Source organism: Scardinius erythrophthalmus (assembly GCF_964197995.2).
Source record: "Scardinius erythrophthalmus genome assembly, chromosome: 10".
NCBI classification, from domain to species: Eukaryota; Metazoa; Chordata; class Actinopteri; order Cypriniformes; family Leuciscidae; genus Scardinius; species Scardinius erythrophthalmus.
In genome coordinates, this window is record NC_138230.1 from 12,215,263 (window position 1) to 12,359,441 (window position 144,179).

The 144,179-nt window shown below is 38.0% G+C and overlaps 2 protein-coding genes across 3 annotated transcripts; both read right to left on the minus strand.

Moving 5' to 3' along the window:
- Positions 1-25,339: 25,339 nt before the first annotated feature.
- Positions 25,340-39,943, minus strand: LOC308697297 (cell adhesion molecule CEACAM5). The gene is made up of 10 exons (XM_081376480.1): positions 39,830-39,943; positions 39,609-39,665; positions 38,841-39,116; positions 37,495-37,776; positions 35,965-36,228; positions 33,313-33,591; positions 32,223-32,477; positions 31,534-31,654; positions 28,434-28,479; positions 25,340-27,869 (listed from the first exon to the last, which is right to left on the minus strand). The coding sequence occupies exons 1-9, from the start codon at positions 39,876-39,878 to the stop codon at positions 28,461-28,463; spliced, it is 1,602 nt and encodes a 533-aa protein (XP_081232606.1). The 5' UTR covers positions 39,879-39,943; the 3' UTR covers positions 25,340-27,869; positions 28,434-28,460.
- Positions 39,944-47,424: 7,481 nt separating this feature from the next.
- Positions 47,425-93,982, minus strand: LOC308696876 (glutamate receptor ionotropic, kainate 5; the record flags this gene model as incomplete). Of its 2 annotated transcripts, none has more annotated exons than XM_081375805.1 (19): positions 93,844-93,982; positions 92,631-92,795; positions 90,761-90,858; positions 88,966-89,131; positions 84,627-84,805; positions 82,632-82,685; positions 75,757-75,918; positions 75,002-75,154; positions 73,466-73,570; positions 72,979-73,086; positions 71,448-71,651; positions 67,290-67,403; positions 64,806-64,915; positions 64,503-64,676; positions 61,442-61,607; positions 59,507-59,732; positions 52,289-52,417; positions 49,090-49,211; positions 47,425-48,039 (listed from the first exon to the last, which is right to left on the minus strand). In XM_081375805.1, exons 1-19 carry the CDS (start codon positions 93,965-93,967, stop codon positions 47,425-47,427), a joined length of 3,174 nt encoding a protein of 1,057 aa, XP_081231931.1. In that variant the 5' UTR covers positions 93,968-93,982. The 2 variants fall into 2 exon arrangements, with proteins under 2 accessions (XP_081231931.1, XP_081231930.1); XM_081375804.1 differs by having other exon boundaries at positions 49,033-49,211.
- Positions 93,983-144,179: the final 50,197 nt, after the last annotated feature.

Consider the following 144,179-nt stretch of genomic DNA (forward strand, 5'->3'; position numbering starts at 1 on the left):
TCCATTTTCCAAACTGTGTTTTTGTCTTATTCTGAATCACTATGATACAATAAGTAAGGAATAATTGACGACATGCCGTTGAATTATTAGAAAAATAATGCACACCCGAGGTGGTAATGCGGTCACGACGCGAAGCGGAGTGGCCGTTCACCTCGGGGGTGTGCATTATTTTTCTAATAATTCAACGGCCTGAAGTCAATTATTCCGCTTATACTACAGTTACCAAACCTCGAAACATTGTTCAGATTATGTATTTCAAGACGTTTGTAAAGTTTTTGTCATTAAAACGCTCTTGTATGTAGGACTAATTTCTTACGCATCTAATCCAATGCTAATGCGTTGCTAATTCCAAAACGTCATTTTAGAGTTAGTAACGGAGGTTTGAGCCACTGATAGCAGACTATATGCTATAGCTGACACATTCTCTGACTGTTTTCATCGACTGCAGCAGATTTTAAACACCGACTTTGAACACAAACTGAACGCGCTGAACACGCGTTTGGGCATGATCAGTCATACGTATCAAATTACATTCATAACCGACCTAAAGTGTGTCCCCGGCTTTATGCAGTTATTAATGCAGTTATTAGAGAGAGATGTTGCAAAAATGAGACAGAAAAGCATGTGCGTCAATATTATTATTTATTTATTAATTCAATTCGTAATAATTAATTTGTTCATTCTTTTTTATATTATTGACAGATGACAGTAGACTAGCTAAATAAATGAAACACAAAGCCATTTTAACAAGTAGGCCTATCAATAATTATTTATTTGTTATATATTATCTGCAATAAAAATCCTTGCTGCAGGACTATCCATTTATTTATTTATTTATTTATTTATTTTTAATAATTAATAAATTATTCAGTTTAATTTTCTATTGATTATAGATAGCCTAGGACTATATACTTTATTTATTAAAATTAAACTGCATGTTTCCATTGATTGTGAAGCTAGACATTGAAAATTGCAGATCAAGCGCATGGGGCTGCATGTTTTTACTTGTTATGAATTGTATCCTGTTTTTCGTTATTACGGTTGACTACGCGAAGTGATATGGAACTGTTATGCGGTCAAGACCTGCCTGGAACTACTTTAGCCGTGCGTTTCCCTGAAAATAAATTATGCACACCTTAGAACGTTCTTCAACCAATCAGATTCAAGCATTCAACAGCCCTGTAGTAAAGTGTTTATATTCGAACTATTTTAGTCCGCTGTGTGACTCGTCATTGACATAAACATAGAGAAGTAGCCCCGGCTACAATGTTCTTCCGCAAGACGCATGCAGTTCTGTTTATTGGCGTCAAAAGTTAAGGACTGTAGCTTTAAGTGTTTTTATTTTTTCAGAGAATTATTTAATAATAACCTCATAGGCTACTAAACTTATAAGCCCAATTTTGTACTCCAACAATCTAAAACATTAATCTGTCCACAAATCCCTCATCAACAAATGAGCACAAAAACCTTTGAACATTACAATGTCACAGATCACTATTTTCCAGAGACACAACATTCCCAGCAAACACAGAACCAGTGGCGATTTGTTTAAGACTGCAAGGGATGTTCGGCTTCCCCTATAATGTCAAAAAAAATAACGGTCAAATATGTACTATTGTATTAACATTTTATTGACTAAAATGCGTTAGAAAACGTTCGTCTCAAAGACGAGTTCGTTCAGAATCAGTTACATACAGCAGGTCGGCTGACTCGATTTCTATGGAGCGAAATATGTGCCATAATTTAACAAACAAATCCAGCATTTTGCAAACAAACTCAATCTACTTCGCAAAGGAAAACTCGACTCGCAAACAAACTCGATCCGCTTTGCAAAGGAAATCTCGACTCGCAAACAAACAGAAAGCAATGTGCAAGCACAAAGGTCACAAATGCGTGCAGGCAGATTTTCTCACAAATGCGTGCAGGCAGATTTTCTCACAAATGCGTGCAGGCAGATTTTCTCACAAATGCGTGCAGGCAGATTTTCTCACAAATGCGTCCAGGCAGATTTTCTCACAAATGCGTCCAGGCAGATTTTCTCACAAATGCGTCCAGGCAGATTTTCTCACAAATGCAGTTGAGCAACTTCCTCCTCTAAAACAGTAGATGGCGCTAAACTATAGGCTAATTTAGCGCTAGTCTCCCAGGAGAAGCTCTGATTTGAAACTTGCCTTTGCCTACAGCTGAGGAAAATGACCGGTGAACGGGTGTGTTTCTGTCTTATTTGATCTATAATTAACCTTTTTGAGGTTTTCTCTTGCCAAACGTTTATTGCATATCTAGACAGAAATCCACATTAGCACCATACATTAGTGATTATGTCTACACTTGAACGAATCTATTTCTTTCGTTCTCCATAAATGAATGAGAACATTTCATTTAATTGAGCGCAGTGGCGGCTGGTGCTAAAATTTTTTGGGGGGGCACAACAAACTGAATTTTTAATTCAGGACTGAATGTAGGCTTATTGTTAAATAACAATTTAACAGTGATAATAATGTAGCTATCATAAGCCTAAAGTTTAGCTAAAACTTCAGCCGGTAGGGTTGGGAAATAGCCAATTGCCAAATAAATCTGAATTTTTGGGCTAAATGGCATAAATGGTATAATCTGAGTATTTAATTATTATTTTTCTATTTGAATAAAAAAAAACCTGTATTTTTTTTTTTAATATTTAATATCCTGATCGATATTGTCCTACAAACAATGTTTATATTGAAGGTTATAAAAACAAACATAGTGCAACCTTGCTGTCTATCTGCAGTCTATCCAAAAAAGGGGTCAAATGAATCACATTACATTCTAACATTGCAACATTACAATCTAAAAACAAAATAATGTTTTTTAAAGAAGTAGTTAAATTTTCTAAACCAAAAAAAAAAAAGCTAATATCATAAAAATACACAGGTAGGTTTGAAATTATCTAGCACATTTATGTTCACCAACAACAACAACAAATATTTAACAACAAATGTTTTAGCTAAATATATTTATAATTTAGTGCTAATGTATATTAGTCAGAATAATTGCGCTCAGACTATTCTATTGCGCTCCGTCTGTTCGGCGCGCATGCACGCGGGGGCGCTCGTTCACGGAAGTATAGCTTGCAGAAAGCTCGCCCACTCATGACGGCAAACTGGACTTTCTAACATTTACAGATGGAGAATATGTCCGTGAAATGTAAGTTATGCACTGAGGAAATTATTGGATGTCACTTCAGCTTATGGCTAAATACTAATAGAGGTACATTTGTTTCCACCAATCGCTGCACAAGTTTAAGGTTACGTATGATGACGAAAGCACGTTAGTGCGAGCCCTCCCGGAACCCATAGAGAATGCATTGCAGTGCCTGCAGTTCGAAAAAAAAAATCTTTGAATGTAAGTCTATGGGAAGACTCTGGGCGATTCTCAGCCAGAGTGAAATCGCCCAAAAAGAGGCGGGACTCCACAGAACGTGACTCGGCGCTGATTGGACTATATCCAGAGGCAGAACAACAGTGAGTGACTGCTAGCGTAACTCTGTGGTTGAATGAGATAGTGATAGAAAGTCCCTTTCACACTTAGGTGGTGCGTCGCCCGATCGCCCTAATGAAGAAACCGGCGCTGATTGAGCGGCGGGTTTCATTTGTGTGTCCAAAATAATAATTTGGGCACTGCATAGGCTACGTCACAGGCAAGATAAGAAACAATTGTATATTGTTTTTTTTTTTTGTTTTTTTTTTTTTGCATTAATTATTTTATTACATTAATTGTTAAGCTGACTGAATTCCAACAAGGCTAAATAAATAAATAAGTGGGAGCCTCCTTTCAATTAAATTAAATGTTCTCATTAATTTATGGAGAACGAAAGAAATAGATTCATTCAAGTGTAGACATAATCACTAATTTAGTAATTTCGCATGAGTCCGATGCAGAAAAAAATGACAAAAAGCAACAAGATGGCAGAGCTTTTAGCTTATAGATTCCCCGATCCTAGAGAGTGAAGTGCTACTAAGTGCTAATGTGGATTTCTGTCTAGATATGCAATAAACGTTTGGCAAGAGAACACCTCAAAAAGGTTAATTATAGATCAAATAAGACAGAAACACACCCGTTCACCGGTCATTTTCCTCAGCTGTAGGCAAAGGCAAGTTTCAAATCAGAGCTTTTCCTGGGAGACTAGCGCTAAATTAGCCTATAGTTTAGCGCCATCTACTGTTTTAGAAGAGGAAGTTGCTCAACTGCATTTGTGAGAAAATCTGCCTGCACGCATTTGTGAGAAAATCTGCCTGGACGCATTTGTGAGAAAATCTGCCTGGACGCATTTGTGAGAAAATCTGCCTGCACGCATTTGTGAGAAAATCTGCCTGGACGCATTTGTGACCTTTGTGCTTGCACATTGGTTTCTTTTTGTTTGCGAGTCGAGATTTCCTTTGCAAAGCGGATCGAGTTTGTTTGCGAGTCGAGTTTTCCTTTGCGAAGTAGATTGAGTTTGTTTGCAAAATGCTGGATTTGTTTGTTAAATTATGGCACATATTTCGCTCCATAGATTTCCTTCTCATACATTCCCGTAGCGTCACAGCCAGTGCATTTTCCTGTTGAAGCCCAGCTTCCATTGACTTCTATGGGGCTGCTTCAAACAGTTTTTTTCAGCGCTTCGAAACTAGACGGTGATTGGATAAATGCTGCGATTATGTCCCGCCCACGGACGCTCAGCTTCTCTGGGGGTGAACGGGGAGTGGGCTGGCCTGGACTCCGGGCTTCCGCGTGATGATTGGGGGGTCTGTCGAAAGGCTGCGTCTCCTTTTGATTGACAGCGATTTCATACAATAAAAAGTCGCTGATGTTGAAGCTGTTCGAGCTCAGTCCCATCGCGGATTTTTCAAAGACAAACTGCTGCAACCTATTTCTTGGTATTTGCTTGTCGAAATTGCTAGCCAATTTTCAATAATGGTGTGTTTAATTGCTCCAGTAATCCGCAGTGATGGGCAACGGCAAACTCAGTTTATTCATCAGATTGTGTAAGTAACTTTAACTTTAAGCTAACTATATTCTTCTCCCAGTTTACCGGCCACTTACTTTCATGTATTTCGGGAGAAGTGGATGAATTCACGTGCTGTAAATCCAACAGATCCGATTCTCTGAACGAGGGCACAAACTAACGCGATCGTTTTAAAGGTGTTTAAACAACATAACACTTCCACTTGCATATATTTGACAATCGGAATATCAAATATTTCATGCCATAGCTAACTTTATTAATTTATTTATTTATAACTTTATAAATTTGTGAATATTTTGAATAAAAAAATGAAATAAAAGCAGATTTGTCACGTGACAAGTAATGACGCGTCACCATGGAAACTCACAGGGAGGGGTCAGCCAGAATATTTTAAATTTACGTTTAAAAGGGTTTAATATGAATACACATATTTTTTTATAATACATTTCACACAATTATACATTTATACCTTTATTATATTATTACTTATTGTATTTTTTATATTATTATTATTAGTAATAATTCAAAAATAATTTTAAAAATATCTTATTATTAGTAGGCTAGCATTATTATTATACTTTGTTATATTATTATTTATACTTTTATTATATTATTACATTCATTTTTCACAGAGCATTTTCTTGAAAAGGAACGTAGAATTTACGTATAAATGAATATTTTTTATGATGTAGGCCGAAAATGAGCTTCCCCTCTTTGAAAGACCAGCAGCCGCCACTGCACAGAACGTTAGGCCTATTGCTTAAGGTTGTGCCTAGGGTGTTTGGACCACCACTGGACGACATGCATATGTACTCGTCATTTCCCTGAAGCGCTAAAATCAGCCTTTTAAATTTAAACTTACCGTTGGGCCTTGATACATGAGAAATGCGTATTTACCTCAGCTAAATAAGATACGTATTTATTCAAACACAACCTACAACTTCCTTGTCTAATGTGACATTTATTTGAACATCTTCTTGACAAATATTTAACTTTATGCCAAAAGTATGAAGCCAAAATTACTTTAATGATGACGAGTAGCTAATTGATTTCAGCACTCCTTCTTGAACAGGCAGCGACTTAAAGTGTAAGTTGATAATGCAATGTGTTTATTAAACATAAAGATAAGAACCGCCCACCATTGTTTTTTATACCAAAATGCCGATATAATATGAAAAGTAGGCACTTTTAACAGTGGTTTTAACCGCTCCCGCTCCCTTCCACTAGATGGGGCGTGACGTCATAAGAGGAACTCACACTAGTAGAGTTACTGGCATAGTCATAGCTATAGATGCCTTGCATAACTACAGAAAAATTGGTTGTATGTTTTATTTGATAAAAAAAAATATGGATAAAATAACTCAATTGTAAACATACTCGTGTGTGCTGACTTCAAGGGGACCGTGATCCTGCCTGAAATGAAAATAAGCTATTCGCAAAACAAACGGGTTCAGGCACGTCAGATCAGCCGGTCGCAGGTCGAGCTGTTCCACTAAACAAAACGCGTTCCCCTCACGGCAGCACATACTCTCAACTGCTGATAGCCCACACAAACACAGTGATGGGGGACATCGATCTCTCTTTTTCTTTTCTGACAATAAACATCGCTAATTAAATCGTGAGAAATTGCTAAAGCGTGGATTGAGGAAGGGTAACGTTATTACATGACGTTTGAGGCGTCGATGAGACTAGCGATTGATGCCTGTGCAGTGTGTGCATCTCTAACGTGCAGCTCTGATTTGGACTGACTTACTGTAAGTAAATAATGTCTTCAGTCGTTGTCCCTCCTTGCTATTCTACATGACGGCAATATTTTGAAAAGACTTGCTTGTTCCGTTATATTATATGTTCCGGGTTAAGTTTGCACCAGGCTAGACTTGCTCTAACGTAGCTAACGTTACTCACCGGGACACCTGGCTAACCCTCCACTCATTCTCCTCACACCAAGCATTAATAACTCTTTGAGTGCCATGGGTCCTGGCAATTTCCTCCCCTCTCTCACGTCTGACCGGTTAAAAATTCTAGGGCTGTGGTCCATAAAGAATTTGATGGTTTCCCACATCCTCAGCCGTTCTCCAAATAGCCATAATACAGTAGGAATCTAGCAGAGGATGGGTTGCGAATTCCTCTTGTGACGTCATCACCCAGTAACTGAAAAAAAACACGCTACCTTTGAAGAAACCCCAATAAATGTTATTTTAACGCATTTTAAGACAGAAATAATTAAATATATACATATAGAGCACTTTAATTTACACATTAATTGGCTGTGGTGGTTAACCTGCAACTTACACTTTAAGCGCGAAGCCTACTTGTTGCACGTTTAATGTTTTTTCCTTTTTTCGTTTTTTTTTTTTGGAAACGCACAGAGAATTATTATTATTATTTTTTTGTAACTGCTCGCACACCTATTTATTTTTTATTTGATTGGTCGTCTCATTCGTTTCTTTGCTAGATTTTCTCATGTCTGCTCATGCTAGTTAACGTTAGTCCACTCCCTGTATAATATGTTTTTGTTTTTTCTCACAAATGTATGACTTTTGGTAGTGCAATTTGATTACCATATGCAGTTTTAATAAAGTTGAATTAGCTAACCTTCTATGTTATTTTTACTCTTCAAAGTGTATGCAGGTGTTGATTATAATGAATTTACTGTTAGGGCCATACATAATAATAAGGATAAACAATATTTAAAAAGTATATAATTATCTAATTAAAAATGAACCACAAAACATAACATGCTAAATGGTGGATAGCATAAAAAAAAATTCAGAACGTCGTCTCTCAGTTGCTGAATGTTGCTACATCCCTGTCGCGTCTTACAATTCTACGTTGTTACAATGTTGCGTGCACGTAGACAGCGATGTTGCTATAGTAGAAATGCAACGTGCCACAGACTGTGTTTGCTGGGTTAGTGCATGAACCTCAAAACTGTTTCAACTGATTAGGCCTACATCTTGAATGTGGATATCCGGATGCCAGATAACAGTTCAAATAATAGTTGCCAACAATTCTGATACATGCTTAGCAATTACTGTGTTTTGAACAAGTAGGCTAGAATCGATCATTACATCCTCACCTTATCTTAGTCCATAATTAAATGCAGGAACGCAGAAATTTGTTCAACCAGAGTTGCAGCCGTTCCCTCTGACACTTACATACAGCTTGTGTTCGTGAAAGTTGGGGTTTGTGGCATGCCTGAACTAGTAGTTGATAAAGGTAATCAGAGGCTTAACCTAATATTATTATATTATTATAACATAGCCTTATACATAGTAAATCATATAATTTGGAACGACATGAGGTTGACTAAATGACAGAATTTTATTTTTGTGTTAACTATCCCTTTAATAGTGTCAGCATACAGGTTTGAGGAGTTTTAGGATTCATACTAACAATTAGGAACAAGGTGATATGCCTTTAAACATTATACAAATTTCTTCAACCACTAGATGGAAGCATATACATGTTCAAGGACAGCCAGGAAACTTATACTTGCAAAGCTAAGCCTTTCATGAAAATGACCACTGCAATGTTATCAAGCTTATTTATTGTTGTTTTTCCCCCAGTAGAAGTAAAAAAAAGAAAATAATCAATTATTAATTAATTATTAATTAAGAATTACCAGGCCGTACATAACATTATTATTATTATTATTTTTTTTATAAAAAAAATACATTTTATATTCTTACAAACTTTTTTAGTGTTTTTCAATCTAAAAGAGCGGTTTGGCCCTTCAAGTTGTTGTTGAAAATGTAATTTACATCTTATCCTTCATATACAACTCATGTAGCAGATGACATTCTGTTGTGTTTGACTGTGCTATCCTGAACACAACACTTGAAATACAAAAACGACAACTGGTTAATCCATGATACTACATTGGTTGTATCCTGGTTGTTTTGCAAAAAATATGAAAGACTAAGTTTATTTAGGCCTCAAGAATGAGAGGAGGTGATATCTATGGAATTTATAAACACTCATTTTACTGATAGTCTTCATATCAGAGCCGTTCCATCTGAAGGATAGATCGAGGTTTAAAAAAATACAACCATTACCGTCATTATGACGATGTTTCAGTCTGTTTTTGTTATAGGAAGATGAGGAGGCACCAAACTGTTCTCATATGAAGATACTGGCACCCAAAACCCACTAGCCTATAAAACAACTGAAAAGTGTCAGAACAAATTCTTAAAAAATTGCCTATTAAAAGGGTTAGTTCACCCAAAAATGATCCCATAATTTATTCACCCTCAAGCCATCCTAGGTGTATATGACTTTCTTCTTTCAGCCAAACTCAATCTGAGTTATATTAAAAAATATCCTGGCTCTTCCAAGCTTTATCATGGGAGTGATTAGAGCCTGAGTCTTTGAAGCTCCAAAAAGCGCATGCGCATTACATGCATAAAATTAATCAAAATGGCTCCAGGGGTTAATTATGGCCTTCTGAAGCAAAGTGATGCGTTTTTGTAAGAAAAATATCCATATTCATATCGAGTTCGGGTAGAAGAGTGACCTCTGACCCGACATATGGAAAAATTCAAGTAGTTGCCGTATGCGTGAGCTTAGGTGAGCTCTCGCGGTTTAAATAAATATGGCTGGGCAACAAACTCAAGCTCCGACATTTCTCTTTAAAAATTCACATTTTAGACTTCTAATTCGTGACCGGTGTTTTGTTTTAATCTTTAGGTATGAGCAAAAATAAGTGTATTTATATACCTTATTAGTGGAGCGGCTAAGTGCTTATGTTTGGCAGAATCGTTCAGTTTATGATACAAGCGTGAAAATTGGCTTGAGCTACACCTACAGCTACTTGAAATTTCAAGATGGCGGCCATTTTTCAAGATGGCCACCACCTTAGTGGAGCAATTAGGCTTAAGAAATCATTTAGTTGGTGATACAAGCATGAAAATTGCCATGAGCCTAATTGCTCCACTAAGGTGGTGGCCATCTTGAAAAATGGCCGCCATCTTGAAATTTCAAGTAGCTGTGGGTGGCTTATTGTCTAGTGACCATCAGAGACTGCTCATGCCAATTTTCACGCTTGTATCACCCAATAAACCACTATATCACTTAACTGCTCCACTAAGGTGATGGCCATCTTGAAAAATGGCCGCCATCTTGAAATTTCAAGTAGCTGTGGGTGGCTTATTGTCTAGTGACCATCAGAGACTGCTCATGCCAATTTTCATTCTTGTATCACCCAATAAACCACTATATCACTTAACTGCTTCACTAAGGTGTCGGCCATCTTGAAAAATTAAAAATCTTGAAATTTCAAGTGGCTCGGACAATTTTCTTGTCAAGGGACCCATGGAGACTGCTCATGCCAATTTTCACGCTTGTATCATAAACTGAACGATTATATCACTTAGCCGCTCCACTATATGAAGCACCACTAAAATTAAAAAAGTCAACAAGTGCATGAGGCCATTGCAGCCTGCAGGGGGTGCTGTAGCCTCTTTGGGTTTTTTAGGGTGCCATTCATTCCATTAAAAACAGAAGAACAAATACATAATAGCACACTTGACTTGACTTTACCATTACAGTGTAAAGCTTCTGAATGATGATAAAGCCACTTAGCATCTGAGACTAGCTAGCTTAGCTTTTGTGCTCCATTAATACATATCATGAATAGTTACAGAAACACCATACATTTTATCCATCTGACAACAACAAACCTCAACAGTGTAATAAGTGAGAGCTAAGTGCATACCCTTTATCAGAGGTGGAAAGTAACGAATTACATTTACTCGCGTTACTGTAATTGAGTAGTTTTTTGTGTATTTCTACTTTTTTAAGTAGTTTTTAAAATCTGTAATTTTACTTTTACTTAAGTATGTTTTGTTTAAAGTATTGTAATTCGCTACATTTTAAAACATATGCGTTACTGAGTAAAAAAAAAAACATTATTAAAAAAATGAACTAGCATAGGCCTACTATGGTTAAAACAGCGCGCGCGCTCGTGCTCAGCATTGATTGATTGACGGGCGGGAGAACAGACACGTAAAAACCACAAAAAATATGGAGACGGACAATACAGATTCTTTACACACACACGTGAGGCGAACCCCTGGTAAGTATGGGGATACTTTGGATATAGAAAAACGAACGCGTGGTTGTCCTCGAGGCTTGAGCATAGCCTATTCATTTTGCAAAAATTGTGGACGCAAAAAATTGGCTGCAAAAGAAGGAAACACATAGAACGTGTTCGGGAACACCATCCATGAAACACATGAACACATGAAAGTAAAGCTGTAGCCTACAATAAATCAAATTGCGACATGGTCTGTAGTCTATATATTAAAGCACAAGAGACTGCTATATAAATGTATAATCTGCGTGTCTGTGTGAATCAGTGCAAATGAGACGAGCCGTTTCGTCTACTACATACTCAAGTACGCGACGCGCTAATAGTGTTTTCAGCATCTCACAAACAATATGAGAACATGAAAACATGAACATCTCCAGAGCTGCTCTGAGAGAATGACCTTTGAGAAAAACCTTGTCAAATAGCCTACACTCTGAAACAGGACTTCATTACAACACATCAAAATAAAAGTTTGGTTTAACTACGAAGAAATGATGACATAACTGTTGTGGGCCTACAATAGAATGTACTTCTCATAATAATATTAACAACAACAATAATAATACAGATTATTTAAACATTATTTAATGATTTTTGTCCATGGTTTAATTGAGTAAATCTGTTTTGCAGCACTTTGCCAAAAAATAAAAGGATGAAAAAATGTGTTAAACTTTTATTTGATTACCACCGTTTTGGATAATATATTTGTTTTAAATCATAAAAAACAAAAAGGATTTTTCTGAATTAAATACATTTCATAGAAGTCTATTGTTCTTGAACATTTTAATAAATTATTAATGATAAAAAATAAGTTGTTAAATGAGTAGTTAAAATGAAAATGAAAATTACCCCATGATTTATCAGCCCTGAAACCATCCTAGGTGTAGGCCAGGGAACGGCAACTGGCGGCCCGCGGGCCAAAACTGGCCCGTCAGCAATATTTTCTGGCCCGCCGGATTATTTTGGCAGTCCTAAATGCTGTACAAAACTCTTCCACTACTTGAGAAAAGCCGTAGTCGCGCGGCGATTTCACCGCCGCATACTGTGTGAAACGCCCATAGGGAATAATGCGGCGCGGGATTACGTTTTAAAGTATAACTGTGCGTTCACAACGGACGTGAATAGCGCGTCAAATTCGCGCCTGCCGCGTCTAGTTATACGCTTGACCACTTTGTGTCCATTCGCGCGTCAAAAGACGGTAGCGGTCAGAACTCTGGTGTACTTTGGACGGAGCGTGCGGTCTGACTGACAATAGCCAACTCCCGACATCTTTTGACAGCGTATCCGCACTTAATTCTGACCGCCTGTACACCTAGCTCTGAGGAGCTGTTTGGTACTGAAACCATTGTCAGTCAACAACATTCTTTTTTTGCAAGGATGTTTGAAATAGTTCGACAGAAAATAGCCTACTTCATTTCGTCAGTAGGGCAATATGATTTTCGTTTATGTTGCTTAGAAACTTGAGTGATAGGCTTTGTCCTATTTAATTCATGTTATTTATATTTCATATTTTTTTTCTGTGACATTTTTTTTCTCTGCTGACAGTACAATGTTAAAATAGCCTAATATTTATACTGACACGAACACAATTTTTGTATAGCATTTATAATTATTACAGGCTACTCCAATCTCCTTCTTTCCATTAGAGACATTTGAATGTGAGATTATGGAAACGAGATCTAAATTTTGTGGACCCGTCAGGTCGGGAAATAAAGCGGGTGAACACCGAGTGTATTTTAAGCGGTTGCTGAATAGAACCTTGTGGGAGCGGGACGAAAAAAAACAGTCCCACGCAGACCTCCTTAAACCTTAGGTGTGTATGTGTGTGTCCCCGAATAAATAATAATAATAAAAAAGGAATAAAGTTCAAAAGTCGGACTGTACGGAATGAGGCATGATTGCTATTCACACCTTTATTAAAATGGCTGTAATATGTTACCACAATAGTAGCCTACTTGATCTGTTTAAAATGGTTTCCTTGATATATGCATAAGGTGTTAAATTAAAACTTAAAAATCAAAATTTAAATTTGTCTAATCCAGTAATTCATTTTTTCTATTTTTGATCTGAGCACAATCAGAAAATCAGAAAACCCGTCCTTATTTTTTTTTTTTTCATTTCAGTTTAGGAAATAAATAATGGAAAAACAAGTCGTTTTTCATCTTTTTATTTTTGGTTTTAATTTGAAAAAAAAAAAAACGATTGAATGAATGATCCACGGACGGTGACGGACCCATCATATTCCGCAATTATAGGCCTATATAAGAGTATTTAATTTGTATCCATAGGCCTACTCTGTGTAGCTGGCCCGCCATCTACTGGCTAAAAAAAATATTGGCCCGCGGCCAAAGTTACTTGCCGACCCCTGGTGTAGGCTATATAACTTTCTTCTTTGTTCTTTCAGACGAATACAATCGGAGTTATATTAATAAACACTTTATAATGGCAGTGGATTGCAACCATCAGTTTAAAGCTCAAAAAAGTACGCCATACGCAGTCTGCTTACACCTAAAACGGATCTTATGCAACTCATGACGTCAGAAGTAGTGTAGTGCGTCCTGGCGTAGCATAAATTTCAGCAGTACGTCGCATTACTCGCATAAGTTGCGCTTTAGATTTAAGTCGAATACATATGTTCGTTTGGCCGGAAGCTAGTTATTTTACTTCATAAAGATTTAAATATGAATATCTTTCTTACACAAACTCAACGTTTTGTTTCAGAAGGCCTTTATTAACCCCCCGTTGCCGTGTGGATCACTTTTATGATGGATGGATGGATGGATGCACTTTTATGATGGATAGATGCACTTTTATGAGCTTCAAACTGATGGTTGCAATCCACAGCCATTATCAAGCTAGGAAGCGTCAGGGTGTTTATTAATATCAGAGGCTTCCTTCACCTCTGTACAGATAAAACATTATCAAAATGATTCCAGTTCGCATGGATACGCGGAAGCGACAAATATTTTTTTTGTATTATGCAGGCCAGTACAAGTAATTTGGTGAGGTAAATTTGTAAAGAAAGACTACTCGCATGCACACATTCAAATGCACATACCTATAGATTAAACACGTAATACGCATGTGCACGCCGTCAGCGTTTTCACAGATTCACGTTTTTGAAGTTTACACAGAGATGATAGTGTTTTTCAAATTTGTTTAAAGCTTGCACCTTGTAACCTATTTCAAGGTTTACATTCTCGAGCTCCAAACACTGTTGTCGTGCAAATGAACGGCCAGAACACATTAAAGTTTTCTGTTTTCTGTTAAAGTGCTGTCGTGTTAGCGGCCCCTAAGTTAATAACTAATTTGCTTTTCGCAACGAATGAATCAGTCAAAAATGAATGAATCAAAAACTAACTTTAGCTGGACAATAACTTTATTCTAGAGCGGCTGTAAAGCCAAAACACTCTCTGTTACTGTAATATCCTATTATCTCTGTAAAGCTGCTTTGAAACAATCTATATTGTTAAAGCGCTGTATAAATGAAGGTGACTTGACTTAATATAATTCTGAATTTCGTCTGAAAGAAGAATGTCATATACATGGCTTGAGGGTGAGTAAATCATGGGCTGGTTTCATTTTAAAGTGAACTACTCCTTTAATCAAATTCATAATCATTTATTGAAATTAGTTGATTAGACATGTTTTATTGAAATTTTAATAAACAAAACAAATGTTTCCAAAAATACTGTTTTCATCCCATTTACTGTAACTGTCATTTTAACTGATGATAATAATAACCCTAATTTAATAATACAGTTTTTATATTTAATAATTGTTTAATACCATTATTAGTCGGTTATCATACTGTGAAAATCTCATACCTTTACAACCCTACTCGGGGGACTCCCCAACCCACCCCCGCTGTTAAAAAAGTAACTCAGTTACTTTTACTCTGAGTACATTTTAAATGAGCTACTTTTAACTTTTACTTGAGTAGATTTTTCGACCGGTACTTTTACTTGTACTTAAGTAAAAAAAAATTGTAGTAATAGTACTTTTACTTGAGTAGAATATTTTATTACTCTTTCCACCTCTGCCCTTTATCCTTAATGGAAAGCTTCAAACTATAATGGACACTACCACAATCTATAACCACACTCGCTCTGAAAATAAATCAAGCTGTCTCATTCTAATGGAGGCTAACATTAGTCCCTCATAAAACATTGATTTAACCTCTCAACCATGGCCAAACAAATCGAAAGGTGTGTGGGCAGTGTAGTCTTTTGTATCTCGACTTATTAAATGTCAGACCACATGAGATTTTCCTGGCGCTCATTTTCCACACTTTTGATCACACAGTGATCTGCATCTATGGAAACCATTGTTACTGGCTTAGATGCTCTGATTAGTGTGACTTAAAATATAAAACTGTGCCAAACCAAAGTGTTTGCTTGCTCACCAATAAACCACAGTGTGCCTGCAGAGCTGTGTGAATGGCAGTGATGTTGACAGAGACGTGTGAGAAACGGCATTGTGGGTAGAGCGGCTGCCAGTGGAGGAAGTTCTTTTGCTCCTCAGATTGATATACACAAGCCACCAAACAAAATGTGAGTTTAAAGGCCCACTGAAGTGCCTTGAAACGTGCAGCGTTATTCAATGTGTTGACGTAATTTCCACTGAAACAGGAAGACAGGGCGGGACATATTGAACAGCTCCTCCTCTTTTTTAAAAATAGCCAATAGCGTTTAGTTATATCACAGCTCGGCCAGAGCCGTTTAGCTCGGTAAAGCCGCAGTTTTCTTCTAATCTCTAACAGTTTCTCCTCCATATCGCTTTAAACTATAGCATTCTGTGCAGAATTCAAAAGGATCTGTTACGTTTTCTGGTCTGCGCCGACTCGCTTATATGATCCATTCTGTGCTTATTGTGTCTCTGGACCGGAGCAGACTGTGTGAGCTGCGACGGTTCATGTGACACTAACTTCATTCGCCAAATTTAAACCGTCTGAATCGTTCCCTATGTAGTGCACTATGTGCCATTCACCATGTAGAAAATAGTAAATGAGTGAACAAGTGACAGATTTTAGCCACAGCGTCAGCGTCTATTTATAATGTAGGGGACGGGACGCTGTGGATTCATAGATAGCATTTGATTGGACAGAACATCTGATGAGAAACGAACGTGCAGAGTGATGTCATCAAAATCATTGATGCTTATTGGCTGTAAGTTTTGAAAAAAAACTTCAATTTTTATTTCACAGGGATTTAATTTTTTTTTTTTAGAATCATGTCAGATTTAGTGGGTGAATCTTTTGTGTGGTAAATGAAATTCAGATTATATCAGGAAAGTAATGTAAATTTGCGATCATTTTGCACCTATAGACTGAATACTTAATATGCATGCGTCACCATTTTAACAAATTTGCGTTTTTTGTAGTTTACACAGAGACGGTAACAGTATCGTTTTCGAAAACTTGCACTTTGAAACCCATAAGTTTGTGTTTTCAGGCCCCCAAAATGGCGTTGTCTTGTAAATGAACAGCCAAAACGCAATGTTTTTAGTTGAAAACAGTGTCATGTAAACAGCTCCTAATTTGGTCACTGTATCCTCTCTGTGTAGTTCCAGTATTCATGCACCACCATCTCAAGGGTTTACAGAGAAAATGAGCAGAAGTTCTGTGGGCGAAAACTAGTAACTCAGCTAACCGAGGTCTGCAGAAGCGCTTCTCTGAATGTCACATCGAACCTTGAAGCAGTACAGCAGCAGAAGACACACCGGGTGCCACTCCTGTCAGCTAAGAACAGGAAACTGAGGCTACGATTGGAAAAACGTCGCCTGATCTTGTAAGTCTCGATTTCTGCTGCGACATTCAGGAATTTTGGCGTAAACAACACGAAAGCATGGAAAGAATTAAGGCAGTTCTCAAGGCAAAAGTTGGTCCAAGCCAGTCCTAGCAAGGTGTACCTAATAAAGTGTCCGGTGAGTGTATAACTCCTCTGCATTGGCTCAACATTGATTAAATCTATTTTTGTGGCTGACAAATGCATAAACATCACTTCACGACCTACTCCCCAACATCTCCTTCTTTCAGTATTATTCATCTTACAAATGGGTCATATGACTGCGGTGGAGTTCAGTTTCAGCTGAAAAATGACTGGTGTCAGTTTTCTGCAATGCACTTTGGAGGTTTACACTACAGTACAAATAACACATACCAGTTAAAATACAGCAAAGACAAAACACAAGTGTGCTGTCATTAGGGTGTGAGTCACGGCTGCATCTACAGGTAACATTGCGCAATGATCTTGAGAACCGTTGACGGCATTTACCTTTCAAATGACTGGATTATACCTGCCATTTACATGACTGTGCAGTCGCTATCTATTATGATCATGATTATTCGGTTTCACAAACAGTATTTATTTATTTAGAATCCTTCACATTGCAGTGTGTGCTGTCAGACGCTGTCTACTGGAATTATGACACAATTCAAAATTATCTACTGACCACATGATCAAGAGATTTTCATAATTCCATGAATCACAATCATTCCACACAATGCTTTCCAAAGAAAAGCATACATTTCTTCAGTACCTTCTTGCATAGTTGATGCATGTGGTGCTTTAAGCCAAACGTAAAAGCCAAAGTAGCTTCCATTGAAAGAGAGCACTTAAAGTACTTCAAGCAAGGAAGGAACTCATCATTCAGATTACCGGAAACTCCAGTATGCACGTCAAACATGATGTGCTCATTGTATCAACATGTAATTGTTTGAGTAAAAGGTATACATATCCACAAAGAAGCCCCACCTCTCTGCTGTAGGGTATCTCATTTTGATTTTTGCAAGTGTAAAAGAGCTGCTTGCGCTCTACTGTTGCATTCCTCGGTAATTACACACTGCATGTCCCGTCCTGCTGCCGCCTGTACAACACACCAATCATCTTATGGAAAAGATGCGCTATTCACATTAAAGGGATAGTTCACTTTGAAATTAAATTTTGGTATGTTTTAGCTTACCTCAAGGGCATCCAAGATGTAGGTGTCTTTTTCCCGCAGTAGTTTCAATTTTGATATTTTTAGGTCAAACCGTTCTTGTCTGTCAGTCATTTAATGCAGGTCTATGGTCACTGTCTCAAAGAGCATGCACAGAGTCCAAATTAAAACAATTCCCCATCGTCCAAACTAAACAATTCCCCATCGTAAGTACACATTGATGGCCTAAGACACGAAACGAGCGGTTTGTGTGAGAAAACAAACAGTATTTATATCGTTTTTACCTCTTATACACAGCCACGTCCAAGTGATCTGAGGGCGCGCGCGCATCCTGGTGTGTGACACTAGATGTCGCCTTAAAGACATTCGTTCCAATGAACTGCCGTAGACAAGGCGACATCTAGTGTATAAATATCTATGCACCAGTCTGCGGACACGTCACACACCAGGATGCGCACGCGCCCTCAGATCACTTGGACGTGGCTGTGTATAAGAGGTAAAAACAATATAAATACTGTTCGTTTTCTCACACAAACCGCTCGTTTCGTGTCTTAGGCCATCAATGTGTACTTACGATGGGGAATTGTTTAATTTGGACGATGGGGAATTGTTTTAATTTGGACTCTGTGCATGCTCTTTGAGACAGTGACCATAGACCTGCATTAAATGACTGACAGACAAGAACGGTTTGACCTAAAAATATCAAAATTGAAACTACTGCGGAAAAAAAGACACCTACATCTTGGATGCCCTTGAGGTAAGCTAAAACATACCAAAATTTTATTTCAAAGTGAACAATCCCTTTAAGTTTTTAGGCTGCATCTACTATTATAGCTTCAGGTCTGAGATCAGAGTGACATTTATTAAATTAGTCTTAAAAGCAGAAAATGGTTAAATCTACCAATACTCAAACTAATGCGTATATACACCTCAAACACCAACCTAAAAAACAAGAACTTATTTGCATAAAGGATGCCAAATTGTTGAGATATTTCGCATTTTTAATGCCAAACAAGCGCATTTTCATGTTAAATACTCGCTGATCGATATCAACCTTTACAGACACAAAGTTTATTATTATTACTACATGATACATGTAGAATACATACAGCATTAAATATGACCAAGATATTTTCTTGAGTGGTTTATATACACTCACTGGCCACTTTATTAGGTATACCTGTTCAACTGCTTAACTCAAATATCTAATCAGCCAATCACATGACAGCAATTCAATGCATTTAGGCATGTGGACATGGTCAAGTCAAGACGATCAGCTGAAGTTCAAACTGAGTGTCAAAATGTGGAAGAAAGGTGATTTAAGTGGCTTTGGACATGGCGTGGTTGTTAATGCCAGACAGGCTGGTCTGAGTATTTCAGAAACTGCTGCTCTACTGGTATTTTCACACACAACAATCTCTAGGGTTTATAGAGAATGGTCCGAAAGAGAAAATATCCAGTGAGCAACAGTTTTGTGGGTGAAAATGCCTTGTTGATGCCAGCGGTCAGAGGAGAATGGCCAGATTGGTTTGAGCTGATAGAAAGGCAACAGTATCTCAAATAACCACTAGTTACAACCGAGGTCTGCAGAAGAGCTTCTCTGAACGCTCAACACGTCGAACCTTGAAGCAGACGGGCTTCAGCAGCAGAAGACACACCGGGTGCCACTCCTGCCAACTAAGAACTGGAAACTGCACAATAAGATTGGATTGGAAAAACATTGCCTGGTCTCATGAATCTTAATTTCTGCTGCAACATTCAGATGGCAGGGTCAGAATTTGGTGTAAACAACATGAAAGCATGAAAGCTCCTGCCTTGTTTCAATGGTTCAGCAGGCTGATGGTGGTGTAATGGTGTGGAGGATTTTTGGGCCCCTTAGTATTGAGCATCATTTAAACGCCACAGCCTATAAGCATTGTTGCTGAATGCTGAACATGTCCATCCAAGACCACAGTCATCTTCTGATAGCTGCTTCCAGCAGGATAACGCACCATGCCACAAAGTTCAAATCATTTCAAGCTGTTTTCTTGAATGTGACAATGAGTTCACTATACTCAAATGGGCTCCACAGTCACCAGATCTCAATCCAATAGAGCAGCTTTGGGAGATGGGGTACAGAAGATTCGCATTTCCAGCACCTTCTTGAACCTATGCCATGAAGAATTAAGGCAGTTCTGAAGGCAAAGGGGGTCCAACCCGGTACTAGCCAGGTGTATCCAATAAAGTGGCCTGTGTGTGTGTGTGTATATACTGTATATACTTTTATTACACCAAGTTTTGATTCTTAGGATTAAATATGACTTATATTATCCTTGAGAGGTTTTTGTGAGATTCATTCCAATAGCTGTCTGCGGTGTGGTTGGGGTTTCTATCACATAAAGGGATAAAGGAAGGTGGTTTCAATTGATAACAATGCCGGCTGGTTTTTGATAGGGAAACTTGAGATTCTTGGGATGAATGTTGGTTTGGCAAATCAACTGCGCTTAAGTAAGTGGGTGATAGTCACTCTTTAAAAATCAATGTTGTTTTTAGAGCTTTCAATATCATGATGAGTGTCCTCACTTGAGTTCCAACACAGTATAACTGTTTGAATAGTGGCTTCAGAGCACTACAACACAAGAGGCGCATAATCACTAGGCTTACAGATATTTTGTGAGAGATGATTATTTGGCTTAATCCATCAAGCTTAAACTCTTGGATGTTTCTGAGGGATGTACATTGTGTATATGCCATTCAAAGCATCCCCCCTCCAACCCCCCCCCCCACTATCTTATGTTTAGATAGATACACCACTATACACCATGTTTATTCTGATGCAAAATGTGAAAGCTGTGGGGGAAAAAATACATTTTCCTTGATTTTTAAAAATAAAATATTAGTGGTTCCAGAAGACTTTGCTTTTTTGTTGTATTGTTTTCTTTTGCATAATTTAACTTGCCGTCTGCTCGGAACAAGTCAACAGAGGACAGCAAATCCTAAAACCGAATACCCCAAATAAGATACTGTTTGTACTGTTGAGTACAGTAATGCCTGCTATAGAAAAGTATGTTTTTGTGGTTTCCATCAGTTGACTTTGACTTCATTTTCAAGAAAACGACTCCTTTTTTTGCTAGTAATCAGACTATTAATAAAGCTTCTTACATTATGTTTATGGAATAAAGGATACATCATTTCCAGTAAAACTGCTGTTCTACACAATCAGGAGATCTTTAGGAGCATTACAAAATAAATGTGACTAACATAAAAAATGAGTCAGCTTTCTTTCAGCAGTAAATGGACTGTTGTTCAGTCATGATATCCTTATGTAGGCGATACTGGAATGGCCATTGGTTCTCTCACAAAGGGTTTTTAAAAGAGCAGTTATGGATTTATTAGTGAAATAAGGTCTGTTTTTAATATTAAAAGCAAGCTGCTATTAAGTTGTTAAATAAGAACTACACCTACCATAAGGTATACATGCTTAACGAATTAGACAACCATTGCAGTCCTTTACCGCAATGATTTTTAAGCACACAGCTTTAAATAAAAATTGCATTTGAGGATTCAGTGTAATTTATAATGTTGAACGAAATGAGAAAGTTCCCAAGTAATTTCAACCACAGACCTTATTTTAGTCATAAATCTAAAGTCCCCAATCTACAAAACCATTAGACATTCCTGAGGGAATTCGAGGATGTAAAATACTAGTTCTCTTCCAGATTTTAGAACTAAAAAATGAACAGCTCTATTTAAATATAGCGTAGTGGCCGTTACACCTCGGGTGTGCTATATTTTTCAATAATTCAATGGCCCGGAATCAATCATTCCGCTTATACTACGGTTACCACACCTCAAAACATTGTTCAGATGATGTATTTCAAGATGTGTCAGGTTTTTGTCCTTAAAACGCTCTTGTGTGTAGAACTAATTTCTTAAGCATCTAATCCTAAACCTCCATTGCTAATTCCAAAACGTCATTTTAGAGCTAGTAACGGAGGCTTGAGCCATTGATAGCAGAGACTTATGCAGTTATTAGAGAGAGAGAGAGAGAGAGAGAGAGAGAGACTGTTATTAAGCGTGTATGAATTACCTGAGTCTGTCTCTCAGCAGTGTTCGGCACTAGCGTGTCTACTAATAGCGAAACTAAGTTATTTGCTCCAAGAACAGCACAATTTTTATCCTATTTTATCCTATCCTATTTATATTTACTATATTTATTTAATTGGTCAGTGTAGTTGTGGATTTTGGTTCTTTTGCAGTTGTAGACCTTTGAAATAAATGAACTCATTTGGCGAAGTGATATGGAACTGTAATGCGGTCAAGACTGCCTGGATCTACTTTAGCCGTGCGTTTCCCCGCAAATAATTGCACACCTTAGAATGTTCATAAACCAATCAGATTCAAGCATTATGCTTTCTCTTATCCCTTTAAGTAAACCATTTGTAAGTAAACATTGCTGTATATTTGAACATCTCAACCAACCCAACACAACCACCAATAGTGTGTAGAGGCGGGGCTAACTGATTTTGAAATCAAACATGCACACAAACAAACGTGGAAATTTCAACACAGGTGTGCTGCCGATTTTTCAGTCCTGTCCGACCTGCTTACTGAAAGACTGTTGTTAAAGTGAACATGCGTGTCTCTTTGTTTCTGAGGAACTAGATCACTCCGCCGTGCTCTTGTTCAGTAACACTGCGGAACAAGACAGGATGTTAATGCATGTTCAAACAAATTGTCATAATTCATAAACTGAACAAAGACATATAAGGAGCGCATGCAATACTCGTACAAAACCGCCTAAGGTTTTAAAATATGTTGTCCCCTCAGTTAAGTGAGCAAACCTGAAATTAACTTATATTGGTTATTCTGACAATTATAACTAATTATAATTTGTGTATTACACATTTTTTCTAGATTATCATACTTTTGAAAGTCAGTCCATTAAAGTTAGTGGGGTTTAACGTTATACCAATATTGGACCCCATTGATGTTCAAAATATCTGTTTTGTGTCCCACAAGTCAGGAAAGACATGAGGTTTAGTAAATGACAACAGATTTCTACATTTTGAGGTCAGCCCTCTTTTCAGCATTTTCAATCAATAAATTCTAACAGTTCAAAACATCTGTCATATAGCCTACATTATTAAGACTTAAGTGCCTTAGTTAAAAGTTTACTAATTCTGCATTAAATTAATAAATTGGCTAAATCAGAATTAAACAAATAATGTGGATATGTACTAAGAAAACTAACCTTTGGCATTCACCAAAGGTAATGACAGCCTTTGGGGCTTGCACAAGCAAGTTGGCGAAATGTTTCGACAGCGGAATTCAAAGAACACTCAACAACACTGTCATGCACCTCCTCTTTTCTGTTTCTCAAACATGCATGCGAAGGAACCACTATAGGTAAATTACTGGTTAGTACATCCACACAGAACACTGCAGACAAACAGGTTTGTAACCTAATGGTAGAAAATCCCCTCCCGTGAAAGCTTGACTCGGACGGCAGAGAGACTGATACCACAGAGACACAATGAGAGCGTGTCAGGGGAGGGGAGCTATTGTTAAAAGCTGTGGACAAGAGAGGGGCAAGAAGATAAAAACCTGAAAGACTTCATTCTGAAGCCTCGGGCTGTTTACTGAATCAATAGCGGGGATGTGAAAATATGGTGACCACACAAACACACGCAGACCATGCACATGAACCAAAACCCTAATGTGAAGGCATGTCCTGATTTTGCTGAGTTAGTCACGTTCCAACACATTTTTTATTGAAACTGGAACAACATTCCTGTCTGAAAATGTAGTCCTAACCATAATCTAAAATCAAAGGGAAATTAAGGGTGAATAACACTGATAGAAACACCTAACCCTGGTTGTAAGCCAAAACTTGACATAAACTGTAAACTTGTCCCTCAAATCTGATTGGTTTATTGTAATGTTGTTTCAAGATCAACAAAGACGTTGATCCAAGAGCATGTTGAAACACTTGGTGAAATCAGGTTCTGCCTGTACGATCAGGCCTGGGAGAGACCCCCGTGGGCAGACTACAGCATACAGGACCTAAGTGAGATCCTCTCTTCATTCCTGGTTGTCACCTTCCTGACAATACCATGGAATGGGATTTGTGATTTAATTATATCGGATCAGTGAATGCCTCTAAACTCATTCATGGACATGCAGATACACTTCAAGTGCAGACAACACCCTTGAAATTTTTTCACCATGGTAAACATGGTAGATTACACCAAATACCATCACAAATCACTACTGCAAATAAAAAAATGCTGGTGTATAATTGGCATTGGCATTGAATTTAACTTTTTTTTTTTACCCTTTGGGGATGATACTTTTATGGCAAAGGCAACAGTTTTTGTAGTAACATATCTATGGTCTTTTGGCTTAAACTATTGTTACCATGGTGATTCTTTTCACTAGTCAGAATGAAAAAGAAGTCTATTCATGCAATATACTGTACAAACATATACTGTCACACTGGATTATATATCTCAGGAGATGACAAATTGCGCTTCATGACCAGTGAGAAACCAGTCATGCATACTTAGGTTACACCACACATTCAATGTATCAGTCAGGGAGAGCTGGAGAAACACCAAAAGCCTCCACTGTACGCCAGGCGTGGCACTCGAAATTCAGAATGGCCCATCGTGACAGTGACTAAACACACATTTGTTTCCTTTTTTGACATTTACATTTATTGAATGGGTGCACACATTCAAGTCGAGTCTCTCACAGTGAAGGTATTAAGTACACCCAGCAGCTTTTAGCTTTAAGGATCTTTCTGTTGACTTAAGGCCAATGAACCAGCTCAACTGGTCACATATGAAAGGAGATCTGTGCAATTCAACACAGTTCCTTCACACCTGCCCAAGAATAGTGATATTAACATCCATAAAGCACATAAAGCACCAAAAAAGTATTTTTCTTCTATTAAAATGGACCACATACACATATAAATATACAAAATATACACTGAAAAAAAGTTGCTGCTTTAAATTAAGTACAATCGACTTGGATGTTTAAGTGGTTTAAAAAATTTAGTTGAATCTTGTATAACTTGAAATTGCTTAACTTATTTTGATTAGTTAAAGCAATGTAAAAACATGTTGTCATAACTTACTAATCATATCATTTTTTACATTGTAGATGACTCGCCCTTTACTACACAGATTTTTGTCCAATCAAGAATGTCCCTCGCCAAATCTGGAACTGACAATTCATGATTTCCAGTCATTTTATTTTTATGTATTTCTACAGATGAGATCTTTACCTTTTTTTCTAAGAGCACAAGAAAACGTGCACATATATGTACACAAAACACTTAGCACGTTCAAGGAATCATTTATTTCTGGAGGCCTCAAAGAAATCTTATGAAAATGGGTGTAGAAAACAGATCAAATTTAATTACAATAAGTTTTACAATAATTATTTTGCTTATTATTCAGTGAATGACATGAAAAAGCGGGGCAGTTCAAACATTCTTTTTTTAAACACATATATAACAGTTACATAAAAGCAAAACATTTGAAAATAAATTATATTCAAAGCAACATTAAAAATACAAAACATGACCGAACTGGTCCTTTTGAGAGAATATAAACACCCTGTACACAAAACCTGAGAGCATGTTGATTGGAATCGCACCACTGCATGTGCATATACTGTATTTGAACATATCCAGTGCGTCACCTCAAAAAAAAAAAAAAAAAAAATGACTAAAGGGCCCAATTTGGTAACTTAAAGCACTGAGAAAAAAAAAAGGTTGTGCACAACAACAAGAATAGACATTATCCAATTTAATTTTAAATTCTAGCTAGCCTATATGAAAACATTTTTGTTACATCTGTTACAAACTACACAAGGATAAGACGTTTCCATCAAAACTGTCAAATGAGTCAAGGATGTCTGTCTCCACTCTGTGACAGTATACAAACACCGTTAATTCAGTGTATCTGTGGTCAGACTCATATGATTACGGGTCTCTCCATGCAAACAGTCCAAACCACAAAAACATACGCAGGCTGCCGGAGATAAAACTGTCTACAGGTTTGCAAGGAGTTATAAAGCTCAGAATTGTATGATATTTGTGTTTTAATGCTAAAATGGAGTATAAATATATGTAATAAATGTGTGTTAGTGTATTTTTGCTGTCGACTTGCACATACATATACGTTAAGATTGCTTTGGCTGGCACTTACATACATATAGGGTTGGAAAAAGAATCTGAAAAGTACATACTGTATTTAAAAAAAAAAAAAAATCAGCTTAGCTTGTGAATGTTCATTTAGTGACATTGTACACCTAGTAGTCTTTGCTGAAGTGGGCGCTAAACATTCTGGCCAATATTTAATTAAAAAATATATTGTAGTCAATGTGGCTTAATGAAATATATTTTTCGAACTAAAAATATATTCCGTGTAAATGCAAAAATATATCACAAAATGTATTTCAAGGGTCAAAAAAATATATTTCCTATATATATAGGACAATATAAATATAATTAGACTGACAATATACAAAAAATGGCTCAAAATAAGAGTTAAAATTAACTAATAAAAATTATATTTATTAGCCATTTTTTGTATATTTTGAAATACATTTTATTACAAAGGCTTTTTTGCACGTTTCTGTGGCCGTAACTCTTAAAATAAAGCAAAGGGATGAACTTAGAACTTTCTATAAACGAATGGGACATAGATCTCTATCTAGAGAGATCTGATCAAAATCATAAAGATCACTACAAGATCATCAAGATCAGATCACTGCTTTGGTCGAAGAGCAACACAGTTAAAAACGAAACATTAAAAGGATTAGGATCAGATATCTGTTGAGAAGAAGAAAAAGATTTCTCACACACTGGAACTCAATAAGCAACTTAAACGTATTAACACAAATACTTTTCAGCTTTAAACTTCAGATGTTCCTGTGTCAACACAAGGTGATTTTTAAAACGGGCCTGTTTTAGAACATGAATCCAATGGAATCCTGATTACAGCAGGACGAATCTTTGTGGGGACGCCCAAGGAGAGAGTAGCAATTTCGCTGCAAAACTGTGGTATGTCGTTGTCCGCAGAAATGCATTTTTTTTCTTCCCGCTCCTCAGCTCAAGCATGTGGGAGCTTGCCTTACTTTTAAAATAAAATGTGTATGGCTCACTAAGAGACACAAAAAAAGATGAGGGTTTAAAAAAGTGTAGCAAAAGGTGTTGAGAAGCTTAAAGCATGCATCTGATCTCCAAGGCATGCTTTGCCACGAATGACCTTCCATCCACAACTCAACGGTGCCTTTGGCTTCAAGTTAAATTGGCCCCACATATCTTCATTCCCTTGGGACTTCCGAGCACGTTGAACAGGTCTTAAAATCTCAAAGTTTCAGTGCCTTGTGGGTGCATTGAGATCTCAAACACGTGACTGTCTCGTCACCCCTCAGTGCATTTCAGGGTGGATTTCATTACCCAAAACAGAGCTCTTTCAAAATGACCTCTGAGGACGACCGACCTGTCGGTTAAGGGTCAGATGAAGGAATGAGAGGGTGATGGAAGCTGTATCATGTTTCTTGAGGAACAAAAGAAGCTGTCCACTTCAGCCAAGGGAAGGAAGAGATGCAGATAAAGGTAAACAGTCTCGCAGTTTAACCGCCGTCCTCTATCGTGTCCTTAAGACTGGGGTACGTTTGCACAGGGTAAAATGATATATAAAAAAAAAAACAATGGACATTTAAAAACACGCGGAGCTCCTGAAAAGGCCAAACCTGTAGGTGTACGTCAGTTGTGAGGGCAGTTTTTCCAGTTGCCTTGATAGAGAGCTTTTGCAGATAAAAAAGACTGATAAATGGCTGAAGGGTTGGTCTTGAAGTCTGAGGAAGAGATGTACATGATTTATCAACGTAATTGAGTGCAAACATTGACAGACTGAGAATACATTCAGCACACCAATGACAAAGCTTCACCCATTCGAACGCTTAATATTCACCATTTGCCATTAAAATAACATGACGCTGAGAGTAAAACAGGCTCCCATTGCAGAAAGCTACCCACACCCAACAAACAGACATGAAAACTAGTTTTCTTGCAAAAGCCACTCCTTTGTTAGTTCTTCAGATTGAAGCATATCCTTCCTTTCTTTTCAAGAAAAAGTCAAGCATATCTTTGCGAAAGTGTAGAGTAAAGTGTAGAGTAAAGAGTGAAGCAAGACACCTAATCAACGTATGCTGCCAATACCGACACTGAAATGTGATAAGGAAGCATTTTGAAAGTCAGCCCGGACGTATCTCCCAGGTTACAGAAAAGCAAGTGTCAATAGCCAGAAGTCAATGCAAAGAGCTGGCACAGAAAACAACAATAAATAATAGCAAAGTAAATAATGTTAGCCTGCTGTACTGGAAACAAAAAATGCTATGCACCACTAGAGGAAGACTTACCGGGTCACCTTAATGCCAGGTCTTGCTTTAATATGGAGATGGAATGCTAAAAAAAAAAGAAAAAGAAAAAATTAATCATTGATAGAAGGAAATAATTACATCACAAGATGAGGAAAGAATGGGGTGTAGTCAGAATCGGTAAACATGGGAACAATGACTCTGCATAACTAAAATTAAACCTCATTAGTGACTGAAGACTTTACTCACTACTGAGCACATAACATTTTGATATGCCAAGAAGCATAAAGACATATCACAGTCTGGAGCACACACCCAGGAAGTGCTGTCTATGTAGCCAATGTTATTCGCTTACATACTGTAGGTGGTTGCACAAGCATTAAAGATATGTTAGTTACAAACAAATTACACATTATGTTCTTCTCTGGTGATGTAATTACATAGAGAACCATATATTTCTGTTCCAGTGACAAAAAAATATCTGAACAAGTCACGCTATGACAAATAGGTCAAACGCTCATAGCGTTTGAGAGACTTCATTGAAATGCAAGCATGCAACAGTCAGACGGTTGCGCAAGGCTCAAACTGCTGCAGAAATATTCACGAGGGTAAGAAGTGAGACAGAGACAGACGTGTGTGGACATGACTAACATTCCAACTATATTCCTAAATTATCTCCTGTTAATTCTCTTTCTGATTCTTTCATCGAGCTACAAGAGAGATTCGGATTAAACCATATAGTGGATAAATGTAGGTGATCATTTCATTTCATGCCATTTCATCATCAATTTTATTCACCTGAGCAGAAAAAAACATTAATAGAGATTGACAGAGAGTGAAAGGAAAACTAATGTTGAGAAAAGAAAGAGATGTTCTTTACAAATGTGTCTTATTCAACTGTATCTATTATTGTCAAAAACATGCAAACCACACAAAATAACCTATTAATGAAAATATCTAATAAAGACTAGACATTTCAAGGTGGTCTAAGAGGGAATGAACTAAGGTTGAACGTTATCTATGACAGACATCAGAAAACAAATGAAGCAGAGTCAGGCTTCACTCCCTCCCAGGATGCATTAGTCACAGGTGGAACATTTATGTTACAACTTTTAGTTTCAGATCTGATCCGTTTTGCTAGTAAGACTCATAAATGTGATCATTGATGTGACACACCTATACCTGGGAAGTTTTGCATACAGTGTGTGTGTGTTTGTTTGCATTTCTGTGAGTGTGTAGAGAGTGTGTGCTAGCTTCTTGTCAAATAAACATATCTCTGTTAGGCTTATCGGTTGCATTTGCATATGATATCCCTCAAAGCTTTGTTTTGCATTTCCAGTATTTCTTGTCCTTTACATACATGTGTTCTCAAAATCCATTTAGGTAGGAACATGTAGGTGGCCTTCTATGAAATTATCAGCCTTGAACCTTTTTTTGACTTTGTTTAGCTATCAGATTTTTGTCTAAACAAGACAGATTTTTCTGTGTAGTATTATTATCTATCTGATTAAATCAATGTCAAATGTTTTTCAAACTAAATTTAAAAAACTCTGTCCTCTAGTTTATTTATCTCTCTTCATGAGGTAGAATTCCATGTTGTTGTCTGCATTCAGTGTCAGGCGTAGAAAGATTACAAGCTTGAGGAAAGATTACAGGCTTGAGAAGAGAAGAGAAGAGAAGAGAAGAGAAGAGAAGAGAAGAGAAGAGAAGAGAAGAGAAGAGAAGAGAAGAGAAGAGAAGAGAAGAGAAGAGAAGAGAAGAGAAGAGAAGAGAAGAGAAGAGAAGAGAAGAGAAGTGAAGTATCGGAATGAGTAAAAAAAAATGCGTTTTTATTTGAATTTGCTTTAAATGTAAATTATTTTAAATTTTCACGTGAACTATTCCTTTAACAACATACACTACCACTCAAAAGTTTTGGTTCTGTAAGATAAGATTTTTTTTAAGTGTCTTCCACTTAAAAAATGTTGCACAATACATATTTTTAAATATTTTAAATTGTACTAATATTTCACAATATTACTGTTTTACTGACTGAACAATATTGCCACATTTTTATGATGTCTCACCACCACAGTTACATCACTCTAAGACTGAAGTTACAAAAGAACGATTAACCAGTGGTTCCTGATTAAACAGATTTTGTGTTTAAGTGCCCCTTCGGTAAATCACAGTGAATGGAAAGAAATCGGGAAGTGACAGAGTATTTGAATCATATCATATCCTCTCTGACAGTCATGTCTTACAACACACTTGGGTTGTCTGAAGGTCTACTGATTGACATAGACATGTCATGTCTCATGTTACTAAAACCACCCCCATTTCCTGTGAGGTCAAAATGGTGAAGTTATTTGCACTGTGCAATCAAGAACTGTCATTACCTAATGATTAGGTTTACACATCTGAGGATACCAAAAGATTAGTTGATAAATGGTGATTCCTATACAAAATAATTTTTCAAAGCTATATTTATATATTATATAATAATAAAATTAAATTATTTGATTTATTTGCTTTGTGGTTTCATGCTAGAGTATGGCATCGTATTAGCAACATGCTAACTCCAAACTCTGGCCCAGTTGATGTGCATTGTAAACTTACTACTCTTTACATGTGACTTTTGTAGTATATTTTTGGACTATCACGTTAAAGGGATAGTTCACCCTAAAATGAAAATTCTGTCATCATTTACTCACCCTCAAGTTGGTCCAAACCTGTATGAGTTTCTTTCTTCTGCTGAACATAAAATAAGATATTTTGAAGAATGTCGATAACCAGTTGATGTACCCCATTGACTTCATAGTTTTTAATGTCCATTTTTATGCCCAGCAACTGTTTGATTACCCATATTCTTCAAAATATCTTCTTTTGTGTTCAGCAGAAGAAAGAAACTTGAGTAAATGATGACAGAATTTTCATTTATGGGTGAACTATCCCTTTAATTCACAAATGCTGTAGAGAAAGCTTAACTTGCATTGAACCCAGAACATTACTTTAAAAGATGGCCAGATCACACCCATATATCCAAAAGGCAAAAACAATTGCTTTAAACCTTTGCAGCTAACAAACACATTATCGATGCATGTTTTTGATACTCAGTTTCCTGAATGTGACGAGAGGGGAGAGGAATGAATTTTAGACTCACTCTGTGCCTGATTTTCTCTTGCACTTTATAATGCAACCGATGACGATCACAGCCAAAATCACAGCAATTACAATTCCAGCAATGGCTCCTCCAGATAGGCCCTCGTCTACCGTACCGACCTCTGCAAAACATGATGAGGTGTTTAGCTCGACATAAATATATATATATCGGTATAGAGAGAGAGAGAGAGAGAGAGAGAGAGAGAGAGAGAGAGAGAGAGAGAGAGAGAGACTACAATTTAGCAGCAAAATGATTGAAAACAAAATGATTGAAATTATTTGAATTTTTTAAATATGAATTTGAAATTTTACTCGGTATTTACTTCAAATAAAACAGTTCACAGATTTGGCACTGAAATAATAATAAATTAACATAACTGTGTAAATAATTCTGTTAATCTGGCACATTATAAGTTATAAAATGGACAATGAGTCTTCTAGATATTAAGTAACACTCAGAAGTGGCAGGCACACTTAGTCGCCTGTGCCAGTAATGTCAAAATTGCAAAAGATTGGATAAAATATTACTTATATAATATTATACAATGTATATCATGTTATAAATAAAAATACACAATATAATTAAATTATTATAATATAATATAACCTAATGTGAAATATGAATATTAACTATTTGTGAGGTGAAAACGGGAATAAATACTTGAATGAAAAATGCTGAGGCTCGTTTACCTGTCACTGCGAGTTTGTGTGTTTTTTTTTTCATCATTCTCGTGATTGGGTTGAATGCCTCGCAGGTGTACGTGCCACTGTCTGCAGCTCTGGCCTTTTCAATAACATAGATTGGCAGACTGAAGTTCATCACTGTATCGTTGAGTTTCCATGTGTATATACTGGGGGGGACAGAATCCGCAGAACAGGAAATCTTTGTAGACTCTTCAAACTTCACAGCAGCCTTTCCATCAACCTTCACTTCCTCTGGACCGTCTGAGAGATATCAGAGAGATTGGCTCAGTTAGGGAGGTCACATTTACATTAGAGTAAAGCAAACAAACTGACGGTAACAATACAAGCAGCACCATTTGCAAACAAGATAGGCTTATGTTTAGACATGACAACAACAGAGAAGTGATACACAAATCACCGTGTCCTAAGTAGACATGACACGTGTCTCGGAAGTGAAATATTGAACATGCTTGATTTTCAACAATGGATATAACATGTGGATTTTTTTATCAATGAGATGAAGTAATGGAAAAAGAATATAAAAAATGATTCAATTCGGACATTTAAGTAACTTTTATAAACATTACTAGTGTGCATCTTGAGACAAAAAAATGGCTCTGACATATTTTAAGATGCAGTTTAGTCTGGGACTAGGCTAAAACTTTGTCTGTGAAACCGGGAATATAAAATTAAACATTAATTATATAAATATATTAATATAAAATGTAAAACATTTGGTAATTTTGACCCTTTTTGGTTCACGCATTCTAGGGTTTAAAAATAAAGCTTTCAAAAGGGGCTTTTCACAGCGATGCCAGAGAAGGACCATTGGTGATTCCCCAAAGAACCGTAGCGTGATCAGTTCTTTTCTTAGTGTGAAGAATATTTTATAATCTAAAGAACCTTTCGGGCATTGAAAAGGTTCCATTGATGTTAAAGGTTCATCACGGAACCATTGATACAAATAAAGAATCTTTATTTTAAAGAGTTGTATGTTAATTGCTGCACTCAATTCAATGCAACAATTTCTGTAAGAATATATTTACTGACCACATAGACAGTGTTTCAATGAAACTTTCCTCTCTTGGACACTTACAGCTGATCACCATCTTATAGCTGGCTTCATCTTGGTTCACTTTGTTCTTCAATTGGCACTTGTACTCGCCCATGTCCGCTTTAACAACTTGAACAATCGTCAGAGATTTCTTGTCGACTGAAAGGATGACACGGTCACCGGGAATCAGAGGTTTGCTGTCCTTCAGCCATTCCACGGTTTCAGCTTTCCCGGCGGCTGCCGAGCAGGTGAGGTTGACTGTGCTGTTGCCAGCGATGAGAAGTGATGTGGAGCTGGAGATATTTGTTCCAGATAAGGCCTCTACAAGAACACAGCAAAAGAGAAGACAAATCATAAGCGATGCTTTGGACCCCAATGACAGACATAATGTCAATTATAAGTTGAGAACAACGTTGAAAAAGTTTAGGGTTGGTAAAAATTTTTTTTTATGTTTTGAAATAAGTCTCTTATGCTCACCAAGACTGCATTAATTTGAATAAAAATGCACCAAAAACAGTAATATTTGTAATATAAAATAACATTTTTATTTTAATGCATTTCAAAATGTCATTTATTCCTGTGTTGCAAAGCTAATTTTCAGCATCATTACTGATCCTTCAGAAATCATTTTAATATGCTGATTTGGTGTGTCTTATTATTATCAATGCTGAAAACGCAATTACAACAGTATGATTTTGTGTAATTTTTTTGTGTATATCTTTATTTCAGAATTCTTTGATGAAAAGAATCCAAAAATACAATTTATTCAAAATATTTTGTAACTTTTGATCAATTTAATGCACCTTTCCGGAATAAAAGTATCACTTTCTTTAAAAAAACAAAAACAAACTGACCCTAAACTTTTAAAGGGTAGTGTAAATGGCACAAATCAATCTGATTTGTGATTGGTCTTTTTACATTTCAGTCAGACAGTAGTTTTCTGTCTGAGTGGGCGATTCTTGGCAAGAAAAAAGCAGTTAAGTGGACCATATATTATGTCAATAGTCACTCTAACCACATAAGATAATCTCTCATAGCAACTTCATTCACCACAGCACTTTTCGACCATGGCTTCTTCCTCTTGTGCTATTCTCTTGTTTGTACAGGCATGATTACTGTGGAATGCACCAGTCTGAATCAGACTCACCAAATACCTGACACACTATCATTCAGCACTGTTTGTTTTCCTCCTCATGCCTGTGTTTTAAGTTTCGGGTAAGACGCATGTAACAGCTGCAAATGAACTCTCTAAATTCATCTCGAGCAAACTTTGAGAAAAGCATTTGTAACCCGAGAGAATTCTTTGCATTAGATCATCTCATTAAAGCCGTTTGAGCTTTTTTGCATGAACCGTTCAGAATTTAAATTTTATACAAAATAAATGACAAAAATACATTACGGTTACACCTTTAAGACGAACCTCCAAGCTGAAGTCGGTATTCTGCGACTGAAACCTTAGCCAAGTGGTGCTTACCCCAAAACGTACGTGACGTCAGACAGTTTGTATTCGGCTTTCTTTAGTGTGCTGGTTTCACACACATGGAAACACCTCAGGGGAAGACATGTAAGCCGTGTACAATCAATCTGCCCTCAGTCAAAGAAAGCAGAACATGCCTGAAACTTCTACCCACTAACATGAACCGAGACTCAGAGTAAAGCAGAGGAACAGGTTCATCTTTTAAAAGCACTTGTAAGTCAGGAAGCCATTTTGAATAAAGACAGACTGACATGCATACAGCAGTTGCTATGTGAAATTAAAGGAATACCTTTAATAAACCGTGCAACTTTTTCAGTGAAAAAAACAAGAAATTTTGCAGCGGCTGCTCTCTTCCATGCAATTACAATTAATGGAGACAAAAGATTTCAAGCTTTACGTATGAACTGTTTTCATATGAACTGTGCATTATATTCAAAGTCTTCTGAAGCCATATGATAGAAGACTGATATTTGCATATCATTCACTGATTTAGTGAATAAAACATTCAAATTGGTTTTATGAACCAGATCAAGTGATTAATTGAAAGGGTCTATTGAACACACTAAGGAGAGCTAGGGGAGATAACAGCTTAAATTTATATCTGTTTCTCCCTTAAAGCTATCATATGATTTCAGAAGACTTGGAATATAGCGCATGAGTCTTATGGACTACTTTTATGATACTTTTATGCCCTTTCTGAAGTTTGAAAGCCTCAGTTCCCACTCATTGTAACTTCATTGGAAAATTTTCAGCCAGCAGCAATTCACCTATTTGTGCTCGACGGAAGAAATGTAGTCATCCGAGTTTGGAATAACATGAGGGCGAGTAAATGATGTCAGTTCCGAGTAAACTGATCGTTCAACATTTAACACAGAAATCAAGACTCTTTTCAGTTTTGTTTCCATTGTCCTTTTAGGCAAAGGTATTTGCTTCTTTTCTCTGGGAGCAAAATTTTTTTTTTAAACCCTTATCACTCTTCTTGGCAACGAAGTCACCATGGCAAAGCATGTCTATCTCTGTGCTGCTCCACTGCTAATCAAAAGATTTCAACGGATGTTTTTACTTTTCAATGGTGTATTTTTACGAGTGTACGGATACGTATGTATTTGAATATATTAAAACTTCTGTAATAGTAGCACTAGAAATACAACATACACTTGATGAAACTTTAGTTTGTAATCGAAGCATCGGTACGTGTCTTTAGGCATTTGACTTACCCAGCACAGTCACCAAAGCAACCCGTGAGACAACGTAGCGGTTGGTCATCACGTTGTAGGCCACACAGCTATAGTTGCCACTGTGTTTTTCCTCTAAATTGCTAATGGTGATGTTGGCGTTCTGAAGCAGCTCAACCCCGTTAAACATCCACTTGAGCTGAGCGGGAGGGTCAGAATCGGCAGAGCATGTGAGTGTTAAGTTAGAGCCTTTCTTAAGGAATGGATCAGTTGGAGTCTGCGTCATCATGATATTCTCAGGGCCATCTAGACACACAAGGACAAAGGGAGATGATGAAAAGAAGGTTGAGTAAAGGTTTATTAAAGTGCTTGCAAGGCAGCTATGCTTTTAGGATGCTTTTTTATACACTTAAGATTAAAGTCTTAAAACCTCCCATTCCATTTTTTGGGGGGAAATTCTAGTTTTTGACATAAAAGGCTCAACATGAAATAACCAAGAATAATGTTTTCACTAGAAGAAAAACATCAAACGGTGTGCCATTGTGCAATGTGCAAAAGGAGGATGTATTTTGAGCATCAGGATGTGGATATAGTTCAACTTTAGGCCAATGCATTCTATTTCTAATAAAAAGATAATTTAGGGTTACACTTTATTTTAAGGTGTCATTGTTACAGTGTAATATATATTTAAGTACTGAGTAATAACAACATGTACTTACTTACTATAGGGTTAGGATTAGGATTTGATTGAGGGTTAATTGCATGTAAATATGCATAATTTACTCTTATTACTATGGTAAGTACATGTAACATATGTAACAAGGACACTGTAAAATAAAGTGTTACCTAATTTAAAAAAGTGATGATAGAGACTGCTGCAGTGCATTTACTTTCATGACCAAACCATGCACTCGCAAAGGCTTTAAAAAAGGTCTGATCTGTTTGGAATGTAAATGCACACACAAACACTATTTTAAGACGTTTACCGTCTTCCTGCTGTTCACAGGCTCATTCATTCACAACTATATTTTATCTGATCTCAGCCTGCACTTTTTCCAACACCTGCACCAGAACCTGTCTAAACTAGAAAGTATCTTCAGATCTCTGCGGTCATGTGTGCTTTCTAGTGCACACCATCTGCAGAGACAAAGACTGCAGGCAGTAAAAACAAAAGACAATCTAAACTTATCTTCAGTAGATCCAGTATGGCTGTTAATTTTGCTACTTAACTGAGAGTAATTGTATGTGCAGAAATGTGTGAATATTTGTGTGAAAACACAATTCCATCATACTGTCTTAATAGAACAGTTCAGCCAAAACATTTGACATTATTTAAATTCATGTTTTACAAATTTTTAAACTTTCTGAACAATAACATGAAAAAAGAATACACAATAGCAGATTCATAACCGGGTCTTTACCGCATTAATGGGTTTTAAAATACATCATATGGGTTTGCAACATGAGGTGAGTAAATAATGACATTTTTGGGTGAACTGTTCCTTTAAGGCAAACAGTGCTTGTGTATTTATGTGTCAGACTATGCATGTGTGGGTGTGATCAGGTACGTACAGCTCACAGTGAGATTGAAGGGAGCGCTCTTCCCTGACTCCAGTGCATTCTCTGCTAAGCAGATGATGGGTCCTCTTAGATCTGTACGGCGAACATCGGTAATAGTCAGCTCATGGCCGGTTGGGTTCAGCTTCATACGCGTGTCATCCAACACCAAAGCACCCGAACCATTGAACCACTTGTAAGTAAAGGAGCCTTTGGCAGTGCAGGTCAGAACCACGGTGCTGTTGAACTCTACAGCATCAGGAAGATTGGACGAAATCTTGACGTCAGTTACAGGCTCTGGAGAGAAGAGAAGAGAACCATGGATTGTGTCCATTTAGAAACATCTTTTACTCTTGCTTAGAGTTTCCCAAGTAATGAAACCTTAAAGAAACCTGGGGTTAAGTGTCTTGCTCAAGGCATATAGTAACAGGTCCTGACTTGCTTCTTGGGAGAGCCAACCAACAACTTTTAGATAACCAACCCTGAGATTTGACACCATACATTTTACATCTAAATCATGATTTCCAGTCACTAGATGAATGTGTTTAAAGTTAGTCATATCACAATCAAAAGTTTAAAGTAAGTCACAAAATGACACATCATCACTACCCACAAGGGTTGATTCAATCATATCATTCATCATTCTATAAAACCAAATGCAAACTCCATATTATCCACCCTATGAATCACTGATTGTTTGTGAGATTAACTTTTTTTGTGTGTTATTCAGTGCAACGTTGTTGGCATGAGTCTTTAAGAACTGCTAAAGTAAATTTTAAAGGAGCTGTATGTAAGAAATGTATTTCAATTAATCATAAAATATCCCTGATATGTCACTAGACATTAAGAAATCATGTTCATTTCAAATACTTATATCACTGACAACAGTAGTACGGCCAGGATATTGTCATTTAAAAAGTGAAGTTGCAGCCCTCAGCTGATGTTGATGTTGTCATCTTGTGTTTTGGCCTGATGCCCCACCCTCCACCCATCTACCAATCACGAAGTCAGTAGTGTTTCGGCATCCGGGTTGCCAGCTCTGCTCTAGTTACCACAGCTGCAGCAGCTACAAACGTTCCTGCTGGATCCTGCGGCCTATCTGGCAACCTGGAGGGGATACACCGCTCTACAGTAATTTGAAGTGATTGCAGTACCAGTTTTGGCCACAATCTTACATACGGCTCCTTTAAGTATTCAGTAATGCTTTTAACATACTTGTGCAGGACTTACCTACAAACATTCATCCTTCTAGTAAGACCTTCAACCACTAGTCTTCACCACCCCAGTTTTTTTATGTTTCTTTAAATTTACATTTATGCATTTTAAATACCTGAAGATTGCAGTTGATATTCAATACTTACCAAGAACCTCAAGAAGAATCTGTCCTATCTGTTGCGTTGCCGTAGAATCGACTATAGTGAGAATATATTCCCCTTCATCCTCCTTCATCAGCGATCTGAGCTGAACCTCGCTTGTTGTCGCATTATAGCTGATTCTGCTGGTGTATTTCGCATCAATTGTTATGGTGTCCTTTGATATTACGTGTGCCAGTATTGGTGCAATGTTGTTGAAATTCCATGTTACGGTTATAAAATCCGTTGTTGAGGTGATTGTTGTTTGGAAGGTTACGTTTTTACCTGGTTAAAAATGGTGAGGAGATAGAAGTTTAATACTTCTGTGCTACATTTTTAGACATGTATCTAAGCATTTCATTCATGGTTTCATACCAAAATATAACAAATAGAGTTAAAGACAATTAAATTAAAAGATGATGGTACAACCATCTATTGAAAGTACAAAAAAAACTGTCCTTGCACCTTGAATAACTGTAAATACACGTTTACTTGTCACATGACAACAAAATGGCTTAGTTGTGCCACACTGACTTTGATTTGGCAGACATTTTTAAATATTAATAACGTTTTTTGAAGAAACAATAAAAATGGCAAACTTCTAAACTACCAAATTATACTGATAACATTAAGCTCTCCAGACAGTTGCGCTACCTGTATGTTTCATTTAAGCCCAAAATGATTTTAAATTCGAAAACGAAAACATGGCATAGGCATGGCATATAATATCGCACTAGATCCACTCACACACACACACACACACACACACCGACTCACCTACAACGCCTTTCGTTTTGTCGTTCAGTAACAGACTGCTTTGAGAACAGCATCTTCCTACAAAAGGAACGATTTTTAAGTCAGGACACAGGCGAAATAAAGGGTTAACCTACACATTATGGATGTGGATGTAATAACATGAGATATATTACATCCACAATTTTAGTTTTTGAAATACAAAAAATAAAAATAACACGTTTGTCTTTCATTTTTTAACTTACCGAGAGCTGCCAAAATGAGCAAAGGAACCCTTAAGTTATAGAAATCCATATGGAAAGATGTGAGTCTCAGGAGCGACAGAGAGGAATGTGAGACGATGTGACTTCTCCGTAAGAAAGAACTTGAGAAAATTCACGCGGACACACCCAACCAGTTTATCAGAAACCTGCCCCGCTCTCAACCTGTACTTTCTTCTGATGTCACACCTACGACTGGCAGAAACTTACTTTAGGTGATTACATTCATAGTCATATTTGCTTGCCATTGACGATGTATTGTGTATTCCAGATGTAAATTTACTACATACCTACTGCAACATTACCCTCATTTCATGGACATTTTTATTTCTTACCATAACAAAACGCAGCATGTTGCCTATGTGCATATAAAATACTTAATAATGAATTAAACAATGAATGTAAACAAAATGTTTGTGTAAATAGCCTAATTATGGCTCTACTCTTACATATCTTACAATACAAAGGCACGTTTTGGCTGTTATATTAAAATTGAAGTTGAGAAAGAAAAAAAGACTTATCAAATGTGGGAACGAGAATGTACTTCTGGCTTCTACTGACGCCTAGCGTCAAAATGAGACATTTCATGGTTAGGCCACTATAGCAAGCAAAGCAACAGCAGCCAATATTAGGAATAGAGTTAGTAATTGGCAATACCGCATTTGTCCTTAACATCATTAAGGGAGTTCAACAAAGATACTGGTTTCTGTAGATCTCTTAGATCAGTGTATTTATTTCCTCGCTTACTTTACCACTAAAGAATCATGAGAGAAAGTGCAGTTCTACTTGTCTCTTTGAACATGCTCTCCAAGATATTAATAAATGTAATAGTTCACCCAAAATTAAAAACTTTGTCATTTAGGCCTACTCACCCTCAAGTTGTTCCAAACCTGTATGAATTTCTTTCTTCTGCTGAACACAAAAGAAATTTTGAAGAATGTCAGGCAAAACTTTAGTTTAGGGTCCAACTGCTTGGCATGCATTACAAGGATATTGGCTGTTTATTAGTACTTATAAAACTCATATTAATGCCTTATTGTGCATGACCATATATTCTGATGCATCCCTAATCCAATACCTAAACTTAACAACTACCTTACAATTAATAAACAGTAATTAGGAGATTATTGAGGCAAAAGTTGTAGTGTTATCTAAAGTGTGACCGAATGTCAGTAACCAAACCGTTGATGGGTTTGATCTATGACTTCCATCTAGGAAAAACATGGAAGTCAATGGGACCCATCAACATCCTTCAAAATATCTTCTTTTGTGTTCAACAGAAGAAAGAAATTCATACAGGTTTGGAACAACATGAGGGTGAGAAATGATGACAGAATTTTCATTATGGGTAAACTACATTTCTCAGTCTTTGTGTTGGAAGATTTGAGGGTTCATCAGTGAATTCTGTGTCCACCTGCCATATGCTGTGGTTCTTCCTCATCCTTCCTGCAGTCAAAGGACACGGCAGTACTTCTGCAAGAACACCTTACAGAGACAGATTCCTGTGAAATACACGACCATCCATAAAGGTTTTACAGGTGTTCATGCTTCTTACAACGATCCCCTGGAGAGCTGAATGACAGTGGAACAACGCTGCTGGCAGTTGGTCTGCTCAAGAGTATGCTTCACTGAAAACAATTACTTTAAGATAACACATTTCTGATTTATGTGTACCCCCAGCTAATAGAGGGTGTTGCATATGGGAACTGAGTGAATTGACGTGCCGTCACATGTTTTCTTATCTAGCACAGGGCCCCAAATTAGACATTTTTACCCTTCAGGGGAAAACAAATCAAGTTAATACATATTTTGAAATATGTTACTGTTGAAAGCTGTCAATAGTGGACAATTTTGTCTGGGGTAAATTTCTTGTCCAGCTGAAAATGGTCTATATTAGTTATTTTAATTATTTTATTTCATTTGAAGAGCTGGTTTAAATGATAGTAAGCAATGACACAATTTTGGGACAATTTATGGGAAATGTTTTGTCCAGGTCTCAAGAATCACTGTTTTGACTTCGCTTTTTAATCAGGATCATTATTCAGATTTACCATGTTTTCTTTTCTTTTTTGATTAATCAGGATTTTTCAAGTCTTTACCTTCAGTTTCAGACCTATCTAAGATCTCAGTATAAAGGAATGAACAAAACAAACAGAAAATCATGATGGTACCTTCTGTTAGAACTAACTTTACCTAGGCCTACTTAGATTTTTATAAGCAAATGTAAGATTTCCAGCAGTCCAGTGAGAAAATATAGTTCAGATCCCATCTTAGGTCTATTGTTTAATTTTGTAAAAGAAATTGCAGATGAAATTGGCCGCCAAAAAATGTTTCTGTCCTATGGGAAAAATGGACCAAGATTTACAGTGGACCCACAAATAGTGGCACCCTTGGTAAATATTAGCAAATTTGACTGTGATTTTTGTTGTTGCTATTTCTCCTCTTCGTTGTTCATTCAAAATATTCACAAAAATCGAACCTTTTCTTAAAGTCTTAAAATAAAACAAATATTTTTTTTTCGTGAAATATTTCACAATTATTGGAACCCCTAGAAATTCTAATGAGTAAAAATTATAACTTAAAGGGATACTTCACCGATTAGCATTAAGCTTTGTATCAGTAGAAACCCGGTAGTATTTTCGAATGACTGTGCTTCCCTCCCTCATGTCCCCCTGAGACGAGAGATTTCTGTATTGTGTGTCTGGAAAAAACCCCTCAGATGACGCAAAAATCATAATTTTGCGTCATCTGAGGCTTTTTTTGCCAGAGGCTAGAGACTACAGCCAGTAGTGGGAGCTAGTTCCACATGTTTTCAACCCGCCCATAGGGGGTGGGATCTCTTTTCAGTTTCGAGTCAACTAGTAGCCTAGTTGTATCATTTCTTCCGATACTGGCCTCTGTAACCGGTAGGCGTGGCTTGGGAGTGGCCTCGTAGGGCAGCGAAGCAAGTGCATTCTGGGAGTTGTTGTCTTTCATCCACATGAGCCAAAAATGCATTTTCTGGCTTTCCTCAGTCTAGAAGGCAACAACTTCTAAAAAAAAAAAAAAAAGCCACATTTCTACTACATAAATTAGCAAATTTAAATACACATTCATCTTTCCAGCGCTGAAATATCCCTTTAAGTATATTCCCATTCATTCATGTGGTATGTTTTTAAGTTCACCTTAGTATTTGGTTTGAGTCATCAAACAAACTAAAGCTCAAATTTGGAGAATTGCAGATGCTAGTATTGGGGTGAGAAATTCTTCAAAACTATGATCAGACCTTATAACCTTGTTTGGGAAGGTTGCAATAAAAAAGCCTTTGGTGATATCAAACAGCAAGCTCATGCACCTACAGTACAGGTTGCCAGGTGTTACCGTTTTTTTTTTAAAGATCAGATCAGACCAGACCAAAATAAAGCTTTCTGGAAAAACACCAGAGGTGGGGTTGGCATCGTCAGAAACATAGCCATGTTGAAAAGTACCTCATCCACATTGTGCAGTATTGTGGTGGATCTTTATCTGTGGGGATAATTTTCTTCCGAAGACTCATATTACTAGGATATTGGCTGTTTATTAGTACTTCTAGAGTACATATGAATGCCCAGTTCTGCATAACCATATTCTACATCCCTTAATCCTACCCAATACTAAGGTTAACATCTACCTTACTGACTATTAATAAGCAGTAATTAGGAGTTTATTGAGGCAAAAGTCGTAGTTAGTGAGAACTAGGGGTGTGACCAAAGTTTCATTTAAAATCCACTTGACTGAAATGTTAGGGATCTCATTAGGGGCATGACACATCTGTGGCTGAGCATTTTTAAAAGCATGCTTACAGCATGTCTTTATACACTGTTCTGCCTCTTCCACGAAGACTAGAAGACATTTTTAAAAATAGATTCTCATTTTGTTTTCTGCATTTTTCTTAAAGTCAGCATTGCTCATTTCACTTGAACTCACAGCCTGTGCTTCTTCCCATGTCCTCTCATTTTGCCGCCCTCATTTGACCTCAGACATCCAGAACATCACGTAGGAGCACTGCGTTAACCTGAACATCTCAATGAAAGCATTATCAGTGGGGTAATGCTTCTGTCTACCACTGGAAGGCAGTTTTGAACAATTATTTCAACCCTTTTCTCTCAGTTGCATTTAAAGCACAAAAATCAGGACATCTGCTCTGTTTAGTCATCTTATCATCTCCCCTTGGCTGCCCTTATGTAATTCATAAGCAAATGTCAAGTATCCTTTAAAATATGTGGAAATGCTTTAATATCGTCTCTCCTGTGGACATCTGCAAATGTGTTGAACAGGTCGGTGACATCTGGCTAGTGTATATATTTGGTTAAATAACGTGTGAAGTGTAGTGTGTCTGACCTTGACTAACATGTGCTTGTTCTTCTAAGAACGCATAAATATTTAATTGTTAACATAATGGATACCTTCGATTACAGAGATGCAACAACAATTGTGCCCTAACCAGGCGTGACGCAGGTAATTTATGAATCACAATGAAAATGAAAAATGCAGCACTGCATGACACAAACATGGGCAATCAGAAAATGTCTGATGTTTAAGCTGCTTTCACGGCATGTAAAATAATCCTCACTAGCGACTACCTGCAGGTGCACGAGGCTCGAGCTGTCACGAAAGTAGAAAGAGAAATAAAAAAAACTCAGACACTATTAAAACAACATCTGCTACAATACTTTGTAATTAAATATTTAATGTTTAGATCTTTTTTACAAAGGATTCAATGTTGTGAAGAAAAAATTATGGAGTGGGATTTTGGACCAATGAGATTTCACTATGGGCGGGGCCATACAGCAGGTCTGCACAGGGATTGGCTGTGTGCTGTGAAGGTATATGGTTGGTGGAAAGGGATCATCTGAGAGGAGAGTGGTTGTTTTTATGAACATAGTTAAATCAATAATTGAATTATAACAATAATACAGCAGCTACCTTCTTTATTAAATGTAGCCATAGAATCCAAGTGGCCTATACAATGTCCTCTTGTTTATCGCACTGATTTATTAAGTTCAAGCATTTATAGCAGAATTAATTAACTTATCGTGTCACACCCAGTTAGGAGACAGTGTGAGGATTTAATGTCCCCCTATAGTCAATAATTGTATCCCTTAAAACTCATCTTTGATCACCAAAATGGCATATTTAAAAGTTTTTTCCTTAAAATAGCTTGAATGTAACTCTACAGCCTGGCCTCATTAAGTATACATGGTTCTAGAAATATGCAAATTAGCCCCGTCTCCACTCACTCACACCAGCTCAGCGATCCACTCATTGACGATCACACGTTGACGTGATTGGTTACAAGGTAGTTTGTGACATCAGAAACACCAGCGATTTCAAACCGCGTTTTTAAGACGGTCTTTGGTTCACTGCCGTTTTAAAGAGAAAATACTCTGCAATGGTGATGACTTATGAATTTGCACACGGTTTGTCTTAAAGCATATTAAAAACACCACATAGACATATAAACAATATTAAAAGCTTGATTTTCACCACATGGGGACTTTAAAGTATTCCAAACAGATTATGCATGATAAATAATATAGTTTCTAAATGATCAAATTACTAGAAACATCCATCAAGGGCAAAAGTCAGTTTGAATCACTCTGTTTTATTCCAAACATGTGTCTATATATTTAACGAAAGAGGGTAACACAGCCCTCCTACATAACCCCACAGTTTTATTGGAATATTAATAACAATATAATCTGAATCATTTGCCACATTTTCTTAATTGTGGGTGTGATTCTTCAAGCACTGGTATAGAAATCTTTGAAAATGAATGAGAAATTAAAAAAAAATGAGCTTTGAATAAAAAAAAAAATTACGATTACATTTCCATTTCTCTTTGACACACACACACACACACACACACACACACGCACGCACGCTCACACACACACATTCATGAAGCACCAACATACGAATGCTATAGCGCTGCAGATTCTAAACTGGGCTGCTATGTTTACACTTTGGATTTAAATGGATATCGGCATCTCACAAGCACCCAGACAGCAACTTCTAGTGCACTTCAACAAACCATTCATGACAGAGGCTCATTTAGTTCTATAATGAAAAACATCATTAATTATCCTCTCACATAAATAGATAAATGCCCCTTCAGGTTCACAAAGGGGTTTTTGTCTCGCCTTGATGTTGTTGTCCTTGTTCCGGGGATGAGAAGTATTTCTCCGTGTACTTACGAGTTGCAAATATTGATTGACAGCTTGTTAAAATCAACATGAAATCAAAACTGATCCTATTTAATTTCCTAACACACATTCTTGGTCTTATTGTGAACGATTCACCAGTGCACGTTACTCGAAAGAAAAAAATGCTTGAATATTACAATGTTTCACAAAAATTTAACTTTCTCACTTCTGAAAAGACTTTCCTGTTTGGCTGACAGCATCTGTGCATGCTATTAGTTAATGTTAACTAATAGACAAACTGGCATTATTGTAGACTACTGTATTAGGTACAATAATGCAGCCTTTCTAAAATCTTGCCAATAGGTAACAGTAATTTAATCCCGGTTTATGTTAATACAATAAAAGTTATGGCAAAAATATTAAATAACAACAGATTTGAAAAGGCAATGTTACCACCGGGATTTGCTGAGATGGTCTCAAGGCTGAACGCGATCTTCACATTCCACTGACATTCATGTCTGGAACGCCCACTTTGCGCGATCCGATCAATTCCTAATGAATAAAGTCCCACTCTTCATTTTCATTCTTGAATATCCTGTTTTATCTGGAAATGTATTACATTTTTTAAGCAAAGTTTTTTTTTAATTCCGTTTCATGTTGATTTGAACCTTTAACAGCTGGTGTTTTAATTAAATAAGACAGAAGATGAGAGACTGAAACCAGGAGAGTAATCTTAGAGGTTGAAGAACCATAAAACTTCCCCTCAAACTTACAAAAATCTATATACTTTGTCCTCAGAGTAATTAACAAGAGGAAAAAAAGGTATTTAAAAAAAAAAAAGGGATTAAAAGAATGAAACCAAAGAAAAAGCTAGAAAGGAAAACAACCAAGTGACATTCAGGAATAAAAATGAATTGTAACCCTTCCCCCTTGTTTAAAGAAAGAAAGAAAAAGAAAAGAATTTGTACCAAAGTCCTTTCAGTTCAACGTGCACACATTTTAGGTACAGACTCTCACAGGAGTGTATACAGTCCCCCAAAACAAATCATGGAGAAGATTCGTACTTCTATGCAAAACTGATTCGTCCTTATAGTTTCCTTCCGTGTTTCCCTTCATGACATGTTGCATAGCATACTTCCACGGGATATGCATTACATAGTCTCAACAGCGTGCCAAACCTCCCTGGCTCTCCGAGTGCCACTGAATGACGTGGTGTTAAACCAGACACTTGTACAGGAAGTGGTTGGCTGAATCATCTTTCTCTCACTCAGTGTCCATTAATGTAATTTTGCATCCAAAAATGGCCTTTATTTGCAGTATCCCAGAGGTCACTTTGACTGGAGGTGTGGACAGAGTTGTTCAATCTGTCCTCCAGCACTCATTTACATTAATTTATTGTCCAGATGAAAGGCAGCCTCAGTCCTGCTTGCAGAGGAGATCAGTGGAGGGGGTTTTAGTGGGCGGGATTGGTCTCGGAGGGGGTGTGGGTTTGGCCCTGCGTGGGCTGCCTGACCCCCCACCCTCACTGTCGGTGTTTGTATTGGAGGTGGAGGAGGGTGGTGGCGGTGGCAAACGCGGGAGAGATGATGTGGCGGAGGCCAGTGGCGAGATGCGCGAACAAGAGGACGTGGAGCGAAGGCTCTGGATCCGCCGGCACTCCTGGCACACCCGTACGTGTGTGCAGCCGCGGGGCGCCGCTGTGGGGAGCAGAGCCGGTGTGCTGCTCGGGACACTGGCACCGAGAGGGTCCTCCAGCAGTCGCTGAGGGCCCGGGCCCATTTCCGCAGCGCCCACACCGGGTCCTGGTCCTGCTGTGGCACCGGTTAACGGCCCCGTCCCACTGTAGAGTTTGCCGTTGCTAAGACGCATCTCCCGCACAAGGCGTATGGGCCGGGGAACTCCTAAAGGGAGACGGGCTGGGTGCCGAAGAACGCCCTGGGACGAGAGGGGTCGGCGGCGCCGCGAACGAGAGTTCTTTTTACAGGAGATAACGTTCCTGAATTCAGTCATCATTTCCTGACATACTGACACCTTAGTGAGGAGAAAGAGTGAAAAGAGAGTCAGGAAGGAAATATACAAAAATGTAAAAAGAAAAGACTAGATGAAATGACGGGAGACAATTTTCAAAAAAGAACAATTTTCTCATTTACCTAAAGTGGGCATCACAATTATTACATATCGTATTGAGGGTTAGGGCAGTGGTTCTCAACCTCAAAGCAATTCCTCCCATTGTCCACAACATTATTTGAAGGCCCCATTTTTTTCTAATGGCTTTTTTTCCTCAGTTTAAGTCATCTTAAGGCCCCTTTGGAAATTTGCTGAGGCCTCATAGTGGGCCCCGCCCCCCTGGTTGAGAACAACTGAGTTAGGGGTTTCTCTAACAGGTGGACTAATAAATAAGTGTAAAAAATAAATAAAAAATCCCCATAAATTGAAATGCATGCATTCGGAAGATGATTTTATCAAAAGCGATGGAAATGCATTTTAGATATATATATATATATATATATAATGTGCTCATAAGGAAACATAACCCATGACCTTGGCGTTACTAGTGACATGCTTTGCCACTTGACCTACAGAAATATCCTGCATTGAATATAAGTAAGTTTTTACTTTCCCATTTGTCTAAAATAAAATTTATATAATATGTTTTCAAATATTGTGAAACTCAAAGACTGTGAATCACTATTATGCTGGTAAGTGTTGCATGGGCAAGCATTTTCTTCTAAAAATATTACATTTTCCATTAATGCTAAAATGGTCTACAGTAGCATTCATTCAAACTCAAGCAACCTGTCCCTAAATTTACATACATGAATCTGGCAGATGCTTTTATCCAAAGCAAATTGCACACACTGCATCCAAGGTACATATTTTTTAAGATGCATTTCCTGGGAATCGAACCAATGACCTTGTTTTTTGCTAGCACTATGCTCACCGTTTGAGCTATGCTAAATAGAAAGCTATAAAACAGTTACATTACGAACACAGACGGCGTGACTGGTTGGCGTTGTGACCTACTCGTGCATGTCTGTGGTTTCGGGCAGGGCAGTACCCAGTACGGGAGTGAGGGCGTACCTCATCTGTCTCGGCTGACCGGCGCGTGGACCACACAAACTCCATAATGGCTACAAAAACAGCTATTATGAGCCCACATATCAGCACCACGAATATCCCGCCGATATTCTCCATACCTAGACCTGGAGGAAAAACATGGCAATGTGAGCAACACAGAGAACTGTCCTTCTACAAATACACTGTGGATCTGATTAGAGATCTGCATTCCCGTAGGATTCCAGAGAGATCCTATTAAACTATTTTTCTGAGATGTAGGTGAGTGTGGGCGGTATTCCTAAGAGTTATCAGTGGAAAGAATGAAGACTGGGACTGAACGGATTTGTTTTAATGAATTGGTAAAAAAAAAAAAAAAATGCAGTGGTCCTTTTCCTTTTCTTAAGTTTAATTTGAGCAACGGAAGTAACATCTGTATTCTGTGGTTTGAGATTCATGTTTTTTTTATTTTTGTAATGATATTAGGAAGAATAAACTGCATTATGACACCTACAGAAAAAAAAGAAATCTGGTAATGAAGCCTAAATTGAGCCATTGGGAGTATAACAAAACAGGATAAATATCTTCTTAATTATATACATTTAATTGATTAATTTTTGAATGATAATCAATTTTTGTTCTGTGTTGGGTGACCATTAAATTTTACAAAAATGTATAATCTTGAAGCAAAATCAGTTTAGAACAAACAGGAACTGACCAGGAAGTACCAGATCACAAAAACACTCAGATTATTTTGAAGCTCATATTATTTGACATTTTCTTGTAGACCTGTAAATAACCATGAGAGACTGTAAATGTCACTATCTGGTAAAAATACAAGCTTTGCAATCCCCACTAGAAAAATTACACTCATAGGCACACAAATTACATGCCTCAGCTACCATTTTCACTCCATTCCCCCTGGGCCAGTGTGAGTCTACAACACTTAGAATGCAAATATCACCAGACCACATAAATAAACAGTCACAGTGTTGGCAGAACTGTGAAGCATCTGTCATTTGAAACTGACGGATGAAGTACATCCTATATAACCTGGTCCTACCAGACTCTCGAACATTTCATTTGTACAGAGCGTCTGGCCACTCCCCATTGACAAGCGTTAACTTCCTTGAAGGCGCGTTGAAGTTTAAACCGATTGGATCTGCCATAACCAATCGCTAACGTTTGGTCATGACGTAACCCTACAACTCAAACTAGCACACGACCTCAACGTCATCGTTCTCAGCCACTCCCTCTGTTCGCTGATTGGACCGGTAAAAATTTGGCCGGAGAAAATCCACGAATATACCGCAAACCCAGACGGAGTACTGGAGGGAAATGAAAATTGAGCGCAAGTACGTAGGAGGGTGGAGCCAGGCTACATCTTATATGCAATATTACAACAATATAAAGAACGACAGGAAATCAAATATCCACACTGCATATGTTTGTGTGATTTGAGTAAAGATATATATTTTTTAGATTTAACACAAAACAAAGTAAGGCCTACATCTACATTCAGGATTCCCACCCTTTTATGACCAATGAATTTCCATGATTTATATCAATGTTTATGTTTATAAAACTCATTTTTACACTCATTTGACACCACACTCACAAAAAGTAGTTATAGACAAATAAATACTTTATAAATTAGAAAACAAATTATATATTGACTTTATATATAGAAATTTGTCTATCTGTGCATTCATAAATATCGATCCAAAAATAAAGGTTAAAAGGATAAGACAAATACATACATTTTTTGTCCCTGTGAGAATAGCTCAATAAATACACGCACACATACTTGAGATTATAAACATCCAGGGTTGTACCAGACCCTGCATATTAAAGTGCCAGTACTGTCGGCATCAAGTCGTACAGCAGGGCTATTCAATTGGCGGCCCGCGGGCCACATGCGGCCCGCCAATCATCTCCATGCGGCCCGACGGCACCAACCTCCCTCCTCCTCTTTTCGCTCCGATTGACCTGAGAAACGTTTTACGTGTGAATATTTCAGCAGTTATTATATTTGTCCCGAATTTATGTCGACTGAACCAGCGATAGGCTACCAATCATTCGTGAATGAATCATTCTTTTGGTTCGATTCTTTCTAAACGCGCTTGCATAACGGTCTAAAACTATTCGGATTCATTCGGACCGCTCCGTCACTGAATCATCTGAAGCGGTTTCTCGGTCAGTAGGCTACAGTTACAACAAATAGCGATGTTTTCAGTTGTTTCACTAGTTGTTTAAACACGGCCCAGCGCGGATTTGCGTTTACTCCCGGTCCCGGACACACTAATATTAAACAGCGTTGCGACAACCAGTGGAAGCGTTTCAGTTCGACAGAAACATTTCTGTTACAAACCACAAATCACTCGATGATTTAATTAGTATTAAATCGGATGAAACAGCCTCAACATTCCCAACAAGACTGATGAGGAAAGCAGGAGAAACACTGTGGCATGAACGAAATTAGAAGACTTTAAATCCCCTAATCACCCTTACAAACATTTACCACATTTACTGTAGTAATTTACCATGGTTGGGCAGAAATGTGCAATATTTATATTGAATACTATGTAGTAATAAATAAATATAGTAAATATATACTATAATATTATATAGTAGGCCTATAATAGTAAATATAGTGTTTTATAAATTTATATTGTATTAGTTTTATTAGGTGGGTAGAGGAATATATAGGCTATTTAGCGCTTGTTATGAAATTATGTCAGTTTCTTTGTAAAGGTGCGTATAGTTTTTAACTTGTGTTTAGGCATTTTTTATACAGTGGGAGCCTGTGGTTAACAAGTCTCACTGTCAGAATATTTTCATTTAAGCATAACAATTATAAATAAAATAATTATTATTTCTCACCAACAGCTATAAGTTTGTATAAATAATTTATTTGTTCCAAGGAAAATAGTTGTACACAGCTGTAAATTATCAAGTTTTTATTTATTATGGTTTTATATATTTGCATACTGTTGGGTACCACATTTCCAAGTAAATACCACACGTCTTTAGGGTTACTTTAACTTATTTATTGAAACTGTTATGTTTCAATAAATAAGATAAACCCCCAAACCAACCCACCGGCCCACCTCAACTTTTCGATTTGATAATGCGGCCCTCGAATGAATCTAATTGAATAGCCCTGTCGTACAGTAACAGAACAGTACATTATGGTGAAGTGCTAATGAGTATAATCTTCACTCACCTTTGGCTCGATGGTCTTCTTCTTTAAGACACTTTCCCCCCTCCCACCAACGACGCTTTAGGATTTCTAATCTGTTGTTTTCTTGGAGCTGCAGCACACCTAACGTGATCTCATCTCTGAATGGTGAACCTGCAAGAGAGAGAGTGAAATTAGCTAGTTTAGCTAATTGGCCAACAAGACTCCCAGGGACACCAGCTGACAAGTGTTCAAAACCATCTACTGTAAAACCTTGGCAATGCTGGGAAACTAGATAACTACTGTACCTTAAGATAACAGTAACAGAAGTGAACATAGGCTATGGCTAGCGATGCTACAGGCATGTTAAGACCAGCAATGCTACACAGTAAACAATTTTTGGCCTTTTAGACAGTTCTACTGACAGGGACAGTGATAGAAAATGACCCAAACTAGCGTTACCCTCATTAGCACTATGGTTCAACATGCCAAAACACATACGCTAACTGCTAAGACATCACTCTGAATGTATTAAGTCAACTGATGTTGTGCAAATGAGTTTAGTTAGCTAGTGTGTCAGAATGAAAATGAATGTTATGATAGGTTAATTCCAAATTATTTGACTTGTTAGAATAACATCATCCTTCATTAGACATTACTGTATCACAGCTAATCATGTCAGGCTAATAACAAATGTGACGTGAAAGGATGTGTTCATCAAATTAATAGATGTTAATTTAAATTAGACACTGCAGATCTGCACTGGAATGGATCAGCTGTCACTGAATGTTATTTTATTATTCATTCAAACGCTGTGAAAGCGAAGTATCATACAGGAGCATGTTTTTGCACCTCAGTATAAGCACAAATGTTTTGTATGTATATTGTGTCAATATCACTTATATCAAGCCCTGGATTTAAAGTACATTTATTTTCTGTCATGTAGACTAAGAAATATGCAACCTTTTCTAATTTCTAACCAACCTAGAAAAAAAGTGCCTGTGGCTATATTTCTACAAATTGATAGTACGTTGCTTCTTGCATGTTTCATTCATGGTTTTATTAGCAAAATGACCTGATTGAACATCACTATTGAACCTGACTATTTACCACAAACATACAAATACTTTAAAGATGAAAAGATATTCAAAAACATTTTACTACTGTAACGTGATGTACTTTTTGAATGAAATAGAATATTTATAGAATTACATATTCTGATGAATCATGCACACAATAAAAGTGTGTGAACGATAACAAGGTTTTATTTGTTAACAATGCATTAGTTATCTTGAACTAAGAATGAACTAATATTATTTATATTTTTTATATATAAACTAATTTTTTATTAACTTTATTTTATTATTTTTTTCTTACTTTATTTAATATATACTAATATGAATTAAAGGTGCAGTAACTAAGTGATTTCTGAGAAACACTGTTGAAAGTGGTTTGACCGAGCACCAAAACACACTTGTAGCCAATCAGCAGTAAGGGGCGTGCCCACTCATGTGGGGGGAGGTGCCTGTGTTGCATAGCATGTTCTTAAATATGGGGGCGGAGCTATTAAGATAGGGGTGTGCCCCTTTTTGGTAGGGGTGTGTTTGTTTGGGTGATTTCAAATAACAATAGCGTTTCTCAGAAATCGCTTACTGCACCTTTAAGTGAACAATATTTTCGAACATTATTTTATACTAGATCAATAAATGCTTATTGATGTTACAGAAGGAAGATAAGTAATTAACTACCAGTTGCTCAAAACAAAGGTCATTCCATAATTTACAGTATAAGGGCCACACCAAGCCGATGGGTGGCTGTCGGCCAACGTCGGGCAGTCGGTAGGCATCGGTCAGGCTAGTTTTTGAAGTGTGTACAGTTCTACACAAAGTAGGCACTTATAAATGTACATCTTTATCTTTTTTGGAGGATTCCAAAACGCGAAAAACAACATGGCCGTATGTAGCTTAATCAATATAAGTGAAGATAAACTCATCAGCATGATTCATATTCAAAATGGAAAGCAAATGCTGCTAGTTCACGTTCACTTTTTGAATGACGAATATAGACTATTGTCATCTGCTGTTGTGGACAGTAACAGTTATTATCTCTCATACATGCGCAGAACATTCATGCTTAGCCATAGGCTGTAGTTTTTGTGATGTTCAAATGCAACTTTTTTGTCCAAAGTCGACGTGAGCCTACTAGTTCTTTGATGTCGGTTTGGTGTGTACCGGCCTTGACCCAGTCTAAGGACGCTGTGATGACATCATCTGCACTCCAGGTAGCTATGGAAGCAGATGGAGGGTGTCCATGGTGACCAACCTCTTCATGAATGAGTGGATGAGAGGATTTTATCACTTGGCACCAGAACTTTGGAAGGCGACCTGAAGAGATGTGTTAGAACTGGGAGGAGGGAATGAATGTTTGAACTCCTGGAAGACATTCTATGACCTGGAGATAGACTTTGAAGACGGATGCTGCTCCTGCAGGTTCTAATTTCAAATCTAGTTACGGGTTCATGCGATTATGATTAATGGTGATCCTTTGGAGGACAGTTTAGCCTAGTGGTCATGAGGTTGTTGGACTGATCTTCCTGGAGGACAAAAGATCAAAAACAGCAAGCAGCACTGGTAATTTCCTCACCGCATCGAAGTTACCCACCCATGTTTGTGAGTATTCATAAGCATCCTCCCTCTTATTTTCAAAATCTTATCTGCTAAAACAAGACTATACTCATTCCTTCTTAAATTTTTGGAGCCATCATATCTTTTTCAAGGACCAAAAATGAAAGGCTTTAATTATTCTTCATGCATCATGGGAGTCTAGGCAGCCCATAATGGCACACAGATTGGGCATGTCCTTAATATCCAATCTGCCCCTCAAACCCTCTAGCGCCACCAACCACTGTCACTGATTCCTCCGTCCCAAAAATTAATGAGAATATCAATATTACAAAAATAAAACAAATATTACAAAATGTGACAATATAAAGTGTAGAAATCACTTGTTTTTCTAAAGTAACAGTGTCCAACAGTCTCTCTTGCCTCCTCTGAGTCCATTGAGTTTTAACAGACCCCCTAAAGCATGCAGTGGGTTTGGTGGGGGTTAATTGAGAATGAATGGGGAAAAGTCACGTGAGAGGAGGCAATGTCTCTGTCACACTATAATATGGATATTATCGGTTATGATTGGTTTGTGTGATAGGTCCCATCTCTTGTTTCCATGCATGTTCGCGAATAGGTCTGAATGAACAAAATGTTAAAAAGAACAGCAGAATATCAGTTCACAAATTGTTTATGCCTTAAGTAATTATTTTGAAATAGATTTAAAAATGCTTAAAACTAAATTAAGTTAATGTAAAAACATTAAATAGAATTGTATTTTTCTATTGTTCTCTTTTTTTGTTTTAATGTTTATTTAACTAGAAATGTATGATAACATTAAGTGTAACTGGGACATGAATTTATTCATATTATATATATATATATATATATATATATATATATATATATATATATATATATATATATATATATATATATATATATATATATAAACAAAAAAACGGAGAGGACTTTGCCTCCACATTTCAAAACACCACTGTACGCCACTGATCGTACAGTAGAACTAGTTTTGGACCAAATGATTTGGACAGTGTTGTTGTTAACTTAAACTATACAAATGTTTTATTCTTTAATTGAAATAAAGCTGAAACAAAAAATTAAATATAAATATTAGAATATAAACATACTCAATAAAAATATATAAAAACAGAAATAAAAATAAATTAAAGCTAAATTAAATTGAATTAACTGAATTTAAATGTTCAATGTTTTCAATTCCTGCCCCATTAGATTAACAAATTTTTTAATCCTCCTTCAGGTTTCACCAAATTTCATCAGAAATCTCACAGGCCATGTCAGTAAAGAGCTATTAAAAGGTTTCTGATATACTACACTGTTCAAGAGTAACACATCAAAGACACTAAACAGGAAGTAAGGTCATATCTTTGCAATTCTTTGAGATATTGACATGAAACTTGATACGTATTGTTGTCAAGAGCATTTGGTGACCGTTTAACCTAGTCAAGACTTCATAAAATAGAACTTTTTAGATTTTTTATTTAATAATGTTTATTTTTTAGATTTGCTCTTTTTTCCCCCTCATTAATATAACCGACACTAAACACCCATAATGAAATTGCTAGAAAAGATGCCACACATGAGGTGAGGCTGTTATTAGGCAAAACTTCTTCATATTGATTTAGAAATGTATAAATAGTGGAAAATCTATACTATTCAAAGTTTTTATTTTCATAATGATAGATTCGATAGATTTTATTATAGAGTCCAGAGCATTCACATTTTAAGCTCTAGTCACCGTTCTTAAAAGCCAAAACTAGCAAGTAGGGATCAAAATTCCAGGACAAAAAGCAATACAATTGCTAAATATATGCAGCCTTTTGATGAATTGTACACCCGAATAACATTGGAGCTAAACTTAAGACATTTTGCATTTCAGAAATCTGCCGATCAGCTTCAAAAGAATGTTGAAAAATATAAAAGAACTATTAGCTTGCTTAGAAGTCTTTGGGAATTGGAGTAGTAGGCATACTGTGTGAAATCACCACATGACGCCAATAACACTTTTACGACCTATTTCACTTTCACAGCTGGATGTAAGCTTCTTAAATTTTGACTTGACAAGCCCCTTTACACTCAAGTCCAGAAAACCCTTCTACATTATTCCAGTGAATACAGTGGCTCAGTGGTGGTCATTATCTCACCCAGCCCAATCCTTTAGCCATGCTTAAGACCCCATGTTTTCTCTTTTCCTGCCTTCCTCATTGTGAGGAATTCCCCATTAGTGAGTATTAAAGCCCTCAAAGCAAAACACATATGCCATAAATTGTTTCTTTTCCCTCCCTCGTCTGTCAATGAATAATTGCAGGAAATGCCAAATGTCAAAAACAAAGTCAGAAATGCTATTTATCAAGCTTTGCGGAAAGTGCCAAGCAATCTATCCAGGAGAAAAATTAGATAGAAATGTGCAATATCAGAGCGTGAAGAGATGCTATCATTGTGACATCTTGTCTGTCTGATGTTCTGTGAGCAATCATCATGTTTATTTCTGACAGAACTAAAATGTTTTTTTATTTTACTTTTGGAATTTTTTTTTTATTCATTGGGATAATGGAGAGAACAATATATATATATATATATATATATATATATATATATATATACTTTCTGCTATTTTACGCCGCTCACATGAGCAAAATGTCAGAGTTTGGGCGCTAAAAGTCAAATCTCACACAGAACTAAAACAGAAATTTTGCATAATAAATAAACAAATAAATGCTAATGTATATTATTTGTATATTTACTAGGCATATTTATTGCCAAAGAAATAAATAAATACTGTTTGTTATAAAGCGCTTAATTTCTGTGCCACAAGTGTGTTTCTACAGAGCCACATTGATTATACTCTTGTGAAGAAACAAAAAAAAATATTTTAATTGTCTCTGCACATTAAACTGGGATGGCTGTCACTAACGATTATTTTGGTAATCAAGTAATCAGTCGATTATTTTGACAATTGATCGAGTAATCTTTTTTGATTCAAATGTTTGATTAGGGTTGGAGCTAAACTCTACTGGACAGCGGCCCTCCAGCACCGACGTTCCCCATCCCTTACATGAAGTATCAAAAGCAAATAATCATTTGGTTTTATTGAACAACACTGTTAAAATACATAATGTAATATACATAATATAAACTTAAGCAACTTATGTACATTATTCTGTATGTATTGGTTTCAAAAGCGGCCAGTCAATTGAGACTACCCTGCTCTCGGTTATTGAAGCTGGCAAGAGCAGCTTCCAAATCATCAGGACTCATCTTGCTGGATCTGTTTGCTGCTTTTGACACAGTTAATCACCAGTTCCTCCATTTAACTTTCATGATGAAGGGCATCTCAACAACCACACTCCAATGGTTCAAGTCTTACCTCTCAGGTATGTTCTTCAGGGTGTCTTGGAGGGGTGAGGTGTCTAAGTTGCAACATCTAGCTACTGGGGTGCCTCAGGGCTCAGCGCTTGGACCACTTCTCTTCTCCATATACATATCATCACTAGGATCATGTGCCATTCAGAAACATGATTTTTCCTATCACAGCTATGCTGATGACACGCAACACTACCTATCAGCCAGATGTTCAGAGAGTAGCTGCTCGCATCTCAGCCTGCCTGACAGACAGACATTTCTTGCTGGATGAAGGACCACCACCGTCAACTAAACACTGCAAAGACTGAACTGCTTATGGTCTTAGCCAACCCAAAACTATGCCACAACTTCTCTATTCAGCTAGGTTCGTCAACCATAAATCCATCCAGGACAGCCAGGAACCTTTGAGTTGTGACTGATGATCTGTTAAACTTCCCAGAACACATTGCTAGAAGTGCCCAGTCCTGCAGATTTGGCTTATACAACATTACAAGATTAGGCCCTTCCTATTGGAGCATGCTAAACAACTCCTTGTCCAAGCTCTTGTTCTAACCAGACTGGACTATTATAATGCTGTCTTGGCAGGTCTTCCAGCATGCACTGTCAAACCTCTGCAACTGATTCAGAATGCTGCATCAAGAGTGGTCTTTCACAAGCCGAAGGGAGCGCACGTCACATATCTCAACTTGCACTGGTTGCCAAATGCTATTCGCATCACATTCAACGCACTGATGTTTGCCTACAGAGCAACCACTGGCTCTGCAGCCCTACACCCTATACTACTTCAGACTTGCTGTAGCATGAAACACTAAGCGTTTCAGACTTTGTGTGTTCCCAATTGCACATTATTGGAAACCCAGACAAACAACGTTCGTGTGGAGCAGCATTTACTGTGAATGGAGACGCACTGAGACGGAAGAAACTCATAACTTCCCCCTGAAATAACTGATAATCACATGTGGAAGCCTGTTGCCACCTCGGAGTAAAAATTAAAGCAAGCAATTGTTTGTGAGATTAAGTTCAAAATAAAAAACAAAGTCACAGTGTGAAAAAGGCAAAAATTCTTAAACTTTTCCCTAGTTTGCTGCTTGTACCACTTAAAGCTAACGTCTGGCTTTCTTCAGATATTGTATTATAGACCTCCTAGACAGTATTTCTAGTCTACTAATATAACAAGGTTAAAATCAGACTTTGGCTGATATCCCACCTGAAGCCTTTCTCTCTATTTCTCGGACACTTCCACTTCCGCCCTACTCACCCAGAGGCATGCCGATGCCGTAGCCCTTGGTGTCCAACAGGCCTCCTATCTGTGTGAGGTTGCAGTTGAGGCGTCGGTAGTACTCGTTCATAGTGCTCTCCAGAAGAAAGGCGTATTTGGAGTTTAAAACCCGTGCTATGCCCTCCTCCGTGCTCTTCACGAACACACTGGGCTGCTTGGAGTACATGTAATTCCACATGCGCTGGTACGTCTGATAGCGCGAGTTCTGAGAGCGAGAGTGCAGAGTGGGTTTGTCATCACAGATGAAAGTCATTGGAAAAGACAGAGAGAGAGAAAAGAGAGGTGAAACAGACATAGTATTGAAAGGCGGAGAAAAATCAAAGACGAAATTATAATTTGCGGTGACATGAGGACAGGTGAATGAATAAAGAGACATTTTATTGGCAGACATTGAGAGTGAACTAGATTAAGGTAACATATTGAAAGAAAGTGAAAATGTAAGGGAAAGAAAGATGGATAATACATTATTAATGTAATAGAGGAAGTGAACTTGGCCTCCAGTGTGAATATAAATGTAGCTGTGAATCACTAAGCCAACTGCTTGCTGCCATAAACAGGACATGATGCATTATAACATCATTAAACCACATGCACAAACTAGTCGATTAGCTCTACTGCTATTTAAAGCATTCGATCCATTTCGACTTATCGTGTATCACACAATTTCGGCTCCACTTGTTTTGTTTTTCCATCCTATATTTTAAATTATTTACACAAGGTAAACACTGACACGCACACTAGTCAACTACTTTTCTGAGCAATTAGCCATAATGAGTAGTCAAGAAAGTTCCATATTGTGAATGGATCTATCTACAAGCAAATCCAGAAGGCATGATTTAAATAGAGCTACATTGAAAGTATTAAACAATTAGTAAAAATTATATAATTATAAAAATATAAATATATACTCACTGGCCACTTTATTGGGTACACCTTGCAAGTACCAGGTTGGACCTCCTTTTGCCTTCAGAACTGACTTAATTCTTCATGACATAGATTCAACAAGGTGCTAGAAACATTCCTCAGATGTTTTGGTTGATATTGACATGACAGCACTTCTGCCTGAATGCATTTGTTTCTGTCATGTGATTGGATAAGATACTTGCGTTAACAAACAGATGAACAGGTGTACCTAATAAAGTGGCCATTGAGAGCAACTACTGCTCAAAAGTTTTAGACTTCTTTTTTAAAGAAGTTAATACTGGAGGCATTAAATTAATTAAAAGTGTCAGTAAAGGCATTTCTAATGTAACAAAATATTTATGTTTCAAATAAATGCTGTTCTTTTGAATTTTCTAATAATTAATGAATCCTGAGAAATATCGATCAAGGTTTCCAAAAAAAAAAAAAAAAAAAAAGCAGCAGCAGCACAATTGTTTTTTAACATTGATAATAAGAAATGTTACTTGATCATTAAATCAGCATGTTAGAATGATTTCTGAAGGACCGTGTGACTATGAAGATTGGAGTAATAATGCTGAACATTCAGTTTTGCCATCACAGAAATAAATTACATTTGAAAAGTTATTTTAAGCATAAGAGACTTCTTTCAAAAACATTAAAACACCTTGCTGACCCAAAACTTTTGAACAGTGCTGTATAAATATTGTCAGTATTATTAAAAAATATATATACTAATATTAATTAATACCTACACTGTACATGCAAAAGGTGGGTCTTGCATAAAACTTTGTGAGAGAAGGGCATTTCAATTTGTGGAAATCTGAAGCTTTCTGTGAAGTTCTGCCAGCACAGATAACGCGTGGGCCTGGATATGAGTCAACAGTCCAGTCACCGCCATAAACAGGAAGTGATGCATTATGACATCACATGTACACATGGAAGGCCAGTGAAACAAATCCAACACACTAATTTCACACAAACACATGTTTGCACAAACAAGGACCTACGTACCATGAAGAAGGTCATAGTACTTCCTCCTTGAATAGTCCCGTACTGGATGTTCGTCTGATCTGCCAAGTCATCAGCAGATTCGATTGGCACCTCCATCCTCTGGACCGTCAGAAAAGCTGCAAGGTTTGCCGTGTAGGAGGAAATGATGATCAGCGTAAATGCCCACCTGTCCCGTACACACAGGAACACAGCGTTTTTTCCACCAGAAATATAAATGCACGTAGATTAGAGACAGATTTTTACATTAGACACAGGTGTTTGCACATATGCTTACATACAAACATCACTCAATGAAATATTGAAAGACACCCACAGCTGCAATGTCAACCAGATGAACCTGGTTTAATCAAATGCAAAATAGCAAGCTAAGATAAAGATCAATGAATAGTGTTTGCAAACTCTGCAATGTGAATGAATTAAGGCATGATGACAGATTCACAACTCAATGTTGACACATTAACCATTTAACTAACACTCTTATTCATGCCAGATGTTCTTCTAACCAACGTGATCACTGTAGAAAAAACGAGTTGGTAAACTGGTTCAAGCAATGTTCAGGAATGCTGTTAACCAGCTTAACCAGTTCCCCACAAGAGCCAATGTGGTCTACTAGCTCTGGTCAGGATGGTCTGCCAGGTTGACCTCAGCACTACTAATTGGTAGTTCAGTTGGTCAGACACCTAACTAGCTTTAACCAGGTAAAAAACAAGCCATGTTCTTGTACACAAATAATCAAAAAAAAAAAAGTACTTATGCTCTGTTGAATCTGAAATCAGAAATCCATCACATTATTAAAGAACACTAACATTCAAAAGTTTGGGGTGGGTAAGTTTCATTTTTATTTTATTTTATTTATTTATTTAAATATGCGCAACAAGGCTGCATTATGAGATAATGTTACTGTTTTCTATTTTTAAATATTTAAAAATGTCCTTTATTCCTGTGATGCAAAGCTGAATTTTCAGCAACATTACTCCAGTCTTCAGGGTCACATTACCTTTCAGAAATCATTCTAGTATACTGATTTATTATTATCAATGCTGAAAACAGTTGTTTCGTTTATTATTTTTGTGGAAACCACAATATATATTTTTAGGATACTTTTATAATTCAAAAGAACAGCATTTATTTGAAATTGAAATCTTCTGTAACATCATAAATGTCTTTACTGTCATTTTTGATCAATTTAATGTGTCTCTAGCTGAATAAAAGTATTGATTAAAAAAATTGAAAAACAAAAAAACTCTTACTGACCCCAACCTTTTGAACTGTAGTTTGCTTGTTTGTATGATAGCAATTTTTAGTAGGAAGTTTGAGAGCCCTTCCAAAACACATGGATTGTGCTCTTCGTCGCAGTAAATTAATGCTCAGATGAAAGGAAACTTCTCAATTCCTCAGAGAAAGAGTTTTCATGAGACTGGTGAAGCGTTTAAAACTTTTCTAAAGAGACTGGCCTCCAAAAATGCACAAACAGGCAGATTAGTTACTTGTTATTTACTAGTAAAAGCTCTTTATCAAAAATTAAAGAGCACCAATTGCAGACACACGTCCCCCTGAGCATCACAGAGTTTAGCGTTGTGCTGAGGGACACAGTGGAGATAGACGGGAGCTCTCTGGTTTCTGGGTCACCCCTGTGTGGGATTAAAGTTGCATCTATTGTGTTTATTCACACCACAGATATTTAAACATTTGGCTTCCACTGCATGCACATATCAAATCATTTCAACTCCATTGTTTGTCTTCCTGAAAGTGGTTGTTCAACTTAAATGACCTCAACAGCAAGGCGCAAGACTGAAATTGAAGAGATGGAACACAAGACAGCTTGACTTGATATAGCAAAATGAACAGAGGTGGGAGACTAATCTGGAAATGCACTACAAAAGAGCGAAGCGCACAATACATGTCTGCACACAAAACAAACACCCCCATACAAACTTCAATACACTTTACACTTTCAATAAGTGAGAAAAGACACACTCTTAATGTCTCTTAAAATCTCTCTTCACACAGAGAACAGATTTTCAGTGCATGTTAAATTGAAATAACGCTTCCCCTTGTGTGAAAATCTGCTCAACAGAAAATGTTTACACCAAAGTAGGTCATTTTTTTTGGCTTACTTGGCCACAAAAAACTAGACCTACCAACAAATGACTCTCTCCAGTGATTATTCACTTCACATGAAATCTTGAAAAATGTTAATTCTTTCAACCATTTCAGTTAAGTTTAAACATGCCCTGGAATAAAAAGATGATCTTGATGTTGATTGACCTTCAAGTAGATTTTGGTAATATGCTAGTGCGGATTTTTGTACTTGCTCACACCACCAAGTCAGGCAGCAGTCAATGAAAATACGAATATTTAATTAAACAATTCATTTACATTTAAATATGAAAATTTAAATATGAATAGATATGAAAATTAAAAAGAACTGTTTTATCTGTCCCTCTTCTCATTTTCATCATGAAATTTAGGCTTTTTTGGGGGGGAAATGTTTCTCAAAAACGTTTGGTGCAATGGTAATATTGGTGACAGTGATTCTTTTTCATAAAAACAAAACAAATTATACAGATAAAATTAACTGGAAATACATTTTAGGTTCATTGGCAAAAGTGCAGTATAATTAACTTTTTATGCATTTGTTATAAGAGAAAAAGAGAAGTTATAAAGTCTGGGTTGGGACAAAAGCACAAAATAGAGAAATTCTGGAAAATCTAACCATTTAACAATCATATTCTAACACTAGAAAAAGTAATTAAAGAGAAACAATACAAAGTTTAAAGCTATTATAATCTATGCTTTAAAAATAGGATTGCATTAAAAAAATCTTTAAAATCCTCATTGGGTACAGAAAAGTTCCATAAACTAAAGATTTGTTTAAACAAATAAATAAAATAATATATATATATATATATACATACACACACATCTTGTGTGATGTGTCTTGTGTTCATATCTTGAACCAGCTTGTGTCTTTAATACTCACAGATGCACAGATGCACATTCACACTTACTGCATGGTCTCTTACACCTTTAAGGAAGTGTGAACCATCTCCACACTTACCAAACGCCACTGACACAGCGTGTGGACAGGGCCCGGGGCATGATCTCTGAGCCCTGCTGCATGAAACCACCAATCGGAAACCACAGGCTGTTCCCTAGTGTGTACTGATTCTCCAGAAGGTCCTTACGGTCCCGCCAGCACGGGAAGGGGTTGTACCACTCATATGGACTCAGCCTGATGGAGGGAGAGAAAGAAACAAACAATGAAACCAGGAAAGACTACTGTTACCTCAAGAAGAACGCTGGACTGTGAATATAATGATATTCAAAATAGATCTGTGTGTATTGAGTGGCAGTGTGGCACCTGGCAGCCAGGAAGAGTACACAGCTAACGGCCAGATAGGCTAAAAGCATAAAGAGCCAGACAGCTGGCGAAAACGGATCCAAGAAGGAGAAATAACCTGGCTTCCTGCCCTGTAGAAAGCACATAAACAATACAAACAATGCTTTCACCACTCCTACAGAATCTCAAAACAGCTGAAAGCTTTTCCAGATACAATTGCTGTTTGTTATTGTTTGGTTTAGTGCATTCATATGCAGAGATTTGCTAAAAGTTTGCTGTTGATACGGACAAAACATTATACAGATTTATGCATTATGCATCAGGCAGGTGCTGTCATCCAAAGCAACTTACAATGCATTAAAGATATGCATTTGATCAATTCATGTCTTCTAAGGGATCCGACGCCCTTACACTTTTGCACCATGCTTTGATGTTTAAGCTACAAGAATGCAAGATTTTCATGCAAGATTGTTAAATGTGACATAATCCACCTAAACAAAATCTTATGAAAATTCTTTACTAAGCGCTGCCTGTTGCTAACTCAGACAAGCGTTACATAATGTCCCATTGGAATGTCTTACCCTGAATCACTATGGTAAGCCTATTATAAGCGTTTATATTTTAGACCTGTCGTGTGTGTCTTGTCATATCCGTAAATAGAGAAAAGTTGCTCAGGCTACTTTGACGCATGTATGGTGTGGAAGTGGCAGAGGTTTGTGTCACAACGAGCGAGAACGGTTGACATAGAGCGGTTAAATCCCCAACCTCCGGGGAATCACCCGTTTTAAACATAAGAGAGTCAGCTGACAAAAAGAGAACGTGACAAAGCTCGTAATAAAACAAGAATCAACATTGGCTTGGCTTTTCGGAGAACTGAGGGATTTGAAACGTTGTAAGAGCGACACGGAGATGGTGTTTTTATTACTCAACAGGTGAGTGAGGTATTTTATTGAACAGATAAATTGCCATATGTAGCTCTAACAGAGTTGATTGTAAAGCATTATCTATTGTGAAGGGTCATATCATTAAGGTTGTTGTAGTGCTGTGCTGGAAATAATTTTAAAGCAAGATTCACGTCTATTAATGGGTAAAGCTACAGTAACGTCTTAAGCTAGTCAGCTTGAAATCCTTTTCATCTAAACTGGTTATATCTCTTAATACTAATATGTTTTATGAGCAGTTGGATAACCATATTAATCTGCACAGAGCAGAGCTGAAGCACAACCAAAGCACAACCAAAACAATGTTCTTCCACAAAATGCATGCAGTTTTTAACCGCTAGAGGGACAAAAGTTACATAGTGTACCTTTAATAATAATTGATGAAAAAGAATAATAATAACAAATATACATTAATAATATACTTAAAGGAGAACTCCGGTCAATTTTAACATTGAGCTCATTTTATTGTACATTTGGAGTGCTGTCAATACAGAGAACAACTACAAAAATCGGTGTTGCCTACACCGAGTTATTCTATTTTTAAAATTTGCACCCTGTTGACTTCAATGGGGCAAGTACTAAACCTGCTTTTAGCCTCTTAACATCCTTGATGTGTCATTACAAGTGCACAGAAAATGTGAGTGATTCCTTCAGAGTGAACACGAGTGAATCTGACTGCAGTAGATGTGAAAGATATGTATAAAAATTATGTTATTTAAGCCAGCGCAAATACCTGTGTTTACATCCTGTTTTCGGTGGAAGTCCAAAGTAGTCATAGGTAACTAAACCTAAGCGCGTGAACTCGGCAATCGATTACTCTGGACTTCAACCGAAAACAGGATGTAAACACAGGTATTTGCGCTGGCTTAAATAACATAATTTTGGGGACATCTACTGCAGTCAGATCCACTCGTGTTCACTCTGAAGGAATCACTCACATTTTCTGTGCACTTGTAATGACACATCAAGGATGTTAAGAGGCTAAAAGCAGGTTTAGTACTTGCCCCATTGAAGTCAACAGGGTGCAAATTTTAAAAATAGAATAACTCGGTGTAGGCAACACCGATTTTTGTCGTTGTTCTCTGTATTGACAGCACTCCAAATGTACAAAAAAATGAGCTCAATGTTAAAATTGACCGGAGTTCTCCTTTAAAGTCTCTGAGTTTTTGCAGAACTATGCCCCCTCTGGCGACAAGCGAAACTGCAACACTGCAACTGAACGCGCATGACGTCACGCCCAGACTCAAATTCCGGCCCGAATCCCTCTTATTTATTTTACTGTACAGGATTATAGAGGCAATCGCAGTGATCAGAGAAGGGCTCATTCAGCCCATCAGGCAATTGTTTAAGCATGTATGGGTTAGAAAATCGGGGAATTTTTAACATGAAATGTTGTGCAATGCACCTTTAATAATTAGCATTATTATTATACATATTTTTGAAAGGTTTTGTGAGATTCACGCAAGAATATTACATAGTCAATGATAGTAACAAAATAATTTCTGATATAAAAATACCAATGTAGTATACAATCTCAATTCAGCGTATTATAAATGCGTCTTACTATGTGGACGCGGTACAGGATACTGATTCCAAGGTTCATGAAAGGTTTGGAGAAATCTATGACCTTTTCCCTCTCTGATGTGATTGTAAATCCAGCCACTGCCAGATCTGCTTTCTGTAACAAACAGAGAGAAAGAATTAGCAATACAAATTTGATATTGCACTCAATACTGATGCAACATTTTCATTAACCAAAATTACATTCAAGAGGTATTTGTCACCCATGATTTCCAATAACAGGGAGTTTATTGAGAAAATGTACAACAGCAAATACAGTGTAGATGATCTCAAACAGACATTTCTTTAACACAAAGATAAGTTTGTAGTGCCCTACTCATGGATTAGCTTATAGAAAAAACCTTTAAAAGAAATGGCTGTCATCTAGTAAAATCAGGCATACATGTACGTCCTCTATAATTTGAAACAAATTAAATTCAACCAAGTTCAGTCACTGCTGAAATTTGTGAAGACCTAATGCAGAAAAAAACAAAAAAAACAAAACCTATAATCGTCCTTATGGACTTTTGGTATAGCTTCAGGTTTCAATAACATACTGTAACTTTTACAGTATGTGAGTTTCACTGACAGATACTAACTACCAACCCCCTCGGTTGTGGTGATAATTCAGTGATGTTTCTAAGTGCTCATTAGCATACCGCTGTGTCAGTTGTACAGTGTTTGACTCGCAGCAGGCATGCAATTTCGTTGCATGTTGTTTGTGCTCCACGTGTGTTCCCCTGCTAAACATTGCACTCGAAACATTGTTGTTTCAAGAAGCACTCGAGAAGAAAAGCGTTTGACATTATCTGGCACTGACACTGGCATGTTTTTATTTATAAATCTATACTGGGTCTTCTTCCTTCATATCTTTATACCTATATCTGTAAAAAGTATGTTTGTAGTTACAGCCTATGATCCCAGGAATTATTCTTACTGTCTGTTCCAGGGGTACGTACTGAATTGGGGAAAAGGGCATTTAAAATGGCTGCTCCCTCTGCCTGCAAAGTACGTTGAAACTTAGGGAGCTGAGTAGTTTTAAACGATTTGGAGAATGAAACATCGGGCTGTAGACTAGACTAGTTATGTAATGATATTGAAATTGGATTGGATTTGCTTGTGTGTGTATATGTGCATATATAGATGGATGTTATCTGTTAAACTCAAACGAGTTGTGTCTATCAGTCTGGGCCAGGACACTCTTGTACTTAATCTCAATGTGCTTCTTTTCCTGGTAAAATAAAGGTTATAATAATAATAATAAAAATAAATTGTGTGGCAGTGGAAAGAAAAAGGATATTTAGCACAAGGAGAATCAATACAGAATTGAAAAAGGGAAAGTCAAGGCTGGACAGCTGGATGGATGAATGGACAGATAATAAAGGGATGTAAGTGCACTGGGTTGATGGAAGAATTTGATATGAGAGTCCTTGGGTAAAAGCAAAGAGATTTATTTATTACGGGGATGGAGAGAGAGAGAAAAACAGGGCTAAAGAGTGGAAAACAGAAAGAGAGAGGGTGAGAAATAGGGTGACGGTCCTTGAGAGAAGAAACAGATACTTGTAGGGGAAGGGATGATGAGGAATGGTTAAGAACAGAGAGTTGGTAAAGAGAAGGCTTCCAGCGAGGACACGGGGAATATTGTGCCCTTGTGAGATGAAGGGAACGAGGGATACGGAATGAAAAATGAGAGAGAGAATATAAAAGCACAAGAGTGAAAGTTCCTGAGGAAGGAAATGAGCAATAATGAATTAAAAACCTCGGTGTGGCATTATTTTGGCCTTTCCATTTTCCTTCCTCCTTGAGGGAGGAGGGGGTGACAGTGCTAGGGAGTAACTATTGTAACAGCAGTGACAAACTTAACTACATTTCTCAGTAGTGCGACAGCTTATATATACACAAAATAATTTATCCAAAATATAATTATTGGACTAGTTGCTTATTTACAGAAACTTTAATATTTTAAAGTTTTATTAGTAATTTATATTGCAAATTGTTATAGTTTTATTAATAGTATTTGTTGTAAATTGATCTGTAGAAATATTGAACATTTTCTTAAAAAGAAAATCACTCCCTTATAGGGGTCATGAAATGAGAAATCAAATTTGCCTTGATCTTTTGACATATAGCAGGTTTTTACCACATTCTGCAGGTTTCATAGCTTAAAACTTCCTCCTCATTATAAACAAAGCATTTATTTAATCAAGCTCCAAAAACGGCTCATTAGTATCATAATTGTTGGATCTTCTGTGATGTCACACAGATAAATACATTTGCATATGACTGCCTCCAGAGCAAGACATCGATGAATAATTATACATCATCGCACCATAGGCTGCGCCCACTGCCATTCACCTGCTTAAAGGCTGACATTTGCCGTAACTGGATGTGAGCGTAGCGTCAAAAGTAAATAGAGCCCATTTGTGGGAAGCAGGGCGAGTGGCGTGATTGATGAGCGACGACAGTGAAGGATGAGAGAGGACCAGGCCTGGACTATTTATATTATGTTTTGTGTTTATTTATATATTAAAGTTTTAAACGTTCGCAGGTTCCTGCCTCCTTCTTTCCTTATCAACATATCTTATTACACCATTATAATCACTTACGCTGTCTACACTGGATACAGTATACAGATGCGAATTCAGTTTCTGACGTACTCCACGCACTTGAGTCTGTCGACAACAGGACAAATGGAAGAGTGAAAGAACGTATCTGTACAAACTCAAGAATCCTAGCGTTGGATACAAGTGGGTTTTATTTTGTAAACAAGGCACAATGTAATGGAGAGTTTGCAAAGAAACCTTTGTTGAAAGATGAAGCAGCCAACTGTGTTGCATCCAAAACTGTAAGTAAATTATTTCATAATGCATTGTCTGTAAATTATGGTTTTATATAGATAGTGTTTTCAAAATGTGCAATAGCAAGTGGGCGTTGATACTTTTTCCTATGCAATGACGTTAGCCAATCATAACGGTGGCCTTTTACTGACAAGCCTTAAAGGAACCGCCCCTTAAAAACTGATCTTTTTTGACAGAGGGTCAGAATGAAGGCTGAAAAAAAGAAGATTGAAAAAAAAACTTCCAACTTCATATAGATATACACATCTATATATGTGCGTGTGTGTGTGTTTGCAAAAAACCTTTATAAACATTATAAGTGAACCTCAAGGAACATATCAAAATAACATATATATAAAAAAATGTAATACCCCCATAAAAAAACGTTGATACTGACCAAAAAAGCTTTAATGTAATTAGCTACATTTTATTAAAAGATAACAGTCAACCTTTGTCAACCTGAACGATTTAAAAATCACGAGTAGCTTGTCAAGCAAAGTAATTTCCCTAATACTAGAGGTGATCAATAGCAGTTCATTCTTCTTAAAAAACCCAAGTGTACCCCAGATATCTCTCAATCTGCTTAATTACTCCCTAATTGATTACTGAGAGATAGCTTTGTAAACCACATTCAAAGGGTGTCATCAAACGCTGGTGTCAAGGAAGAGCTGAATTGTGGGTCCATGGAGAGAAAGATGTGTGTGCATACACAGTTTACATAAACAATGCGCCAACATGTGACAACTGTGCACTGGCTTCAGCGGCTGTAATGGTATAGTGTCACGGAATAATTAGACACAGCAGGAACTGATTAGTATATGTGTGTGTGTGTGTGTGTTCAAAAGGACTTTGCCGAGACCTGCCACACTGGGGTTAATAGAATGACATTACCGTTCTTATTACTGCCGCCATTATTTTTAGCATTAGTGTGAAAAGCGCTAATATCTGTAATCGTTACTCTAATGGAAACATCAGCTGGCAACGGTCCAGTGTTGAAATCCTGCTAGCTGCATACAAACATGCGAACATATAAAAGGCTCCAACAAATTTTTATAAAAAGCAAATTTTCATAGACAATGCTTTAGAAGATTTAAAATCAATTATCAGGTGTACAAAATTATTAAACATGATTAAATGTTATATTGAACATTATGTTTTAATAATGTTTGGAGGTTATTTCAAATGTTTTGATGAATAAACATACAATTACACTACTGTAAAAGCCCAATTGTTTCATTGAGGTTCAATGTGACTAGAAAGCGTCTCTGAATTTACACAACGTATCCACAGAGCTTAATTATGAATGTGTGTGCAGGCATGCATACCCTGTTGATTAATTCCCCCACCATGCCAGTCCATGACCCATTAGGTTCTGGAGCTCCATACAGGCCGTCATCCACCAGCTTGATCCGGAACGAAAACTTCAGTATGTCTGCCAGCTCCCGCAGCATATCGACACAGAATCCCTCATACTGATCGTTACCATGAAAGTCCTGGTAGTTTGCCTTGCGCATCACGTATGGATTCTCCTATAAAACAGGATGAAGGTAACATTTAACGCTGTAATATTCCACTCTAAATTTCCATACAGTGAAGCACCATAAACTCAATGAAAGTCAATAGCCTTACAGTGGAAGTGGCATTTTGATTGGTGTTAAGCCATGAAATGGCAGTAAAATCCAGTGAAACGGTGATTCCTTGGCCTTGACATGTGAAAGTACTTTTTGGCTGCAGCTTCTTGGTTTGAATGCATTATATCTTTTGAATGTATTATATCAGTAAAATGTGGCCTGTGGATAGCAAACCTATTTTCTTCTTTTTGCAAGCACATGATGCAAATAAGATGGTTAATAATGAAGGGGTGACTTTGTGGTAGTTTTGAATTATTTTTTTTTTTAACAGAAAAAATACAAGCAGTAAGCTATTTTAAACCCATTATAGTCAGATACATTTTTATATTATAAGGAATTGCTTAAATGTGTTTGTTGCCTGGAAGCAACATTGTATGAAATTGGAATGAATAATGATGCAGTGAATATGGATGCAAACAATGAAGGTGCTATCTAAAATATTGCAACTAGTATATATTTTTTTATACACTATACTTTCATAATGGGACAGAGTAAAACACGACATTCAATAAAAAAATATATATATAAATAAAAAAGTAACACTGTTCGTTATGTGATCCATCTAAAATTGACTGAATAGTGAGAAATAGGCATTCTATACCAGAATGGAACCAGACCGAAAGCTGGTGTAGAAATCTGGGTAAAATCATCCTATAGCGTGAGCTAGAACAATGTGCACTGATGGTTTTTTCACAATAAGAGCAGGAAAGTGCATTAAGAAAATAAATTAAATCAATTTTGATTTGATGTTGACTAAAATTACACTCATAATTGCATTCAACAGAGGAATGTAGGTTTGCTTAAAATGAAAAAATGAGTCTAGTCTGAATCAATTTACGTTTTGAGATTGTCAAATTGGAATCTACAAAGCTCTTCTTACAATTACAAACTCAATAAAACAACATTATTATACTGTATAAGCTCTGTGTAAGCAAGACAGGCTTCAGAATTCCCTCATATTTTCTCTACTTTAAATCTTACAAATATTTGTAGCGTCCATAATAACATTCAAGACGCATTGGGTTTGGAGAGGTGCTGTTTGAAAAGACTTTTGCAACCTTTGAATCTGCAATGCTTGTACCAGTGAGTGCCAAATCTGTAAAAGCCCTATAATTCACATTATCTCTTACATTCTGGTCTGAAATGCTCAAAAGTTTTTTATTCACGTGCTGCCAAAGCCACAAAGCCCTAAGCATCATGGAGTCATAACTGGAGAAGTTCTTACCAGTATTGTAGTGACCGTGAGTGTCTTATTGGCTAACGACTCAGATGCGTTGATGTCTAAAGACGTGGAGTTCATAGCCAACGTATTATTGGAGTACCAGACACCAATCTGCACATGAAAAGTAAAAAAGTTTTTAGAAGATGCTTTACTACAAATATTTTGCACAGTTAGAACTACTTGCATGAACAAATCTGTGTTAAATGAACTAAATAATATAAAATCATTTGTGACCCATTTGAAAACATGTTTGAGCTCGCAAGGGGGAAAAAGGCAGGAATAAACAAGTTCAGTGAATAAGACGAGGGGATGAAGGAGAGATAAAAGAGCATGAAGCGAGGGATCAATACTATGATCAATAAGAGAGGAGTGAAGTGGTGATTACTCCAGCTACCACCCATTCATTAGACCTCACAACCTCTCTCGTGATTCCGGATAAAATCCGGAGTTAGTGTTCATGAGAATGTGTTTGTGTGTGAGTGTGCATTACCTCTTTGTGACCCCCCTTGAATTTCTCAAGAATACGCAGCGTATAATTGGTCCTCTGGCCTTTGCTGTTAAACTCCACACGGCCTGTTAGGCCGTCGTACTCTACCTAAAATGAAAAAGAGAGAGGGAGAATTTAAACCAAGGGTAACAAACAAGAATGACGAATTGCATTAATTTTGTCCTACAATATTAAGGCAGAAATTATAGCACAGGCGGAGAAAATTATAGAGACAGCCAGAGGACAAGTGAGAGGAAAACTTTGAGACGATTAAGAAAGTTAAGGTGAAGTGTCATTTCTGCTCCACCGGCATCACAATTGCAATTGCAAAAATAATGACTGTTTTCATTATTATTGGCAAGTGAGGTAAACACTTGGAGTTATGGAGACAAACCCGAAAACGGAGGACGAGAGGAGGTGTGGAGATGGTGCCAAATGGAGTGGTGAAATGATGGAGTGATGGGCAAACTGCAAAACAGATGGAGGGACACAATGAATGAAAGACCGCACTTGTGCCTAGACAACACAAACATAGTCTAGGATCTCACAGTTTATAATAGCTGCATTAAAATGATAAAATACAAACAGGCCTTCAGACAGGTTGTGATAAACAATGGACATCTGGTGTTAAGGGCACAGTTATAATTGCTCTGAAACTAACGGCAGTTGTAAAATTACTATGGCTGAGTATAATCATAACAGAGGACGTAAAAGTCATTCTGCATTGGTCACCTGATGGCCGTCGATGGAGGGGACAACCAGGACTATTGTCCCAGTCACTGTGACAAAGGCGGCACATTACTCAAGCTTCTTGTGAAAAAAAGAGACATTTATTTGAAAATTGACATTTATTTGTGGTATAAATTAAATGACGTTTTGGAGTTTCCTATAAAAAAAGTCCAGGGGCCTGTGAATTGAGTCAAATAACACCATATTTATTTAAAAAGTATTATAATAATTTTATTAGCATTTTGTCTTATCTAGCATTTTTTCCTTTATTTATTTATTTTATATATATTATTATATATAAATTTAGATTTTTACATTTAATTTGGTTCATTTACTGTTATTGCTGTTTTCTGCATAGTTTCACAGTGCTAAAACAGTGGTAAATGTTTCTTGATGGTGTTAAATGATGCACAACGATACTCAATGCACAATAATGCATTAGTCAAGGTTTAAATTTATTGCGGAGTAAATTGAAAAGCATCCATCATAAACCCTCTATGTCTTGTAAATCGACACCAAGGGGAAAGATTACAGAGATATTTTTCCTTGGATTAACATGCACTGATGAATTCTGCGCAACGAGACCAGAACGTATTTTGAGAAAGTAGATGTGCTCAATTTTAATTTCATGTTGACTTTAACAGAGCCTATAAAAGCCAATAAGCAGTTGCATGCAGAATTCCATCAAAATCAACCAGATTAAAACGGCTTCCACAGCTCATCAGAGAAGACAGTAACAACAGCCGTAAAGACTTATCACTAAAGTCATCAAATGCATAAAAAAATGGCTGCCAACAGGGTGACAAGTACCATGCGCAGGTAGTTCATGAGACTGGTGCCGTGCTGCCAGATGAGTGAGGAAGTGCAACTCAGAGGCTTCACTCCGATCTCCTGACTGCGGTTCAGCTCTCGCACTGCTCCAACCACCACATGAACTGCATCGAACATCAGCGCAGATGACAACTGTAGGTGGAGAGAGAACATGAATGAAACGAGACGAGAGATGTGCCGAAGCCAAGACAGAAAGATGGTGGAGAAAGAAGGAGAAAAAGAGAATAAAGGAATGTAGAATTGAGAAAGACAGCAAATGAGGTCATTAGGGGGACAAGGAGACTTCACGTCTGTTAGGGGCCCTACAGCAACTGTCTTCCTCCTAAATTATGTTGTGTGGCGCACATCCTATTTGGACACATTTGAAAAAACCTTCTGGCAGAAATAACATCTCATTATTCCATTGAGTTAGTATTACTACGGTTTACGGGTTTTTTTCTTTTTCCATTTAAGTAAATCTCAGTAATGCAGTGAAATGTCAATCAAATGATTGAAATAGGCTCTTGGAATCTAAAAAGTATTTTTAGATGCTAACACAATTGATTTAAAATAAGTTAACGAATAACCTCTAAAAGTACCTATAACCGATAATAACCTCTAAAAGTAACGTAACACAACACAAGTATGCACTCTTTACCCGGATAGGTTGAATTGCCCCTGACCCTGAGTAATATCTTTGTGAGTTGTAATGTTTCTCATGTATTGGTAATGGCATGAAAGTATTGTAAGCTCACCGCTGGACCAGGATAGGGACTGAGGTCACAACCTTCCCTCCATGACAGGTTTAGACTTCTAATGAACTCCAGGTAAAACGGATGACTGCTGTTCAACATGGAGAAGCCAACGATATTTGATTGATCATCTACCACGTCATCCAACCTCAACAGAGGGAAATCCTGAAAGAGAGCAATCGAAAGAGAGCTATTTACTTATTCTTGGTATTTAACTGAACACTGCTGCCACTGCACTGAGAATAGGGCTTGGGCGTCGTGACGTCATACTTGGCGTGGCGGCCATGTTGATGGCCTCGCGTATGTAAACATACAGCAAGTCGAACGAGGAGAAGCAGAGTTGGGAGAAAGAAAAAAAGATGTTAAAATCCCGAAAAGGATGTGGAATTTACGGGGATACGTTAAATAGGGAAACCAGGGACCAGTAAGTTATGTGGACAAATTTTCCTGTAAAATATCCCGTATTTTAATAACTTACTATCATAACATTAATGTTAGCCCTTCCATCGGACCTGTCAGTCTCTGTACTGTTGTGCTGTTGCTACCCCCTTGCCCTTGCAGAAAAACAGATGTTTTCAAAGCATCGTTATGCTTACTTGAAGGCAACCTTAACGTGATATTGGCCTTTTTTTAGATAACAGCGTGGTTGTTGTGAGAGCACGATTTCACGCCAATCTGTAAGCAAAGTCACGTTAGACCTAGCTTCACAACTCGCTTAGTTAATGCTGCAGTTTTGCAGAGGGATAGCAACAGAAAGATGAATGTTGAAATTGTAATTTTTCGGGATATTTTATAGGTAAATACTAAAACGGGAAGACAGCGGAAAAGAGCTCAAATACGTGAGAAACCCGGAAAAAACGGGAGGGTTGACAGCTACTAACTACACTTTTTTTGCCGATTTTGTCCACATACTGGTCCCTTGCTTCCCTATTTAACGTATCCCCGTAAATTCCACATCCTTTTCGGGATTTTAACATCTTTTTTTCTTTCTCCCAACTCTGCTTCTCCTCGTTGACTTGCTGTATGTTTACATTCGCGAGGCCATCAACATGGCCGCCACGCCAAGTATGACGTCACGACGCCCAAGCCCTATACACGCGAAAACCTTTTGATGCGCATGCGCGTATTCTTTTCCTCATTTGAAAACAGGCGCGAATCGCGATCGATGTACTTACAATGGTGCTGCGAAACAAGTGAGTGTTAAACAGTTAAAACATACAAAATACTTTTTTTTCACACAGTATTTGGTAAAAACTGTATTTTCTGTCGAACAGTTAAAAAGTACTGCGAGGCTCGCCCAGTTTGGCCGCTGTACCGTGAGCTAAGGTAAGTTTGACAGAATTTACTCTAACGTAGTCTAGCGCCTTGACAGAACTATGGAAGCTTGTTTCCGCCACTGAATAATAAATAAATTATAATAATTGCGATTTTTTATCTCACAATTCTGACTTTTTTCTCACAATTGCGATATATCAAGTCAGAATTCTGACTTTTTTTTCTCAGAATTGCGAGATATGAAGACAGAATTGTGAGAAATAAAGTCGCAATTGGGAGATATAAAGTCGCAATTCTGAGAAATAAAGTCGCAATTGCGAGATATAAAGTCAGAATTGCATGATATAAAGTCGCAATTGCGTGTTATAAAGTCAGAATTGTGAGATACAAACTATTCTGAGGTAAAAAAAAGTCTGTCTTTTTTCCCCTTAGAATTGGACTTTATATCTCACAATTGTGAGTTTATATCTCACAATTCTGAGAAAAGATATCAGAATTGCGAGATATAAACACGCAATTATGTGTTATAAAGTCAGAATTGCGTGATATAAAGTCGCAATTGACGTTGCAAAAGCCACGCCCCCTAGTTATAGTTACTACGCCCGTCAAACAATTGAGAACCAGATATAGCCATGGCTGGGTTGAGCTCCATACCTAGAGCTCTGTAAATCTGGGGGCCCTAAGCAGGATAATTTTGGGGCCCTGCCTTGCAGTGAATAACGGAGTATTGCCACCGCAAACCAGCAACTGTATACAATCTAACCCTTACACATTTCATCTGTACCTCTTTAACATGATTGCCCACAATTATTTTACTGCTTATGTGTGTGTGTGTGTGTGTGTGTCAGAGAGAGAGAGAGGCACGGGCGCGATCGAACAGTGGAAACATAACAATAAATACTCCGTCATTTTATTCATACAGGACATCATTAAAACTGCAAAGTGTTGTAAGAGTAACTTACTTAAACTACTTATTGATAACTGATATGCTAAGTTAGCTCGCTAGCTTTACTTACAGCAGACATATGTATGCTTATTAATCTTCGAGGCATTTAGCTGTGAGTGAGGTCTCCCACACTGCTTAATCCATTGGCGGCATCTTTCCGCTTGGGTCTTGGGTTTTGGAAAGGCAAAAAAAAAACGACCCCTCCCTCTAAACTTTTGGGGTACCTGGTGTCAGCCCACTGCGCAATGTGACGTCGTAGTGACGTCATTTTCATGTAATTTTTGGACGTCCAAATTTGGTCCATTGAAGGGGTTGTTTTGTAACGCCAGGCGACGTCTTTTTTCGACGTCTTCCGCACGTCTAATGTTGACGTCCGTCCACAAAAGTTTGTTTGTGGGAAGAAGGAAGGAGACGGGGTCGGCTTGCTGTGGATTGTGTGTTTTATTAGATACGTCTTTTTCAAACAATAATCGCGCTCAGTGCGCTCAAACAAAACAGTGGCTTCTCCTACACACACACGCACACGCACACACACACACACACACACACACACACACACACACACACACACACACACACACACACACATTCTTGCTTTACCTGGGAATCGAACTCATGATCTTATGTTCCAAGCGCCAACGCTCTACTGTTTGAGCTACAGCATCAGATGTGTGTCAACCAAATCAAACAACAAAATTGTTGATAAATGTGTTCACACCAAACACGAAGAGCGTCTGATGTAAGAGAGTGAGATAATTTCTGATTATCGCGTTTAGGCTAAAAATAGGTTCGGCGCTTATCGCGGTTTGGAAAGAAACTGCATCTTGCAGTAGGCTACATTTTAAATATAGCGATTTGGAAACGTGGATGGAGCAGTGAATAGGTTCAGTACACAGCAAAATGACATGACAAACTCACGTTTTGGAAATGAGCTCTTCATTTGTAAATTAAAAAAAATAATAATCATGTAAATTTCCTGCACCTGTCATAGACGTCCAAATGACGTCCAAAAAAATTACCCAGTTCAGGTCCAATGTTGAACGTAAATATGACGTCCAAGTTGAGTCATGGTTGGACGTCCAAATAGTGGACCTAGTTTGGACGTCGAAAAAAATTACCCAGTTCAAAGGTCCAATGTTGAACGTCAATATGACGTCCAAGTTGGGTCATGGTTGGACGTCCAAATAGTGGACCTAGTTTGGACGTCGAAAAAAATTACCCAGTTCAAAGGTCCAATGTTGAACGTCAATATGACGTCCCAGTTGGGTCATGGTTGGACGTCCAAATAGTGGACCTAGTTTGGACGTCGAATAGATGTCCAGAATTGGTCATGGACCGACGGACCCAATATAGACATGATCTGCACGTCTATCCGACGTCCAATGTTTAGTGGGAGACTTGCAGGTGCCATAGGCGCATCGTTTCACCATCTTGCTGAAATCGCAATGTTTGACGGAGGTCCTTCTCCTTAGTTACAGTTGCTGAGCTAGGATTGGACGAGGACCGCTCGAGGGCGGGGTTTTGCGAACGGTCAATTGCGAGAAAAAAAGTCAGAATTCTTTTTATTAAAAGGAACACGCCGACTTTTTGGGACTTTAGCTTATTCACCGTATCCCCCAGAGTTAGGTAAGACCATACATACCCTTTTCATCTCTGTGCGTGCCGCAACTCTGTCTGACGCACCCACCGCTAGCCTAGCTTAGCACAAAGACTGGAGGTAAACGGCTCCAGCTAGCATACTGCTCCCAATAAGTGACAAAATAACGCCAACATTTTCCTATTTACATGTTGTGATTTGTATAGTCACAGCATGTACAAATAACAAGGTCACATGAGACACAGCCATCTTCTATCGTAAACATACTGGGAACTATATTCTCAGAAGGCGAAGCACTGCTACTTGGGTGGAGTGGTTGTCTCGAAGCACCTGAGAAGCCCCATGGTGAGGAGTAGAGAGTTCGCTCAGAGTTGGAGTACCATTAACGGTACCGCAGAACGAGAGCAGTCTCTATATCTATAGACACTTTTTAAATCTGAAAACTCCAAAAAGCAACGAAATTGTCAGTTGTGAGTGCATGTTCACAGAGGAAAACAACTGAAAAACAGCACTGGTTGTTCTCTCGATTATTGTTCTCTTAATTATAATTATTATGTTCTCTTAATTATACAGAACTTTAAGGCTTAATATAATTTAAATGGATGAGTTATAAAAAAAATTCATCCCCTCAGAGTTGCCATGAAGCACAAAATTAGCTATAGACCAAACCCGATTTTTGTTCCAGGCTGCAAACATATTTTTTTTTCTGCTGTAAAGTTGGGCATTTTAACATGGGGAGATATATGGAATTGACCCCCTTTTGGAGCCTGTCTCTAGTGGCCAGTTGATGAATTGCAGTTTAATTCACTTCCGTGTTGGCTTCACAAGAGAGACTTGATGGTTGCCGCTTGAGTGTGACCTTTACTATATAGTGGCCTACACCATATAACATTTCAATTATATGAGATTGCAAACTTAAAGATAGGTTTAATACATTTGAAGTGAAATCAAACCACGTTATTTAACAGCAGTAATTGAATTACTGATGAACTCACTTGACAGTTTTGAAAATATTCTAGAAATGACAAAAAGGGATGCAAGAGTGACATTCAACATAATAATGAAACCATTTTTACAGTATAAAACTATATTACAATGGAGGCACCATACATAACATCACACGTTTAGTGATTTGGTAAATGTGTGCTTCACTCAAATGCAATTTTTACATATTATTCAGAAAAGGTCTACATTTCTTTTTTTAAATAGCTACATTTGCTTGGCCAGTTTTTTTGCAAATAAATGCTGCTCCCTACGGGTTTGGTAAAACCCTCATCCATAAATAAATAGTAATTTACTGAAGGCAATATTCAACCCAGCTAGAATTCCACTCGACATAAGTGGTGCCCATTGGGAACGTTCAAGGAAAATATTAAAAATGGGCTCAGATTGTTTTAGAAAAGGCTTTTTTTTTTTGCTGTCCTTGAGTATCATGGCTTTAACCTTGTCTGCCAAATCAGTCAGTCCTTGTGCTTTCTCACCTACAGGCAAGTGGATAATCCCAAGAGGTACAGTATGTTTGTCAATGGTACAGTCAACAAAGACTTTTTCTACAGCTGTGTAGAAGCAGTGGAAAAGCTCTTGGATCCATCAATTGGTTTTAGATTATTTATCACAAAACATTTGCTTTCTATAGCTGAAGGAGGATCTAACTCTGCCTCAGGTTTTCATAAAAAGCTTCTTATATGTCTGCATATATTGATTCCCAAGACTCTTAAACCTTCTGAATTCCAGGTGCATTTCAAGTGAAGCCGTAGAATGTTCTTATGTCATTGACTCCTACAGCAGCATTACATCCTTTTGATTTCTCTTGAGGATGCTCCTAGTTCAGTTTATAAATGGAGGTATGACAGATTCCATGACTGTTTTTGAAGGGCTTGATAATGGCAAGTGTCTTTCATCTTTAGTTTGCTCTCAATTAGATTGCAGACAATGTGAATCTGACAAGATGATGACCTTATTCAAGACGCAGACTTAATTTTAGAGACTGCTACTGAAAGCCATCACTCAACAGCCACCAATGAATCTAGCAAACAACTGCAATATTGCCTTGTGGTTGTCTGCATTTTTCCTTGAACTTGGGGAAAAGCTTGCCAAAGTCAGATTAATAAAAGGCTAAGCTTAAACTTGAATGTTCAAATGAGCTGTTTCATAAGGAGAAGAAAAAAAGACTGAATTTAATTTAATTACACTTTATAAGATATGTACATCAAAAATTATTTATGATGCAATGACAACACTTAAAAATGGTGCATTACTAAATTAAAAAAATCACACAAAAATGTAATTCAACTCATCTTCTTTCACACTCCTAATCATGTATCTTTAGACCTTTTTCAGTTGGCATGCTCTTAGCAAAATTGCTGCCTTACTGCAGAATGAGCTCTGGCTTCCTCCCAAATACAAAAATAAATAAAGATTTCATAAAAAATGCATGTTAAGAAATGTAATCTCTAAACGTTTTACATATCAAATATTTGCCATTTACTGAGGCCATGTTTGGACAGTCTCAAATCTTATCTTCCACGATTCAATTTGCCTCTCAAGGTCAAATTGATTTAACCCTCCTCACTTTCCCCAGTTTCACAGACAAGGCTTAGGCCTAGTCCCAGACTAAAATGCATGTTTGAGCTGTTTTAACTGAAAGCAACTTGCACTGACATATCTTAACATATGTCAGTGCCATTGTTTGGTCTCAAGATGCACATGAGTATGTTTTTTTTTTTTTTCTAAGGCACGTTTACAAAAGCTACTTAAATGCCCTAATTGAACTAAGGCCTAATCCTGGCTTAATTTAAGCCCTGTCTGTGAAACCTTTGAAGCCTTTAACTTGTAACAGTGGCATTTAAAATCCTAAGCTCACAACAGAAGCAATGCGACCTCAAAACAAGGACATAATCCACCTCATCCGATGATAATGATAAACGGCATTGATGCGCTGTGCATCTGTGATGAGCTGGTTAATGGCCAGCCCTGCCATCGCTGTTAGTGGAAGAAAGTGGGTTAAGGGGAGAAAGGGTAGTGTGTCATTTTTCAAAGTGAAAAAAGGGGGTTGTTTACCATTGTGGTGAGAATATACTTGTAGAATGCTGATGTCATGCCTAATTCTGAGGCCTAGAGAAAGGGAGAAAAAGCAAGAGATATGTTTTATGTCAGAAATCTAATTATAATCATAATTCATTATTTGCACAGTTGAGTCATGTCAAGTTTTTATGTCTGTCTGTCTGTCTGTTTCAGTTGTGTTGAATACAATAGTCTGAAAATGTGAATTAAAGTCCGATTTAAACCTAGAATCCCATATAAACTAAGCATAAGCATAGTATTAAAAAAAAATTATACAAATAATTGATCTTGTTTAAAAAAGGTAAAATTCTCAATAAAACACCATATCAGCTAGTTTGGCATAATCTTACATTAGAAATATTTAACAGTAAATAAAAGTAAATGGAACACCATTGTTCTGAATATTATAATTCATTTGGGGAATCATGTGAGTCAAGTCAAATTGGGTGGTGTAACCATCATTCAAGGAGTCATTTTGTTAATATTAAGAAGACCATGTGACAGGAAATTATATCACAGAGACGGACCCCTGGTGAAACTAACTGCTGCATGCAAATGTTATTAACGCTCTTTAAAATGTGAGATAATTTGACAATTTTAGAGTATGGTCAGGTATTCTTAAGTATAGCCTATAATGTCAAATGGTATGACCCCGGGAATACATTGATAATTCATTATATTATAAAAATGATTATTAACTTTAAAAATTTAATTTTAAATATTACCACCAAGGCCACATGATTACATGGGTGTCCATGATAATGCCTGTCAAATTTGATTTTAAACTGAAATGTCAAATGGTGTAACCAGTTACACCTATTTATTGACTCTTATTACAAGCCTTTCTGTCAGGGGCCAATTTAGTCAAATATCACTTGTTTATGATGCTGATTAAAAATGTAATATAAATTAACCTACTATTTGGAACTCTTTTCAAATGTTCAGTGTAACCTCATTGGTTCTTGTGGAAGCTCAAACATGTGAGAACGAACCTCGTTGGTTCTTGCGGAAGCTCAAACCTGCTGCGTAACACGAGAATGAACCTCATTGGTTCTTACGGAAGCTTAAACATGCTGCGTAACACGAGAATGAACCTCATTGGTTCTTGCGGAAGCTCAAACATGCTGCGTAACACGAGAATCAACCTCATTGGTTCTTGCGGAAGCTCAAACGTGCTGCGTAACACGAGAATGAACTTCATTAACTCTTTTCAGTTTTTTTTTCCAGAAAGACCACCTCTGCTGAACTTTTTGACTGTCATGCTTGATTTTTAGTCACAATGTCTTCAACAAACGATGGCCTTTGACTCTAGAAGCAACATGGTCAGGTGGTGTAACTGGTTTTTGTCAATTGGCGTAACCAGTATTTTTCATAAAAATAGAATTAAATACAGGAAAATTAATGTGGAATAAAATTTAATAATCTAGTTTAATGTAATAACATGGTTTTTAAAATTTTTTACATAATTTGTCAAAGATTATTTAGAAAACAGAGGTGTTTTCAGCATGTGTTCTGCCAAATATTGCAAAAACACATTTAGAGATAACTCTAATAAAATCTATTTTCGTGTGATATATTAAAATTAAGTATTTATTTCTATATGTACACTTACATGCCATATAGTTGGATAAAATCTTTAATATTTCTCATTCTTTGGCAGTTACAGTACACTATTTGACACATTCAGGTACATTCAGTCTTAACTTTCGTAAAAAATGGTGCAAATGTAATTTTTAATTACATAAAATCAACATAAATACACTATGCACATTTTAACATACCTGATGCATGCTTTTAAAACAAGTTTTTCGAATTTCTCATCTTGACAAACCTTATTTGTCACTGACCCAAATATGAAATAAATTTTTTCAATGCAACTCATCAAATTGTATTTAAAAAAAGTACCGGAAAAAATAAAATATTCTTAAAGCAGAAAAAAGTCAAATGCATTAGTGGCCTCTGATTTATGGACGCCTAAATAAGCACACATACCTTCTTTAATATTAGTATAGACACTGATGCATTAGCATCAATGATAATAGTTGCAACTTTGTCATCACGGATTTCCTTCAGCAGGGGGGTGGGGTCCAAGTTTTCATCAAGCATTCTGACTGAGAGTGTTTCCCGGGATATGAGGAAGTGACGCACAAGCTCCTCCAATCGCAGCAGGCCTGAGGGTATAGCATAAAACCCCAAAAAATACTTTATACTACTCCTTTGTATAAGCATTTTATGAAAACATTCTCAATATATATTCACAATACATAACAATACATATATTTGTGAAAAATAAGTAAAGCTCTAAAGTAAATATTATAATTCTTTGTATATCAGAATGGCCGTTCAGCATAAATGTCACGTCGACACATTAAAATAAATGTCATGTAACCATCTAAAACCTTTTAACAACTTTCATAAACTGTCAGTTGCAGTAAACCTTACCTTTCTTCCCACCCCGCTCCTCCATATTAAAGTCAGTGACTATCGAATTAAGTGACTTTGAGAGCCAATAAAGTTAATTCTGTATGTACATAAATTTGTGCTCTAAGCCACCACAAAATCTATATGGTGAATTCATTGATTTTGGACTGCAGTCAACAAGATGCACAGCTAACGATAACAGCAGGGTGAAGTGATGAAAGGGTGCTTTCTCACAAAAACAAACAAAAATTACCCCACCACTGTGTGGTGGTATCCATGCTCTCTCAAACATCCACATTAGTATGAAACCAGTGTGTAGATGAGCACATCCATGCATGCTAATGTGCACAGAGAACTCAAACATGCCTGCACAAACACAACTGCCTGCATCTTAAACAGACAAACACTCTCTTACACTTGAACATGAGCACAGGCTGCAGTAATTATATGGATAAGCGCAGATATGCAAACAGCAGGAAACAGTGGTGCATAAAACTGTAGCACCATTACCCAGACCATACCAATCAAGTGAGAGCTGCTCGCATCAGCAAGTCACGAGAGATCAACTTGCAGTCAGCATTGTAACAGCTCATATACGTTTCACTCTAGTGCACCAACTACTACTCATTAAGCTTAGTCAAAAAAGTAACAAATACAATTAATATTGCTTCTTGTTTGTCTGCATGATTACACAATCCTCAATGCGACATCCCTCAAATCAGAGTGAATATGGACAGCACTACTCATGCGAAAAACATTGGTGCAGAATTTTTTTTATATCAGTGATAATCACCTGACATCACCTGAAAGCCAGGTGTGCTTTTTTAATTGAGAAAAAAGTGAAGTGCCTCCAATTGTGCCTATATTAACAGTTAAACGTATTAAATAAGGTAAAATCGGATACAACAGGGCTAAAGGCACACCCTAAAAATAATTTGCTCATCAGTACTCCCATAGTGTATGAATGCAGAAAAAATGTTTTTATTTAACATTAATTCAAGTTTGTTTAAAGCCCCACTGTAGTCAATAACTTTATCCCTTAAAACTCATCTTTGATCACCAAAAATGACATACAGTATATAAAAAAAAATCCAGTTATTTTTTTTATTCATGTCTTAAACTATCTTGAATGTAACTCTACACCCTTGCTTCATTTACTATACGCGAAACCATCAATATGTAAATGAGCCCCGCCTCCACTCACTCATACAGGCTCGCTTATAAGTCGACATATCAGAATGGTAATGCGTTTTATGTATTGCTCCCTACATCGTCGGACACATAACGGTAATTAATATGATTAGCCTTTTGCTTGACTGTTATCAAACAGCTAATAATGTGTTGCTAATGTTAGGACAAACCGTGTTCCCATTTACCACCTCAGAGTCAGGCAGCTGCCTTCTGAAAATCAGAATCCTTAGAAACGTTTAGAACAACTCAGAACGTCAGTGGAGAAAGGCATATAGTTCATCATAACATTGTAACATACATCATATACATAATTCACCTGTTTTTCATATCAACAGAAAAATATACTGGGATAACCTGGCTTCTCTTGAGACTCCCCTGCTTCACAGTTAATGATATGCTAAAGCCCGCCCACACATTGACGTGATTGGTTACAAGGTAGTTTGTGATGTAAGAAACGCCAGCAATTTCAAACCGTCTTTTTTTCACTGCAGTTTTAAAGAGAAAATACTCAGCAATGGTGTTGACTTGTTAATTTTCACATGGTTTGTCCTAAAGCATATTCAAAATATCACATAGACATATAAACAACATTAAAAGCTTGATTTTCACCACAGGGGTCTTCAACAATCTTATAAATGTATGAGGTGCCAAGCTGGGCCTATTATTACCCCACACAAAAGGCACAAAGTATTGTTACAAATACTTTAGCTAAAATAATATGTTTTGCATAATGTCTAAGTTAATACTTGTTCAAAACAGTCACTTTAGCAAGTTTGTACTATTTTCGGTTTATTTTGATAAATAAAATGATTCACTTTTGTTCAATAAATATATTGTCATTAAAATGTTCATTTTAAAAATACAGAACCAAAGTTATTTAGTAAAGATTCTGAAAGAATTGAATGAGATTCCACAATAATTTAATAAAACTTTACAGTAGTAACAAATAAGTATGACATTTGATTAATAATATATTTTTAATAAGATGGTCTCATTATAAATATGGTGATTATTTCTAAGGTGGACACCCCATTTGATATATGATATTTACTATCTGAATCTAAGCATGTCATGTCAACAACTGGAAAAGTAAAATATCCAGACTGGAACAAGCCTATGGACTTATACTATACTGTGGAACGCATTTAACAATCAGTTGTCAAAATAGTCTTTAAACCCTGTTAAACTTTAAAACACTGCATAGTCTTCACTGTATGAATTAAATTTACATTGATTCTTATTATAACTACTAAAAACTACAAAAGTTATTCAGTCAAGAGCAGTAAGTGATTTTGTCTTTCTCTTTTTGTTTAACATTGAATGCAGCTTTAAGACCAAATGCATGGATCTTATAATGGCACGCATCCGATTTCTTTCACAACTGTTTATTAACTGAAAACATAACTGACTGTAAATACTCACCAAGACGGACATTTTGACAAATGTTTGTGTATGTTTGACCATTTAGGCGTGCCTCTGAAACCCCAATTATTCTTTGCTCGTCCGTCTTCTGCTCCATCTCGCAGCTCACACAGAAAGAGTGTGGGGATCAGTCTCTTTCGCAGTTTAATGCGGTTTAATAAATCTTTTTAATATAAAGCCTGTCTGCAAATGACTGCATTTTACGACACTCACGTTACGTGGTTTGACTGATTTGGACATTACGTTTGGGCTATTAAGGAGGGGCGAAAGCACACCCCTTTAAAGGAAAGGAATGGCATGCGGCACAATGATCATTTTATCTTGTTATCATGTTTTCATAATCGTTGGAAGCCAAATTGAAAGTGAAACTAAAATTTGATTGATCGCACATCCCTACTGCTGTTGAATTGTTTTTCAAATGTGTCACCACGCATGAAAGACATATGATAGTGACACATGAAATAATTTTGCCAGTCAGCACAGCCATCTAGTAGGCAGTCATTGCTGTATTTTAAAATTATTACGAGGACATAAAAGATCACGATCTCTACGGTTCGCTTTAAAAGTTGGACGTGGATGAAAATCGTCAGATCACCCACCCCTACTTTAGCCCCAACAGCAGGTACGCGTTTTACCCCAAATACCATACTTTCACATATTCTTCCGTTTTTGAAAAACTGTTGCTTTAATTACTTTGAACAAAACTAAAAATCATTAACAAGTCCCTTGTCTCAAAATATAGACATTCATTTTTATCGATTCTCATTTGCTACATAAATCTACAACGTTTAAAAAAAAAACATTAAATGTTAGATCAAATTAGCGCAGAATCAGCTTTGCGTTGCTGTCGGCGATTTTGTCAAGGATCAGCCAAATTTCCACGTGTATCATCAAAATGTGGTTGTTTAGAAAACTGCTGAGGTGAATTATTTTACCGTCTGGTTTAAAAGAGAATAAAGTAAAATGCTCCTTTTTACTGAATATAATGCCATTATCATCATCATGCAGACAAAAATTCATCCATAAGAATAAAGCTAATGAATGGTTTAATCTTATAAAAATATGTAATTTGCTGAAGCAGTGGCATCGGCGTTAATAACATAATATAATAGGCACCAAGCCTAAGGATAATGCACTTATGTAAAAAATAAAATGAATTGCATTGTGAATCAGCTACTGTGAAATAAATTGGAAAAGGTGCTGTGAACAATGAACAATTCAGCTTGATCTATAACAGCTGAATGAAAGAATGGGCAGTTCATAGTTGATGGTGCCAACACTTTCCCTGCAGACTTACATTCTGCTTTGGCACAGATCAGGCTGGCCGTCGGGTAACTGAAAGAGTGCAGAATGGCACCGATGGCCAAGCTTAAGTCCTCGTTGCTAGGATACAGCGTCACTGAGGCAAAGCGCAGATATGGCAAGCGTGGAGTCTCCTCTGGACCGATCTTGATGTGAGGGATCTGGGAGGAACAGACAAAAATAAAGACAATTTAGAAGAATAGATTGTGTGATTGACCCACACAGGTTTTTCATTGGCTGATGCCAATATCTAAAGCAGCAGTTTTCAATCTTGCTCCTGGGTACCCACTGCACTGCACATTTTTTATGTCTACCTTATTTATCGCACCTGATTCAAATCATCAGCTCGTTAGAAAGGAGCTCCATGAGGTAAAGGTGTATTCATGCCTTGTTGTCGGAATTACCGTAATTATGAGATTCCCACTTGTAAAAAGTGTTCATGTCCTCGTAGAACTCATAATTGCAACTTTTCTGAGCGCTCCGACTAGTACCTTGTGACCATTGCGCCACCTGACCGCTGCAGATTTATTCTGCCATTGGTAGTGTTGCTATAGAAACTTTAATTCTGAGGACGAGTAGCTCAGAGTTGAAAGTCACGTCACAAGTTTTTAATTACGGTAATTACGACATGCTGTGAATGCAGCATGTCAGATAAGAGAGACATATAAAATGTGCAGAACTTAAGATTAATAATAATAGTAATAACACATGAATCTTGCGCTCCGAATAAGCATATTAGAACGATTTCTGAAGGTAGTAATGACTGATTAATGGCTGCTGAAAATTCTACTTTGCATTAAATTACATTTTAAAATATAATAAAATAGAAAACAGGTATTTTAAATGGTCATATTTTCGATCAAATTAATGCAGCTTTGTTGAGCAAGAGACAGTTTTCAAAAACATAAAAAAAAAATTACAGACCCCAAACTTTTGAACGATAATGGCGAGATGTGTGTATATATACTAGCAAAGATTTACATTTTCATAATGAAATGTGTTTTTGAAAGTAATCACTTTATAATTTTTTTTTTAAAGTAAACAATTATAATGTTACAAATGATTATTTCTATGGCAATTCACTTTCAGCAATGAGAGTATGGTTGTGCGCTATTCAGAATTGAACTGAATGCCTTGTAAATTCCAATTCAGTTCCAACATTTAAGTTGAGGTAGCAGACAGAATGTTGAAGTGCAAAATTAACTTTATTTTTTAAACTTTCTAAAGTCTTGACAGTTTAAAAAGTTTTAAAGCCTTGAAGTGTTTATTGGCCTTACAGACAGAGTGATAGAATGACAGATAAACTATTGGATGATTGTCTCCTTTTTCTTTTAAGCGCTATCTAAAAAGCCAGCATTGTTTAATTTATTTTTTATTTAGTAATTTCCAGGTTTAAATTATATTGAAAATATGGGATTGAAAATGCAGACCACACTGTGTATAAATATAATACAATTTAATGAAAGTAAATTAGGTGTACACAAAATGACTGAAATGAAAAGCACGTTCATTTTACGCAGTATTAAATTGTTAATTGGCTGAGTGGGCACCAAAACGGCCAGATATCGACCAATTAATCATCCTGGCTGATATATCATTCTCTCTAACCGTAAGGAAGGAAGAAGACAGAGAAAATATGGGAAATTAGGTCAGAGGGAGAGATGCTTTTCAAGCAGCAAAGCAAAGGCACACAGGAAATAATGGCCTGTGGCTGAGGAGCAGTGTAAATTTATCATCTCAGGAAATGCTCTCACAGACACATACGCAAATGCACTTCCTTTCATTCTCACCTCTTTTTCCCCACATATATGACTGACAGTGGATCCAGAAGCAGGACTAGAGGCAGGACCAATGACAGAGACCACTCCCTTTGGCAAGATCTGACACACTTGGAGGGGTAAAGATATATTATTAGAAAGAGACAGATAAATAGAGCTACCATGAGAGAGCTAGAGAGCAGGGTGATAGAGCAAGACAGTGACTGAATGAGAGAGGGACAGGGTTGAGAGAGAGAGACAGACATTGCAGTGAGCAGAGAAAAAGCCAACATCTTGGATGCCGTCCAGTTCTGTGTCCTGTTCCTAGATGATATATCAAATTAGGAGTCAATGCAAAGCTCTTTTTGATTAATAACATCAATAAGCACAACACAGATTTATGCTCTGCCTACAGGAGATTGCTGCTCTAATTCTACAGAAGAACGAGTAGAAGAGAGAGAGAGAGCACAGGGTGTATATTTAGATGAAAAGATTTTTTTCTTGCTTGCTTTTGAACTGTTGCATTGAAATGTTCAGGGCACTGTGTATGTGTGACAAGGGTATGTAATTCATTTTGCGACAAATGAAAATCTTTTATCCTCCTGTTATATTCACATGCGGTGAGTGTGTGTTATCAGTCCATTTCAGTCCAATGGTTAAAGTGAACCTTTTATTTTCCTTTTCATGCTTGATCTTATTGTGCACAATTCAGCAGTGCACGTTATTCTAAAGAAAAAAAAAAAAAACGTCTTTCATCAACTTTCTCCACTGAAAATATTGTTAACCAGCAGTCAAATGACTTAAAAAATATTAAAGAAAAAAACTGTGGACTACTTGCCATAAGTTAATTAAATGTTGGTTAACAATAATGTACTGTAATATATAAATACATTAAAAAAAGAAATCACTCAAACTTTAACTTTTAGACCTTTAACTGTCCATACAAAAAGCATCCTGTAAACTCCATTCTGTTATGAAACGTACTATTGTTATAATCCAATTCATTTCTAATGAAGATTAAAAAAAAAGATTAAAGAAAGAAATAAAATTAGACTACTGTTCTCGGTAAATCAGCACTGCCAATAGTTAATTTAATTTGATAATAGAACTACGTGATTAATCGTTGAAAGATTGCAATCTCTATTCAAACACCCACACGAGAGAGCAGTTGTTATGTATAGGTATGAAACATCATCACCAACAGTCTTTTCATCTACACAGTAACAATGTTTGTTACAATACTGTAATTCAAATTATCACTGAAGTACTGGGATAAAAGTTTATAGTGTGGATATAAACACTAATGTCTGCAGTAGTGTAATAGAGTAAATCACCTTTTAAAAGTAACTTGATGCTCAAATAAATATTGTATCAATTAAAGCATTACACCAGTAGGTGGTGACAAGTGATTATTATTATTTTTTTTTTTTTTTGTCATTGAATTATTAATTTAAGAGATTTGTTCAAAAACACTGATTCATCCAGTAATGAAACAAGTTAAGTCTGTTTGAGTGAGTCATTGAATCATTCATTCATTCAGACTGATTTACAAAAAATTATAACAATTAAATCTAATCTAAGACTGCAACAATTTAACATGGGTGAGAAAACATGAAAAAAAAGTGTGATTTATCAATTTATCCAGAATTGTGCAGCTCTATGTGATAATATAATATAGGCCTAAATGACAATACATTTGAAAAAGATATAATCTCAGGTGATTTTCCATTCAAAACGCCCATTTTTCATAATCCAATCAAATTCTAATAAAAACATGCCCAACCCTATAATTTGTTCTTGTTGAATTTTCATTCGAGATGTTGAAGTTTTAGGCAAAATAAGTAAAATTGTGAATGAGGATTCATGTGACTACCAGTGTGTGCAGTCATTTAGTTAGACTCACTTGTGTCTGTAGTCTCGTATTGAGAGTCTCTCTGCAGCTCAAAGATGTCGACCTCCACGCGGGCTCGTGACGAACCCTCCATCGCACTGTTGATGTTCTCTCGGGCCAGAGCCAATGCCAACCGCTCTCCATGTCCACATGCTGACTGATCATCTAAAATAGCAGCTGAAGAGGAACAAAAAAACCCCTCTGTGTTTTGTTTTCTGCTCTGGAATTGAATTGACTTTTTGATGTTGAGGATTGAAGTTTCATTTGTTATTGCAAGAATATGGAGTTACTCATCTACTGTAGATTGAACAGAAACAAGCTTGCAACGAATGTCGCATGTTGTGATGTTAACTGATTAGACTGTGCTATTGAGCGCATTTCATTTGGAGGCTTTCCAGAGATTAATTGATGCTTTATTGTTCGCAATAATCAAGATGAACATGCTGATGCTTGAAGCAATCAGTCACATGCTGTGAAGTAACAGCCTAGTACAAGCGACTTTGAAAAAGGCTCCTGCTTGAATCCGATAATACTGCTTAATTTCGCCTGAACTCTGCTCGAAAGTCAGTGGTTTAATCTAATGGTTTAATTTTAGTTTTTATAAATCGACCAAAAAAACAAAACAGTCCCAGCATATTTGAGATTATCGCTTCACGCTCTCTCTTCTGTGTAACAGGTGTTTAGTTAAAAAAGATTAAGCCTAGTAGGAGGTCAGTACTTCAGAAGATGTATTTAAACATTGAATCAAGAACAAGCTTTGTAGTCACTATGAATGTGGGCTTCACGTTGATGCTTGCTGACTCCATTACAAGTAAAGCATTTGGGTTATCTGGAGACTGTAACAGTGCAGCCGATTTGCTCATTTCCAATTAAAAAAAGTTTTTCACAAAACCTCTGTAGATAAAGCTGGAATAACTGAGGCAGAATTAGAACTCTTAATGGGTAGAAAGTGGACTAGGTTAGTAGCAAAGGCCAGCAACACAATTCCCCCTGACACTAAGTACTAACATTTCCTCACACTTGGACATGGATGATGCCTCCAATTATGTTACCTTTTGAGGAGATTTCCTCAGCGATGTAATATTTTTACTGCCTTGGTGCATGATTAAACAGGCCAGTCTTTTGACTTGGGCCATAAGCAATCACCAACACCCTAGTACCCGGGAGATAATGTGAAGATGCGCTTTTGTGTGTCGTCTAACAGGAAGTGGCAATGGCCTCTCACCCATCCTGACAGCTGCGAGAGCGGGTGCCTGGCTGTGAGAGGACGGGGCCATGGTCAGCAGCAGCAACAGCAGGAGGAGGAAGAGGAGGTGAATCGACAGCAGCAGCGCTGGCAGAGCCGGCATCTTCCACTGCTCCTCATGGAGAAAGGTCGTCTGGCTGCCTGCACCGCCACCTACAGGACAGGTACAAAATTACACATGAGAACTTTGTTTTTGTAGTATGTATCCTGTGCACAGTATGTCCATTTCTTTATGTATGCGTTAAATACTAGGATTACCTATATTATCCAAAATGTGCATTGTAAATTTTTACACAAAAATGGATTTAAAAAAACACGAAATAACAACAAAGATAACTAGATGCTAGAATTTTAATTAAACATGCAACATTTTAACATTATTCAATGTAAAAATGCAACATAATGAGGTCATGTGAAAACAATGCAAGGTACTGTTTTTAAAAAGTTTAGCATTAAATAATGCATACTATTTTTTTTTTCTGAGAGATAAAAGTATTTCGTATACAGTATATAATGCACAATGTGCAGTAAGCAGCATGCTATTATTCTATTCCAAACATTGCCCTTGATTCAGTTTAACTTCACTGTTGTCCACACCACTCTGTCCATGTGTTGCATCATCCACTTAAGCTATTAAAGGGTTCAGCGTTGAACATTGCAGCACAAACATGCCACTTTTATACATAATATGCCTGTTTTTTCCCCAATGCCCTTCACTAACACACACACACACACACACACACACACACACACACACACACACACACACACACACACACACACACACACACACACACACACACACACACACACACATCTATCTTTATGAGGACATTCATTGACACAATGCAATCTCTAGCCGCTTACCCTAACCTTACCCATCACAACTAAGTGCCTAACCCGAACCCTTACCCTAAACCTACCCTTAACCTAATTATAACATTATCCCTAAAACCAAGTCTTGACCCTCAAACAGGCCTTTAAAGGGGTCTCAGAAAGTGAGGACCGGCCAAAATGTCCTCACTTTACCCTCTTTGACCTCCAATGGTCTAAAACTCAAACTAGTCCTCACAAAGATAGTTGTACAAGTACACACACACACACACACACACACACACACACACACACACACACACACACACACACACACACACACACACACACACACACACAAGCACAGGCATATATTCCCATCCACACATTGAGAAAGAAGATACCCACATGCATAAGATGGCTTTTTTGTCCCAGTGGTGTAATATGAGCCATACACAAGATGCTTTGGCTATAATGTGATGTGATAAAATATTCAGGACCATTGCAAAAGTGTATGTTGCTGTTTATCAGCACCTGAAAACATATTTGCATCAATCGCAGTGACTTACTGAGGTCGTGTTGTTAACTGGCAAACGAAAACCAACATTTTAAAACCACAATGGATGATTCAGAATGGTCATTTTTTTGACACATAAAATAGAAACATTGATTCACATAGTAATTCTGGGATATTATATAGTTTACTAAACAATAACATGAGCTTATGGGTGGTTTTCCAAAACTTTTCAGGCAAGGAGGAAAGTTTAGACTTATGCAAGCATACAAATGAACAGACGTTTCAAATGAAATGTGTTCATGTCACTATAGGGCTGAACAGGACTGATATAAGCCTGAATTATTGCCGCTATAGCACATGAATAGCATAACATGTGATGGGTTACTTCACATGTGCACCTCGCAGATAAAGCAATCCCAGAAGAGCTGAATGTGTGGAAAAATGGACATGTACACAAATGGAACAATAAATGAATTACCGGGGAATAAAAAATGTACAAAAATAGACCATGACAGAAATTTTACTACCCAGGCTGTCAAAATGACGTATAATGATTATTTGTAGCGCAACCTCTGGACATGCCGCATGCGGCAATATAAAACAATTCACCACAAGAAAACCCACAACATAATACAGAGAAGCAGAGAGAATTGAATGCAGCCAGAAGAAACAGACTCAGAAATGGTTTTGGGAGACAAAGAAGAGAGCGAGAAAGATTGAACGCTTGACGAATGCAGCATAATAGAGCTGAAAAGACTCCGGTCTGTTGTGTGTGTGTGTGTGTGTGCATGGGCCGCACAAAACAGAGACACAAGTCAAGCTAAAGATCAAGAGCCTCATCCCTAAAGCCGCCGTCAATCCTGGACTGCCTGTGTTTGAGTTTGTCAACAGCTTGATTTGTATTGGCCTTCCCCAGCTCTGTGAAGTAAATGTTTATCTTTCCTGCCAATAAGGCCCTTTGAATGCATTCAAATTGAAGTCTGAATGGAACCAAAATGAAGTGAGCGAACCAAAAAGGGAGGAGAGGACAGAAGAAAGACAGCTGGGATGAGATGGCATGCGAGAGAAAGCAGAAATAGCGTGGAGAGAAAGATGAAAGTAAACTGAGAGAGATGGTGAGAGGGGAGAGAGTAGGAAGAAAAAGAAAGTATTAACACACACAAGTAAACACCACATAAGGTGACAGCATGCTGAATGGGCAGAAATTCAAGCTTGGCTGTTTCAGTTATTTAACTGTTAGCTTTCCTGTACGCCAGCATTGAATTTAACAGTCAATGTAACCGCCTGCAGGCTTGCTTAATCAATGGACTTCTACTTTCTCTCTCTAATAACAATATGTAATGCGTTTAACACATCCTATGACTGATGCATGAGCATTCACAACTGGTTAACCTTTACAGGTCTCTCTGTGGCCTGGGTTCCAGAAGTCGCTTTCCTTTTTTTTTTAATTATGCACAAGCTGTTGTACAGAATATCAATACAGCTGTGTATGCAGGACTTTAAACATAGTTTAAACATCAGTTTAGAAGCACATTAAAAAACACTTAACCCTAATTTCAACTATACAATGGCATTTAATTACATAATGGTATATGTGTGTATATTAACTAACCTGTAAAAACACAGCCCCGTTCACATTTCCATGGTAGTAGCAGCGTCTGTGATTGGTGGATCTCATTATAGCATTTTTTGTAGTGTAGACATAAGCTTCAATTCTGCCATTAAACGCGCTTGCTATTAAAGCATTTATCATTTTTTAATAACCTTATAGCTCATATTTAATCTCCATGTCATTTGAATTACATTTTTACTTCAGTAACCCATCTGGTACAGTGCGCGAATGCCTAGAAACAAATCCCGTTCTTAAATGGGTGTGTGACAGCATAAGCTATTCCATACATCTATATTATTGACCCTAAAGAAAGTCGCTTTAGTGCTGCCTCTAGATGCTTTTTTTAAAATTAAGAAGAATGAAAGGCTCTGACCTTGCTGAGCTTTTGATCGAAGGCAAAGATAGCACTTAAGACCATGCTTTTAAGGCTTTTGGGAGTCTTAAGTACCAAGAGACTCAAACTAAATAAAACTGCAAACATTGTCAGGTATTGAAGAAGACAGTTTTTGACTAAACCACAGAAAATATTCCAGCCAGACACTGCTCCCATGCTGTCAAATCCAATATCCTAATTCTCACATTACACCGCAAACGCTGTCCTGCGGTTTCATTCGGATTTACTTTGGAATAGCCACTCTATGCCAACTGGCTATGATCCTTCTCCACAGGCTGTTAGAAGAAGAAGATGAAAAAAACAAGGTAAAACAGTGTTCCTAATATGCCTGTCACTCTGGCATAATGCGTCTCTGTGTTTGGGACATTAGTGCGGCTCATCCTGTGAGGTTGAGGCAAATAAAAAGGTTTGTTTGCCTCAGAGGCAGCTGTGGCATGGCATCTCTGCTGCCTCAGATACTATAATGAAGGGATAATCCTCTCATTTAGCCACAGACGGGATATATTTTGCTGTTTTTGTGATGGGTGAGGTGTGTGTGTGTGTGTATAACAGTGCATTACACAGCAGCAGAATAAACATTAAAACACTATCAGGATGAAGGGGTAACTGGGATGAACAGCTTGGGATGTTTGGATGCGTGACAGAAAAAGAGAAACTCACAGTGTCATCTGAACAGAGGGTGGATGGTGTGTAGGGGTGAGGTAAAAAAAAGTCTGATGCTGCATTCACACCGAACGCGAATTGAGCGTCTGGAGCGAGTAATTTCCATGTTAAGTCAATGTAAAGATGTGTTGACGCGCGTCCGGAGGTCCTGTGGCGCGATAGACGCGATTTCGCCTCATTTGAGCGTCTGCCGTGATACACGTGAGTGATTTTATTTGGTGCTTTTTGTGCATTCACACATTTGAAGCGAATTCGTGTCTGACGCACGGGTTTAAAAATCTGAACTTTGCCGTCTGTTCACGCCTCGTTAACCAATCAGGGGCCTGCTTGCTGCTGTCACGTGGTGAAGTGACATGATAAACGGGGGCAGGTCCGCTTTTCAGTTTATAATGTTATTTTATATGTTTGGCCTCAATAAATTATTTTGTAAAATTACTAAATGCCTGGTGCCTGGTGTGGTTCTTATGCATCACAAAGCAAATCTTTTATCGCATAAAAACTTGATTTCAGAGACAGATTCATTTTGTATTGAATGCTATTTATTCCATATCTAAATCTAGATTATATGAAACATTATTATTCTAATGTAAAGACTGACCTAGCTTAATGCGCCGTTAATGTCAACATTGACTAGTCGGCTACATTATTAAAATCAAATGTACTTGTTAACCTTAGTTAACAGCTGGATTAAAACGTCTTATTGTTATCAATGTTTAAAACAATTGTACAGCTTAATATTTTGGAAACCATGATCAATTTTTTTGATACAATACGCTGATTTGGTCTTAATGTAAAGATTTCAGTGAAAATTAAATAAATAGAGCATCTGATCAAGAAGAGACGTCATGAAACAAATAGGAATAAGTCAAAGAATAAGTTTGTCAGTGACCTCAACAGGTAGATTTAGACCCTGCTCATGTTTCAGTGAGTCTTATTTAGTCAGTGCCTCAGGCTTGTGCTCGTGACCATCATCTCTGGTTGTGAAAGGAGGCATCATCTGTCCCACCTCAAAACGATAGTGAGTTCACCGTACTACTTCACTCTCAACCACTGTTTCTCTCCAGACCTTTTCCTTGTCACCTTCACAAATTGTCGGCCCAAGGCTACTCGTGCCATGCACTTTCCTGCAAACAAACCCCCTCCAAATGCTTTGCCTATTATGAGGGAAGCTAAAAATAAACACTGGGCGCATGCAGCTAACTAACTGTCTTCTGTTGCAGAGACTGGCCGTTTTTATCTTGTATTATCTTAATTCTACAGATGAGCTCTGGCCTTTTAACTAGAAGCAAGACGTGAAGCAGATCGGCCTCTAAACTGCATCCAAACTGTGCCCTACCTACTGCGGCAGAGCTCTGACAAATTAAAAAATGTAATGGCATTTCAAAACTAAATGCATCTTCAACAGCAGACCCATAAAATAATAAGGTGCAAGCAAGCACTGGTATTTTCAACTCAATTTATCCTAGATAAATATATAACCTGCAGAATAGAGGAAGGAAAAGAGGTGAAAATAAAGTGCATTTAAATGTACAATAAAATGCTGATACCTGTTTATTATTGTACATTTTAAGAATGCTCAAAATAATATAATGTGCAATCAAAGTCCCTTTAAAACAAGTCGGTTCACTCTGCGGCCATATTATTTAATAAATAAAAAGTCTTATTTTAAAAACATTACAATATCTTACATTAAAGTACAGCACCAACAGTTTCTACTAGAAATCTATATGTGACTGTTCAGTTAACATATTTCATAAATCCAGAATAAAATCTAGTGTTGTAAATTGTGCTTCTTAAATTCAATTCAAGTTTAACTATAGCCGCTATATTAAGCATTACATTTTTCTTCCATTTATATGTGTACAGTAAGACCATCTCTGCCATGTTTCTATTGAAACCACTAGTAAATACCTATAAAATGACTTTTTCCAATCAAGAGACACAAACAATGTGATCTAAAATGAAACCATGTTCTCTCAAAACACATAAATCACCTCTAAACCGCTCCAAAAATTCACGAATTCACGAAATTAACATACTTTAATGTGTAATATATATTTTTTTACATACTGTACTGTACAGCTCCACTATTACCAGTCTGTCTGAAACATGCTGATTTCTACAAAGTCCCTCCCTCCAAAAAGCTCAGAGTGCTCTGATTGGCCTGCTGACCCAGTGCATTGTGATGTAAAGAAATGTAGAGAAAATGCGGAAGAATAGGGTGAGCAGGAGGGCAAGAGGAACATTTCACAAGAGTATTCAAGGATTTGTGGAGACAAAGAACAGACATCATGAGGCACTTGAGGCCATGATGCTGTGTTCAACGTTGTTGTTGTCATACCATTTTATGGGCTGCCCAACATTAAATATTTACATTCAGAGGCAATTAGTGGTTCTGGGAACGACAACCACCGGGGTGCCAAGGACATCCTTTTCTTTTAATTAACTTTCCCTCAGGAAAATAATGGGATGTTTCAACCCCACTATCATAAATGATGACATGATTAGACAATGTAGCTCATCTCTGATAGTGCTGAAAGCATTTATGGATAGCATTAAAGCATGTCCAACTTGTTATTTTGCTCCTTTATTTCTAGAAAGTGCTCCTCCAGCGAGCTTCTCCACCCAAACAATTAATAATCCCTAAGGTGGATAGATGATTAAAAATTCGTAGTGGGAGCCCCCGTTTCAAGTTTTTAAATGAGCAGCCTCCCTCATTTGAGCAAAGTCATGAGGATGCTGATGAGACTAAATTTAGCAGAGGAGACAAGAAAGAAAAGCATTCAACCTCCCACCTAGCAATAATGTCCTGCCTTTGCTTCCTGTGAGGATTCAATTTGCCAAAACAGCCAAATATTGCAGCAAAATGTCAGCTGCGCATTTAATCATTGTTGCTGCAATTATGAAACACAAATGTCCTTTAAAGTCAAGCTTTGGTGCACAAGTCATCCGTAAAATACAAAATAGATAAAGATTGTTTCCCTTTCTCTTCCCGTTATTGAAACAGCCAATTTTTACAACTGCAATCGACTCTGCTTGCAATTAATGTTGTTGAACCTGAAGTTAGGCAAATATATGACCATTAACAGAGTGAGACAGTACATTAATCGGGAGAGAAAACAGATAAAATGTAATTACATTCATGAATTTGGCAGACACTTTTATCCAAATTGACTTACACTGCACTCAAACCATGCATTTTATCAGTTCCCCGGGAATTGAACCCAAGGCATTGATGTTGCTAGCCACATGGTTTGTTTTAGAAAGGAACGCACAAATACTGTGGGGTGGGGGGGTAAAATAAGTAAGGGATAATGTAGAGCGAGGCGGTTGTTATAGCGAATACAACCCCGACAGGCTGAGGGTCTTGAATCAGCCTGAAGGGGTTGATCCCGCTTATTACATGGCTACCTAACAAATAAATCAATAATTTGACACAAAATATTGATTTAAAAATGAGTTTATTGATTTAAAAACGATTGTATTGCTTCCGCTAAAGAAAATAGTCCGTTCCGTCTCTATGGTTAGAATCCTGCGTCCATAGCAACGCTCTGTTTTTCATGGCAACAGTGTGTTATACTTAGCAGCGGTCTGTTATCAAGAAATAACAGACCGCATTCTACATTAGAATTCAACCAAGCCATGTAATCAGGGGCGCTGCTAAGGATTTTGGGCCCCATGAAAAGAATCTTGACAGGGCCCCCAACACAGCTGAGACTTTTTTCATATTAATTTACATAAAATCATGGTTTATGGTATTTTGACTATCATTCTCATATATTTAAGTCAATCAGACAATTGAACATCCCATGTCCACACCCGGAATTTGTCCTCTGTAATACTGCACTACTTCAGTACTGTAATGTATATACTGTGCATAGCTGTACATGTGTCATATAGTGTATTCACATATATTTATATTTGTATGTATGTGAGGCAAAGCCGTGCACCTGCTGCACCCTGCTCTATCGAAACGTGCTAACTTGTCGAAAAATGCTACCGTAGAGACCTGGGGCCTCATGTACAAAGCGTGCGTACGCACAGAAAAGTGCCGTAGGCTACGATCACTGTCACGGGCGGTCCACTAACAATTTAGGCCTACTTAAAAACCCACCTCTTCTTGTGAAATATTGGGTAACATACTGTCGACCCTTTGCCTCTTTCCAGGGTTTCCCCAGGTTTGATCACCCCAAATTTAAGACTTTTTTAACACCTTTTTAAGACCACTTTAATGAAAATTAAGACCTACATCGTAAAACACCAGATCAAATCCTAATAATGACTATTACTAACAAATGTTTTAATTAAAAATACATTTATTATAAAAAAACTCATTCAGCACACTGCAAAATTATGTTTTTGGTAAATATCAAACATTCATAACAATAAACAGATAAACTAACTTTTCAAATCGTCTTAGTAAAGTTTCTCAGCATTCAAATTGCTTCAACCATTGCTTCAGAGGGGTAGACAGATAGGTAAGAGAGATATAGATAGTAGGGGTGTAACGTTCACAAAATTCACGGTTCGGTTCAATACGATACACTTGTGTCACGGTTTGGTACGTTTTCGATACAGCAAAAAGAAATAAATGCCAGAGAATTTTTTTTTATTATTATTATTTTATTTATTAAAACTAATACACTTTGACCAATGATGGAGCTATAAAAGACTCTTCTTAGGAGCATAAACAAAACAGCTCCTTGGAAAAAAATGAAATGTAACCTAATATTGTAGTAGTTATAAACAAAGGTCTATTTTTAGGTCAGATTAACATTTGAGGGCAGCAATTGTATTCATAATGTCAAAATAAAACCGACGTAATGTTACTTGAAGCCATTATAGCCTACTATTCCTGCCAAACTTCCATGGTTGCAGTTAGTGTTACTACAGTAAATCCATGGTGAATGTTGCTGATCTGTGGACACTGTTTCTTCCTGGCTTCCACGCGCTGTTTGATCCGTTAAAAACGGAGAAATGTGAATGTTTCTCACTAGATCTCACAGCGATGTTATTACTTCTGTGGCGAATTCAAATGATTTATTTACTGGATCTCTTATTACCGCTGTGTAACAGTGTCGCTTGATCAAGATCGCTCGCGCTGCACTGGTCCAAACTGATAAACGGTCCTTCAACCACACAATAACGAGCAGCCCAGTTTCGTTTCGCTTACATTACGTTTGCACATTTGATGTTGGACAATGTTGTGGTCGCGCCGGCGGTTCTATGATACTTCATCACACCGGCGCTATAAGTGAAGTCAAGCTGTTTGTGTTGCCTGGATACAATTTGGGCGGACTGAACCATTTTATGATAATCGAGAGGGGGAGAGGGGCCCACGGACGTTTGTGTTTCCTAAACAAATACATTTTTAAAATAGAAAAGAATAGCAAATAGAATAATTTAAAGTTAATAATTTTTACTATCAAATATTTTTTTTAGCACCACAATTTTATTGGGGGCTTCTCTGGGCCCCCTCTTAGTCATGGGCCCCGAGAATCGTCATCGTTTACCCCCCCTTTACAGCGCCCCAGCATGTAATAAGCACATATATTATCTACATTACATTAATAGTATAGTTCAGCAAAAAATTTATAATTTTGTCTTTGTTTACTCACACCCATGTCATATTTTCTTTCTTCTGTGGGGCACAAAAGGTTTTTGTCCATACAATGAAAGTCAGTGGGGTCCAAAACAACAAAGCGAGTAAATAAATATAGAATTTAATTTTTGGGTGAACTATCCCTTTAATAATAAATAATAATAATCATGATCATCAATAATCTGGAGATTTTTGTTTACTTGAATTGTTGTGTGTGCTGGTGGGAAATCAATCAATGGGTTTTATGTTGCAGCAGGATGTGTTATAAACACCTCCTCCATATCAACTCTTTAAAGTATGGCTTACAGCCACACCACATGGCCGATCTCGTGTGATGGCTCATCTTCCTGAAGTCGATAGAAGCAGATGGTAATGATAGCACGATACAGAAGCACTAACTCTTAGCAGTCACACCGCCAAGACTTCAGGTGTAGGATTCAAGATTACGACGGCTACAGTAGATAAGCAACATGATTGTGGATTACACATGTATCAGCGGGTCCCAGGTAACAAAGCCGGATTCCAAACATAAAGCCAGATTACAAAACATAAAGCCGAGGTGGCGACATTAAGCCTGATTACTAGCTAGGGGAAAGAAATAAATACATTTCCAAGAGGTGGTTTCATTGCAAGCTCTGTGAAATCTACCTAAAACTTTTATCATTTTTGTTAGGGATGGAAAGCAGTGGATTTGGTATATTCATAATTTGAACACTTCTACTATCTTCATCCTGGTACTGTACTTTGGTTGAGTAATACCGTTGCATCTGCCTGTGGAAGGGAAGGACACACTCATGTTTGAAAAACTCCATCGATTGACCATTGACCAATAACGCTGATATGCTGCTGTTACATTCAGGGCATTTCCTGACATCAAGGGAAATAATTTTTTTCAGTAAGAGGGGTTTCAATTCATACTAATATTCTTACTCGTATGGTTGGATAATCTTCCCCGGACCTTTTAGCAAAAACTCCAAAGGGCAGTAGGGCACCTGCTGAGCTCAGGTGACTCTGCTGTAGAACCTCTAGAACAGATGTCGTTCTTTTTTCCTTTTCAGGTTATTTCAGGATTTTTCCCTTCTAAATATTGGTAAAGGTTCAGATTTTTAAGCAGTAAAATCTTATTAAAGCGGCATGTTATCATAGCATAGTCAATGATCTGTGAGACTAGCCTTAAACATTTCTGTACTCAAACTGTAAGTATACAGAGAGACCACGGTAGTATTTCAGTAGTATCTTTTTTATCTTTACAAACTTGTCAACTCATATTTTCTGCTTCTATGCTCTTGTCTGCTCTCATTCAAATCACTGGAATTTAATATCTTTATGCAGGGCCGGATCTGGCCTGCTCTGATTGTTGAGAGGATGCTCTTCTCGTTTTCTGTCATCGTTAGGAACCTCACTGTGTTCTCCTAGCTGTTTCCTGTGAATTCTCCTCTGTCCTCTAAACTAAGTCCAAAAAATTACAAATTGTTCCAAAACAGAAATTCATTCATTAGACATTTGATTCTTAATTTCTTTTCTTAAAGAGAGACTAAAGCACTACATTTTCAAAAGAACATATTTAAACTCAACAGCATAAAAGAAACGTCCCTTTTTTCAGTATACTGTATTTTAAAGATAAGTATGCAGAATCCAAATAAGCTTTACAGATCTTTATTGGAAAGGGTTTAAACAATGTTTTTCATGCTTGTTCAGTGAACCATAAGCAATTATTGCATCTGTGGAACAGTCCTGAAGACTAAAGCTGCGTCTGAAATCACACACCTATGTAAGTATGTACTACATTTGAATTCGATTCTGATGTTTTTCTATGTAGTTTGAATGTAATCCGGACGTACTACATTAGCCACGTTGTAATTGTCATGTGACCTACCAGCGTCAGTTACGCCCTTCACCTCCATTCACAAACCCTCTCCCGTGGGCTCATGGGATAATAAAGTGTCTATAGTATGTGCACTTCAGAATCTTGCCGGAAGTAGTAGGTCATCTGGGGACTTTTCACCTACTGTTTTTCGAATACTATGAATTTGGACATACTACTCTGTTGGCGTACTGTTTTTCGCATACTATATAGTAGAGAAGTATTCGATTTCGGATGCAGCGTAACCGTTTACAGATGGTAGACAATTAAAGTCACAGTTCCAATAACTTATCACATTAAAGAAACCTTTCAACTGACTCTGAAAAACAGGAAAAAGATGCCCAGGGTCCATGATCACCTGTGGGAACATGCCATAGTCCTGCTCTAGGGAGGTATGAGGACTGCAGATGTGGACAGAGCAATAAACTGCGATGACTGTTATGTAAGACGCCCAAGGACAGCTGATCGCCTTGCAGCACCAAACCACGGGTAACCATATGTAACCAAGACGTGTGAGAAATTGCAAGTGCCTTGGAAGAACAGTGGAGTAACATTTCTGGCAAATCTGCTGCAGTCCATGAAGATAAGATGCACTGTAGAACATATAGCAGCTGGTGATATTACTTTTGATATTGACCCCCGCTCTGTTCAGGGACTTCAGGGATTATTCTACTTCTATTTGTAAAATGTCTGTAAAGTTTGATCACTTTATGTCTCAGTTGTTGAACCTTTGTATGTTCACACATATTTACACGTTAAGAAATACACACACACACACACATAATACCCAACTACCGTTCAAAAGTAAAAAAAAAGAAGAAAAAAAAACCCACCTCTTAAAGCTCTTTAAAAAGATTTTAATACTTTTATTTGGTACTATATACATTTATTTTAAATTCCGTTTTAATGCATTTAATGATAGATAGATAGATAGATAGATAGATAGATAGATAGATAGATAGATAGATAGATAGATAGATAGATAGATAGATAGATAGATAGATAGATAGATAGATAGATAGATAGATACGGAAAAAAGGAACCACCCATCTGTAAAGCTCTGTCATCCACTCAGTAATGAGCAGAATAATAATTTGAACATTGCACCTAAAGTATGCTTTAAAACGTCAATGCTGCAAGCATGTGAGGGAAAATTTGTGGTGGCATAGCCCACCCTAGCACCTTGCTAAATCCATCCCTGTTGTGATTTACATCTGTACAGACTCTTTTGGACCAAAACTCCTGCCAGACTGATTAACATCAGCCTCTCAATCCTCTCATCTGTGCCGTTCCCCAGTTGTCTCCTGTCTCTGTGTCTCTTAGAATGGTGTTAAAGGTGTGAAAAGTGTGCTCTGGGGGGGCAGGGGGGGAGGCAGTGACAGGAGGAGGTCACACAGGCCAGCCGAGACGCTGTTGATACAGTTTCCTATACTGCTTCTTGGGAGCAGGTGGTGTCGAGATCCGATGTTGCCTGCTGATAACTTTTGCCTTAGTGAGCCGCCTGTGTCTGTGTGCCTTGTGTCACTCACCTCTTTGAACTGGCTACAGTTTAAAATCTTAATGCTAAACAAACCCTCTGGTTAGTATTTAGATTTGCTTGTTGTGCTATTGGATTGAGTTTTCAGTGTCTGTCTTTTCAAAAACTGAACATTTTCAAGTGCATATCAGCGGTAGGTGTTCTAAATAAATAATGCATTGAAGATTGGAGCATTTTGTGCGTCTACTCTGATTTTCTGAGCACTGCACCAATAAGCACTAAACTGCCAGGCAATCAGTGCAGTTCTTTTGAAAATTGTCTGCACTGTATCTAGCTCTGTCCTGCACAGCTATTTTCACTTGTCACTTTGACAGTGGCGCTGACAAGTTTCTATATACGCCTGGAGTCAAACCCTTCTCCCTATCATACCATACTTATCTAAATGTTTTTTGCTCTTCAGAAAATTGCTTTGCGTGTACTCCAGAGGCAAAGCTGTATAATTGACTATGCCTTTATTACTCTCTGCTGTGATGAAGGCTTTGTAGCTAATTGCAAATTATAAAACGGGCAGTTTCGATTCTAAAATCTGATTTGATGAGCCCAGTTGAAGCCGTCATACGGTCAATCAACTGAACACATCAGTTTCATAGAATAATGTTTGAATGGCAACTTTCTGTAGATAGCATAATGAACTATATTAGCGGAAGAATTGTTTATTGTTGTGATTATCATTAATAATACATTCAATTATTCACTCAACATCTGTGTCTTTCAACATATTGCTGTTGCCTCCATGTATGCATAACAGCACATACACACACACCCCCAGGCTCACTTTATTGGGTTCATCTTGCTACCGGGTTGGACCCCCTTTTGCCCTCAGAACTGAATTCTTTGTGGCATAGTTTCTGGAAGGTGCTGGAAACATTCCTCAGAGATTTTGGTACATTTTGGCATGAGCATCACACAGTTGCTGCAGATTTGTCGGATGCAAATCTTCCGTACCACCACATCCTAAAGCTGCTCTATTGGATTGAGATCTGGTGACTGTGGAGGCCATTTGAGTATAGTGAACTCATTGTCATGTGAAGAAACCAGTTTGAGATTATCTGAGCTTTGTGACATGGCGCGTTATCCTGCTGGAAGTAGCCATCTGAATATGGATACACTGTGGTCATAAATATGGATTGACATGGTCAGTAGGGCTGGTCCGAATACCATTTTTTTTAGCTTTGAAGCTTCGGTAGTAATGAACATCGAATATTCGAAGCTTCGGAGAGAGGGTGCTGAACATATTCTTCTCTCTAATAAAGGCAGGAATCTCTATGTGTCTGTATGTCCGTTTGCATTTTAATTATTTCAACAACCGTTCATCCATTCGACTTCACAAGGGAGTGCAGTGTCACATTTGGTGCAATATAGATGGACACGCGAGACGCAACACATTCAGAATTAATAAACTTTTAGTAAACTACAGAACAGCGCCTCACACGGGCAGGGCTTATATTCTTCGAGAACGGACACTGCACTAGTGATATAAAACGCACACACACAGGTCTGTTAAATTAAGCAATACTTTTAAGGTAGTCTAATATTTTTCTGACTAACAAATTACTGACACAGTAAAGGGTAGTTTTAAATAAAGAAGAACGAAATTTAAATAAAGAAAAACTAAATTAAGTTAAATTAAAAACCAGATTAATTTAGATTGATAATAACGGGTAAAAAGGCTAATACATTTTGTTTCTATTATTCTATTTTCAACAATGCAGCTTAACCCAAAACACAAGCTCAGGCATGCACTTCTGTCCATACAAACTCCGCTGCTCTGCGCTCTAGCCAGAGAACACTCCCGTTGCTGGAACACTTAGGCGTCGGTTCTATTTCTAGCATGCACGCGTTTTCCGCGTGGCTCGAGCCGAGCCTGAGACGCGTGTCTCACAGTGTGCAAACTCCAACCGGTTAACATGGGAGCCGAAATAAAAACGGACACGCCACGCAGCTGAGACGCTCACGCCACGCAGCCAGTATGTCGCCGGCCTTATTCAAGCGCGAATGAGAACTGTTTCGCGGGGATCCCAGGTGTGAAAAAAAAAATTATTTCAAATCGAATACCAACCCACCGAACGAATACTCGAATATTCGGGTCCAGCCCTAATGGTCAGCAACAATAATTATAGGCTGTGGCATTAAAATGATGCTCAATTGGTACTAAGGGGCCCAGAGTGATCTAAACCGTCGATACAAGGCAGGATGGATCCATGCTTTTATGTTGTTTACACCTAATTCTGACCCTACCATCTGAATGTCGCAGCTGAAAACGAGATCATACGTTTTTTTTAACAATTTGCATTAAAGCTACAATGTAATTTTTTCCCCCGCTGCTAGGGGTCGCTAACCTCTTACAATAACAAAGGTGTAGATTGATGACGCAGTGAATAAGCGGAATCATGGAACTTGTCGTCATGCCGATGGATCTGATAATGTTTATGGGAAATAATGTGTATGGATGAGTAAATACATTCATGTTTTTTAACATGACTGTGGAATGAAGCAGGTCGCGATTGCTAATGAGAGACAGATACACACACGAGTCTCGCGGATATTAAAAGAATGAGGACATTTCATTCTACCTAAATACCCCCAAGTGCTGAATTAATACTCAAACTGGTCAGTTTATGTAACAAATTAAAATTGTGAGGTAACGCAGCGCTGTTTCACTTGGTCTACACCAGTGGTTCTCAATTCCAGTCCTCTAGACCCACTGCTCTGCACATTTTGTATGTCTCTCTTATCGGACACACTCAGTTCAGTTCATGGAGTCTCTCCTAATGAGCTGATGATCTGGTTCAGGTGTGTTAAATAAGGGAGACATACAAAATGTGCAGATAAGTGGGTCACGAGGACTGGAATTGAGAACCACTGGTCTACACTATCATACTAAACTGCATTTGAGTGTGTTGAAAGTTATAATGTTATTCTATGTGTTAGTTTGTTGGCTGTATGAGACTAGCAGTAAGCTACAGTAGCAGTATCACTACAACATTAGAATAACATACTGATCGTATTCTAACACTTCATCATGTTGAGCTATATAACACTGATTCGTTTCATGTACATTTGCTCACCTGTCTAATAAAGTACATGCAAGAGCGGTGTCTCTGTCAGGTCGAAGTTAGTCGTGGACGTGGAGCTCTCGGCATCTCGAAAACGCCACGCCGATATTGATCCTCGTTTTATTTCTCCTTTTGTCCCAAAGTCTGCTTGCCATGGTCCATAATGTTTGAACGAAACAACAACAGCGTGTCGCTAGACGTAACACAGTTGTCCACGTCTGTCGCCAATGGTTACTATGGCAGTCTAAGTGGAAACCAGGGAAAACGCGGATATTATGTCATTGACAGGAGTCACTTTAAAATTGTGAATTTCTCTAAATTTACAAATTCTTGGAAACGTTTAGGATAATGTAAGCACACAATTGAAAGAAATATATAACACTGTGCAAGTGGTTTTTGGATATTTTAATACAATCTTACATATTGCACCTTTAAGGAGAAGTTGATCAGGTGTACCTAATAAAGTGGCCAGTGAGTGAGATAGATAGATAGATAGATAGATAGATAGATAGATAGATAGATAGATAGATAGATAGATAGATCCGCTAAAAACATGCATAAATGTAATTTAAAATATTTTCATTCATTTCATGTTTTCATTCATTTTAAATGAATTCATTCAATACCAAAAACTAGTGGTTAAAAAATTGTCAAGTTTAAAATGGCCAAACTATTGCCATCTTTTTTGGAATAGCCTTCGCACAGTATTAAGCCTTAAAATGCTGCTTACCAACAAAACAGTAGCTCATTCGATTTTTAAACCGAGTAAATAACTGACTTTTTCATGCTAACTCGCAGTCATCCTGTCTCCAGTAGCAACGAGTGGTGCCGCACCTGATATACACCAGTGTTCCTAATTGCCTGTTACGTTTGACCATTAGAGGAATAAGAAAGAGACAGCCGACAACTTTGAGCAACCACCTGCACGTGTCTTCAGCAAAGAGGTTAAATAGGGTTAATATACTGATCAATGCATGTGTCCCTGAGGCTTTTACTCTAAATGTCAGATGCTAGCACTAAAGATGTGGCATAAAACATCTCTTCTAACATGCACTGACTAACACACACCAGGGAGAACGAATTTTTGTTATTATTATCTCAACACTACACTTGTAGCATAAATTTTATGAAGATGATATTTCAACAGCCAAAGCAAAACCTGCATTAAAAATGCGTAGCAGAAAAAAAATACTGAAAGTTTCAAAATGCTGCAGTGGCAGCACAAAGCCTCAAATTCATTTTAACCTGTGATGCTGGCGATAAATTTCAGTAAAGCATTTTTTTTTTTTTTTTTCTATGCTCAGTCTGCACAGAAAGATGAGGTCAGTTCAGACATCTATAGTACCAGATACATTCAGGTCTGCTCGGAATCATTACAGTCAACATGAAATCAAAACTGACCTTATTGACTTTATTAATACGTTTTACTGGGTTGCAAATAAAATGGGTTGCGAATGCAGCTGCATGTTGACTTTAAAGATAACATTATCACTTACCAGAGACATTTTTCACCGAACTAATTTATGCTAATTTGATCCTCCTGGCTGACACAAATGACCCCAAGATGTTTTATGTCTTAAAATAGGGCTACTAAACTCAGTCCTGTAAGGGCAAAGGGTTCTGCATATTATTCATTCCACCCATGCAGCACAACATTTGATCTGACTAATTAGCTAATGCCTTAAGCCAAGGAGGCAAATGACTCATACAGCACACTGCTTAGTCAGAACAAGTGATACAGACGTATGGCCAACCTGGTTCAGTCTTTACAATAGACATACATCAGATTTACTGCCTAAGTAAGTCTTTGATGTGACAGTGAATCTCTTCTAAAGCTTAAAGACAATGTTGCTATTTTAAATGACCTTAAATCAATCCTTTTTGCCTTGAATTTTAGGTTGCAGTAGAGATTTGTGAGAAAATATAAATATGTTTGTTTATGCAAACAATTTAGCTGCATAATGCATCTAAAAGTATTCAGGACAATTTAAGTAAAAAAAAAAAAAAACATACTAAAAGATAAGTATATATATCCAATAACAAATTGTAAACACCTTCGGTCTTAGGGGGCTTTTACACTGGTAGTTTAATTCGAAACAGGGCACAGCTTGCATGGAAATTTGTTCATGTTAAAGCTGTCATGCGGACCCAGGAGTGCATCGTGGTACTGAACCCGAGAAGGTGGTCTGAGCTCGGTTGAGCACCAAATTAATAACACAATGTATCGACCCATGTTTGTGATGACGGAACAATCACAATCGGATTCAGACCGGAGCAACCATGCCCAGTAGGAAAACCCCCATAATTTCAAATAATATAACATCTCGGTTACGTATGTAACCCTCGTTCCTTGAGTAGGCAACGGAGACGTTACATCGAATGACAACGAATGGGGTTTCGCTTAGAAAGCCTCTCACCTTTGAGTATACAAAACAAGCCAATGGCAAAGAAATGCCATGGGTCTGCGGAATTTGCATAGTGTAAGTCCGCCCCACGTCGTGGGTATATAAGGAAGTACGCTGGCAACATGCAGGTATGTTTCTTCACTGAGGAGCCGAGACTGAACTCCGGCGTTCCAGCGGTACAGCGGAAGTGGCAGGGAGACGTAATGTCTCCGTTCCCTACTCAGGGAACAAGGGTTACATACGTAACCGAGACGTTTCCTTTCGTGGTCACTCCGAGTTACGTCGGATGACGACGAATGGGGTCCCCAGTCTAATCACACCACCTCGGCTGTCTTCCAGTGCCCTGCGTAAGTCTGAGCTCCCTGTCGTGAGACTAGCACGGACGAAGGAGTCCTACTTAACACAGGAATACCAAGGTACACTGGGAACTGGGGGGGGGGATACACATACGACCCAGAGGGGCTGCATATCTATCACTGGGGTGTCCAGCCGCAGGTGGAATATTTCAACCCCAGGGGTGGCAAGGTGGCTTGCCGAGGGAAAGACACATGCTCAGAGAGGCTTACAGTGGAAATACACATGTGGGGGTCGCCCAGAGGGGGAACCATGCACATGGAGGCACCTAGCCAAGCACGAAAGCTGCCGGTGGCATAACTCTGGCATTGACGTCGACAGTGCTGGAGGAGACTCAGGGCTTATTAGGCTCACCTGAGAAAAATATCGCACGTATCCCGTCCATGGAGAGGAATGGCGAGCAAGTGAAGACACCTGAGCAGAATCTAGTACCGGCTAGTTGAAGCGAGTACATGAGCAGAAACTGGCTCCACTCGGAGATTATAGAATCTCACGAATGTGTTAGGTGTCGCCCAGCCTGCAGCTCTACAAATGTCTGTTAGCGAGGCGCCATGCGCTAGAGCCCAAGAGGATGCCACACTCCGAGTGGAGTGGGCCGTCACACCAAGGGGGCATGGTCGACCTTGCTGCTGGTATGCCAAAGCAATGGCATCCACTATCCAGTGGGACAACCTTTGCTTGGAGAGAGCCTTTCACTTCAGCTTCCCACCATAACAGACAAAGAGCTGGTCTGAGGTCCTGAAACCGCGTTCTGTCTACGTAGGCACGAAGGGCGCGTACTGGACAGAGCAGTGCCAAGGCTGGGTCTGCCTCCTCCAAGGGCAGCGCTTGCAGGTTTACTACCTGGTCGAAAGGGTGTGGTAGGAACCTTGGGCACATATCCAGGCCGGGGTCTCAAGATCACGTGAGAGTTAGCCGGCCCGAATTCCAGGCACGCTTCGTCAACCGAAAATGCCTGCAGGTCCCCTACCCTCTTGATGGAGGCCAATGCAACCAATGCAATCTTAATTGACAGGAACTTAAGCTCAACTGATTGTAGAGGCTCAAAGGGTGCACTCTGCAGGGCAGTTAAAACCACTGAGAGGTCCCAAGAGGATACGAGGGGAGGATGAGAAGGATTCAGTCTCCTCGCTCCCCTCAGGAACCTGATGATCAGGTCGTGCTTTCCCAGAGACTTACCATCAACTGCGTCGTGATGTGCGGCAACAGCGGCAACATACACTTTCAGGGTGGAGGGAGACAGCCTTCGCTCCAACCCTTCTTGCAGGAAGGAAAGCACGACACTGATCGGCATTTCGTGGGTTCTTGATGTTTAGAAGAACACCAGTTGACGAAGAGGTTCCATTTCAATGCATAGGCATGTCTCGTGGACGATGCTCTAGCGGAAGTGATGGTAGCCACCACCGCTGGTGGTAGGGTACTCAAACCTGCCTCGTCCCGTCCAGGAGCCACACGTGGAGGTTCCAAAGATCGGGACGGGGGTGCCAAAGGGTGCCCCGTGCCTTCCTCAGGGGAATTGGCCAGGGAGGTGCTGTCGCAAGGAGTACTAATTCTGAGAACCAGGTCCGGTTGTGCCAATACGGGGCAATCAAAATGACCTGCTCCTCGTCCTCCCTGATCTTGCACATAGTCTGCACAAGGAGGCTCACCGAGGGAAACGCATACTTGCGTAGGCCCCGCGGCCAGCTGTGCACCAGTGCATCCGTGCTGAGCGTTTTGCCCTCAGTCAGGGAATAATACAGGGCCCAGCTGGACCGACTGGGGATGGAGTGTCCATTCTCCTGCGAGAGGCCGAAGCCGAGACAGCTCGTCGGCCGCCTGGTTCAGGTCTCCCGGGATAAAAATGGCTCAAAGCAACCTCAGATGCTTCTGACTCCATATGAGGAGGTGGCAAGCGAGTTGCGACATACGGCGGGAGCGTAGACCACCTTGATGGTTGATGTATGCTACTGTCGCAGTATAGTCTGATCAGACTAGTACGTGCTGACCCTTGAGCAACGCACGGAAGCGGTGCAGGGCGAGACGTACAGCCAGCAACTCAAGGCAATTGACATGCCAAGGCGCTGGGGTTCTGTCCAGGAGCCCGCGGCAGCATGTCCATTGCACATGGCGCCCCAACCCGTGGTGGAGGCATCTCCGGCCCGTAGAAAACTGAGGTTCGTCCACAGGGTGAAGGTCTGACGGCAGGCTGGAGTCACTGGGACTTGGAGCGTGCCGTGTTGCCATGCACACCTCGGGACTCGATCGTAAGGCCAAAGCTGAAGCGGTCTCATATGAAGCAATCCGAGCGCCGTTACTGCGGCTGCGGATGCCATATGCCCCAGGAGCCTCTGAAATAGTTTCAGTGGAACCGCACTCTTGTCCTCCTTGGCGAAGACAAGTCAGCAGTGACTGCGCGCGCTCGCTCGATCTCCATACCAAGAAAAGAGATCCTCTGCACGGGGCAGAGTTTGCTCTTCTCCCAGTTGACCCGAAGGCCCAGACGAGCTGGGTGCCGGAGCACTAGGTCCCTGTGTTTGCAAACCTGATCTCGAGAGTGAGCTAGGATCAGCCAGTCGTCGAGATAGTTCAGGATGCGAACCCCGTGTTCCCGGAGGGGAACAAGGGCTGCCTCGACGACTTTCGTGAAGACGTGAGGAGACAGGGCTAGCCCGAATGGGAGAACCGTGTACAGAGGAGGCCAGGGGAGGACCAGCGTCCCGCGGGGCCGTGCTCTGGCAGGGGTCTGGCGACAGAGGGGGATGAGAGGAGCGTGGCCCGTGGGCGGCGCGTGCTGTCGTCCACAGCCTCTTGGGGCTCAGAGAAAGAGCATCAGTTCTTTTTGAACGAGATTCTCCCCCAGCCCTCCACCGGGGAAGGAGTGGTCCTGCTACCAGCTCCTAAAAGAACTGAGCCCTAACTCCAAGCTGCCTGTCTCAGGAGTGCTGCTTAGCCAGGTGTCAGCCGGCTAAGGGGCAGAGACAGGCGGTGCCAGCCTCCATCAACCTCCTCGTGCTCGGGCCGTTGAAGACTCGAAGGAAGGAGCCGCATGGAGGCGGCGTCGGCGGGAAGCAGACTAAGGAGACCACACAGATGGATGACCGTCAGTGCAGAAGCCTCAGTCCGCTTCTGGAGTGATCGAAGACTGTTGGGCGCAGTCCTTAACCACACCGCCGACCAAGCTGCCCGTCTCAAGAGTGCTGCTTAGGCTGGCGTGGCAGTCTAAGGGGCGGAGACGGGCAGCGCCGCCCTCCTGCGACCTCCTCCTGCCCAGGGCCGGTAAAGGCCCGAGGGGAGGAGCCGCATGGAGGTGGCCTTGGCGGGAAGCAGACTAAGGAGACCACACGGATGGATGACCATCAGTGCAGACGAACCTGAGTCTACTTCTGGTAGCCGAAGCCACCCCGCCGAAGAGCCCAGCCTGGGACATGGGGGAGCTGAGAAAATGAATTCTCAGACCCCCTCACATCAACCTGGCTAAGCCCATGTCTGGACTACTCTAGTGGACACCACCTGGCCCAGGATCATGCAGGTACGAATTTCGCCCGAGAGCGAGGTCAGTAGTGTGTGCGGCGGAACGACCAGGCCAGGCATGGGAGGCATAGCGTCCCAGCAAGGGGGCGTGGTCGAGTTTCCGTGTTCTGTCAGTGTTGGCCAGGGAAGGACTAGCGTTCCACTGTGGCCGGTTCTGACAGAACTCCTGAGTCAGCACTGCCTCGAAGGCGAAGGTGACACACAGGACTGCATGCCTGTGTCACAATAGTGACAGAGAACATACAGACCAAGATCGCCTCACGATCAAGGGCAGCGAAGGCTGAAGCGTCCTGATGCACATCCGGGAAAGCCTACAGCGCTCGGGGGGAGGGCGGACCACTCCAACCGATGCTTTCAGCTACCAGGGAAAGCATGGCCATCAGCTCTGGATCTGACTCGACTAACGCCGACACTCCTGAGGGAGGCAACGTAGTCGAATCCTCATTTCCAGAGGAATCAAGCCCGCTTTGTGATGCTGTGAGTGACATGACACCATCTGCTGGAGCCCCGAATGAAACACTGAGTCCCCGAGAGGAACCAGGCACACACGGAAAGCCCCACGGTTTGCGATGTGGAGGGGGGCGTGTTTTTTTTTTTTTAGTACCACACTGTAACCCTCAGATCACCCTGGCCACCAGCCAAAGTATCCCGTTTTTTAGGAAGAGATAATCAGAAAGAGCTCATTTTAGGCAGATGAATTACGCGCCCACATCCAGTAAACACACGGGCGAACCGTCTTGAAAAAGACGTGCCGCGTGCAGCTCTTTTAGAGAGGAAAAAAGCTCAGCAGAGTGCTGAAGCGCCCAGGGAGCAACACACTCACTGTCGGCAGATCACTGCACAAAATAGCAGCAGGCAATGCGATCTCGCTGGAACGCGCCATCACACAAACACACTGAAGAGCCGCTCGTCTCGTAGAATGAAGATGATTCAGAATGGCTTGTTGGAGTGAAGAGAACTCTTGGCTCCGAAGGGAAAACATACCTGCATGTTGCCAGCGTACTTCCTTATATACCCACGACGTGGGGCGGACTTACGCTATGCAAATTCTGTAAGACCCATGGCATTTCTTTGCCATTGGCTCGTTTTGTATACTCGAAGGTGAGAGGCTTTCTAAGCGAAACCCCATTCATCGTCATCCGACGTAATTCGGAGTGACCACGAAAGGGAACTGGTTTTATCATTTCAAAATAAAACTAGTTTTGCTTCAAAAATTATTATTATTATTATTTTTTTTAATAAATGCCTTTTATTTTGATATTGTTTTGATAAGTTTATTTCTTTTTTCTTTTTTTCTTTTTTTTTTAGCCTTGTGTATTGAATAATATTAATGCAAGATATGCTTCTGTCTTTTTATTATTTCACATAAAGTCCTTTGTTGACTACAAAGTTATAATGAAGAAGATCATTACTCGGAATGAGTACATCAGAACTATGCTGTTTTATTACTCTTGAGTGAGAGCATATTGCCTCATTGCGATTTTGTACGTGAGCCACAACCATTTTTTCCTTTCCAAAATCGCCAGATATCCCTGAGCAAAAAAAAGAAAAAAGAAATCGAGGGTGGATGGGGAGCTCAAACTACTACTTTACAGTTTAGGTAGGTTATGTTCCTTAAAAATAGAAGAATGATTGATTGAATCCTGCTGAATGATAATGTAGAGATGGGCTGTGTAGTTTGATCATGGCTTGTGGTGTCTGGTTGCAAAGTGCAAAGACTGAAATAGTGTCTTGAATTTGATGCTGTTACTGTAGCTGTTGTGGAGATTTCAGCAATGGTGCACAATAAATGTATAGCAAAGAGCCATCATATTAGATTGTAGAACATAGTGAGTGAATACTGACAGTGGCCTTCAACATCCTCAATGCACTGATTTCTATCTTGAGGGGTTAATCATGACTGATCATAGGTCAGACTTTTGCTGCAAGATTATGCAAGCGGATGGATTAAAGCAAAAAAAAAAAAAAATAAACCTTCTGACTGAAAACTTTTTTTTAGGCTATGGCATATTCCTTTATTTAAATACTTGTCATACAAATAATCAAACATCTTGTATCTTGAATTTGGGGAGCATTTTCGTAGCATTTTTGCCCCAAGCCCATTCATTTCTGACCTGATCTCATACATACAGTAGCCTCTCTGCAATCCAATTGATAGAAATCTGTCGTAGCGATGGAAACTTAAATCTCTGCATTCAGAACTCTTGCAGTGAAATATCTCGTGGACTGGAGTCTCGAAGGGCAATACAAATCCTTTAGATAGTATTTCAGTGATTACAGTAAGGCACAATAAAAGTACATGTGGATATAATAAAATATTTAAAACTCAGTTTTAACAATATAGTTAACAAGACAAACATCATAAGTGACTTAAACATGACAGAATGACTTACTAACCTTACTGACTGTCTGTGTAGCATTACATCCAACCGTTCAAGTTGGTTGTCATGACTCTTTAAATATTTTAATATTTAAATTGTAAATCTATTTCACAATATTACTGCATTTATAAAACACTTTCCTACATTCTCAGTCTTTTATGTGATTTTTTTTCTCCCATATTGTGGTCCTAATAGGTATTTGGACACCTAACACTGAAAAAAAGGGGGGGGGGAGAGGGTCTATAAAAGTCTATATTGAGTCTATAAAACATGTCAAAACTCCACAAAGCACAACAAGCATATTGGTGAGAAAAACACTTGTTTAAACAGAATACACACCGGGACATTTGAATGCACATCACATTTTTGACATTATCAATACTGCTTGCAATCATAATGCAATGGGCCCTTTAAATACAAGAGTTATTGAGCCGTTGTTTACACTGGCATATACAATAAAAGAGCCTGCACTGCGACAGGAAATAAAAATGAACACAAGAAACTTGTGCCTACTTTACAGAACACCAAAGGTGGACTTGCACTCAGGAGTAGCATTATCTCGGAGTTAAAATTAATTTTGTTAACATCATGTATAGTTCATGTTTGATACCGCGCCAGTCATGTGTGACTTTAAGATTCATTAAGATTCAAGAGGACAGATTATGATGGGATAGTCCTGTTTCAAGAAATGAAACATCACATGTAAAATGAATCCTATTTTATAGCCACTTACAATTTACATTGAAAGTGTTTATTACAAATAAATTTCTAAATATTTCTTAAAAATATAGGAAAGTTTGTGTTGAATTTACAATCCTGTGAAAACCCCTACTTCCCGGGCCCCTGCTCATTATCTTACTTTCATGTGAGGATCTGGCCTCCGTGCTGCGTCTACTGTTCTGGCAGGATCCATATTACGCACCTCTGAACAAACAGGGAGGGGGTCCTTGGGAGATGTCCCCAGGGACGGTCTTTGCCAGGATGCGTATATGTGTGGATGGAGGTTTGTGAGAAGTGCTGAATCACAGACACACAGCAGTAGAGGCGTCAGACGGCTCACTGATATTCTGTGTTGAACACATGCGCACACGTGCACAAATACATGGCTGCAAAAATATACTCCCATGTGACACCTTTTGTCAAATCATGCATAAAGTAGGACACTTCTGTAGTACAAACCTGCATTGGCTGATGACCAACCTCTGTCTCTCTCTTTCTCTAACTCACTTTAATACACTTACCCAGGCAGAGCAGCCAGAGAACAGTGCATTTAAAAAGCAAATGGATCAATAAGGACACCCAAACATGGATCTTACTCAAACACATGGATCCACACCACAACACCTCTGCTAATCCGAGTGTTGCAATAAAGCCTTGATCTCCAAGAATATATGGCTGTATTTCAAAACCTAGTGAGCTGCCTCACTGACAGTATTTTTGGGCATCTTAGGCACGTTTGAATGTTCAAATATGTCGTCTAGGTTTGTAACTCACTTCAAATACAACCTATATGTGACAGAAATGCCTAGATCACAAAAGACAGATGGTACACACATTTGGTCCCATTTAATTGATCAAAAGTGAGCACAAGAAAACTTTCTTCCTTCTGTCAAACACAACAAGAGATGGTGGCACAGGTAATACCAAACTAAAAAATAAATAAATAAATAAATAAAAAACCTTAAAAGTACAACATATTCCAAGTTTTCTAAAGTCATGAAGGATTTGTGTGACAAACAGACTCTGAAAATCTCTCCTGTAGCAAATCTCAGTTGGAGGTTTACATATTCATACTGACATGTTGTGACTGATGACATTAAACCTTGCACAACGCATGCTAATTGACTATATTTAAATGCACACAAAAGATTTGAGAGCTACAGCCAGTTTTCTGAAAATAGAGACTAAAATTTTGGTCTGTTCCACAGACAAAGGTATATTATAGCTTCGTAAGACTATGAATATAGTGCAAAAGTTTGGACGACATGAGAGTAAATAAATGACATTTTTTGTATGATTTCTGTAGCATCACTACTTAGTCATGTGTTCGAAATCGCCACTATACCCTCATTCACTACACTATTCCCTACATTACTCCACTAAAATAGTCCACTTGAAGGAGTGAATGAAAAAGAGTGAGTGAACACTGAGTGCACCAGAAGGCCTGCCGCTTTTGCATAGTTTGTTTTGCCGTAAATAATTATTTGAAACTTAGCAAACTGGCAGCTCCAGTAGTAAGATGAAAAGATTTTCCTTGTACTCTGTCATGGAAACTAGCATGTATAAACCTTTTAAACAATTTTAATTTTGGAAAAATGGATGATTCAGCTGCGGGCGCCATCTTCTGGCGGGACGCGGGGAATTCATTTAGCGGGACGGTCACAGTGCATTATGGGTCTTCTCTAGCTATTGAGCGTACATCGGTTTTACACTTATTGCGGTGCATTGTGGGTTTGAATGAGTGCACTAGTGGATAACGTCCACTATGGTTTTGGACACCACTACAAATGGCTGTCTGCTCAAATAGTACACTATTTAAGGGTATAGGGGGCAATTTCGGACACAGCCAGTGTGTGCGTGTGTTTTCCAACAGCCACTTCTTTGAATTCAGAGTGATGTAGATGATGGCCATTTATAGCTTTGGTCTTTAGGGTTAGGGACATTATTCAACAGGTTTGCTTAAAAACACACAATCACACACACTGAGCAGAGAGGTCAAAATGTACCAAAGTACGCTGGATACACACACACACACGCACACACACACACACACACACACACACACACACACACACACACACACACACACACACACACACACACACACACACACACACACACACACACTAAAAACGCATTTGCCACAACCCAGCTGCACCCTTCCCTCTCTCTCTCTCTCTCTCTCTCACACACACACACACACACACATACACACACACACACACACACACACACACACACACACACACACACACACACACACACACACACACACACACACACACACACGCACAGCTGCCAAGCCCTGACACCAATCTCATCTCTCTAGCTTCTGGTCTGCTGTTGCCACGGCAGCAGTCACAGAGAGAGAGAGAGAGAGAGAGAGAAAGAGGAAAAAAGAGGGAACAGAATGCAGCGAAGGGGACAAAAGATTATTAAGATGCAAGTAAATGGGTGAACGAGTGAAAAAATTTGTGAATGTTGCAGTAGTTAAAGAGTGAATGAATATCAGTCATGACTAAAAAAGTGAATCGACATCAAAGACAATAAAGTAAGTAAATTAATATCTGTACAAAAAAATTAACAACTGAATGAATAATGTAATAATAAAATGAAAAGGTAAATATGAGCAAGCAAATAAAAAAAGAGTAAATGAATGAAGAAGAGTGAATATGTAAAAAAAAAAAGGAAATGAATGAGCGAAATATAGCAAAAAAAAAAAAGAGAGTGATTAAGTACAGTATGATGGCAAATGAGGGATTCCGTAAATTGCGTGAAAGTGGATTACTGAAGAATATTGAAGAGTCACTAAATAACTGAAAAGTGAATACATGTGAAAATGAGTGAATAAAACAGTGGTTAATTAATATATAACAGTGTATTAATAAATACACGTGTGTGTGTGTGTGTGTGTGTGTGTGTGTGTGTGTGTGTATGTATGTGTATATATATATATATATATATATATATATATATATATATATATACACAGTATATATTATGTGTGTGTGCGTGTGTATATATATATATATATATATATATATATATATATATAAATATGTGTATGTGTGTATATATATATATATAATGTATGTATCTATATATATATTTATTATGTATGTATCTATATATTTATTATGTATGTGTATATATATTGTATGTATGTATATATGATTAAAAGTGAACACAAAAATGTCAGTAAATGAATATAAAAAGAGAAATATGAAACAAATGAATCACTAAATTCGTGGCTGACAGCTAACAGCAGTGTGATTTTTAATAAGCCTCCGCAAATGTGTTTATATGTGAGTGTATGTTTTTAAAAATACCCTCAGTCTGGTGGAGCACTCTCTTTCTTAAACGCATCAATCAGTAGACAGTGTTTCAAAGCGTGACATTTTTGTAAGGACGATCGATCGTACATGACGCCCTTTTATTTTTCTTCTCCTTGCCACTGGGGGTCAAATATTTCCAATGTTTTCCTTTGACTGCAGCAAAAGAGAAGCAGCCTGTTACTACACACATTAATCAAAAGAAACCTCGTTGTTTAGCACAACTGGTATGTTTGCACTTTACTGCTAGTCCTTTCAAGCTGAAGTTCCTGGCCTTCTCTCTGTGCGCATCTTTCATTTCCTTTCCAATTTGGCTGTTATGTGCAACATCTACATGATACAAGCACAACAAACAAGCATTAGCAATGCAAGCAAACAATTCTTGGGAATCCAAATACGCTTGCTCATTACAGTAAATTAGAGCTGATGTGTGCTCTGTGCATCCACTGTCAGAAGAAAGGCCAATGGGAATGCGACAACACAATATTGTTCAAATACGGTCTTTTTAGTAAACATTACGACATAGGTAGCACAAAAGTACGTCATCCATGTGACCAGCTGTGTTGACACCCTTTCAAAAGTACATATTTTTTTGTTCTTATTTACAAGTTTGCCCCGTCTGCTCTCCCAGAATTGTTCCATTTGGTTACTTTATCATAGTTTACTCTCATTGATTTCCTTCTTTCACATCCATTTATGTGGCTTCTCTTTTATTTTTATTTCTGTCCCCAAAGGGTTCAGAGTTAATCCCTCTCTTCTGTTCTCTCGCCCTCCCTCAGTCTCATTTCTCTCTCTCTCTCTCTCTCTCTCTCTCTCTCTCTCTCTCTCTCTCTCTCTCTCTCTCTCTCTCTCTCTCTCTCTCTCTCTCTGTGTTGATCATTAAGATAACAGATTTAGCTTGTCTCTCACTTATAATAGATATCTCCAGAACAACAAGCTGCATGCCACCACTGTCAAAAACAAACACGTTTTAGACCTGTGTGCACACATACAGTACACACACACACACACACACACACACAAACACTTGATGCCAGTCTGCCAACAAATCTCAGAAAAAAGATCTGCTCACAGCTATTGAGTCTGTCAATCATTTGTGTGGAACAAACCCCAAGCTGTTCCTGCTGGTAAAGACTGGGACGATGTCCACAAAAATGTTATTTGGTCTTTATGAGAGAGAAAAAAAATCAGATTCATCACACTTTAACTTTTTGGTCAGATAAGGTCTTTAAACTTTAGAAACACATTACACACATTACTTTTTAACAGTAGTCTAAGTATCACTAATACTATTTCTTGAACTTAGTTTTAGGGATTGTAAAACAAAACACACAAAAAAACTTAAGTATTAAATTGCTACACTAAGAAATCAGAATTAGTTTCCACTTAGTGAATTATAAAACAAGCAACAATCTGTACTGAGCCACATCTGGTCACCAGAATATCTTAGAGACTTGAGGGTAGACTCTTTCAACATGTGCCAGTAAACAGCCACCAAGCATCCACCTAAAAACACCCCAGTAACCAGCTGGGACATTGTAACATCCATATAAAAACACCATAGCAACCACCCAGAACACCCTAACAATCTCCTAAAACACCCTAGAAACCACCAAGAATATCCTATGAACCAAATAACTTGCATAGAACATGCATAGCCACTCCCTGGTTACCATTCACTTGGCAAGCACCACTCATGTTTTCAGAAATTTTGAAAATCCAGTTAATTCATATTATCACTGTAATACAAATGCAAAGGTGATGACAGTCACAATTCTGCAGCCTCTAAAAACTGCTTTGCCTTGTGCAAATCCTAAGATCAGATCTCAGGCTTTAGAGTATTCATAATGTTCGCCTCGTCTTGAAATTGAGTCTCAGTGTGGCTTGTCATGTCACAACCAATTAATCTGGTAAAATTGCCATGAGGAATCTAGCTCACAAAATAAAGTGACAAAAGGAGAAAAACTATCTACGGACAACCGGTCATATCCTGCGTCTTCACTCTCAGGGCTTTTTATCTTGACAGCATTTTGAAACATTTGAACATTGTGAGATCTGAACTTTGCTTTGAAACAACAGCTGTTTTTTGGTCTGCAGGCCACAGCAGATTATATTGGAAATTGGATATTGTACACAGCATGTAAAGAAATAATTCAAAAACAGTGTGTGACAGACAGTATTGTGCTGTTAATGAATTCTTGCCACAGTGGATGCTATATTGTTTTAAACAATTCTCTCCACTGTTGGTTCCCGCAACTAGTTCAGTTTTGTCCTATATAGATAGGCTATACAAATGCAACAAGAAAAACAATATTCCTATAACATGTTTATGTTGCTGAGGGTGTTGCATAGTGATAGATCTGTTTGGTAGAGTGTTCATAGATGTGCTTTATCATAAACAAAACATATTTATAGTGTGTATATATAACTTGTTATATATAACTTGTATGTTGCCATAAGGACAATTTTTCCATAATCTTTCTTTATAATATAATTTCCTCCACCTCTGAAGCTAATTTTTTACTCGACAATGTAACCACAGTCATGTGGGCGGGGGAAAATAATTACATTAACCAATAATAGACCACTTTACCAAATCCAATCAGTTCTGATAATAAAATGAAATGTCGGCTCACATTATTTCATGCTAAAAATTCTGTTCACATTCACCTTAAAATGTCACAATATGTTGTTAAATGCATTGCAAATGACATTTTTATTTTCTCTTTAAGAGATCTGCAATGTCTAAAAGCAAGTAAGAGGAGAACAATGACTGACATCTGACGCCCCCACAGTATTAAAAGCAGACTTATGAGCGGATCGCCTTGTACAAAACGTAATTATGATTGAAGAGCATTTTTTTAGGGCCTGAATGAAAAATGTTGTCTCAAATGTGATATTATTTCAGCTCTACCTCTTTTATAGTCAAATTAATGCATGTATAGTACATGAGTAACAGATGTGTCAAACACCATGAGCACAAATGTGATGATCAGGCCTCCGGTATTCTCACAGTTCATTTCTGCTGGTGTGAGGAGACGTTAGTGAGCTTTGGCACTCTTTTAGGGTGTGTTCACACTTGGCATGTTTGGTTCGATTAAAACAAACCCTGGTGCGGTTCATTTGAATAAGTGTGAACGCTGCCATACAAACCCTGGTGTGCATCAAACAAGCAGACCGAGACCGCTGAAAAGATAGGTACTATCTATATAAATATGAACGCAACATGGACCAAAGACATGTAAACAAACCAAAAACAGGACATGTCACAAGATGTCACAACCCTAAAAAAGTCAGAATGCTCGACATGCATACCCATTTTTCCTTGTCATAGTCGAGATGTTGCCCATCACAGTTCGGTACAGCCTTGTAACATATCTTCATTTGTGTTTGTGACAGAGGGATTCCTGTCACAGTTTTGACTCCTTTACACATTTTATAAGCTCTTCACGAGCCACATCATATGTAGGCTACGCACATACAACCAGCACATTTAGCCCAGCACACAGCATTGTTTTGGATGTTCGGTAAGTCCAGTCACGAAATGTACATTATAAAAGCCGACCAATCAAGTTGTGAACATATCCCTATGCCTTTGGGTTCAGTGTTAAAATGCAAATGTGAACGCAAACCAGACCAGGACTAAAGTTTTTTTTTTTTTTTTTTTTTTAATCCAGACCAAGCGAACCAAACTACACACCCTAAATGTGATAAAAGTCTGGATTAAGAATAATATAGGATCGCAAAAAATAAAGGGTATCCCATAGCTAGATCTCAGCTTTGCCCCTCACATTGATCCAATCAACCATAACAGAAGCGGAACATTCTAAATCACTATTCTTTCAGGAAGAAGAAAAAATTAACAACAGCGAATCTTCACTTTAGAGAAACTAAACTCGAGACACTTGATCCCCAGCATTCGAGGTGAGGTCAGAGTTTCATTATAGAAGATATTAGTGATGGTGGGGGATGCGACTTGACTCTGCTCTTGGCTGTGCAATGAACCACTCAACTCATCAGAGTTTGTAAAGACCACTAAAAGCTCCTCCACTGAACAGAATCAATGCAGAACGGCCACTACACATGTTCATTGATCTGAACATCACATGGCTGAGTTGAGCTCATGTGAGGCAGATGAGATGATCTTGTAAAGATCTGATCTCCATCGACTAAAGTCTGATGATTAGCCGTTAGCTCTCATCAGCCTAGCTTGCAGAAAATGATTCATTGATTAAAAGGCATTTTAAATACTTATGCTTGATTTCTTAAAACTTTCCTTACCTTTTCCAACCTCAAGTTTTTTTAAAGTTGCCAGCCACCATCAGAATTTTGATCATTTTCACAAAAGAATTAACAAAGAATTAAAACATTAACAAAGATTAATGAATGCTGTATACATGGAGTTCATTATTAGTTAATGTTAACTAACGAACCTTATTGTAAAGTGTTACCCTTTAATTCTAGCAAATTTAATTCTAGATTCTTGCATTCTTTTTTATCAACACTTGGATGTGGGTAAGTGTCATAAAAAAGCAACATTTTGAACAAAAAGCTAAAAAAAAACAAAAAAACAACAACATTTTGTCAAAGACTACGTCCGGATTGGTTTCAGAAAGGTTTTGATGTATCTGCCGTTTTATATTTGATGATCGCGTTAGCTTACATATTCATCAGCAGAAACAAGCAATAGCAGATGTAAGCAGTGTTTTGATCCATAGATTCTGTGCTCTTTCAGAAGATGTGTAATAGTGTTCCATACCATATAAAACACGGAAAGCCGTAAAATTCTGTCAATGGGAAAGAGTTAAAAACGATAAAACTTCATGCGCAATATTTTTGTGGAAATTTATACATTTTTGTTTTCAAGATTCTTTAATGAATAGAAAGTTAGATGCAATTCAACACAACTTTTACTTACATAGTATGCAATTTGTACTGAAGTATGCAGTTTGTGACAAAAGCCTTTGCTAACAAGACACTGCACTGCAATAAAATGACCTCTGATCAATGACGTTTGGTTGATGCAAAGCATTAAAATAGTTATCTTGGTGTGTGCTGCTAATAGTCATGCACGACAAAGCAGTAGGATTTTTGTGTACAGGCTTGGAAAGCAGTGCCTCTATCGGTGCTCACTGAAAATGAACTGGAAACAGTGTAAAATGGCCTTAACTGACTGACTTTGACTAGGCTTAACAGAAAAGTAATTGGGAGAGTCTTCTCATTGACTTTTTTTCATACTGAAATCAGCAATTTTAAAGGGGTCATATAATGGTACATGCACTTTTACAAGTTGATTGTACTGAAATGTGTGTTGGCAGTGCCTGTACACAACCATCATAAAATGATAAAAATCCATCCAGTGTTTTTTTTTTTTAATCTTCTTATATGTTTCCCCCTCTCCTGAATCAAGCTGTTCGATTTTGTGACGTCACAAAATCGACGCCCCTCCCACAATGGTTGATTGACAGCAGCGTTTCAACACAGCCCCGCCCTCGTGAGCGAGCTGTCAATCATAGCCCGCGCCAAGCGGCGCGTTCATTGCTGATAGCTTGAGCACTGAGTAGAATGGTCTCGATTGTGGTGTTCTTGGGTGTAATAACGAACACAGCAGTCATTTTTATGTTCCTAAATCCGAACGCTGAAAACGCAGTGGCTGAGTTTGTTTTCGAAGGGAATTCCCCGCGATCAACGTCAATGCTTTCATGTTTGCGCGAATCATTTCATCAGGCTGCTTTACAAACGAGGGTCAGTATAAAGCTGGTTTTGCTAAGAAGCTGCTCCTGAAAAAAGAATCGGTACCAACTATTCGTGTTCCTGTTGCACCAGGTAAATATAGTGTTTTCTTACAATACTAATGAGAAATTTTAATTAAAGTATATTACAAACTTTTAATTTAGACCCTAAAGATTCATATTAGCTTGTACAAAAATGACATTATATGACCCCTTTAATGCCAAATCTAGTTTTAGCCCCAAAACCACTGATGTATACAACCTCCACAAGCACTTCAACCCTCTGTTTGTGTCCCTGGTTTGAGCTGCTTCTATGCCAAAAGCAAACATGGCTCATGTTTATGTATGAGACCCCAACATTGAGCACATCAAAGAACAGTCCAGCCGCACAAAAAAAATTCTCAAGATGTCCTCCCTGTGCCTGTTACGTACAAACAAGTCTGAAACCCACCGAGCCAACTGGCCATGTCTCTTTACACGGTCTCTGCCACCCACACTAGTAAATGCGCTTTAAAACTGTCAAAAATGTTGCAGACAACAGCACATAAGTAAAATACTGTACAGCACTAGTAGAGTAAAACTACGGAAGCTATAACATTTCTTGAGGTGTAGCCTGAACTGCCCGTTGAGACGTACCTTTGTACCAACTGATCTAGGCAACGTTTACATTATCTATTCAACATTACGATTTCACTCTTGTGCGTTTACACAGCCTCTTCAAAAGAATTTCATTGGGTTATTTCACACTTATGTACTATATAGAAAGAACTTGTATAAACTTAAATTCAACCCAAAAATCATTACACAGAACACAACCTAAAAATGTGCACAACTTTTTACGACCAATATTGCATTATTATATTTAGCAAACCACACCATGCCTGCCAAACTATCACAGATGCTCTGGCCAGATCCGCGGCCATGTAACAGTTTGTAAATTTGCTTCAAAATAACTTTTAGCCCACATTAATGATATAACCAAGAAATAAATTAAGCATTTTATCACCCTGCAAAGCAAAACTGGATTTTCTTCCAGATCTATTCGTCAGGCTCATAATGTAATGTCATTTTAAACAGCCTAATATCATTGTGCAACGAATCACACCACAAAACAAACGCTGAGAAATATGATTGATATTGAGAGACCTTTTAGCTAAGCCCAAAAGTAAGAAGTGAATAGAGTGAAGGGAATATAAAAAGAACACTGAGCAAGTATGAAATGTCAGTGGCTCATTAGAGGTAAACATCATCATTAACCAAATCAATTACCTTGGCAAATAAGCTAACCGTGTAGCACATTAATGTAAAGGGCTTGTTTACGCATACTGTTGCATTACTTCGTCTTAATTTACATTGCTGTGTAAAAAAAACAAAACATTTGCAAATGTTAATGTATTAAATTGTTTATGCATATTAACCACATGCTATCTTGTGCAACTAAAGTTTTATGCTTGTTTACCAAAGCCTGATGTCAACTGTGAGTGACCTGGTAATTTAATGTGATCTGAAAATTAAGAAGAACATTTAGTTCCTTTACAAATGGTACTGATTCACTGGAAGCTTAAACGCATAGAAAAATACTAGCCCTCTAGTGCTCTTACATTTATGGATTGGAATTGTAACCATTTTGATTCCTTTAAAGGGATAGTTCAGCCAAAAATGATATTAAACCCATGATTTACTCACCCTCAAGCCGTTCGAGATGCATATGTCAATCATTTTTCAGTTATTTTAGAAAATGTCTTAGATCTTTCAGTGGTTATAATGTGAAGTTATGGGGTCCACTCCTTCAAGTCCCAAAAATGTGCATGCATCCTTCACAAAAGTAATCCATCTGGCTCCAGGGGGATAAACAAAGGCCTTCTGAGGGTAATCCGTGCGGTTTTGTCGTAAAAATATACATATTTAAAACTTTATAAATGAAAATAACTGGCTTCCGGCAACGGTCGACGCGCGTTCACGGAGATGGATGCTGGCGTAGGACGTAGCGTAGGAAGCGTTGTGACGTAGAACGAACGCAGAGTTTTGTTTTGCTCTGCTCTTTGGCTGCGCTGTCACGTTTGTTCTACGTCACGACGCTTCCTACGCTACATCCTACGTCATACGCCAGCAGTCTGCTGTGTTTTCTGGGCCCTGACATTTGTGCTTATTTCCTTTACATATTACATTTTCATGGCTAAAGTCTGATTACACTGTATTCACCACTAACTCTTTTGTATGTTCTATTGAATATTTCTACAGAAATATTAAGCAGCTGTGTATATAATAACATAATAATAAGAAATGTTTCTTGATCAGCAAATCAGCATATTAGAATGATTTCTGAAGGATCATGTGACATGAAGACTGGAGTAATGATGCTGAAAATTTCAGCTTTGACACTTCAGGAATAAATTACATTTTAAATGATATTAAAATAGAAAACTATTAACTGTTTTTAAATTGTAATGTTTTATAAAATTGCTGTTATTTAATAAAATAAATGCAGTCTTGGTGAGTATGAGACATTTAAAAATCTTACCAACACCAAACTTTTGAACAGTAGTGAATGAATTCTTTGTCAGCAAAATTATAGAAAAAGACTGTTGTACAATTGACACTGATTTAACCCTCTGGGGTCCTTCGTTTAACAGTCACACTCAGGACCTTCGGGTCCAAATGGACCCGGAGGGCGGGATTAATATATAAAAAAAAAAAAATCATATATTTTTTTTTTTACTTGTTTTTTATAATATTTTTTCTTTTCTTTTTTGGTGTTTTGAGATAATTTTTTGATTTTAATTAATATTTATACAATAATTATGACCCATTTTTTCCCATTGAATATAATAGACATTTTTTATATACATATTTTTTATTTTATTTTTATTAAAAAAAATGTGTGTGTGTGTGGTTTTTTTTTGCACTCTTGATGTTTTAGAGATTCACCCCTTCACTGTTGAGTCCTTTTTTTCTGCATCCTGGCTGATTTGTAGCTTGTATGCACAAAAAAATTCTGTGTTTTCATATTTTTGACAATTTCCCATTCATTTCCTATGGGGGTCATTTTTGACCAAAGAGCAGAAGTGTGACATGCTTGGATCATGACCCAAATATTTTTTGTGTGTTCACATACCTAATACCATAAAAGTCACCAAGTTTCGGAACATTCCGATGAAGCTGTGATTTTTTAAAATTCAAAACAGATTTTTGTAATCTGAATTTATTAGTGTGTATGTGTATAAAAGTGTGTTTATGTGTGTGTGTGTGTGTGTGTGTGGATGTGTCTGTTTTGCACTCTTCATGTTTTATAGATTAACCCCTTCACTGTTGTGTGCTTTTTTTCTGGATCGTGGCTGATTTGTAGATTGTACGCACAAAAAAACTCTGCATTTTCACATTTTTGCCAATTTCCCATTCATTTCCTATGGCGGGTCCATTTGGACCCGAAGGTCCTGAGTGTGACTATTTTTTTTACAACCACTTAGACTATTCAAATTCTGTCCCCAATTTTTTTGGGTGTTCATATACCAAGTACCAACAAAGTCACCAAATCTCGGACCATTCCGATGAAGCTATGATTTTTAACATTTTTTTTTTAAACGCTTCGGGTCCATTTGGACCCGAAGGACCCCAGAGGGTTAAGCTATAAAAACATTGTTGAACAAAGATATCATATATCAAGAGATTTCATGGTGTACCATTTCTACACAGCAGACAGACCTTTTTAGTCAGCTCTTAAAGAGCACGATTACATGAAAGAACTGTCAGTGTACTGACATTTTGATTTCACATTGGAGTTTTTTTTTCTTGTCTATGTAATCATACTTACCATAATATCTTTCTAAACTACCATTGTTGTTGTACAGTAGATAGTCTATAAAGTTAAGAGAGGAGACACTTAAAGTCCCCTGCTGAAGGCTGCCCTTTTGCCCTGACCTGAGAACAGTCTCTTTGGTATTCAATCATGCCTTCCTTAAGTCTGAAGCAAAGCTAAATCTGCGCCCAGGTCTGTGCTTCTACTTATTTTCCAACTCATACCTCAAGCTGACAGCAGATCGATGCGTTTTGATTGGGTGCCATCATGGCTCCGCCAGGCCCCGGCTTAAAGAGGTCTGCGGCCACTGGGAAATTTGCCTGGTACTGAGCATCCTTGGAATAACCTCCCCAGATTAGAGCTGTGTGCCGCAGGCTGTCAGAGCAAGCTCTACTTTATGAGTCTAAAGCTAGAGATGAGAAAATATGAAACAAAAGATTAACTAGCAACCCCTGTAATATTTTTCAAATTGTACAAATACACACGGGAAACCTAAGGTGGCTGAGACGGAGGAAGAGATGGGGCCCCAAGGACTACCATCCAGGAGGACTCGGGTCTGAATCCCTCATCTTCAGGTCTGCGTCCCAAATTACTCTGGTATCACTAGGGAGAAGTTAATCCCTTTATATCTGTATGTCTGTGCTAACAGCAGGCACTTTCAGTATATCTGTGCGCAAAAGGCCTTCTAATGGATGCCACCTATAGAAATAGGTTTATAATGAAGAGAAGCTTATATTATGTAATGTATGCAGAAGGTTAATTAAAATAATGTAAGCCTTATTTCACAAAGACGTAATATGGAAAAAGTGCAAATATTTAAGTGCACACGGTTTACTTTATGATGATCAAAGACCAGCAATATTGTGTGTGTCTCCCACCGAAGGCATTCATTTACTCTAGAAAATTGCTGATAGATGTGAAATGACCCATTATGATGTTTTATAATGAGGTTCTTTACTCTGTGGTGGAGCGATGATGATATTGTCCACCGAACATGCTTAGGCGAGTGGAATTGTATATGTTTAGCAGACTAATACCCTAACAGTTTAATAGTAGGATTTGATTCCCTGCAGCAAATTATTTCCATTAGGTAGTTTAAAGGCCAATTGTTTAGATTGTATGCTAAACTTCATTTCACAGAAATGTATGCGCAACCAAATGCCAAACATCAATGCAGAAACTCATTTACCTGAAGGATGCTGTTAATATCCAATGTAGTGGATAAAAAGAATTATGAAAGCATGATTTAAGCCGGCAAAGCATATTTTTTTGCTCTGATATTTAAATCTTATATATTTCTTAGTTTTGACAGCAGCGGTGCTTCAATTAGCATGACGACTGTATGGTTATTAGCTGTGCATAGTAAAACTTTCTCAAAAACGCCATGCACTTTCAGACAGACATAAGTTTTGGAGCACCCTGCCATAAGCATTGCATCTCTATGATGGTGTGACAAGTTAAGAATAGTCAAACTTTTCAAACTGCCTCTAGAGACCCCAGCATATTTTTCCATTTGGTTGCAGTCCTAAGAAAATGTGTTCAGACTAAAACCAGCCTAATTACACAGGCTTCCATAATACCAATTAGCCACATTAATCGCTCAGGCAACCTACAACTATTCGATTGTTGAAAATATAAAGTTTTGCACGTCATATTGCACTATAATGGCAGTTTAACAAGTTGATCCATATGCTAAACGTTCTTTGACACCACATGCTTTTATGCTTTACGCTTTTCTTTGTTTTCTTAGCCCCATCTTACCCTCAACCAGCTGAAGCAAAGATTTGTCTCTTTAGGTTCTTTGATCTAAAACTTAAGCCTCTGGGTAGGTGGGGATGGTCTCCTTGCTCGTGTATACATTAGACAGCACATATTGATTTTTGTGCTGCTCATCCCAAAAGGCCTCTATTTTCTTTCCCCCATCTGCTTTCCACACATGGAGATGAATTGCGCTCCAAGGCTGGTTTTGATGAACCTGTGATTGGCTGTCCTTAGCCTTGGGATCTGCGGGTGTAATTAAAGCCAGGAGTCATCCCGCCTCACAGTGAATGAGATGGCCCCTAGTGCCTGTCCTGTAGAAAAATACATGTACATTCACCGGACCAAAAACTGCCAAGAACAAGATTCATGCTAGCTCTGAGCTATTTGAGGAAAAGTGAAGGCTCGGATAGCGGTAGAGATTCATGCATGGTCCTAAATATAGAAATGAAGATCAAGACCTGACAAGGTCAGGAGAAAATCTATAGAAGTGCCTTTTTTAAAATCAATAACAGTTTTTAATCTATCAGTTGTAAGCGACTGAGATTAGACCAGTTGACTTTGGGCAGCTGGTAACTCAACCTGCAGGAGAACTAGGCGGAAGGTATAAAAGATGTGCGCTAATAAGAGGATGTACTGAGAAAGAGGCAAGGTCAGCTCACACTAAGATTTATTAAAAGCCCTTCAGTATCTGAGGGTCTCCTGAATCATCTAAACAAGAATGAACATCTCACTTCATAAAAGTTCTTCATGCTTGCGTCAAATGCTACTATAGGAAAACTATTGCTTTATGCTATAAACACCGCATCAACAAGGCAAGTAAAAAGAAGAGTGCAGTATATCATGACAAGAAATTCATTGCCATTAATAGGACAAAATAACATAATTTGAATTACTGTATGTAATGTAAACTACCAATCAATAAGAATTCCTCTCATATTCTCTTTGGTAATTCCTTAGTGGTGAAAGTCTGGAATAAAGCACATTATTTTTGTTATACAGTATGTAGTTCCAGCAGAGCAGGATTAATTTTTAATAATGTACTTTGATATCTAGCAAAACACTTTTGTATTCCTACAGTCAGTATGTGGTTTTCATATCTAATTTCAATATCTACATACAAGTAAAATCAAGTGAAAAACAACTACTGTAAAGCATGTTTTTATTACACTCAAACAGCAATTTAAAGCTGCTGATATACACTCTTACTACACACATACTGTGTATACATATAGCCTATATAAAAAAAATCTATTTAAAGTTATGAAAATTTCTATAGTTTTAAAATATTTCGGCAGCGATAAATGCGGCTGTTTGAGTGAGACTCAACACTTTTTCCCAGTTTGAACGCTGATTTTTTTTCCACTGACAAGTTTTGACACCTCATTGATATAATTATTTCTACTGTCACTAGATAGTAAGCTGCTTTTCAAATACAGGTACTGAACAAGAAAAATATAACAGTGGTGCACACAAGTACTGCATTTACTAAATGTACTTCTGAATAAACACCCTTTGAAGCATATATGTTATTTTCTAAATGTAATGGTCTGAAAAAAACTAGTACTGACTGAATTTTTCTGTTATATTATAATCACTGTTGTAACAAATCCAGGAGGTGCAGGCTAAGCTTATTAAAGCAGGGCTTTAGTATTTGGACAGCATTGTTTCATACGGTGTCTGTGTGCTCTCCCTCTCATTCATACAAACGCAAGGGGACCCAGCCCTGACTACAGTGATGGATTAGCTCTCAAACACTAGTCCTCCCTCTTTCTCTCCCTTTCATCTCTCTGTGGCACAGCCTGTGACCACAGCAAGAATATGTGTATTTCTGACCCCTGAATTCTATGGACTGGAAGAAAAAAACAGAGACTTGAAGAATAGAAGGAATGGTGGCTGCAAAGGCAAATGGAGATGGGAGAGGACAGGCAGCAGAGAAAAATGTTTTTCCTCAATTAAACACTGTTGACTAAGCTATGCTGTTCCAACAATACCAAAATACCTGACCAAAGAGCCCCACAAAGCTACAGATGACAGATTTATTCGTCCAGTGTCACTTGTTGGTAGCTGTTTGTATGTCAGGGTTTAATTTTTTTTTTTCAAACTCCTGGTGGAAATAATAATAATAATTTAAAAATATAAATATTTCATATTTTTAAACTTTTTGTAAATATTTATTAATTATTTTGTATGCATGTTGTGAAGTTGTGTCTGAAGCGCACGCGTTCCACGTCATCATTTTTGGCCAAGTGGTCATACCATGCTTGCACTCATTATTCCCAGACTATAAATCAATAAATCCTCATGTGGGAAGTATTAGCTATATTATTAAATGTTATTTTGTGGTTTTTAGTGAAAATTTCCAGATGGAACCAAGGAAGATATTGGTAAAATGGCTAAATCTGGTCAATCGATTTTGGATGTTGCTCATGTGCAGGATGTGAATGGTCACAGTGTCCACAGAATTATTTCAAAGCACTGTGAGACCACTACCATGCAAAATATAAAGTGCTGTGGCTGGTCTAGGAAGACTACGTGAACATTTTGACAGAAGGATGAAAATCATTAGGATTTAATGATTAAAAGCTAAAGAAAATAAGCAGAGTTGGGGTACTTGGACTCGAGTACAAATTTTAGCTGACTTGTCAAAGATTCAGATGCATTTTTACTTGGACTTGACTCAGACTCAAAAAACATTTGTGCAACTGAGTCCAGGGCTGCCCCTGGATTCAGTGAAATATGCTCCAGACAGTTGATGGAATTGCCTTTGGCCCGATCGGGTCAGTGCTGCATTGTTATGAAAGTCTTCTTCCATTATTTGCATGTTTTTAAGTCTCACCAGTTTATACAATCAATTCGGTACTTGAAAGCTGTCTAAGACAGGTATCTGTGCGTGCACACCCAAAGCATGCTCACAAAAAGCGCGTCTCAGTCAGTCATGCCAAGTTAAATTCTCTTTCGCGTCTTATTGTGCTTCCACACACTCAAATACACAAATATTCACATTAACACAGTCGGTTATGTCTTAAGTGAACCTAAGCAGTTGGAAGAAAATCATATGTGTCAGTATATTTGATCTGTGTATCAGGACTTAGTTACAGCAGCTTAATAAACCTGCTGCTGTCTTAATAAACCTGCTGCTGTCTGTGTGTTATTAACGTTAATCAAACAACAAAAGACAAAAAGAAGGGAAAAAAACCCACACTGCTCTTGACTGAACAACTTTAGTTCTGTCATGACAACTCTCGGGAGATTGCATGGTATTAGAGATTGGCATGGTAATGGATATGGATATGTTAATGTATTTGGTCTTGGCGGAATAGATCTGCTACGCTTCTGCTGCAGTAGAGCAAATACCGAGACTAGCTACTGCAAATACATTCACAGAGCAAGACAGACATGCTGCTGCAAATGTAACATACATGATTTAACCACCTTGCCGATCGGCTTAGCACCAGTGACTTAAGGCTATGTGCGCCTTGGCTACCTTGCCGATCAGCTTAACGCTAGAAATGCATGCTATGTGTTCTCGTGAACAATAGATATAATGTATGTGGTCCACTCTTTCAAGCTGATAGAGATAGGAACCCAGCAACCACCTGAGCAAGGATCATTAATTAAGTCATTTGATAATTACATAACCCTTATACTCTTATTTGATAAATAAAAAGCCATTAGGAGCGATAGTGAATGACAGTGTGCTCTGATGCTCCATTAACATGTTAAGCATAGCTAATGAAACATTACCCTTGAAATAAAACAAATTATTTTTTGGCTAACATGTAATCCCATTGAATGTGAATGCTTATTTTACTTTAACTTCATCCATAGCTTAGACAGACTCACGAGATACAAACAATAGACCATTTCTGCTGCATAGACACAACTGCATAACACTATAACTTACGCTTAGTAAGTTCCTCCACAAGTCTATAAACATGATGCTTAGTTTAACTGTATTGATTGTTCTTTTAGCGTGACTCGAACATAGAAGCATCTGAATCAACCTCACATATTTAGCATAGCTAATGAAAACAGTGCTCTTGGAAATAAAAGGATGCGTCATTAAAGTTATACCGCTAAATATGGTGAACGTAGTTTAAATCGCAAATGCTTGTATCACTTTAACTGTTTCTATATCCCTGCTAACAGCATATACTGCTTATACACACTACTGCTTATATGCTTCAGTGATTCACTTGTGCACTGTTGACATGACGCTATTTAAAAACATTTAGCGCGCTGCGCTTTCTGAAAGCATTTCTGAAAGCGCGCTACATACTGCTATCAGCTGATGGACACTGATGCAATAGCAACCAATCAGCTGTGCCATGTACTGTAGATAATGATGTGATCACTGCGAAATGAGTCAGACTTATCAGCCTCCACCATCTAGAGTTTCATGCCAGAACTAGGTATTTACTTTAATCACTGTATATTTATTGCATACAGTTAAGATTATGATGAGATTTTATTTTTACATTTATTACTTTATTAAATGTCTGTAGTATATTTCTGCACTCAAAAACATGCTGGGTTGTTTCTGTAAACAAATTGTTGGGTTGATTGTGCTGGGTCAAAAAGTTGGGTTGTTTGGGGTACTGTAAACACATTATTGGGTTGCTCATGCTGGGTCAAATGAGTTGTAAGGGGGTCATTCACAAATAAACCGCTGGTTGGGTTATTTTGACCCAGCAACTGGTTACTTTTTTCATTCTTTGCGGAACTTTCTGGATTCTTCACTTCTGACCTGACTCGAGGAGCACGCCACTCGGAGCAGGCAGTGTTTTATGGTAAGTTAATATGATGTTTACCTATATTTTTAATAAGTTGTGGTGGTAGCAGCTAATTTCACTGTTCAACATACAGTCTTTGATATGGAAGTGTGAGGGGTAACGTATTTATTCTGTGAAACATTAATTAGCCACAGCTAGCCGGTTAGAATTTTTGACAATATGCCGCATCGTTAAATCCTTAGTTGAAATTAAACCAGCTATATCAGCAGCCTTTTTGAAATATGCAGTTTAAATTCTAAATTCATCATGTAATTATCGTAGGCCTATTCATTGTGGACGTTGTATTTAAAAGTGAGAAAAGCGTTTTGTATGAAATCCACACACGCAGTTTCCCTCACAGGGCTCGCACGTAAAATCAGCGGGAAATGAGTCTCTAATGTAGGCTAGCTAGTGAGTTGTGAGTGAAAAGTCTGCTGGCGTAGTTTTAGAAATACTCGTCAGAAGAAATGACTGAGGTAAGTTCCAGCACAGTCTGCGTGTGTCTTCTGTAATGTCTCGAACCATAGTTTCTGACAAAAAAAAAAAAAGGCTTTCAAAAGCTTGATATAGCCTAGTTTTTTTTTTAGTAAATGTATGACTTGCAATCTTTATAAACATCGACTGAGGAAAGGAGAAATAAATGGACAGGCGCCAGTTTTGAGAAGAAAAGTATACCCGTTTAGTTGAACGAATGATCGTCAATATTTAAAACTTAAAAAATGTAAACTTACATGATAGCCTACCCTACCATGATGCATGTCATCTTTCATTTTATTGTGTGTAAGTTAACATCTAAACGAGGCGATCATCAGCGCTGCCAGTCAGGAGATTAACGAGCAGCTTTGTGGGTTTGTGAGTTTTAATGTTAAAGACACTTTCAACATTACAGTAATATTTTACTTTTAATAAAATAATGTTTTATTTTAATGCCTTAATGTTGATAATATTTGTCCAAATTACTATTTTATTACTATTACTATAATTCAGTTTGCAAATGCTGAATACACATTTTGTTTGTTTTTCACATTTGGTCATTTGGTAATGTTTGCAATAATTTTAATTGCATATTCAATAATAAATTGATACTTCCACAAAAAAAGCTTTACTTGACATAGGTCAACATTTAACATAGGTCAGCTGAAACCAGGGATGCTTTCACACCTGATGTACTCATTATTTAATAAGAAGAATGGCATCTATGCTAATGTTTGTCTTTCTGTTCATTCTAAAGTTTACTGAAGTCAGCCGGATCCGGGCCGTATCCAGATCAGAAGGTGGACCTGCGCCTGGACCCATCCATGACGCATCCCTGAAGGACCAGCCTCATCAGCCCTGTGAAGGCCTCATCGACATGACTGATCCTCAACAAACTCGTCTCCATACCAGTGTGATGACTCCAACTTCCAACCAGATGAAACTGGATAAATATTCTGAATGTTCTTATTCAATCTGACTTCTGACCTGTAATGCTGCCTGGATCATAATCATACACTGTTCGCTCGTTGGCCAGAGGAGAACTGAGCGACTGAGACTGGTTTCTCCCAAGGTTTTTTTCTCCATTCTGTCACTGATGGAGTTTTGGTTCCTTGCCACTGTTGCCTTGGCTTTTGGCTTGCTAGTTGGGGACATTTAATATTCAACGATATTATTGATCTGCCTTACTTAAGGTGGATGATGATGCAATATTCTTCTAGAAACAAACTTTGTTGTATTATATTCATGTTACAGTATCACTATGAAGCTGCTTTGATACAATCTGTATTGTAAAAAGCGCTATATAAATAAAGATGACTTGACTTGTGTAATCAACAGGTGAGGATCAACATGGTTGAATATTTACAAAATGAGATGACTGGTGAATTGCTGCACATTCTGTGCCTCAGGGATGAAATGAGGGGGACATGTCAGACCTTTGACATTGATTAACTTTTGTATTCGATAAAGAAAAGTATTAAAGAAATGTATAAAATAAAAAAAATGAGATTTAAATCATACAGTGGCCTCTCTGGTTTATTGTATTACAGAGATAATAATTATTTTAGTTCATAATATAACAAATATTTGTTTCTAATTTTATTAAGGCAATGAGACAAGAAATAACCCAGCACATGAGTAAGACTTAACCCAGCAAGAGGGTTAATTTCACCCACTGGTTGGGTCAAATGAATGACCCAGAAATATGGGTTAAATGGTAAAACCCAGCACTTGGGTCAAACCAACCCAGCGCGTGTTCTGTCCAATAGTGACCCAGCCGTGTGGTTAAGGTTGGGTTATTTTTTAACCCAGCAGTTTTTAGAGTGTGTAGTAGCCTGTACTATTTAGACGTATCAGAAAAACTGTTTTGATTAATTCATTTATTTGTTCTTTTGCTTGTAATTAATAATTAGACTGTTTACTTGCCTCAGCCTGCAGTAAGCTTGAGAACCTTTTACTTACATTAGATTAGTATTAGTTTTATTTAGTCTTAGTATTAGTTTTTGTTGTTTAAAACTGTTGCAGTTTAAAGGGGTGGTTGATTATGATTTCACTTTCCTAACTTTAGTTGGTGTGTAATGTTGCTGTTTGAGCATAAACAACATCTGCAAAGTTACGAAGCTCAAAGTTCAAAGCAAAGGGATATATTTTCTTTTAAATAAATTGCTTTTTAAGGAGTACAATAAACGGCTGGTAGGGACTACACAAGCTTCCTCCCGGTTTAGTGGCATCACTAACCCTAAAATTTACATAAACCCCTCCCCCAGGAACGCGATTCATAGATTATCATGACAGAATATGCTAATCAGTGACTAGAAAATAACTACACATAAGCTACATAAATTCATCAACTAACCATTCAGAAATGTTGTCTACATGTCACTTCTTCTTGAGTCTCTCCATCATTGTCTGACTCCGGTTTGAACATAAAAGGCTAAAAGTTTTTGAAATTTTCAGTGCCTGTCTGTGTGAGGTAATCGAATCTGCTGAGGACACAAGCTGTTGAAGCTCCGCCCTCTGTGCCGGGAGCAACAACTCATTTGCATTTAAAGGGACACACACAAAAATGGTGCGTTTCTGCTCACCCTCAAAAATGAAAAATTTTAACATGCTATATAAAAATATCCGTGGGGTATTTTGAGCTAAAACTTCACATACACTCTCTGGGGACATCAAAGACTTATTTTACATCTTGTGAAAAGGGCATTATTCCACCGCTAAAAAAAAAAAACATGTTTTAAAGAAACAATGTTTTTTAGATCTTTTACATGGGTCAAAAACAATAACCCACTTACACTGTGTGAGAAAACTGCATTATAGGCTTTTTTTTATTAAATAATTGCCTTTTATATTGCCCCTGTACTAAAGTAAATTTAATAAAATATTATATGGGGATATTTAATTTGTATTAAGTTACTTTTCTACCCACTACTATAAAATGAAACATAATTAACTAAATTAAATTCAGATCTGTAAAGCACTTTTCACAATGAATACAATTCCAAAGCAACATGTTTAAATTATAGTCATTTAGAACTGTAATGCGGTCAACAAACCTGGAACTACTTTAGCCATGCAGTAGACTTGAAAAATAATAAATCTAATAAATCTATAGTAAACCACTTTTTTATTATGACTACAACACTAATGGACAAACAAAATAGATATAATATACTTGTTCTCCATGCTACTAAATTACCAAACCTAGTGAAGTATAGATAATAGATCATTCTTATTCTTTCTTATTCTAGGCCTTTCACCTTATCTGTCAACCAACAATGTACCAAAATGCATTGCTAGAAAGTTATTGTAGGCAGAACAGCAGAGATTCCAAATCTGTATGTTATGATCTATATTGCGATCTGTATTTGTTGCAGTATCTTTTTACACGAAGAGTTCTCTGCAAGAGTTCTCTGGAATGAATAAGCAAAATATGAACCTGCAATTCACAAGCAATATAACTTGGACCTGCTATGATCAAGAGTGCAACAGATGTTGACCAGTATGGCAGCAGCTGACCTGTGCAGTGCCAGGACTACAGATAGGAACACATGGCATTTTGGGAAGGGGCCCAATCTAACTGAGACTAGCAATACCTTTAGCAACCACACACTTTCAACAGGAGGCAGCCAACAGGTGTCATTCCACAGAAAGCAAATGAGATTAAAGACATTTACAAAGCTGGAAATTTACAAAACTACATGGCCTTAGGAACAAAACTGCCCTTTAAAATTATTAAGAACAACGTGTGGTAAATTAATCACTCAAGCCCTGGCCTTAAAACGGATTCTTCGAAAGGTACACCTCCACTATTGTTATTCATATTTTAAATTCAATTGTCATTTGATATGTACATCCTCTTTGAATGGTGGCCCACCACACAAAACCCCCATTTTTGTCCAGATTGCTGTCCTGTCAGCATCACTTTTCATCTCCCCAAAGCTTATTACCAACCAGGCAACAAGTCATGGTCAGCCCATAGTAAACCAAAAAAATCCTCTAGTCATTCTCAAGCCCAGCTAACAGTTTTGAAACAATTAACTGGACAGGATGCTCCAACCTAATGTTTCACAAGCACTTTTTTGTATCCCATTCCAATTAACTTTAAATAAAAGTGTATTTTTCCCCTCCATCTCCCCCGAGCAGAATATCAATATAGCTTTTCAATTATTGGCCGGGCCCAAGTGAGGTCCAGACACTGATTGAGCAAGTGATGGAAAAAAGGCTGAGAGAAGAGACTGAGACCACAGCTGTTCAATCTGGGGGGCAAAGCAGAGAAAAAAAAAAAAAAAAAAAAAAAACACAATCATCTCTTGTCGAAACAGCATTGTCAATCACATTTATTACTCATGAATAGCTATCGTCACAGCTTACTCCATGAACCTCTCCATTGAACAAAAACTTCATGCTGAAGACACATCTATTAGTGCAGTTTTGACTGGCAGAGAATAAATATGCCACTCTACTGTGCTTGTTTTATAAAGAGACACGCCACAAAATGATTTTTATCTTGCATTGAGCGCATCTACATCAATTTGCATTCATTAGCGCACAACCTCCGGAAACTAATCATGGTCTTGTGTCACCCTATAGCCTACAAGGTACATGTGCACAAGAACATTATGCTTGTGACACCTGCTACATATGTGCCTCTACAAACACACTGTATCTGCAGCAGAACATATATTTGTCCATTACGGAAAACAAGCTGTGCACTATGCCCAGCAAAGAAGCCTGTGCCATTAACCTTGACTCATTTTTTTTCGTTAGCGTAGCGTACACATTCAAGTCAAACACCCACCCAGACATACACACATAAACAGATGATAGATAAGCTACACAGGGGATTGAACACCATATGGAGCCAAAGTCAAATATACACACGCGCACACATGACTGCACACACTAGCACAGACGGGAGGAGAGAGCGCGATCTACTCACAGAATGAAGCAGACGACACCGGGAGCTAATATCAAAGGATTGGCACGGATACAAGCTGGCTGCGTCCCGTCGGGA

Excerpts from the sequence above, each read along its gene's own strand:
- LOC308697297 (XM_081376480.1), bottom strand. The coding sequence starts at position 39,878 with ATGGATTTCTATAACTTAAGGGTTCCTTTGCTCATTTTGGCAGCTCTC. Across the intron at positions 33,592-35,964 it reads TGCTTTGGTGACTGTGCTGG|AGGCCTTATCTGGAACAAAT; the intron begins GTAAGTCAAATG and ends GTGTTCTTGTAG. Across the intron at positions 32,478-33,312 it reads CTATAAGATGGTGATCAGCT|ACGGTCCAGAGGAAGTGAAG; the intron begins GTAAGTGTCCAA and ends GATATCTCTCAG.